General features: G+C 45.1%; 1 protein-coding gene across 6 annotated transcripts; it reads left to right on the top strand.

The window, feature by feature from the left end:
• The first annotated feature begins 35,799 nt into the window (after positions 1 to 35,799).
• Positions 35,800 to 131,217, top strand: amot (angiomotin). 6 transcript variants are annotated; one of them, XM_038774542.1, is made up of 13 exons: positions 35,800 to 35,822; positions 74,070 to 74,237; positions 79,583 to 80,492; positions 92,226 to 92,529; positions 96,563 to 96,707; positions 99,998 to 100,090; positions 105,672 to 105,817; positions 116,369 to 116,518; positions 117,404 to 117,594; positions 120,009 to 120,131; positions 122,902 to 123,134; positions 124,218 to 124,430; positions 129,359 to 131,217. In XM_038774542.1, exons 3-13 carry the CDS (start codon positions 79,642 to 79,644, stop codon positions 129,454 to 129,456), a joined length of 2,547 nt encoding a protein of 848 aa, XP_038630470.1. In that variant the 5' UTR covers positions 35,800 to 35,822; positions 74,070 to 74,237; positions 79,583 to 79,641; the 3' UTR covers positions 129,457 to 131,217. The 6 variants fall into 6 exon arrangements, with proteins under 6 accessions (XP_038630470.1, XP_038630476.1, XP_038630475.1 ...); XM_038774548.1 differs by lacking the exon at positions 35,800 to 35,822 and adding an exon at positions 48,006 to 48,342; XM_038774547.1 differs by lacking the exon at positions 35,800 to 35,822 and adding an exon at positions 48,006 to 48,584.
• Positions 131,218 to 144,179: the final 12,962 nt, after the last annotated feature.

The raw sequence follows: 144,179 nt of genomic DNA, 5'->3' as shown, positions 1-144,179 counted from the left end.
ATTGTGCATCAGTGTGTGCGACTCTGATTGTGTGTGTGTGACTGTGTGTGTGTGTGTGTGTGTGTGTGTGTGTGTGTGTGTTTGTGACTCTGACTGCGTTTGTGTGTGACTGTGACTCTGTGTGTGTGTGAGACTCTGACTCTAAGTGTGTGTGACTCTGGCTCTGTGTGTGTGACTCTGACTGTGACTCTGTGTGTGTGACTCTGACTGTGTGTGTGTGACTCTGACTCTGTGTGTGACTGACTGTGTGTGACTGACTGTGTGTGACTGACTGTGTGTGACTGACTGTGTGTGACTGTGACTCTGTGCGTGTGTCTCTGTGTGTGTGTGTGACTCTGTATCTGTTTGTGTGTGTGACTCTGTATCTGTTTGTGTGTGTGACTCTGTATCTGTTTGTGTGTGTGACTCTGACTGTGTGTGTGTCTCTGACTGTGTGTGTGACTCTGACTCTGTGTGTGTCTCTGACTCTGTGTGTGTGTGTGTGTGTGTGTGTGTGTGTGTGTGTGTGTGTGTGAGACTCTGTGTGTGCGTGTGTGTGTGACTCTGACTGTGTGTATGTGTGACTCTGACTGTGTGTGTGTGACTCTGACTGTGTGTGTGTGACTCTGACTGTGTGTATGTGTGACTCTGACTGTGTGTGTGTGACTCTGACTGTGTGTGTGTGACTCTGACTGTGTGTATGTGTGACTCTGACTGTGTGTGTGTCTCTGACTGTGTGTGTGTGACTCTGACTGTGTGTGTGACTCTGACTCTGTGTGTGTCTCTGACTGTGTGTGTGTCTCTGACTGTGTGTGTGACTCTGACTGTGTGTGTGACTCTGACTGTGTGTGTGACTCTGACTGTGTGTGTGACTCTGACTGTGTGTGTGACTCTGACTGTGTGTGTGACTCTGACTGTGTGTGTGTGACTCTGACTGTGTGTGTGACTCTGACTGTGTGTCTGTGACTCTGACTGTGTGTGTGACTCTGACTGTGTGTGTGACTCTGACTGTGTGTGTGACTCTGACTGTGTGTGTGACTCTGACTGTGTGTGTGTGACTCTGACTGTGTGTGTGTGACTCTGACTGTGTGTGTGTGACTCTGACTGTGTGTGTGTGACTCTGACTGTGTGTGTGTGACTCTGACTGTGTGTGTGTGACTCTGACTGTGTGTGTGAGACTCTGACTGTGTGTGTGTGTGTGACTCTGACTGTGTGTGTGTGTGTGACTCTGACTCTGTGTGTGTGTGTGACTCTGACTCTGTGTGTGTGAGACTCTGACTCTAAGTGTGTGTGACTGTGACTGTGTGTGACTCTGACTCTGTGTGTGTTTGTGTGACTCTATCTGTTTGTGTGACTGTGACTGTGACTCTGTATGTGTTTGTGACTCTGACTGTGTGTGTGTGACTCTGACTCTGTGTGTGTGACTCTGTGTGTGTGACTCTGTGTGTGTGTGACTCTGACTCTGTGTGTGTGTGACTGTGACTGTGTGTGTGACTCTGACTGTGTGTGTGTGACTCTGACTGTGTGTGTGACTCTGACTGTGTGTCTGTGACTCTGACTGTGTGTGTGTGACTCTGACTGTGTGTGTGTGACTCTGACTGTGTGTGTGTGACTCTGACTGTGTGTGTGTGACTCTGACTGTGTGTGTGTGACTCTGACTGTGTGTGTGTGACTCTGACTGTGTGTGTGTCTCTGACTGTGTGTGTGTGACTCTGACTGTGTGTGTGTGTGTGACTCTGACTGTGTGTGTGTGTGTGACTCTGACTCTGTGTGTGTGAGACTCTGACTCTAAGTGTGTGTGACTCTGACTGTGTGTGTGACTGTGACTGTGTGTGACTCTGACTCTGTGTGTGTTTGTGTGACTCTATCTGTTTGTGTGACTGTGACTCTGACTCTGTATGTGTTTGTGACTCTGACTGTGTGTGTGTGACTCTGACTCTGTGTGTGTGACTCTGTGTGTGTGTGACTCTGACTCTGTGTGTGTGTGACTGTGACTGTGTGTGTGTGACTCTGTGTGTGTCTGTCTGTGTGTGTGTGTGACTCTGTCTGTGTGTGTGTGACTCTGACTCTGTGGCATTAATTTATTTGTCTTAATCAAAGATTCTGACTCACTTATCTCTTGGATTCTAAAATACAAGCAAACGTTCATTTTCTTTGTCACTTGTGATAGTATGACTAGGAGTATCATGGTACCTGGGAGTGTGAGCTGCCATTGGTGCAGAGGACTTGCTGCCCATTAGCCCAGGTATATCATGTGCCTCTCAGCCGATTGGCTGAGAGGAAGGTAGTTCCGCCTATGAGGCAGGGTATAAGAACCCGTGTTCCCCGACAGCCAGCCATTCTTCTGTACGTCTGCTGCCGGGTTCACTTCTTGCGTATTAAAGCCTATCGTTCGGACTTCATCTACGTTTTGTGTCCATTGATTGTGCATCATCACTTTAACCTTTTTTTTCCTGTTTTTCACATTGGGCTATAGGAGGAATTTGCATTATAGGTGGGTTCTCCTCTCTTTGTCAGGTTTCCTCTTTCAAGCAAATGGTCTGCATGACAGGGAGTCTCCAGTCTTCACTCGATATGTTTATGCACCTCATTGTCTCATTACTACAGCTCTTCTAATCACAAACTTCCCCTCTGATATTCTCTCACTGAAATCTGGTGAGCCTCCCTTGCTGGCTCAAAAGAGCTCCCTTCATTTTGCAACTATCTCTTTGTGCCATGTCCATGGGTGCTGTCTCATTGCAGGCCCTCTTCAATGTCAGCCTTTGCTCAAAACATCGGCATGGATTTTATTGCTCTTTAGAGTTCCTACTAACACGTCACCACTGAGGTTGATTTTACATTTGTGTTATGCCCACAGTGACGAGCGAGTGTCTTTAATTCAAGAATGTAACCTGCAACAATGTCACTTGGCAATGGCTGCCTTTCATGGAGTGCAACGCTCGGTGCAATCTCAATCTTAGTCTTACTGTATTAGGAGTCCAGACTCTGATTAATTTCAGAATAGTCTATAGTACTGGGGTTTCCAGGGCAACATTGGTTATCTGGACCACAAAAGCATCTCGCCCCGACACAGTAAGGAAAACATTTATTTGAATTATCCTCACCTCCATATTTAATTTCCTTTCAACCAAATGTGTAACCGTTGTTTGTAATTACACCAGTCCTCTTTGTTGGCATTAAATCCCCCTATTGTTCCCAAATATACCTTCAGTGCCATTCCAAAAAAAATGTACATTGTGATGACTCTACCTGAATATAATATGCACCAGGGGCAATTTTTCAAATTGCTCAAAATCAACTTTAAGTTTTCAGTCGTTAATTTCTCAAATGAAATGTAAAACAGGATTCTACCCTCTCATTGTCGTCATCTTTCTGTTGTGTATTGCACTGAGAAAATATTAACATGTGGACTCAGCAGGCAGCCATTACTAAGCTAACTTGATTTACACCTCCCCAACAGAGAGGGCAGCTGAGAGAGCATTGTAACATCATGTTAAGATCTTGCAATATACTACAAGCACGGTGCAGCACGGTAGCATAGCGGTTAGCACTGTGGCTTCACAGCGCCAGGGTCCCAGGTTCAATTCCCTGCTGGGTCACTGTCTGTGCGGAGTCTGCACGTTCTCCCCATGTCTGCGCGGGTTTCCTCCGGGGGCGCTCCGGTTTCCTCCCACAGTCCTAAGACATGCAGGTTAGGTGGATTTGCCGTGCTAAATTGTCCTTAGTGTCCAAAAAGATTAGGAGGGGTTAATGGGTTAGGGTGGAAGTGAGGGCTTAAGTGGGTCGGTGCAGACTCGATGGGCCGAATGGCCTCCTTCTGCACTGTATGTTCTATGTTCTACAAGGTGCAAGTTTATATATTAGGTTTACTGGAGTGCCAAGACCATATGGCTCTCATTGTTCAGTTTAAATAAAAAGGATCTCTCTGGCATGGGAGTCAGTGAATCTGGCACGTTACTGTGAGGTTGCAGTTAGCTGCGTCAAACTGACATGTGGAGCTGACAGCCCTGGTAACTCACTCACCCAATATAAGCAGTTTTTGTTTGTTCTTCATTGCTGTTGGTAATTAAGAGATGGGGATTCCAATGGAATATTTAAAACAGTGGGTTAACCTTTTCACTCGTGTTGTCAGTGCCAAAGTGACCTCACAGAAATTCCAGGAAATGAAATCGATTTGTTTGCTCGGCAGTAAGTTTCAAAACTTGTTGTCAAGTCTTTTCTGCTAATCACTTTCAAATTAAGTTTTATGAACATCTCTCACTTTTGCCAAACTCTTTCTAACTGATGGGAGCGGCAAGCGTGAGAAATTGAGAAAATACGTTCATTCCAAGAGAACTCCCATCGGAATTTATACCCCAAAATTGACATTTTTGCGTGTGCTCGTGCTGAAAGCGGCAGAGGAGCAATTGATTCAGAAAGAAGCAAAAAAGAGTCTTGTTCTTCCCCAAACCCTGTCTGCAAGACTGTTTTAGAATGTGTCACGACTCTATCCCCTCAAAATAAAGCAGAATTTCCTACTTCCTACAGTTAGAGCAAGCTCATGGACTGCATTTCTCACGATCAATGACAACTGCACAACAGATCTGGTGCCATCTCCAGCTATTCATACCTGATTGTGCTAAATTGCTGGGGGGGGGGGAGGATGAAAAATGCAATCTCTTCCCTGGAGGTTTTTTTTGATGTACCAGGCAATTTGAATTCAACATGTACAGCTGTTCTAATTTTTTTTTAAAACATTGGCTTACTCCCCCGAACACATTATTTATTTTAATAAATTTGGTGTTTTCAATTCATTTTTCCCAATTAAGGGGCAATTTAGCGTGGCCAATCCACCTACTCTGCACATCTTTGGGTTGTGGGGGTTGTCATAATATACACCACTATATCATGGTGCAGACACACACACTGATGGACATACAGTAGGACCAATCAACATGCATAACACCGCAGCCAATCACCAGTTAGAGCACACTCACTATAAAGACAGAGGGCATCAGTTTTCCCGCTCATTCGGGATGCAGCCTTTCAGAAGGACAGAGCTCACAGCTTGCAGCACAGATCCAGTGCACCCAACACATCAGGGGCGAAACCCACGCAGACACGGGGAAAATGTGCAAACTCCACACAGACAGTGACCCAGAGCCGGGATTGAACCTGGGACCTCGGCAACGTGAGGCTGCAGGGCTAACCCACTGCGCGCCGTGCTGTCCTGGAAGACATTAAATTAAGTTGTGGCAATTGTATCTGGGGTGAGGGCTGCTGTCTGATACAAATGGGTATTTTTTGCAGATGCACCTACCATACATGATGAATGCCAACAGGCTCTTTAATTGTTGAGGGTGTCCAGTGAAGGAAATGTCTCTGAAACTAGATCATGAGCGGGAAAAAATGGCCCAGATTTTGCTGCCAAAGTCATAATGGGTTTAGTGGTGCTCACCATTATTAACAGGAAATTGTCTGACGGCATATTTTCCTGTGTGAAATGTTTGGAACAAATTGGTGTGCAGATGTCAGGTCAGTGCCTGGGACTGCCTCCGGAGCTCAGGATGGAAGATGCTCGCCACCCTGGAGCGCCACAGCAGTGGGGTGGAGGAACATGTGCAGATGGACCTTCCAGATTTGGTGTCCTGGAGGGGGTCCATTGTTCAGCCTCAATGTTCCATGAGATCCACCTTTGTTCCCAGGAGGTCCATGTTCCAGTCTTTGTGTGCTTCTGAAGGTCTAACTTCATTTTCAGGATGTCCATCTTTTTTATTCAATAGTTGGTCAGTGATGTTGGGCACCTTTTCTATATGGCACCCAGACACAATGACGGATGACAAGCCATCCAGACCTACCACCCCCCTCCGTCTTTTGTAAGTGGCAGGTTACCCTCCACTTGCTGAACCATTTTAATGTGCTTTATATGAATTGCGTACATAAATATTGTGGCTACAAAGCAAGATCAGAGAATAGGAATCCTGCAGTGAGTAACTTGCCTCCTGACTCTCCAAAGCCTGTCCTTCATCTACAAGGTACAAGTCCGTTGAGTGAAGGAATACTTTCTCCTTGCCTGGATGAGTGGAGCTGCAATAACACTGGAGACGCTTGACACCATCTGGGATGAAGCCTGCTTGACTCTCATCCCAGCCACACACATTTCCCCCCCTCCATGACCGATGCACAGCAGCAGCAGTGCATACCATCTACAAAAGTCTTTTCAAGAATTTTTCGCAGGATCCACTTTTGCCAACTGGCCGACTGTCGGGGCCCACACTGGTCGACCTCCGTGACACACCCCACGTTTGCTTTGCTTACCTTTCATGTGAAAGGGGAGCCTGCTTGGTCCTCATGATCTCACTCCAATCCATATGAGGAGAGGGCAGTGCACATATCAGATCCAGACTGCAGCCAGTTCCTTGGTGCCTCCTTCATTTTTGTGAGAACGGAAAATCTAACCCCGCACATGTAGATCGTCATGAAGGACAATAGTAACAAAATGCTTGTTTTATTCAGCACTGGATACTCCTGGGAGATGCTACTCCAGACACCTTGTTGGCTTTTGGGGTGTTTCTAATGTGATGTCACATGTCAGATACAGCAGCATAGTCTATTAGAAACATAGAAAATGGAGCAAGAGGAGATCATTCGTTCCTTCGAGCCTGCTCCGCCATTCATTATGATCATGGCTGATCATCCAACTTAATAGCCTAATCTCGCTTTCCCCCATATTCTTTGATCCCCTTCATCCCAAGGACTATATCTAACTGCTTCTTGAAAAAAATACCATGTTTAGTCTCAACTACTTCCTGTAATGAATTCCACAGGCTCACCACCCTCTGCGTGAAGAAATTTATCCTCATCGTTGTCCTAAAATGGTCTACCCCGTATCTCCAGACTGTGGCCCCTAGTTCTAGACACCTCCGCCATCGGGAACATCCTTCTTGCATCTACAATGTCCTGTCCTGTTAGGATTTTGTAGGTTTCTATGAGATCCTCCCCATTCTTCTGAATGCCAGCGAATACAATCCTAACCAACTCAATCTCTCCTCGTACGTCAGTCCTGCCATCCCAGGTGGCAGTCTCTGTGAACCTTCTCTGCACTCTCTCTCTGTAGCTAGAACATCCTTCCTCAGATAAGGAGACCAAATCTGCACACACTATTCCGATGTGGCTAATCAAAGTGCCGCATAATTGCAGCAAGTCATCCCTGTTCCTGCACTCTAATCCCCTCTCAATGAAGGTCAGCATACAATTTGCCTTCTTTACTGCCTGCTGTACCTGCATGCTTGCCTTCAGTGACTGATGTATGAGAACACCCATGTATCTTTTCACATTCCCCTGTCCTAATTGAAATGAAAATCACTTATTGTCACAAGTAGGCTTCAAATGAAGTTACTGTGAAAAGCCCCTAGTCGCCACATTCCGGCACCTGTTCGGGGAGGCTGGTACGGGAATTAAACCGTGCTGCTGGCCTGCCTCGATCTGCTTTCAAAGCCAGCGATTTAGCCCTGTGCTATGGCTTCTTTGTTTTACCAAAGTGAATGACCATACATTTATCTAAATTATACCGCATCTGCTATTCATTTGCCCACTTGCTCAACTGGGTCCAAATCACACGGAAGGATTTCTGCATCATCACAGCTCACCGTCCCACCCAACTTGTGACAATAAAGATTATTATTATAAGTAGGCTTACATTAACACTGCAACTTAGTGTCAGCAAATTTGGAGATATTACATTTTTTTCCTCATCATTAATATATATTGTGCATAGCTGAGGTCCTAGCACCGAACCCTGCAGTACCCCACGAGTCACTGCCTGCCAATTTGAAAAGACCTGGAAATCCTACTCCTCGTTTCATGTCTGCCAACCAGTTTTCTATCCATCTTGAGTACTGAGTACATCTCAGAGAGCTCCTTCAGCGAGGAAATATGGATAGAGCTCAGGAATAGAAAGGGTGTGGTCACAATGTTGGGAGTATACTATAGGCCTCTGAACAGCCAGCGGGAGATAGAGGATATGTAGGCAGATTTTGGCAAAGTGTAAAAGTAACAGGGTTGTTGTGGTGGGTGTTTTTAACTTGCCCTTTATTGACTGAAACTCACTTAGTGCTCGGGGCGTGGATGGGGCAGAGTTTGTAAGGAGCATCCAGGAGGTGAGCTGGCAAGATGGATACAGAACTGGCTCAGTCATGAAGGACAGAGGGTAGCAGTGGAAGGGTATGTTTCTGAATGGAGGGATGTGACTAGTGGCATTGCTCAGGGATCAGTGCTGGGACCTTTGCTCGATGATTTGGAGGAAAATGTAACTGGTTTGATTAGTAAGTTTGCGGATGACACAAAGGTTGGTGGAATTGCGGATAGCAATGAGGGCCGTTGGAGGATTCAACAGGACATAGATCGGTCGGAGACTTAAGCGGAGAGATGACAGATGGAGTTTAATCCGGACAAATGTGAGGTAATGAATTTTGAAAGGTCTAATACAGATGGGAAATATACAGTTTATGGCCGAACCCTTAAGAGTATTGACAGGCAGAGGGTTTTGGGATCACAGGTACAAAGGTCACAGAAATTGGCAATGCAGGTGGATAAGGCAGTCAAGAAGGCATACGGCATGCTTGCCTTCATCAGTCAGGGCATTGAATTTAAAAATTGGCAAGTCATAGGGCAGCACGGTGGCGCAGTGGTTAGTATTGCAGTCTCACGGCGCTGAGGTCCCAGGTTCGATCCTGGCTCTGGGTCACTGTCCGTGTGGAGTTTGCATATTCTCCCCGTGTTTACTTGGGTTTCACCCACAATCCAAAGACGTGCAGGGTAGGTGGATTGGCCATGCTAAATGGCACCTTAATTATAAAAAATGAATTGGGTACACTAAATTTATATGAAAATAAAATTGGCAAGTCATGTTGCAGCTGTATAGAACCTTAGTTGGGCCGCACTTGGAATATAATGTTCAATTCTTGTCGCCACACTACCAGAAGGATGTGGAGGCTTTGGAGAGGGTACAGAAAAGATTTATTAATAATAATCTTTATTGTCACAGGTAGGCTTACATTAACACTGCGTTGAAGTTACTGTGAAAAGCCCCGAGTTGCCACATTCCGGCGCCTTTTCGGGTACAAGGAGAGGGAATTCAGAATGTCCAAGTTACCTAATAGCTTGTCTTTCGGGACTTGTGGGAGGAAACCCACGCAGATATAAGGAGAACACTAAGACTCCACTCATTCAGACAGAGACCCAAGCCAGGAATCGAACCTGGGATCCTGGTACTGTGAAGCAACTGTGCTGCCAGAGTGTTGCTTGGTAAGGAGGGCAACAGCTATGAAGGGAGGTTGGAGAAACTTGGTTTGTTCTCATTGGAACAAGGGAGGTTGAGGGCCGACCTGATAGAAGTCTATAAGGTTATGAGGGACATGGACAGAGTGGATAGTCGGAAGCTGTTTACCAGGGTGGAAGAGTCCATTACTAAGGGGCATAGGTTTAAGGTGCGTGGGGCAAGGTTTAAAGGAGATGTAAGAGGCAAGTATTTTACACCGAGTGTGGGAGCCTGGAACCTGCTGCCGGGGGAGGGTGTGGAAGCAGATACGATCATGACTTTTAAGGGCGTCTTGACAAATACATAATGTGGTAAACCACTGTTGCACCTCTATTAGGTGATGTATGGTAGGACTTGTACTCCAGGTACGTTGGTAGTCCCTGCGTGCACCAGGAATGCACTCCAGGAATTTCTCCTGTACAGTATTGTGGCTAATTTGATTTGCCCAATCTATATGCAGATTAAAATTACCCATAATTACAGATGTTCCTTTTTTGCATGAGTCTCTAATTTCCTGTTTGATGCCATTCCCAACATCAGTGCACTTCAGGGGTCTGTATACGTCGCCCACTGATGTTATTTTGCCCCTTGTTGTTTCTTAGCTTTTCCCATACAGATTTCACTTTGTCAGACTAATACCCTTCTTCTGCTTTTGGAGTCAACTGTAAGTTCATAACTGACTCTAGTGTCTCAACCTCAAAAGACATTTTTCACCTACCACTTCTCTTTCAAAATCTGAAAACTCTCCTTTCATTTGCCAGTACTTCCCTGCATATAACACACAAGCTTTGCATTCTTATTTGCATTGGCACAGTTGATAAAACCATGCCTCAAGAAATCATCTTTATATTGCTTTGTTCCTGAGTTAAGGTTCTTCTTTATAAGTTGTTAGCCAGAGCCCTGGAACTCTGTACAGAGCCAACACCAGGACTGCCCTGTTCTGCCCTGGACTCTCCTGTGCAGCTCACTCCAGCAGATTCAGTTGTGAGATCCTGGCCAATAGGAACTTTGCCTATATGTGTCCCTGGCCATCTTTCTTTTAACACAATGATCCATCTTCACAACTTTCTTCGCTTGCTTGTGAACAGCTAGAAAATGGAAGCAGCTCTCCTCCGTGATTTGGCGCAAAATGCACGTACGTAAAGGGCGCTTGATGTCACCTGTATGTGCAGGGCACATGATCTGATCAATGCTGCCGCTTATGGTCAGAGGACTGTACACAGCCTCATTACCTTCTCATTTAAAAGGCTGCAGTGGTCGCCATTCGGAATACAAACACTGGTAGCAGCCTTGAACACTTCTCCCGTGATCGGGGCCACTACAGGAACAGCGTGACCAATTGGTCTGACACGTGCCTGCAACCCACCTGTGGGTCATGACCCACACTTGGAAGAACCCTGATCTACAGGATGCACTGTAGGAGCTCATCGAGGTTCCTTCCAAGCCCATGACCACTACCATGAAGAAGGATCAGAGTTCCTCTCCAAGCCACTCGCCATCCTGGCTTGGAAACATATCGCGTTCCTTCACCACTGAAACTGAGTGAAGTCCTGGAACTCCTAACAGCACTATTTACCTACATGACATAGACTGCCACTGCTTAAGAAGGCAACTTGCCACCACCTTTTTAAGGGCAATTTGATATGGGCAATTCTGGCCCAACCAGCAAAGTCCACATCCCGTGAATGATGAAATAAAATTTTCCCTCAATGCCACTCAGCTTCTCCAGCCATCTTCTGTTCTTTCTCTCCTTGTCCAATATTTATTTTGCTCACTCGATCTCTTTTTGTTTCTGATTTGACTCTTATTCAGCCTCCTCCTCTATTGTTCTTGCTTCTTTCTCAATCCTTAAATATAGAACATAGAAAAATACAGCACAGAACAGGCCCTTTGGCCCACGATGTTGTGCCGAATTTTTGTCCTAGATTAAGAACAAATTAATCTACGCCCCATCATTCTACTGTAATCCATGTACTTATCCAATAGTCGCTTGAAGGTCCCTAATGTTTCCGACTCAACTACTTCCACAGGCAGTGCATTCCATGCCCCCCACTACTCTCTGGGTAAAGAACCTACCTCTGACATCCCCCCTATATCTTCCACCATTCACCTGAAATTTGTGTACCCTTGTAATGGTTTGTTCCACCCCGGGAAAAAGTCTCTGACTGTCGACTCTATCTATTCCCCTGTTCATCATAGAAACCTCTATCAAGTCGTCCCTCATCCTTCTCCGTTCTAATGAGAAAAGGCCGAGCACCCTCAACCTTTCCTCGTAAGACCTACTCTCCATTCCAGGCAACATCCTGGTAAATCTCCTTTGCACCTTTCCCAAAGCTTCCACATTCTTCCTAAAATGAAGCGACCAGAACTGCACACAGTACTCCAAATGTGGCCTTACCTAGGTTTTGTTTAGCTGCATCATCACCTCACAGCTCTTAAATTCAATCCTTCTGCTAATGAACGCTATCACACCATAGGCCTTCTTCACAGCTCTATCCACTTGGGTGGCAACTTTCAAGGATCTATGAATATAGACTCCAAGATCTCTCTGCTCTTCCACATTGCCAAGAACCCTACCGTTAACCCTGTATTCCACGTTCATATTTGTCCTTCCAAAATAGACAACCTCACACTTTTCAGGGTTAAACTCCATCTGCCATTTGTCAGCCCAGCTCTGCATCCTATCTATGTCTCTTTGCAGCCGACAACAGCCCTCCTCACTATCCACAACTTCACCAATCTTTGTATTGTCTCCAAATTTACTGACCCACCCTTCAACTCCCTCAACCAAGTCATTAATGAAAATCACAAACAGCAGAGGACCCAGAACTTATCCCTGTGGTACGCCACTGGTAACTGGGCTCCAAGCTGAATAATTGCCATCCCGACCACTCTCTGACTTCTATCGGTTAGCCAGTTCGTTATCCAACTGGCCAAATTTCCCGCTATCCCATGCCTCCTTCTTTCTGCATAAGCCTACCCTGGGGAGCCTTATCAAATGCCTTCCTAAAATCCATGTACACTACATCCACTGCTTTACTTTCATCCACGTGCTTGGTCATCCACGTGAAAGTCACAGAATTGTGGTCACTATCTCCAAATTACTCCCCCACTAACAAATCTATCACTTGCCTGGTTCATTACCAAGTACCAAATCCAATATGGCCTCCCCTCTGGTCGGACAATCTACATACTGTGTTAGAAAAGCTTCCTAGACACACTGCACAAACACCACCCCATCCAAACTATTTGATTTAAAGAGTTTCCACTCAATATCTGGGAAGTTGAAGTCACCCACGACTACTACCCTGTGACTTCTGCACCTTTCCAAAATCTGTTTCCCAATCTGTTCCTCCACATCTCTGCTGCTATAGGGGGGCCTATAGAAAACTCCCAACAAGGTGACTGCTCCTTTCCTATTTCTGACTCCTACACCATTCCTGCAGCCATGTGTTCAACTGCGTGCACTCCCTATTCCTAGCCTCGCTATCACGTGGCACCGGCAACAAACCAGGAATGACAACTCTGTCTGTCCTGGCTTTTAACTTCCAGCCTAATTCCCTAAACTCGTTTATTATATCCACACCCCTTTTCCTACCTACGTCGTTGGTACCAATGTGCACCACGACTTCTGGCTGCTCACCCTCCCCCTTAAGGATCCTGAAGACACAATCCAAGACATCCCTGGCACCCGGGAGGCAACATACCTTCTGGGAGTCTCGCTCACGACTACAGAATCTCCTATCTATTCCCCTAACCATTGAATCTCCTATTACTATTGCTTTTCTATTCTCCCCCCTTCCCTTCTGAGCCCCAGAGCCAGACTCGGTGCCAGAGACCTGGCCACTAGGACCTTCCCCCGGTAGGTCACACACACACACACACCCCCCCCCCCCCCCCCCCCAGCATCCAAAACGGTATACTTGTTTTGAAGGGGAACGGGCGCGAGGAATCCCTGCACTGTCTGCCCATTCGTTTTCTTTCCCCTGACTGTAACCCAGCTACTCGTGTCCTGTGTCTTGGGCGTGGTTACCTCCCTGTAACTCTTCTCTATAACACCCTCTGCCTCCCAGATGATCCAAAGTTCATCCAGCTCCAGCTCCAGTCCCTCTGAGGAGCTGGAGTTGGGTGCACTTCCCACAGGTATAGTCAGCGGGGACACTGGTGGTATCCCTCACCACCCACAACCTACAGGAGGAGCATGCAACTGCCCTAGCCTCCATCCCCTCTTACCTTACAGAATATAGCTGCTCTGTGGTCCAACTGGAACTCCGCCCTCTGACTTTGCTCCCAGTCAGCTTTACTCTCTGTAAACTCCTGGCTCCCTTCACGCTCTTTGAGGAAATGTAGGAAATGAAAGGAGCACCTTACTCCCTCAGTCACCAAACTCTCACTATAGCACTAAAATGTACCCACATTCAGCACTCAGTGCAAACAACGTCTGCAGTGTAACTGACTCACATTTATGCTGTGAATCTAGCCTCTGAAAACTGGCCTAATCCAATTAACTAATTAACAAGCTCCAGCTGCAAGTAGCTACAAGTAGAACCTTTGTTTAAAGCTGATTGAAAATTCACCTTCTTCTAAACCAAACAGCAACTTGTATGTTCATTAACTAAATAAAAGAGAGACTAGACTTTAGATAAAAATGAACCCTTATTATCTCTCAGTTACCAAACTCTCACTATAGCACTCAAATGCACCCAAATTCATCACTCAGTGCAAATGCAATTGGTTAAGGGGATAAACTATTAGTCCCATCGTTCATCAAGATTCCAGATGCCCCCTGTCATGGGAGTATCTCTTTAAGAAATGTTTTTGTCTTATCACATGGTTTCAGTGATGTCATTGTGTGGGTGGATCTGGGCTGTGGCTCTGAGATTTTTATTTTGTTTTTGAATTGGGAGCTGGCTGTGGTTCTGAGTTTTACTTTCGCTTTGATTTTGAACTAGTTTTGTACTGCACCGGTAAAAAGAAGTGTTGCTCTTATCTTCATTTTAAAAGTTGTTTCCAGACTACTTGATAACATAAAAGAGATAACTGCTTTCCAGAAGGAATTCAAACCTGCTGTTTTGGAAAGGAAACATGAGCATCAATACCGAGTTTTAAAGATAGTAAGAGTGCTGTGTGCTGGGCCACACCTTTGAAAAGGGGTTTCTGGTTTATGGGATCTTGTTATTAAATTGTAACAGTTAAAGGGGGAGTTCATTAAAGGTTACACATAGATTACTGTAGCTGTGTAGGGTCTTTATGTTTGTAGTTGATAAAAATGCTAATTAAATTTGTAGAATAAAGCTTGTTTTTTTTTTAAAAAAGCGCCTAAGACCTTTGTTGAATAACACCTGAAAGCGAGGCTGTTATGCTCATCGTAACCAAAATCAATAAACAGTTATAGGTCACGTGAACACCATAATATACTTTGGTGTTTTATTAAACCCTGCCCCATAACACCCCGTAATTCATGTTATTAGTTTGTACTTTGGATTGTGTGCAGGGTTGAAATATTTTGAGCTGATGGGTCAGTGAGCAAGCCTAACAGGACACTGACCCACTCCTGAAAAGTCTGGACCATTCTGAATCTTTTTAACTCCACATCTTCCCTGGTATAAGGCTGCAGTGGCCTATTCCTACATCACAGCCCCGGCTGAAATCACCCTGAAAGGATGATCCAATCTGGCATTTTCATGGGTTGCATAGTTCAGAAGCATATTTGATATGAATTTTAAATCTTCATATTGAATTAATAAGATCTTGATCTGATATTTATTGGGAGTGTGCCTGGCAAAATTATCAGTTTTTGTTGTCGGTGTGTTTGTAGCACAGTGGTTAGCACCATTGCTTCAGGGTGCCAGGGTCCCAGGTTTGATTCCCGGCTTGGGTCACTCTGTGTGGAGTTTGCATGTTCTCCCTATGTCTGCGTGCGTTTCCTCTGGGTGCTCCGGTTTCCTCCCACAAGTCCTGAAAGACGTGCATGTGAGGCGAATTGGACATTCTGAATTCTCCCTCAGTGTACCCGAACAGGCGCCGGAATGTGGCGACTAGGCGATTGTCACAGTAGCTTCATTGTAGTGTTAATGTGAGCCTACTTGTGACACTAATAAAGATTATTATTATTATTTTCAGCCCTGTCACGGACCAGATTTGATCACCAGGCCAGTGGCCAGGAGAGATAGTCAGCAGTAGGAGGCCACCATTGAGGACGGTGCCTGACATGCGGGATGGGCGATGAAGATTGACCATCTTGGCAGGGAGGGGGAAGAGAGAGAAGCTACAGTCAGAAGGAGGGAATCCAGATGGGGAATGCTAGAAAAGGCACATTACAGAGAGCTCATCCTCCAGCTTTCAGTCCCCTGGAGAGCACACATAGCTGCCGCTTGAATTTTAAGTTGTGCTCCCAGTTGCATTTTGGGAATGTCATTGAATATTAAGTGTCCCTGGCTTTCCACAGACAGCACGATTGCTACTGCCAGAAACAAAAAGCAGTGCATGATGTGTGTTGTGGGCACCCCTAGACTTTCTCCCGTCTGTCGTGGAGCAGGGGTTAATATTGATTCCCTTGAAATTATATACGAGCTCCTCAATAATTTAAATGAGTTTAGACCAGCCTTTCTGGTCGCATTTAAACAAGATTTATTTTCTCGGTGATTGAGTGGCCTAAGGGCTCTCTCTGTTTCTATCACATTAAATTTGAAACACGATCCTGTTGCGGTGAGGACCGAGCTCCCAGCAATAAATCTCTTCAACTGCTGATCTATCTCGCTGTGCAGATGCTGGATTTGCTGCTGTGGCAAATACTTTTATCCTGATTAATCTGAGCCAACGCTTTTTGGGAAAGTGTCAGTCTTCCATCATAAACCCTCGATATTGAAGTATGATTGCCGCTTCAAAATGTCTAAGTTCGTTTTTTTTTTAAAGAAGGTAAAACAGGGCGCCAAGGTCCCAGGTTCGTTCCCGGCTCTGGGTCACTGTCCGTGTGGAGTTTGTACATTCTCCCCGTGTTTATGTGGGTTTCATCCCCACAACCCAAATATGTGCAGGGTAGGTGGATTGGCCACACTAAGTTGCCCCTTAATTGGATAAAGTGAATTTGGTACTCTAAATTTATATTAAAAAAAGAAGATAAACATTGCTTCGCAATACCTGAGAAACAGCTTTTCAAATGCAATTCTGATCCAGACATGTAGAATTCCAGCAAATTATAAATAATCCTGATTATTGGAGTTTCAAAATAATCCGGAATTTTTAGAGTTTCAATGCTCAAAATTATGCCAGTTAATACATTGGCTTATTTATATTCCATCATTAACATACAGTATCAAGGAATTTCAAGTGAGCGAATGAACTTGTTGATAATTACCATACAATATGTAGAGATTCATGAAAGGTATTATGCATTAAATTGATCAACTTGGATAATGGTAATGCATGTGTACAAGTAATGTACAGAAATCCTTATGCAAACAGATTGCTGTAACTTGATAACGATTCATGTTTTTTAAAACTCATTCATGACGTATGGGTGTCGCTGGCTAGTCCAGCATTTAATACCCATCCCTATTTTTGTCCCTAAGAAGGTGGTGGTGATCTGCCGCCTTGAACCACTGCAGTCCATGTGGTGTAGGTACATCCACTGTGCTTTTAGGGAGGGAGTTCTAGGCTTTTGACCCAGTGACCGTGAAGCAACATCAATATATTTTAAAGTCAATATGGTTAGTGGCTTGGACGGGAGCTTCCAGGCGGTGGTGATCCCCATGCATCTGCCACCCTTGTCCTTCTAGAATCTGGATGATAGTGGTTGAGGGTTTTGAAGGTACCGTCTTAAGAGCATTGGTGAGTTCCTGCAGTGCATCTTTTGAATTTTGCTTCTTGCTTTTCAATAGGAACACATCAAATCCAAATTAATCATATTGTTGCATTTTTCAGTTCTCGTGTTCAGAGTTTCATTTTGTTGTAATTTGGACTCCTATACATGTCAAGTACAGATCGCTGCCCGCAAACGTACACGTGGTGGGGAATGCTGGCTTCCATCACCCTACTGTCACAATGTTATTTCTGATTTGTCTCTATGCTCATTATGGCACATTCTAAATGGTTTTCCAGCAAATTGTGACATAAATTCACCACTGGGTTTGGGGTTTACAATACTCATTGCTGCAAACATTATTGTTGGGGAATAAAATCTCAGACAATACAAATGCAGTGTGAGGGAGTTTTTTTCTGTAGATTACACTGACATCTGGAAAAAATAAAATTTGATTTCTCTTTTTGTATTTTGGTTGCTTACTGCAATTTTCTTCCGCAGGCACACTGACAGTATGTATAACTTGCCAATTTCACTGTATGCTCTGAAATCTGAGTGGATCACTCCTCTTTATAGCCTAACATCAGTTATCACTCACAATCCTGCTTAATAATCTGTTTTGAAACAAAGCACGAGCACATACAATTTAATGCAGAGAAGTGCAAAGTGATGCATTTTGAAAAGAAACATGCGGTGTGACGATATGAAATGAAGGATTCAATTTTAAGTGGGCTGCAGGGTCTGAAAGGCTTGGAGAGAAGTGCACAAATTGTTGAAGCTGTCATTGCATTTTGAAAAAGTGGGTACAAAAAGGATACAGGCTTTATGAATGGAGGTGGCAACTGTCCATCTCATCAGGCTTTGCACTACGGCGAATAACTCTAAATTAAATATCGCCTAGTGTGGCTCAGGAGTTTCATCTGGCATGTCAATCTCTGTCACATTGCTGCAGAGGAAGACAGTAGAGTTAAGGTGCAGGATTCACTGACCTCTGTTTTCGACCAACTGAGCTTTTTGTTTCTACTCACCTTTTCCAATCGCCTCCAGTCACTTTCCAGACGTCATCTCCATATCTCACTTGCAGATGTCCTGGTATGCCCAGGACGTTGTGACCCAATTCACCATACAGAAGGTCTTTGGGTATACAGCAGTCATCCATTTAATGAACATGGCCAAGCCAGAATCGATGATGTTGGCTTAGCAATGCGTGTATACTGATGGAATTAGCATGCTCCAGGGCCTCTGAGTCGGTGACATTGTCCTGCTAAAGGTGCTGAGGATATGTCTGAGACAGTGAAGGTGGAAAGTGTTCAACCTTTACTTTCCTGCCCAGCATATGTTGTCCAGATCACACCCCTGTAGCGGAGTGCGCTGAGGACACCAGCTTATTAGCCTGACAGTTTGGAGTCATCAATCAGGTTGCTGCTGTCCCACACTCTCCCACTTGAATCATAGGATCAAGGGATTTACAGTGCAGAAGGAGGCCATTCTGCCCATCGAGTCTGCACCAGCCATTGGAAAGAGCACCCTACCCAAGCCCACACCCTCACCCTGTCCTCCACCATATCCCCGTAACCCCACTTAATCGTTTTTGGACACTTAGGGCAACTTAGCATTGACAATCCACCTAACCTACACATCTTTAGACTGTGGGGAAACCCACGCAGACACGGGGAGAAGGTGCAGACTCAGCACAGACAGTGACCCAAGCTGGGAATCGAACCTGGGACCCTGGAGCTGTGACGCAATTATGCTAACCACTGTGCTACCATGCTGCCCACTCTATATAATATCCCGCATGGGGCCTATGAAGTGGGGATATTTGTCTTCCCCATGCTCCTTGTGGAGTATGAGCTAATCCGCTAGGGGCGGGGTATCTCAATTACCCAATGTATGTAAGGTCGGACAGTAAGGCACTGACCAGGAGAACCCAGAAGGGATCTACCGGGTAGTCTATATATCATTTGTATAAATAAAACTTGGTTCTTGTTTTCTTTGGTGTGGACTTTGCATATCCTTATTAAACAGGCGCTGAAGAGTAAACTGGTTTGCTGTTGACTCTTCCGCCTACTCGGCCGAGCTACCATCCTGATTTTCTGGACTCAAGTTTGGATTTCCTTGATTCACCATGCCTCTGGGCGGTTAGATGCATTTGGCACCAGTGTTAAAGACTGGAACCAATATGCTGCATGAATGCGTTATTTCACTGGATAAGCACTGCATGGTCATACTGGGCCCGGTTCTGTGCCTCTGTGTAGCCGGATGTATTTAGAGCTGGTGGGGTTTGTCTGTACGCTCGTCATGGGAGCACTGTACAGTAGTTTCACCCAGGAGGTGAACTGTGGCCCAAACCCAAATCATTCCAGTACCTCCGTACATCCACTCTACTCTGTTGAAGGCCTTTTTTGCGTCCAGAAAGATAATTTCTTCTGGTGGGGGATAATTACTCCCTAGATGGGGGTCATTACCATGTTGAGCAGGTGCCTGATGTTTGATGTTAGCTGCTTACTCTTGACAAACCCCGCATGCTCCTCCACAATTATATCTGTTGCCAGGGATTTTTCTACGTTGAGTAGCGAGATGGGCCTGTAGGAACCGGACTCCGCCGGCTCTTTCTCCTTTTTGCGTATCAGCAATATTGAGGCTTGTGCCAGTGTTGGTGGCAAGGTGCCCCTTACTGGGGAGTCTGTGAACATCTCCCAAAGCTGCAGGGCCAATGCTGGTGTGAATTTCTTTGTAGAAGTCTACTGGGAATCCATCTGGCTCCGACACCTTCCTTGCCTGCATGGAGTTGATACTCTCATTGACATCTCCTACTTCTAATGGCGCTTCCAGGCCCTGTTTCGTTTCTTCCCTCATGAATGGCATGTCCAGACAAGTTGAGGAAATGCTTCATCCCTGATGAGTCCTCTTCGGGAGGCTCCCAGGTGTACAGCAAAAGGTTGCGAGGGCTTCGTTGACCTTTTCAGGCGTGGTGACTGGACTGCCGCTACCGTTCCTAACCTGGGCTATTTCGCTCATTGCTGCCTGTTTTCTTAGTAGGTAGCTGGCTCTGTCCCCATGTCTGGCAGTGCTGTTGCACTGTTTTCCCCGTGAGAGCAGGTCACAGTCCATCTGTAGTTTTTTTGCCTCTGCCAGTAGTTCCACGGTCGGGGTCAAGGAGTACCGCCGGTCCACCTCCAGTATGGATTTATCCAGCTGTTGCCTGGCTGCCTTCTCCTTCCTATCTTTGCACGCCTTGCCTGCAATAATTTATGCTCTTACCACCGCCTTTAATGCCTCTCAGAATGTGGAGTGTGAGACCTTCCCATTCTGGTTGGTCAGGTACCTGTCTATGTTATCCATTCTCAGAATGCCTTATCGCCCAGGAGGATCATGTCCAGTCTCCATGTGGACATGATCCTCCTCGGTGATAACGCTGTGCCTGGCCCCTCTCCAACCCACGTAATGTGGAGCCTGGTCAGAAATTACAATTGTGGAGTACTTTGCGCCCATTGCCCATGGATGCACCGTTTTCCCATATACTAGGATCCCGCGATCCTAGTATATGCACCCTTTGTACCTGGGAAAAGAAGGCAAACTACTTCATCTCTGGGTGTGTGATCCTCCATGGGTCTACTGCCGTCACCTGTTCAGGGAAAACCTTTAATTCCTCTGCCATGTTTGATTTCCGCTGTCACCCCCCCCCCCCCCCCCCCTCCCCCCACCCCCCCTCCCCCCACCCCCCCACTCTCGATTTGGGGTTTGATCTGTCTGTCTTTGGGCCCTGTACACAGTTAAATATCCCTCCCTGATGAGCCGGTGCAAGTCTATGTCGGGGACCTCTGCCATGGTTGTCTTCATGAATTCCGCGTTGGGAGCGTACACGTTAAAAAGGACCATTGAGGGCAGCACGGTGGCACAGTGGTTAGCATTGTTGCCTCAGCGCCAAGGTCTCGAGTTCGATCCCGGCCTTGGGTCACTGTCCGTGTGGAGTTTGCACATTCTCCCTGTGTTTGTGTGAGTTTCGCCCCCACAACCCAAAGATGTGCAGGGTAGGTGAATCAGCCACGCTAAATTGCCCCTTAAAAGGGGGGGGGGGGGGAAAAGAATTGGGACCTCTAAATTTTTTTTAAAAAAGGACACCACTAACCATGATGTACCTTCCCCCTTGGTCTGTAACAGTTCTCGCCACTGTAAATACTGTCCTCTTATTGAGCAGTACGGCTACCCCCTAGCCCTCATCCCATAGCATGAATGGTAAGTCTGTCCCACCCAGCCTTTCTTACCCGCAGTCAGTCTTTCTCCCTCGGGTCTCCTGGAGGAAGATTATGTTGGCTCTCTGACTTTTCAGATGGGCGGAAACTCTGGATTTTTTCAACGTTAATTCCCCTGGCGTTCTAGGTAACTATTCCGATCGGGGGTTTTGATTCTTGATTCCCCTCTCTCCTTGCGGGGTCAACCATACTTATCTTGTGGATGTGCCCCAGGACTTCGGGGTTTCCCTTTGTTTGGGGGCCATCTAATATGGCTGTGGTTACCGTACTCACCATGTGGTTGTGCCCCCCCCCCAAAGGAATCGATCCACAACTTCCCCCGATTCATCATCAGATCGAAGATGAGGCGCTAATCTTTTTTTTTAATCAATGAGATTTGCGAGGACAGCATGGTGGCACAGTGGTTAGCATTGCTGCCTACGGCGCTGAGGATCCGGGTTCGAATCCCGGCCCTGGATCACTGTCCGTGAGGAGTTTGCACATTCTCCCCGTGTCTGCGTGGGTTTCACCCCCACAGCCCAAAAGATGTGCAGGGTAGGTGGATTGGCCACGCTAAATTGCCCCTTAATTGGAACAAATAATTGGGTACTCCTAAATTTAAAAAAAAAAGAAAAAAATCAATGAGATTTGAGGTCTGCTTCGCCATTGGTGTCGTTGCCTTTCCAGTCCATGCAGATGCGCAAATCCGTCTGCCGGAGCAGTGAAGTAGTACTCCCTACCCTGGAAAGTCCTCGACCTTTCCCTCTTAGTGTCCCTTGCGGCCTTTCCCAGCTCTCTGATCATCACCTTCTGTGTCTTCAGCAATGATTGACGGGGAACCAGCGCCTCCGCTACCGCCACCTTCATGTTCACCATCATTTCAAGTTTGATGCCGTCTTTGACACTTGGACCTCCTGTGTTAGGATGTTCCGCCATTCATTTATCGGGGGGGGTAGTCCGGCATATGTCCTGGTGGCCCATCCCGTTCGGATGTGGTCAGATCCACGTTGCCCAACATGTACGCCATCGCCTCAACCTTCCTCTCCAGATCTTTACTGGTGCTACTGTCTTTTTGCTCCTCAGGTTTTTTCCTGGCATGCCTCATTCATTGTGGTGGTGTTGGAGAAGGGTGTTTTATTTTCACCCTGGCTTGGCAGTCTAGTTTTGGGCTAAAAGTGCCTAATTTCCAGGAGCAGAGCCACTTTTTTTGTGTCTGCTCAGCACATCTCCGTCACGGGAAGTCGGACAGTCATACTGTTGACTGCTTGTGGAGCGCATACATTTGGGGTGATCCAGAGTCTCACGTACCTGGTGATGCCGGATGAACGAACATTCAACGGGCTCGGGACATTTGTGGTCCTACCCAACCCCACCGACAATTGTTCAAAGATGGTGGTTTAATAAGGCGGAAGTGCTCACTGAGTCGGTCACTGAGTTTGTATCTCGACCACAGATGATAGCCATGTTTTGTGAGTATGTAACTGCTTTGTCCGATATGCTCTGAAATCGCTTGGTCTGTGGTATCAATAATATGGTAACTCAGAAAAAGCATTTGGGCAAAGTCTCCCTAACTTTTCAGCAGGTGCTGCAGATCTCCCTATCCCGAGAAAGCATGGAGCACAGTGACCAAAGGATGAAGGTGAATGTTTTAGGACTTCACCCCTCGTGTGGTATTCCCGTGGATTGGACCGAACGCCACTGCGACTCTGGCGCCTGGGCGAAGAGCCAGCCGCCGAGATAAGCGTCATCTTCAGACTCAGCTGAAGGTGATTCCGGGCCGTGTGCGCCATGTGGACGCCGGTCTAGGTGTACCCATAGCCAGCAGGAGGGCCAGTGCTCCAGGCATCACAGTCGTGGACCAACTCTGGAGCCGGGCCTTGCATCTGGATGACTCGGAAGACGCAAAGGACGAGGCTGAGATGCAGCTGAACTGTTTGACGGCGCCCCTTGTGGCCCCTATTCGTGTTTCGATACAAGGTGAATGGTCATATGCACAAACTGGAGCTTGATGCGGGAGCGGCTGTTTCTGTGGTGGCACAGAGCACTTTTGATCTCAACAAACGAGGGGTGCATTGTCTGGCTGACATGGCGGCTTGTTTGGCTGCTGAAACTGTGAATATTCTGGGGTCCGCCCTCCGATGGTTTATCGGTGCCAATCATTGTGCCTTCCCCCTCATTGTTGTGCAAGGAAATGACCCTAGAATGTTACGTTGTGATTGGCTGCACGAGCTGCAGTTGGATTAGCAGCATATCCTCCAAGTGGGGTCTGGCTGTTTGTGTACGATACTGAGCAAATTCACGGAGGTTTTCTGACCTGCTGTGTGGACCATTTAAAGGGGTTTTGGCAAATTCCAGGCGTGTTGAAGCGGTTTTCTGAACGTGGGGTCCGCCTGCGCCGCGTGAAGTGTGTGTTCCACGCGAAAGAAGCGGTATATTTGGGATATTGGGTGGATCGGGATGGCCTACTCCCAGTGGCTAAGAAGGTACAGGCAATCAAAATGGCCCCCACTCCTTGGTATGCCATTAACCACACTTTTCTCTTGGATTAGCAAATTACTATTGCCAATTAATTCCGAATTTGGCTACCATCCTCGTGCCTCCACCCACAACTTACTTTTGAAGAAGTTTTAGCCTTGGACCTGGGGCAAGACCCGGGATATGGCATTGTAGTGGTGGTTCAGGGGTGTTGACACATTTTGACTCTTCAAAACCCTTGTATATCATGCGCGATGTTTCACCGTATGGCACTGGTGCAGTTTTGTCCCATCAGATGGGCGACGACCGTTACCGTCCGATTGCTTTTGCCTCCCGGACGCTGGTTACGACCAAAACAAAATATGGCCAGATCGAAAAAGAGGGTCTGGCGGTCATATTTCAGTGTAAAGTGATTTAATCAATACGTTTATGACCATCTTTTTTTATCGTCACCGATCACAAACCATTACTCGGCCTCTTCTGTGTAGACAAGGTGATTCCGCCAATAACGTCTGCGAGGATTCAGTGCTGGGCTCTTGTTATTGGCTGCTTATGAATACTCTTTCGAGCACTGCCCAGGGACCTAGATTGTGCATGCAAAGTGTTGAGCCGCCTTCCCTTGCAAATTGAATTTGTGAACCACCTTAGGGAGGATTTATTGATTGCTGTCCTGAATTTCATGGATTCCTTGCCCATCATGGCCTCGTGTTCGTGTGACTAGACGCAAACCGACCCTGTACTTGCCAAGGTGTGTCAACTCGTGGGAAACATCGACAGCTAATGGGGAGGTGAAGGCTTTCACAAAATTGCTGGAGCTGACCGTGGAGGATAGCATCCTCCTATAGGGCTCCAGTTTGTTGTCCCAGTGAAGGGACAGGCAATCATATTGAAGGACCTTCACAATGGACATACCGAAGTTTCCAAAAGTTTCCACTCCTGGAGGCCGGGTTTGGACATAGATCTCGAGAGGTTGGTCCAGCAGTGCTCCATCTGTCAAGGGCACCAGAAGATCCCCACGGCGGCACCCCTACACCCTTGGGAGTTGCCAGGTCTTGGCCCCACACATGCGCTGATTTTGCCGGTCTTTCTTGGGTTCGATGTTTCTCGACTTGATGGATGCCCACTCAATGTGGCTGGAGGTTAAGAAGATGGTGTCTATCACCTCCTGGGTGACCATCGAGTGATTACGCAATTCTTTTTCCACCCACGCATTTCTGGAGGTACTAACCACTGTACCACCTTGCTGCCCATCATCTATCATCATGCACCTCGACTGTCTAATTCAATAATTCTCCATATTCCTCTCTCCATGCACCTTGAACGAGATTCTCCCCCCAGACCACTGTCTTCAATGCCTCCCAGAATGTGGCCGCAGATACCTCCCCATTTTGTTTCAGCTCCACATAGTCCTTGATCACCAACCGCACCTTATCGCAGAACGCCCTGTCTGCTAAAAGCCCCGAGTCTTGCCTCCATCCCAATCTCTGATCGTGGTTCAAGCTAAGCCGAAACTCCAGCCAGTGCAGTGCGTGGTTAGAAATCACGATTCCTGCATACTCTGCCCCACCGCCCCCACCAACACTCTGGGCTCACCACAAAAAAAATCAATTTTGGAGTATACTTGTACACGTACAAAAATAAGGGAAACTCCCTCTCCCCCAGATTCTTAAACCGACACAGGTCCGCCATACCCATTCTTTCCATAAACCCTCGCAGCTGCTTCGCCATCCTCTGCCTTCTCATTGACTTGGGGCTCGACGTGTCCACCCTCGACTCCAGCATGCAATTAAAGTCCCCTCCCATATTCAACTGATGGGGCAGCATGGTGGCGCAGTGGTTAGCACTTGCCTGACTGCGCCGAGGTCCCATGTTCGTTCCCACCTCTGGGTCACTGACTGTGTGGAGTTTGCACATTCTCCCCGTGTTTGCATGGGTTTTGCCCCCACAACCCAAAGATGCGCACGTTAAATTGCCCCTAAATTGGAAAAAATGAATTGGGCACTCAAAATTTATATTCTAAAAAAAGATGCGAGTCAAAGTGTAGCTCCCAGCAACTCCCTCAAACCCTATATCATCGCAATTCGGTGCCTATACATTCACTAACACCATGGGCGTCCCCTCCAGCAACCCACTGACTATCACGCAACTCCCTCTTGGATCCTCGGCACTTAGAAACCCCATCTTCTTACTCAGGATGTCCGCCCCCCACGACTTTGAATCAAACCCCGAGTGGAATACCGGACTCGCCCATCTCTTTCTCAACTGAACCTGATCCTTCACCCAGAGATACATCTCCTGCAGGAAGACCACACCCACCTTCAAGCTCCTCGGGTGTGCAGTTGGTGCTGGCAGGGGCACCAACAGGGTGTCAGGCTGGCGATGCCCAGGGGGCATAATGCCTGTGCCAAGGATAGGGCCCAGGCGTGCTCTGCCCTTAATGAGGTGGGGTGAAGGGGGCTCAATGACCCCCTTATTGGTGAATTGGTGTATGGGTGGGGAGGGGTCGGCATCCGCAGTGGGGCGTCTAGGCATCAGCGAACCACTTGTAATTGGTGCCCCAATCTCTTCCCGCACTGGTGAGCGGAGCTCGTTAGTGCAGGAAACAGGACTATGTGAGCCTTGGCAGGACGTTCCTTGCTAAGATCCAGAAATGAAGCAGAGTCCCGTTTAATAGCAGGGTTGTTCTTGGAGCTGCCTGCGCTGGGAAATACCTGGCTAAACGGATTCGTCACGGGACTCCTTCCTGTTAAATCGGTCCCAAATCTATTGGTTGTGGAATTGCTTCGCTCTGTCTAACACTTGCTGCTTATGTTGTTTGGCATGCATTAGTCCTGTATTGTAGCCTCACTGGGTTGGAATCTAATTTTTCAGTATGCCTGGTGCTACTCTTGGCACATCCTCCTACATTCTTCATTGAAAGTTCCCCTGACAATTTTTCTGTCAAAGGACATCTAGATGAAAAGATGAAAAGATACCTAGCATAGTTGCAACCAGTAGTCATTGTTGCATTGCCTGTGCTTTGTGGCTCTTACTTTCCTCACTCATGAGTTTTTGTAATTAATGAGAATGGACTGCTCAGCTTCCATCACAGTGGGTTTGCCTCAGCCAGTCAGCATCTTTTTCCACTCTTGCTTCCCATTTGTTCGGAATGCCGTACTATACGTGCTGTGCGGCAGTGTGTTCCATTTTGTTTCTGTGTGGGAGTGCCGGCAGAGCTCCTGATCAATCGAGTTGCAATGTTGGTTTAGATCTGTGCAGGCTGTATAGCTGCAACTGATCTGAGAATGGCATTTCTGCTTTGAATGAAAATACTTTAAGTCGCATGCTAACTCCGGTGCGCACCAGGGAGTGACCTGTGTCACAGTCAGTGCTGTGGTAGCTGAGTCCATTGAGAATGCTGATCAGATTCAACTGGTATCCAGGACACCTTGTGTCATGGTTTGTTCTGCAAGAAGATATGAGCTACAGAAAGCTTGCGATAGCAGCTAACAAAGTATCCATTTTTCATGAATTGAGAGATGGATGGAGAGAACGTGTTTTACGTGAGCCCGTAAAACAAGACTTGTAGAAATTCGGCAATTGGCTTATAAATGTAAATATGGCACGCTAATCAACTAATTAATTTGTGACCAATTAATTGACGAGACTTCAATTGCATGAATTAGAGAATGTTGTCTAATTATTTAACTTTGAAGAAAGCCACAATCTTGGCAGTCCAAATCGATTCTGCAGTCTTTGATTCAAAGACATTACACAGAATAGCACTCTCAGACTCCGGGCAATAGACCAGTTATGGACAAAGAGGCCACAGCATTCTCATCAATACATACCCCCATCATGGGGAGAACCTTCAAAGCTGTGTCTAAATTCTGGAAGTGCTGTTAGATTTGTAGCACCATGTCCAGCTCAAGAGGAAAAAGTACTTAAAGTACCAGTTTGCAAAGGTGTGCAGGCCATTGAAGAGGATGACTTCATAGTTTGGTATATGGAAGAGTCTCTTCCTTAGCGTGAGGCACAGCATATGTATACTATCACAAACGGCTCAGAACCAGGTTATTGTAAAGAATGCTCAGTTCGAGATTTGAAAATGAAAAAAAAAAATGAAAATGAAAATCGCTTATTGTCACGAGTAGGCTTCAATGAAGTTACTGTGAAAAGCCCCTAGTCGCCACATTCCGGCGCCTGTCCGGGGAGGCTGGTACGGGAATCGAACCGTGCTGCTGGCCTGCTTTGTCTGCTTTCAACGCCAGCGATTTAGCCTGGTGAGCTAAACCAGCCCCTGAATTTTGGGCATCTTGGCATCTCGTCTCATCGATGGTGTTGAACAATTTAGCAGTATGACAGCTGGAATTGAACCCGGGTCCCTGATACTGAGGCAACAGTGCCAACCACTGTGCTGCCCATTTGTGTTTGAGAGTCTATTCCTTATTGAAGCTTGGCTGGATGAGCCTGGTTGTGGACTCGGGAGTGGGTGGGGGGGGGGTTTGCGGAGGAGGAAAGTAAACAAACTGGAAAGCTTTTAGGTCTGAGTTTAGATACAGACCGCCTGAGAGCTAGTATATCAGAGGAGAAAGCATTAGAACAATCCATTAGTAATTCTACTTCGCACTCTGACTGAAAAGACACCATCGTAACATTTGCATGCCACTGACCGTTCATAAGCTGTCACCACCATTCCACAAAAATATCAGGGCGAAAGTAGAAGAAATCACAAAGTGACAAGGTAAAGCAAAAAATGTACTTCGACAAGCAAACGCGTGCAAAAAAAAATCATGATTTGAAATTGGAGATTGGGTTTGCAGCGAACCGCCAAATTGCAACCACGAACTTACTTTGTCTCTATCAAAGCCAAATGTGAGCGGTTGCTCGGTACCAGCACTTACCTGTTGGATGGCAACATCAAGTGGAGTGCCAAAGGCATGGGAGTGAGCCAACTTGGATATTTCAAGGACAGTGGTTATGGGTCCCTTCTTAACCTGATGCTAATCATTTGTCTCATAAAGTTGACATTCATAACCTCAAATTCACAGATTCAGTGGAGTCATCAGAGACCTTCCGAACTCAAAAAGATTATTTTTGTGCTTAAGAGAAAACTGACCAGCTGAAGTGAATTGATGTACATCTATTTGTTGTTTAGGATTGTTTAGTTTCAAATAAGGGCTGGATTCTCCATTTGGGAAACTATGGGCTGGATTCTCCATTTCTGTGGCAAAGTGCCGACGCCGGAGTCGGAAACTGTGGCGTTTTACGACGCCACAATCGGCACCAAATCCTCATCGATTCCAGGACCGGTGAGGGGCTAGCAGCAGCTCCGGGTAAAACTCCCGGTTCCTGAGCCAAAAACAGCCGGAGACCACACATGCTCACGATGATGACCTGCAGCGGTCACGCCATACACCATGGTGTCGGATGGGCCAAATACGGCCCAACAAGACAACCCCTGGCCAACCCCCACCAGTCCCCCCAGCCCTCATGGAAGCCCCCGCTGGCCAGCAGCACTACTCCCGGAGGACTGTGGCGGTGTTGGACGCAGTCCGCAGCCGCCATGTCAGGTTTCTGGCTGCTCAGACAACACGTCAACCGAGGGGTCGGGAACTCGACCCTTCAGGGGCGGAGCATCGGGGGAGGGCCTTCAGGTGACGTGTCAACGCCATTTCAATGGCATGCGGCACACGACACAATGACGCCATTTCGGAGGAGGCGGAGAATCGAAAACCGGTCTCAAACTGGCGCCGCTCCCGATTTGGGTGACGGAAGGGATTCTCCACCCGATCGCTGATTACGATATCGGCATCGGGCAACGGAGATTCCTGCCCGATGTTCTCCTTCCAGAACTGAATGGCACTAGTTTTATGATCCCTTCGCAGTCGCAAAGTGGGATGCAGTGGGTGGAACGGTGGCGCAATGGTTAGCAGTGCTGCCTCATGGCGCTGAGGACCTAGGTTCGATCCCAGCCCCGAGTCGCTGTCCATGTGGAGTTTGCACATTCCCCCCATGTCTGCGTGGGTCTCACCCCCACAACCCGAAGATGTGCAGGGTAGGTGAATTGGCTGAGCTAAATTGCCCCTTTAATTGGCAAATTTACGCATGGTGTGGAATTCATCCTGAACGGGATAGTGGAGTCCCGTAGCCGGCCACTCTCTTTCTCTCTCTCTCTCCCCCCCCCCCCCCCCCCCCCCCCCCCCAAATTCCCCAGGTTCCTATAATAGGGGGACCCACCACAGGGATTCCTGTCATAGAGGGACACCCCACAGGGATTCCACAGGCCCCCCCTCCCCCCCACCCCAATAAAAAGGGACCCCTGTCTGGAAGCTAGAGAGCAGTCCAAGCATGTGTTGTCTGAAGCATTATAGCTGTAACACTTACCTAGCAGCCCCACGTGTCCATTCCTCACTCCAGTGTACATTGGTCAAAGGTGAGCAGCTGTGCTTGCCTGGTTCCTACAGGAAGTGCAGTCAAATCAAATGCTTGAATGATTGCAGTGCACTTTGCCCACTTTCATCTCTGCCACTGAAGCATGAAGGGATATGAATGGATCAAAGCTGCAGATAGTTTGTAGAAGCTGCCAATCACAGACTACAATACAAAACTATGACTGGCTTGCAGCTAATGGATCTGTGGGAACCAGAGGCAGATCACATCTGCTCTACTTCAAGGAATGGACATGTGGAACTGCAAGGTGAATATTACAGCTATTTTTAAAAATGTTTTTATTGGGTTTTGTGTATATATAGAATAAATAAACAGAATGAAAGTGTTGTTTACAAGGGGGAGGGGCATAATTCTACTTACATTTTGGTCAATTTCTCAGTTTCTGTTATTTATTTACATGGGTTTTGATTTTGGGCCAGTCCTTCTCATTCCTTTGTCCACCTTCTATTTTGCTGTGTTCATTGTAGCTGCTGTATTTCCCTGTGTTTCCTACCCTACTCGTGTTCCCCTCTCTTTTCTCCCTTCTGGCTTCTTCCATTATCCCCCCCCCCCCCCCCCCCCCCTCCACTTCTCTACCCCTCCTTCCCTGGTATCCCCTTTCTGTCGCTGGATTTGGCTACCTTCTCGTGTTTCCCCGGGTCCTCCTCCTCCCCCCCTCTCCTAATGCCTACCTTGTCCTAGCTCCCGGCTACTTAGTTGCTGGCCATAAACAGGTCCCGGAACAGTCGGGTGAATGGATCCCATGCTTTGTGGATGCCATCTTCCAACCCATGGATGGCGAATTTGATTTTCTTCATTTGGAGAAATTCCGTTAGGTCGGACAGCCAGTCTGCAGCTTTGGGTGGTGCTGCTGACCGTCAGCTGAGCAGGATTCTATGGCGGGCGATCAGGGAGGCAAAGGTAAGGGGGTCAACCCTCCTCCCATGAAGAGATCTGGTTGGTCTGATACCCCGAAGACTGCCACTTTCAGGCATTGCTCCACCCTCATCCCACCACCTTGGACATTGCCTAAAAGAAGGCTGTCCAGTACCCAACGAGTCTGGGGCAAGACAGAACATGTGGACATGGTTGGCTGGGCCTCCTTGGCACCGTTCACATCTATCCTCCACCTCCAGGAAGAACCGACTCATATGGGTTCTTGTCAAGTGGGCGCTATGTACCACTTTTAGCTGCGTTAGGTTGAGTCATACGCATGTGGAAGCGGAGTTGACCCTCCTGTTTAGTGCTTCGTTCCAGAGTCCCCATCCTATTTCAAACCCAAGTCTTACTCTCATTTCCTCCTTGTCGCATCCAGTTTGGCGTCGGCCCTCTCTATTAGTCGTCGTACGTGTCATTGCAGTTCCCTTTGCCTAAAATGTCTGTGTCCAGTAGTTCTTCTAATAGTGTCTGTCGCGGTGGTCATGAATACACCCTCATTTCCTTCCTGCAGGTACCTGTATTCAATGCCTCTTGCCAGTTGAAATCTTTCCGCCAGTTCGTCCAGTGCTGTCACCCTACTGTTGGTGTGTAGAACTGCCAAAGTCCCCCCATCCTGTCTCCACCATTTAAAGGTGGTATCAGTGAGTGCTGGTGTGAACCTGTGGTTGTTGCAGATGGGGGCCTTATCAGACATTTTGGTCAGGCCGAATTGTTGTTGTAGCTGGTTCCAGGACTGGAACGTAGCTACCACCACTGGACTTCTTGGGTGGGGATGGGTGTGCCGCCACGGCGAGGGCCCCTTGTCGGAGGCCTCCTCCGCATGCACCCACTTGGCTTCTGGCTCATTAATCCATCCTATTACTCTTTCTGCTGTTGCTGCCTAGTGGTAATATTGTAAGTTCGGGAGGACTAGTTCCCCCTCCTCCGGATTTTATCTTCTGTATGTCCTTCTTTGGGATCCTTGCATTCCCCCCCCCCCCCCCCCCCCCCCACACACACACAGACACAGAGCCAGACACACACACACACAGACACAGACACAGACACAACACACACACACATATATATGAACACTATATTGAATATTGCAGCTATAATACTTCCCTTAGCCCATGTCTGGACTGCTCTCTAGCTTTCAGACAGCGTGGGGGAGGTCTCTTCTGGGTGAGAGGGATTCCCTTAGTCAGGAAGTCCCGGGATGGGGGGTCTGTTTAGACAGGGGGTCACTGTGGTTGGGGGGGGGGGGGTGTCCCTCTCACAGGGGTCCCTGTGGGGGGGAGGGGTGCCACGATCACAGGGGTCCATGTATTTTGGGGGCTCCCCTATCACGGGTCCCTAGGGTAGGGGGGGGGGGGTTCCTATCACATGGGTCCCTTGTGGCCTTCCATTCATAGGGGTCCCTGGGAGTGGGGGGGGGCTTACCTATCAAAGTGGTCCTTGGGGTTTAGGGGGAGGCTTCCCTAACACAGGGGTTCCTGGATTAACGGTTGGGCCATCCCCGTACTTGGGGGTTTGGGGCTGCTGTGCAGATGGAAGGGGGGATGGGCTTGGATGGTCTTTGGTGTGGTGGTTTGACATCAGGTTCACGATTGTAGAGACCGCAAGTGAACTTCGCCTACGTGATTGCCGGCCGCGGGGATCAGAGGATCATGGGAGGGCGGAGCGTAGGGCGCCGGGCGTGCTAGATGCAAATGGATCAATGCAACCCATTTGCACTTATTTCTATTCTCCCACTGTGTGTGGCGTGGAACTCGTTCACGCCGCCAGCGGGGCGCCAGAGCATGGCGTTCGGGTCGTTGTCTGGCGCCGATCCCGATTTTGCCCCAACGCCTGATTTTCTGTCCCATCGGGCATTGATTCTCTGTCCCATGCATTCTGAGCATCTCGGGGACGGAGAATACTGCTTTTCTCCTTGTAAAACTAATGTTGACTTTTTGGCTGCCCACAGCATTTCTGGGGGCAAACCTCCTTTGAGTTCCTCTAAAGCTTTAGCCTGGGACCTCGAGCGATCCAGTTTCTGTTACCGCAAGGAGGTACAACTGAGATTTGCCAATGGGGAGGCTGTGTACTAACAGGGAGAGGCTTACTCATTTGGCTCTCCTTTTTTGCATTGCTGCTAGCCCGTGGTATAGGCTGAAAATGAGATGCAAGCTAACACACACAAGCAAAAAGGATGTTAATTCCCATCACCCACACATTAAGTGCATCACTTTTTAAACACATTTAGTGTACCCAATTTTTATTTTCAATTAAGGGGTAATTTAGCGAGGCCAGTCCACCTACTCTGCACATCTTTTTGGATTGTAGGGATGAGACCCATGCCGAAATGGGGAAAATGTTCAAACTCCACATGGACAGGGACCCGGGCCAAGAATGAACCCGGGATAAGCATCTGGAGAGAGAAGATTTGCAGGGCTATGCGCAAAGGGCAGTGGAGCAGATCTAGCCACGTTATTCCTGCAGTGAGCCAACATGGATGCATATGGCTGAATGCCCCCCTCCGGTGCTGTAGGGATCCTATGATTTTATAAATAAGGTTGCCAAAATTTGACACATTTGTTCATTTTTATGTATCTGATACTTAAACTGGAAGTTAAACCATTGCAATTCCTTTACAAAAATTAAGTGGTTGCAGAGAATTACAATTGAGTTGCAATTACAACAGAATATTTTTTTCTGTTTCTCTGCTGAATTCATTTTCATTTTATCCACAGTCATAACTGATGATATTTAAGGACCAGTGTGCATAAGTTGCAAGCCAGATATGAGAATGAAACTGAATTAAGTACAGTTGAAGTGAGAATTGAAGCCTTTTGTACTAATGAATGTTTTTGCCGATATTCAGGAGGGAAATCACCCCCTGACTTATAATAATCTTTATTAGTGTCACGAGTAGGCTTACATTAACACTGCAATTAAGTTACTGTGAAAAGCCCCTTAGTCACCACAGTCCGGCGCCCGTTTGGGTACCTAACAGCGCGTTTTTCGGGACATGTGGTTAGGGTTAGCACTCTGAGGAAACCCGCGCGGGCAATGGGAGAAAGTGCAGACTTCGCACAGACAGGGACCCAAGCTGGGAATCGAACCTGGGACGGCACTGTGAATCAACACTGCTAACCACTGTGCTACTGTATAGAACGGGACACAACCTACAGAGTACCCTTCGTCGTCCAGTACTTTCCCGGAGCGGAGAAACTACGACATCATCTTCGCAGCCTTCAACACGTCATCGATGAAGATGAACATCTTGCCAAGGTCATCCCCACTACTTGCCTTCAAACAACTGCGCAACCTCAAACAAACCATTGTTTGCAGCAAATTACCCAGCCTTCAGAACAGCGACCACGACACCGCACAACCCTGCCATGGCAATCTCTGCAAGACGTGCCAGATCATCGACATGGATACCACCATTACACATGAAACACCACCCACCAGGTACGCGGTACATACTCGTGTGACTCGGCCAACATTGTCTACCTCGTACGCTGCAGGAAAGGATGTCCCGAATCGTGGTACATTGCCGAGACCATTCAAATGCTGCGACAACTAATGAATGGACATCGCGCGACAATCACCAGGCAGGAATGTTCCCTTCCAGTCGGGGAACATTTCAGCAGTCAAGGGCATTCAGCCTCTGATCTCCGGGTAAGCGTTCTCCAAAGCGGCCTTCAGAAAGTGCGACAATGCAGAATCGCCGAGCAGAAACTTATAGCCAAGTTCCGCACACATGAGTACGGCCTCAACCGGGACCTGGGGTTTATGTCTCATTACATTCATTCCCCACCATCTGATCTGGGCTTGCGAAATCCTACCAACCGCCCTGGCTTGAGACGATTCATACCTCTTTAACCTGGGGTTACCCCCTATCTCTGGACCTGTAAAGACTTAATTACGTGCAAATGCTCTCATTCTAAGCATTGTCTGGCATCTTTGAATTTGTCTATATATATGTTTCTGGAACATACCTCTTCATTCATCTGAGGAAGGAGCAGTGCTCCGAAAGCACTGAAACAAACCTGTTGGACTTTAACCTGGCGTTGAAAGACTTCTTACTCTACTGCATGGAAGCAATGGATTGGATGTTGATATAGGGGACCTAAAATAGTGATATCTATGAAGAAGGCTAAGATAAAATGCATTTGCGTTAGAGGACTGACTGATGGCAGATGCCTAGTTCTGTCTCTGGTCTGCACTTTTCTTTTCTTTTTCCAATTAAGGGACAATTTAGCGTGGCCAATCCACCTACCCTGCACATCTTTGCGTTGTGGGGGTGAGACCCACGCAAACACGCGGAGAATGTGCAAACTCCACACAGACAGTGACCTGGGTCTGGAATCGAACTCTGGTTCTCAAGAGGTGTGAGGCAGCAGTGCTAACCACTGCACCATCGTGCTGCCCCGCGCCACCGTGCACCTCTTGATGTAAATAATTATTAACTATTTGATTTCCTTTCCTAGCTCTGTCACATCTTACAGCCAGTAGTCCCGTGTCTAAAATATTAAAAAATATAACTGGAAAATCAGAGAAAGACTGGTTTGCATTTAAAAAACAGATTGCATTGTGTTCTTTGCTAAAGAGTTTGTATTGTAAAGCTATTTCTAAAAATGTTATCATAATGTTCTGTTTTCAGAAAATGCTATTGATGGACCAAGGCTTGTTGAATTGGATGTTGCCCTTTTACGTAAGAAAGGATTTATGTGAATAAATGTTGAGAGTAGCAGCCCCGATTTTGTTTTCTGGAGCTGTAAGATGAGGCGGTTTAAAAAAAAAAAGAAAATGTTTTAATTCACTTTTGCAGAATGTGGTTAGGCCAGCATTTCTTGCCCATCCCTCGTTGCCCTTCAGAAGGTGGTGGTGAGTTGCGTTTTTGAACTGCTGCAGTTCTTGTGGTGTATATACACCCACTGTGCTGTCAGGGAGGGAGTTCCAGGATTTTGCCCCAGCTACAGTGCAGGAGCGGTGATTTATTTCGAAGTCAGGGTGGTGAGTGACTTGGAGGGCAACCTCCAGGTGGTGGGATTCCCAGGTATCTGCTGCTCTTGTCCGTCTCGATGGTAGTGGTTTTGGATTTGGAAGGTGCTGTCTAAGGAACCTTGGTAAGTTGCCGCACTGCATCTTGCAGATGGTGCACATGGTCGCCACTCTTCGATGGTGGAGGGTTTGAATGTTTGTGGAAGGGGGTATAATAAAGTGGCTGCTTTGTCCTGGATGGAGTTGAGCTTCTTGAGTGTTGTTGGAGCTGAATTCATCCAGGCAAGTGAAGAGTACCCCATTACACTCCTGACTTGTGCCTTGTAGATGGTGGACAGGCTTTAGGAGGTCAGGAGGTGAGTTACCCACTGTAGTATTCCTAGCCTTTGACCTGCCCTGTTAGCTACACCATTAATATGGCTAGCCCAGTTTAGTTTCTGATCAATGGTAACCCCCCTGGATGTTGATTGTGGGGAATTGTATTGATTGGACGTGAATTATAGACAATGTGAAAAGTGTTCAAAACTGAAACACTGGCAGTTTTTTTAAAACTCTTTTCATGTTTTACTTCTGTTATCCAGGCACAGACTTGTGTTCACACAGATATGGTTCAATACATGCACCCTGGTACCTTATCCAACTGGCTGCTGTTAATGCATGAAGACGTGTGCCCAAGATAGAGTCACATTGTCCCCCTTCCCTTATTTTGACAAGAACTACTTTCTGGCAGTGTAACAGGAATGCTGATTTTTCTTTTGTGGTGTGTTTGCATTTGCGTTTCTCTTCGAGGGTTCAAAGATGCTGAAGCCACTTTAGCATCCTACAAGCCTGGCTAATTTCAGCTGACTCCGGAACGAATGGGTTTGCACTGGAGACAATTATGATCTGTTTGACTCCATTCTGCACTCTGGCTTTATTGGACACTTGATGTATTGGCGGATTTATATATACCATGATTTTAACACTGCTATTAAGTGCTGTCTCAATACATTTTATTCCACCTGTTTGGACCAATGTTGAGCATTCAGCTATGTGAGATTATAGGTATGAGCAACAGTTGTGATTTTGTACACCTATTTTTCAATGGATGGGGAGGAATAGATAATATACTTCCTTCGTCCTCCTTTTGAATGAGTGAGTGGATAGGCAATCTGGTCATAGGTTTTGGTTAAAGCCATTTTGTTTTGGGCAGTGAGAGGGACCTGGAGTGCCTCAAACCAACTTTTCACCTATGCAGGGGACAAAGATGCTTGATTTCAGCTCTACACCTTCCTGAAATACCCTGATTCACTGAATTGCATAATTTCCCTTTTTGCGGAATGCAATGTGTTGGGGAAGCTAAACCGATTTAGAATAATCCCAAGTAATACGGCCCAGATTTTCTACCTTTCCAGATCGCTGGCGATCAGACATACTGACCAAAATGTGCTTCGGGACCCTGCAGAAATCCGACACAATGACTATGTGGGAATTATCCAGTATTGTGCATTTAGAATTGTTCCTAATTGGAACAGGGTCACTTTAAGAGTTTGATCACATGATGATGACATCATCGGCAGTTTGGGCGGTCTAATAGTCCATCTATTGTAACAGCTTGTATGACAACACCTTCCCAATAAAGCTCTTGTATGTTTTGTACCTTCCTGGTCTGCAAGCTACTCTTTTAAATTGCCACAAAGAAAACTGGCGACGAGCTGGAAAACATGGGGAAACTAACTGCAGAAAGCTGGTGGAGCAAGAACAATCGTTGATCCACACTGAAGACATCCAAAATGCATTTAGAAGATATAAACATCTCCACACCAAAGCTGGAAACAGAGGAGTGCTGAATAATAGCAGCAAATATTGAAGGAACTGAAATTTAAACACCGATTTTGGAGAGCTTAAAAAAAGAAGCCTTGCTTGCCACGTGCTGTGCTGAACTGTCTGGAACAGTGTTCTCTCTGCTGTGAGTAGCAAGTGAAATAACAAATTATTTGAGAGGTAAGGTAGTTTTACAACACCCCTTGCATAACTCAGAAAGGAACAGGCTTTGAAAAATGAAGCGAGGGTGTGCTAAACTTGTGTGGCACATCTGTGCTTGCTCAAGCCTTCCTATAGTAAAATGGCAGGTTTTTATGTCACCATTGGACCTTATGATGGAAGCACAGAGCACCGGAGTTCATACTGTGAAAGATTTCAAAGTAAAAGCCATAACTGAGGCACCTGCACCTTAAAACGTAAATCCATTTTGATTGTTTTGGGGCAAATTAAACTACTACGGAAGGTTTGGCTCAAATCTAGTCACTATTCTCAATCCTGTACACAACTTATTGTGTCATAAATGGAAATGGGTGGATCCGTTCAAAAGGCCTTCGCACAAGCAAAATAGGCATTATTAAAGTCAGAAGTACTTTGATCTGAAGTTACCTTTGCTTGTGCCACATCACCTTATGGGGTGGGAGCAGTGATTTCTTACATAATGCCCAATAGTGAAAAGAACCCAAAAGCGTTTGCATCAAGACCCTTGAAAAAAGCTGAAATGAACTATACACCGATAGAGAAGGAAACTGTAGGCATCATCATTGGGGTCAAATATGTTTACCAATGCCTGTATGGACAAAAATTTATTTTATAACAGGTCATCGACCACGGACAGCGATAATGGGGCCGCACGGTGGTATTCCATCTCTAGCAGTGAGCCGGATGCAGATATGGGCATTACTGTTGTCAGCTCACACCACAAAAAAAATCGCAAATCAAATCTCCATGGGAATGCTGATGGGCTCTCCAGTTTACCGTTACCTAATGAGCCGACAGTGCATAGTTTTAGCGGTAATATTTACTATTTCAAAGAAGTCGCTAATATTCTTCTGATGGCAGGGCAAGTTGAAAAATATATCAGAAATGATTCCCTTCTGTCAGAAGTTATGGACATGATACTTTGTGGCAAACCAGGAGTTGAAGCCATATGTTAGCGAAAACTCAAACTATCCATTCAAGCTGATTGTCTCCTCTAGGGGAGAGGATCATCATTTTGTTATTGTTATGGAAGCGTGTCCTAATCCAAATTTATGACGATCATTGCGGGATAGCAAGGATGAAGGAAATAGAAGCCATTTTTGGTGCCCAGGACTTGATACCAAAGGCGAGAAGAGAAGGGGGGGGATATGTTTGTCATGTGCAAAAGTTTGACACTTGATGCCACCAGCGCCATTACACCCAAGGGAGTGGCCAGAAGGGTTCATGTAGATTATCCTGGACCATTTGAAGGGCGTATGTTCCTCATTGTGGTCGACGCGCGCTCCAAATGGCCTGATGTCACCATTATGAAGACTATGTCCTCAGAGAATGAAAAAGATTGGGTGAGATTTGAAAAATGTGGGTATCCTGATCAACTTGTTAGCGACAATGGGCCATAGTTCATTTCACAGGAATTCACGGGTTATCTAAAGGAGAATGGAATCCAAAACATCCGATTCGCTCGTTATCATTCTGTCACAAATTGGCTGGCTGAAAGAACATTCATTGAAGGTGACTCATGAGCAAGGATCATTGTCAAAACGACTGTGCCAATTCCTGATGCCATACAGGAATACAACACATTTGACAATACAAAGTTCCCTGTCATTACTCATGGTAAAATGTCAGTTACGCACAGCGTTTGATCTGCTGAAGCCGCCTGTGGTGATATGCCTATGGGCGATATCATAGATGGATCCTCTGTGCATCCTCCAACCAGCAGGTGGCGGTGCAGATGCACCATGCAATCTCAAGTCCAAGGTCATGTGACCAGTGATTCCCATATAAGGGGAGATGCATCCGGCTACCTTCAGAAGAAGATTGAGAGGGTAACAAGACATTCAAGTGAATGGTCGTTGCTAGGTGTGGATTCCAGAGAAGTAATAAGCAGACTCCATGATGATGTGCTCTGTAACAGATTGCTATCTTACCACACTAGACTCAATGAAAGATTCTGGTTTGGACCAGTCGATTTGGTAGATTCCTTCGTTCTGTATAAAAGATCAAACACAACATGGTGCAATGAGTCTGAAGATATAAAGATGGTGACGGCAGTGGCAATGTTGGGCTGGAAGATCGGTCTGGTGAATGAACTGCAACCTGAGGTGACCCAATGTGCAAGAAAATGCTGAAGCTCGAGATGGACGGACTGAGGGCCCCTCACCAGCTTAAGATGTCCCGTAACGTAGATGAGAACTGGCGGCTGTTCAAACAGCAGTTCAAACTTTGTTTTCATAGAATTCATAGATCATAGAATTTACAGTGCAGAAGGAGGCCATTTGGCCCATCGTGTCTGCACCGGCTCCTGGAAAGAGCACCCTACCCAAGGTTAACACCTCCACCCTATCCCCATAACCCAGTAACCCCACCCAACACTTAAGGGCAATTTTGGACACTAAGGGCAATTTATCATGGTCAATCCACCTAACCTAGCACATCTTTGGACTGTGGGAGGAAACCGGAGCACTCGGAGGAAACCCACGCACACACGGGGAGGATGTGCAGACTCCGCACAGACAGTGACCCAAGCCAGACTCGAACCTGGGACCCTGGAGCTGTTAAGCGATTGTGCTATCCACGATGCTACTGTTTTGGCCCTGGGCCTGCAGTCCCAGCCTGATGAAAGGCGAATTGCGTTGCTAACAGTGGCAGGTCCACAAGCACGCGAACTGTATAACTCGTTTGTGTTTGATAATGAGGAGGATCACAAGAAATTTGAAGTGATGAAGCACTGTGATAGAAATTGTTCCCCTAAGAAGAACGAAACGTTTGAGCGCTATATGTTCCGTATAGCAGTGCTTCTCAAAGTGTGGTACGCGCACCGGTGCCGGTATGCGAGCCGTTGTCAGCCGGTACGTGGAGTACTCCCAGAAAAGAAACACTTTCACACTTGATACAGTGCAAAGGTGAGTGCTGAGCTGGGGCGGGAGGGGTCGTTCCAAGGTTCCGTCCTCGTGCTGAGCGGGGGGGGGGGGGGGGGGGGGGGTTGCGTCCTCGGGCCGTGCTGGGGGGGGTGCGTCCTCGGGCCGTGCTGAGGGGGGGTTGCGTCCTCTGGCCGTGCTGAGGGGGGGTTGCGTCCTCGGGCCGTGCTGGGGGGGGAGGGTTGCGTCCTCGGGCCGTGCTGAGGGAGGGTTGCGTCCTCGGGTCGTGCTGGGGGGGGGGAGGGTTGCGTCCTCGGGCCGTGCTGAGCCCTCGGGCCGTGCTGAGGGGGGGTTGCGTCCTCGGGCTGTGCTGGGGGGGGGAGGGTTGCGTCCTCGGGCCGTGCTGAGGGAGGGTTGCGTCCTCGGGTCGTGCTGGGGGGGGGGAGGGTTGCGTCCTCGGGCCGTGCTGAGGGGGGGGGGGGGTTGTGTCCTCGGGCCGTGCTGAGCCCTCGGGCCGTGCTGGGGGGGGTTGCGTCCTCGGGCCGTGCTGGGGGGGGTTGCGTCCTCGGGCCGTGCTGAGCGGGGGGGGGGGGGTCCAAGCTCCGTCCTCGGGGGGGGGGGGGGGGGGGGGGTTCCAAGGTTCCGGCACCGGTCCCTGGCACATTGAAAAAAAAACTGCCGGTACGCCACATCAGATAGTTTGAGAAGCACTGCCGTATAGTACTCAAAAGATTTGGTGAATCATTTGAAAGTTTTGTCACTCTTATGGGCCAGGGTTTAGAGAACACCAAAGTATATCATGGAGTTCATCTGACTTAGAACTTTTAATAGATTTTGGTTTTGAGGAGCACAAGGGCCCACTTTCCAGGTGTTATGCAACAGAGATCTAAGTATTTTTAAACAAAACAATGTTTATTCTATGAATCCAGTTAACATTTTATAAACGCACAGTAAACATCTCATTAACTACCAACACAAACCCCCCCACCCGCAATGATACAGTACTCTATAGGTAACCCTTAATACCTTTCCTAACAACATCCATAAGCCAAACACTCTTTTCCTACAAAACAGTAGGTTTGCATTCCTTACAGAAAACCGGTATTACTTTGAAGTTATTAAGTGGACTGGAGAGATTCTTTAGCATGCAGAGAGAGACCATAAATACACCTGAAAACGAAACCAAAAAACTCAGCCACAAAGCAGCTTCCAGCTCAAAACGAAAGTAAAAGACAGAATCACAGCCCAGCTCCACCCACACAATGACATCACTGTAGCCATTTGATAAAACACACTTTTCTTAAAGGACCCTAACATGACAGTCACGGACTTGAGGCTGAAGGCCCAATCATGCAACTTCGGTGACCTGAAATCTTTGTTAATCCGCCACCAAATTGATGATGAGCTTCGGAAGGAAGATGTGGTGCTGAAAATGGTGGTGCAAATTTGCCAGGCGAGTGAGATAGCTGCAGAGACCAGGTGCACTCTGCTCAAAGACTTTGTCACATGAAGGCCCTGGACATTCATTATTGCATCTGGGAGCCATGACCTGACAACTGAGGAAAACGGCAACACCATTTGTGGGCTGATGTGGATCACCATGATGACCAGCAGCTTGCCAACACATGCCAACATTGAAAGCAATAACCCATATTGACACTGAGGATGTGGCGACATAGTGGTAAAGTCATGGGACTAGTGACCAGAGGCTCACTCTAATGTTCTGAGGACATTTGTTCAAATTCCACCATGGTGAAATTTAAATTTGATTATTAAATTTGAAATTGAAAGCTAGTTTAATGGTGACCATCTGGGTGCCACGGTAGCACAATGGTTAGCATTGTTGCTTCACAGCTCCAGGGTCCCAGGTTCGATTCCCAGCTTGGGTCACTGTCTGTGAGGAGTCTGCACGTTATCCCCCTGCCTGCGTGGGTTTCCTCCCACAGTCCAAAGATGTGCAGGTTAGGTGGATTGGCCATGCTAAATTGCCCATAGTGTCCAGAAAGGTTGGGTGGGGTTGCGGGGATAGGGTGGAGGTGTGGACATAGGTGGGGTGCTCTTTCCGGGGGCTGGTGCAGACTCGATGGGCCAAGTGGCCTCCTTCTGCACTGTAAATTTTATGATTCCATGAACCCATTGTCGATTTGTTATAAAAACTCAGCTGGTTCACTAGTGCTGTTTAGAGACGGAAATCTGCCATCCTTACCTGCTGCACACATCCAAAGAAATGTGATTGATTTGAAATGGCATTTGAATGTCATTTCATTTGGTTGTGTCAAACTGCTACAGAGTCTAAAAGGAATTAAACTGGGTGGATCATCTGGCATTGACCAAGGCACCAGAAATGACAACGGCAAACCCAGCCCTGTTGACGTTGCAAAGCTCTCTTACTAACATCTGGGGATTTGTGCGAAAATTGGGAGAGCTGCCCATTGACTAGTCGAGCAACAGTCTGACAGTCATAATTATTTTTAACTTAATTTCATTTTTAATCTTAATTTTCTCTAATTCTTTACATGAAGCACTCCATGCCCATATGGAAAATATCCAAACTTTGGCTTATAAGTAGCATGTAACATTTGCAACACGCAAGTGCTATTCGTGACTCCTCAGATACTGAATGTTAAGAACCTTGCTGATGTTAAATGCGAGGGTATCTCAAAACCTGGACAGGTACTTGGAACACCAGTTCTGAGTGGTGTATATTTTCACTCCAACAAGCAAACATTTAACCATCATCTTTTGACATTCGATTGCATTATCATCACTGATTCCTCCACTATCAACACTATCAACCACTATCGAGGATTATCATTAACTAGAAACTGAATTGTGGTCGCCATGCAAATACTGTGACTACAAGAGCGGGTCAGAGGCTGGGCATTCTGCAGGGAGTAATTCACTTCCTGATTCCCCAAAGCCTGCCCACCATCTACAAAGCAGGGGTCAGAAGTGTGATAGGATACTCTCTATTTGCCTGTGGCTGCAGCATTCAAGAAGCTCAACATATAGATCAAAGCAACCCACTTGGATGGCACCCCATCATTGCCTTTCACATATTGGCCAATAATATGGTTTATTATTTTGCAATGCATTTCCTCAGCCAGCAAGGCAGAAATAATTCCTTGCGTATCCGTGTGAAAGAGTTTGTGAACAGGTAGTTTTTTCTCCCCTTGTATGCCAGCAACAGGTGCCAAGGCACACAAATACCTCTTCTTCAGTTTGAGACTGTTGTGTATAATATAAACTGTCATCACTCAGAGCTGCTCTTATGAATTCTCAGGCTTTTTTTGCTTGACCTTTCAAAGGCATGCATTGCAGGCTGCTGTGGAAATACAGAAATACCTTCACGACGTGGGCAGATAAATAAAATCACCTGTCTCTAAAAAAATGAAAGTCAGACGAGTCGGGAAAGGAGCTGCCCCACCTGGAAAACCAAATATGACAGCATTCAAACCAATTAGCATGCATCTGTTTCAGTCATAAGTGATGTTGAAACCAGAGTGGATGTGACTGTGATTGGTAATGCTGGATGTTGATTCAAGGAATAGGAAAATCTGCCTTAATCGGGGAGGCAGTGGCGTAGTGGTATTGACACTGGGTAAGTAGTACAGAGACCCAGGGTAATGCTCTGGAGATCCCAGGTTCGAATGCCGTGACGGTGAAATTTGAATAAAAATCTGGAATTAAAAGGACCATGAAACCATTGTTGATTGTTACAGAAACGCACTTGGTTTCACTCATGTCCTCTAGGGAAGGAAATCTGCTGTCCTTGCCTGGTCTTCTTACATGCGACTCCAGATCCACAGCAATGTGATTGACTCTCAAATGCCCCCTTTTGAGGGCAATTTGGGATGGGCAATAAACGTTTGCCCAGCCAGTGGCACCCACGTCCCATGATAGACTTTTTAAAAAGTGCTCGTTGGGAAGATCATTTTTTGAAAATGCAACTAGAATAATTTCTGGTTCTTCCTAATTGGGAGATGAAAATGGCCAATGTTCGTTTCTCGTTGAGTACAACGAGTTCTTAAAAACACTCCGTCAAACAGCATAACCTGACCAGCTCATTTTTAAAAATGTGATTGATATTGTAGCCTAATCACAAAATATTATTGTAAGTCATAATACAGCATGGATGCTTTTGACCAATTGAGGATACTTGTTCTCTTCTGGGTTGAGTTTACTTGTTCACCAACAGCTTCATCATGATCTGTCTTTGTGAAAATACTTTCATATATTTGCATGGTTGAATCTGGGTCTTGGCACTTTCAGTCTTCTAATTAACTGACAAAGGTCTTTGACAGCCTGTAGTGGCAAGAGCTGACCAGAGGTTGGAAATTCTGCAGCAAGTAACTTGCCTCCTGGCTCCCCAAAGCCTGCCCACAGAAGTCAGGGATGTGATGGAAGACACCCCACAACACTCAAGAAGTTCAACACCATCCAGGACATGTCAGCCTGTTTGAATGACACCCCATCCACCAACATTTATTCCCACCACCACCACTAACACACTGCGGTAGTTGTACTGTGTACTGTACGTGGGCTGCACTGCAGCAACTCGTCAAGGCGCCTTCGACAGCACCTTCCAAACCCACGACCACTACCACCTCGTAGGACGAGAACCAGGGCAGAGATGCATGGGACCACCACCACTTGCAAGTTCTCTTTCAAGTTACATACCAATCTGACTTCGAACGATATCACCATTCATTCAATGTTGCTGGGTCAATATCCCGGAAGCCCCTTTCTATCAGCACTGTGGGTTTACCTACAACACAGGGACTGTAGAAGTTCAAGAATGGGGCTCACCGCCACCTTCTCGAAGATAGTTGGGGATGGGCAATAAATGCTGGACTAGCCAGAAATGCCCACATCCTATGAAATAATTTAAATAAAACTTAATTCCCATCTCTTTCTCCCACCTTGAAAATGGATGATGGGATGAGATTGAATTAGACATCAAGAGTCCAAAGTGCAATTTTAAAGTAGAATAAAGTATAAAAAAGATTAGATAGAAACATGAAATCAAAAGTCAAAGGGGGAACAGACACGTTTTGGGCAGAACGAGTTTCAATGTTTTTATTTAAAAATGTGTTTTCATTTTGTCTCGACTTAATTAATAGCCCAATAAAGCCATTCCAGACATTTGAGCAGTTTTATTAATAGTGTCTGATTCAGTGAGGTAAAATATATTGAAACCACCAGCGCATGGAGATGATCATTGCCAGAGACTAAAGTGAAAGGGATTGGTATATAGAGGCTTAACATATATAAAACATTGCATGATTCCTCAAGTTACTTTTTTAAAATAAATTTAGTGTACCCAATTAATTTTCTCCAATTCAGGGGCAATTTAGCATGGCCAATCCACCTAACCTGCATATCTTTGGGTTGTGGGGGCGAAACACACGCAAACACAGGGAGAATGTGCAAACTCCTCACGGACAGTGAACTAGAGCCAGGATCGAACCTGGGACTTTGTGCTGTGAGGCAGCAATGCTAACCACTGCGCCATCATGCTGCCTTAGTTACTTTTTTAATTGACTTTTTTGTCAGCGGAAAATTAGTCCTGGACATTATTTGGCCATGGGGACAGATATGCAAATTCCTACCACGGTGTCTGGTTTACCTGAGTTGATACATTTCCCTGCAGAGTCAGAGGTTTGTGGGTTTAAGCCCTACCGCAGAAACGTGTGCATCCAGAGACTGACACTCCAAGGCAGTACCGAGGGAGTCATGCATTGTCTGTCAACTCAGACTGCTCTAGAAATCCCCAGCGCCTCAGATGCTAGTCTTCAACCAATTTGATTCACTCCACACAATTGAAGAAACAGCTGAAGACTTTGGCTACAGCAATGGCTATGGGCCTACAGTATCCCTGCTGTAACTGAAGACTTCTGCTCTATACCTAGCCAAGCTGTTTCAGTGCACCAAAATATGGAAAAATTGCCCATGTTCTGTCGTGTCTAACAGTCCAAAGATGTGCAGGTTAGATGGATTGGCCATGCTAATATATGCAACAATCTGAATGGAAATGGATTGTACACAGAACAATACTTTTCGCTGTACCTCGGTACACGTGACAATAAAACAAATCCAAATCCAAATTTCTCCTTAATAGCCAAAGATGTGCAGGTTAGATGGGGTTACGGGGATGGGGGCGAGAGTGTGGGCCTAGGGTGGTGTGCAGACTCTATGCGGCTAATGGCCTCCTTCTGCACTGTAGGGACTCTATGGCTTTTATTAGCCTGGGCCTCTGGATTATTAATCCAATGATAGTACCACTGCCTCTCTAAGCATTAAAAAAATTTTAGAGTACCCAATTCATTTTTTCCTATTAAAGGGTGGCCAATCCATCTACTCTGCACATCTTTTGGTTGTGGGGGCGAAACCCACGCAAACACAGGGAGAATGTGCAAACTCCACACGGACCGTGACCCAGAGCCGGGATGGAACCTGGGACCTCGGTGCCGTGAGGCCGCAGTGCTAACCACTGCACCACCGTGCTGCCCTTGGTGCTTCTCTAACTTAAGGGTCTACTTGTGCCCTTTAAGTAAATATCTGTACGAACAGTAAACACATTCACTGTTCCTTGTGTTTAAATCGGTTTGTAACCGGTTTAGCTCTAATTGCCAGTACTTACCAGTGCTGGACAGCTCTGGATGGAAAGAGGGGGGGGGAGTTTGATTGTCTTACTACAGACGATTATTTTCCTAAATGCTTCATTGTACGTGTACCTGTTTGCAATGGAGCCTGAACATGTGGAAAGGATATTTTTTGGCACGCAGCAACCGTTGGTCAATGGCCACCGCGGCATTGAAAATGATGTCCCATGCGAGCTTATCAAAGGGACAATGTGTTATTCTGGAAAGCGGCTACAGTGCCAGCTTTGTTGGTACCCTGACAGAGTGACTTTCAAATAGCCAATCTGATGGCTCTTGTGGCTGCAGATTGCCAATGGGAGCAGATGCGGGCGGGACTTCCCCCTTCCCATCCAGAAGTTGCTGCGTTATTCCCCCGCCCACCCCAAACCTCTGCGGAGTTCAAATGCAACTTTCTTTGTGCTTCTCAGCCGCTGTGAAGTTCTTGCAAGCTTCATTCGCGGTTGCTGTGGTTTCCAAGGGGAGGTTCATTTCCTGCATTCCTATCATACTCCCAGAATGAACGAGAGCAGATTAATAATCATTGCCAGCTTGGTTCCTGGAGGAAGAGGCAGGAACTAGATGGGGTGGGAAAGGAGAGGAACAAGAAAGAAGTATGATTTGTTCTGTTCTGAAGATTCTCCAAAGGTTTAATTAGCGGCGTGACTTGTAAGAGGGGCACCAGTGCGCACTGACTGGGGTTCCTCGGCTGAGAAAGGGGAAGAAGGTACTGAATTGTCTTTTAGTTGCAGTTGTTATGTGCAGCATTCCCATCCTGTGCCAGAGAGAGACTGGCGGTGGTGGGAAGGGGGGCGGCGGCGGCGGGGGTTTGCACTCTGGCCAAGGATTGTTTGAGAGCGAGAACGAGCAACGTGCCTGGCAGGATATGTCCCTACGTGGCGATGTGGGAGGAATGATCGCAAGCCCCCAGCCCGGTCGCCTGCAGTGTTGAGAAAGCTGTGTAGTAAAGTAGGTAAGTTCTCCATCTGCGTACTGTCAGCGGGCAGGAATGCGAAGGGTTGATCGCGCCTGTACCTCTCGCAGCCCTCCCCGTGTTAACGTGTTTCTCATTCTGCTCACATCCTCCGGATGACTTCTTGTTGGCATCGACTGTTTCGAATTGATTTGATTCCATTTTTAAAAAAGGAAATCTTTCAAACCCCACTCGCACTAATCATTTCGGTCCCGCCATTGTTTTAACTGGACTGCTCGTGATCACGCTGGAAATACACAATGAGGCCGTTTGTGCCCCCCCAGCAGCAAGATCTGAATTGCAGTGCGTATAAACAACATGTTGTGTGATGTCAATCTACTAGTATCCCACTCGACTCCTCAACTTAAAGGAATAGGAAGGGAGGACTCCCCTCCAAATATTTCCTGTACTCGTGAAAGCAGTTTGCTTCTTTTAGGAAGAACGCCCGCAAAACTTTTTTTTTTCTTTTGCCAAACCTAATTTGGTAACATTGCCATTTTAATGGTATCGATTTTGGCTGTTCTTTGTTACCTTGGCCTAATTAAAAGGTTGCAGTCTTCCTCTATTCCACCTCTACCAGAATCAAACAACCAGGTTTTAGTGTACTGGCTTTGCTCACAAGCGAGTCAATCAGACGATGCTGTTTTACAATGGAGCTGTTATCATCAAAGTGTAACAGGAAATGAATGCTGCTCACAAAATGTCTGGGAAGGAATTTTACAACCCTACAAGAATTCCATTTTCTTTGTGAATTTTGGAAGCAAAAGTAAAGGCGAGTAATATAATTTCATCTGTGCTTTTAAAGAAAACTAAAATAAGCAAATTAACATACAGCCCAGCATGTGTGTATCCAGCGCCACTCCAATTTTCAAATGCTTTCTTTGAAGAAAGCACAGTTTCGAGTCACTAGGTATGTTGTCCACATTGACATTCAAGTTGTCTGTTCACATGCTTTTTGGATTGGTTGTTGAGTTGTTCAATTCATTGAGTATGTTTATAGAGGTCTTGCCTATCCCAAGTTTCCAGGATTGTTTTGCATCCGGAGAAGATTAGGCTTGGACTCCCTGTTCCTAATTCTGGATGCCTCCAGTTAAATTACTGTAATAAAGGAGTTCAGATTATGTTTTAAATCAAGAGAGCAAAGTTTAAGCAATTTATAAGTACTCTGCAAAAATCTGAGATTAGGTTGCATAAATACATTCCTTGGTAATTTATATTTTATTTAGTTAATTTATGTGGAAATTTGAGTGCCTTTCTCTCCCCCCTTGCCCCCAAGTGTTCCAGCATTGCCTAATAGCACTAAATGAGATTGATGTAACATGGTTGAAAATTCAGTGATGGAAAGTGGCTGTAAGGACAATAGGTAATGTGAAGGATAGGGGCAACATTTTAGGAAACAATATAACAACTGAAAAATAGAGGGAATAGACAAGGGTACCTGGTTCCAAGTTTTAGCAAAAGAAATTCAAAAAATATATATTGCAGGTGAAGCAATGAAAGTTTCCCATTATTTAGCCAGATAAGAGATTATTAGTGTGCAAACTAGAAATATTCCCCTAAGAAGTGAAGAGGTTCAGCAGTAGCTAAGTACCTTGAATGGGTTAAGAAACCAAAATGAGACTTTGGTTGTAAATTTGAGAAATCTGGGGCCAATATAAAATAAAATTGAGCAAAATACAGAAAATGTGGGGGAGAAGCGATAATAGAATAAAACTGAGTGTGCATGAAAAATGATTAGTGGGTAATAAAACACGCAATAGAAAATTAAAATTATGGAGCCAGTTCTTTAGGGGTGAGGGGATCATCTCATGGGAGGTTGAAGAAATGGTGAGGCTGCTGTACGAATTATTTGACTGGACTTTCACAAAAATCTTGCAATGATATAACCTAAAAACGTCTTTACGACCAAGCCTTTGGGCCATCTCGTAACTCTTCCCCCATATTTATCTTCTCTCTACTCCCATTTCTGTTCATTGTCCTGGGACTTTAAAGCTATTACAGATGCTAGAGGCATTAAATCCTTCCCTCAAGACATCCTGCAGTGCTCTTCAATCAATGGAATCAAATCAAATTTTGAAGTGCAATTACTGCTGTGTCAGCAAAATGAGTCAATCATTTTGCATACAGCTGGGTCCACAAACAATGAATCAATTATTGGATAATCTCATTGGTGTTGTTGGCCATGGGAGGTATGATGGTTGGCCTGGAATTTGAAGCCAGATCAGAGAGAAATCTGGACACTGAGAGAACTCCTTGCTCTTCTAATAGTACAATGAGATATATTTTTTTGGCAATCATTTGATCCTGCAGACAGTGCCTCAGTTTAACATCTTGCTCAGGAGATGACAATTCTAACAATTCGGTATTCCTTCACTACTGCACTATGGTGCCAGTCTAGATTATGTGCTAATTCCAAGGCCGCAGTGATAGTGGTTCGGGCAATCTGAGCTCACAACCAGTCTTCTCCCTAAACTGTGAGACAACGCAAGATTTCAAGTGCAGGCCATGCACAAGTCCATCCCTTTGTATTATCACTTGTGCATGGCCATGCAAGAAATGTGAAAGGGCATTGAACTTAAAGAAATCACCCATGTACTAAATAAAATATGATAGCGAACTTTGCCGACAACCCAACCTAGAATGAGAAATGTGTTAATTGGAGTGAAACGATAAATATGCACCATTGTAGCAACTGGATTGAGCAACTAAAGATCATAAAGAACAGGATCATACATGGTTGTGATAACCTTTTGCAGTAGAACTTTTCTAACACACAGTTAAGGAGACTTGATCAAAACAAGTGCGTCTCTGGCAACATTGAAGCACATCACCATCAACTTTTCTTGTTTGAAAATCTGGGGCAGTTTAACATGGGGTAATGTCGCAATTACAAGATGGCAATAGGGTATTTGGCCCAGCCAGTTTATGTTGGTATGTGCCCACCAAGTGATAATTCAGATCCATTAGTTCACTCTGTCCCATGTTCCCTGTTCCTTGAACTGCTGAGTTAACCTATTCTTAAATTGTTTCAATGGTCTCTGCTTCAGTCACAAACTCTGGTCATAGAATCATAGAATTTACAGTGCAGAAGGAAGCCATTCGGCCCATTGGGTCTGCACTGACCCTTGGAAAGAATAACCTACTCAAGCGCCCGCTGCCCTAACCCCATTACCCAGTAACCCCACCAAACCTTTTGATCACTATGGGGCAGTTTAGCATGGCCAATCCATCTAACCACATCTTGGGACTGTGGGAGGTAACCGGAGCACTCGGAGGGAACACACGCTCACACAAGGAGAATGTGCAAATTCCACAGACCCAAGGCCTGAATTGAACCCCGGGTCCCTGAAGCTGTGAGGCAGCACTGCAAACCACTGTGCCGCCCATGGCTTCACAATTCCAAATAGGAGAACATTTTCTCCCTGGTGCCCTAAATCGCTTGAATTTATACTTTCTAGACCAGTATTCTTCAAACGTTTTCTCGGGGACCCATTTTTACCAACCGGCGAACCTTCGTGACCCAACCCGGCTGACCTACGCGACCCACCATTTTGTCTTGTTTGTTGCTGACAAAAATGGAGGAATGGCTTTGGGTCCCTTTGACCCTCGTACAATGGAACCTTTCGGATGAAGGTGAAACTTTCCGGTGTCGGAAAGTATGGAGTCTCCATCTGTCCAAAGTTCTGCATTTTTTCCCTGTAAAATGTTATCAAATAAACCCCCCCCGAACTTGTAAAAAAAAATGAAAAAAAATTAAATGAATACAATGAATAACCCCCCCCCCCAGAACTTGTAAAAAAATAATAAAATGAGAAAAATAAATAAAATAAATAAAAATTTAATGAATAAATCCCCCTGAACTTGTAAAACAAATGCTGCGACCGTTTAAAAAAAATAGTGGCCGCACTGCACATGCATGCCGATGATCGGGCGCGCATGCACAATATGGCCGAATTTTTTTACATGTTCGGCAAGGCCCCTTGCAGCCAGCGTTATTAAAAGCCGGCTGCTGCGTGGGGGTTTGCTCAAATCGGGAGCGCCGCGGAGGACTGCTCCGCGACCCTCCCGACACCCGCCCGCGACCCAAACGTGGGTCACGCCCCCGAGTTTGAAGAACACTGTTTGAGACCCCTGAATCACAGAAAAAAATCTGTTTCTTCTCTGTTCAAACACTTTGTAATTTTGTAATGCATTCATGAGTGGCATGGTGGCAAGTGTTAAACACTGCTGCCTCACAGCTCCAGGGTCCCGGGTCAATTCCGACCGTGGGTCGCTGTCTGTGTGGTGTTTGCACTTTCTCCCCATGTTTGCATGGCTTTCCTCCAGGTGCTGCGGTTTCCTCCCACAGTCTAAAAATGTGCTGGTTAGGTGGTTTGGCTATGCTAAATTTTCCCTTAGTGTCCAAAAGTTTAGATGGGGTTACTGGGTTACGGGGATAGAGTGGAGACGTGGGCTTAAATAGGGTGCTCTTTCCGAAGCTTGTTACAGACTCGGTGGGCCAAATGGCTGCCTCCTGCACTGTAGATTCTATGAAGAAAGCAACATTTTTTTTTTCAAATCTTAACTCAGAGTAGTGAATCTGTGCTGCACCCTTTCCTTTGCCTCATGGTCATTCATAGTGAGGGGATGAGCAGACAGGGGAAGCATCCAAAGCTGGACACAGCACTGTGGTTGTATTTTATGTGGTTTCGCAGTGCATCTCGACTTTTTAATATCCCTTTCCATAAGACCCAATATTTAGTTAACATAGGACTTACAACATGGAAACAGCCCTTTGACCCAACGTGTTTGTGCTGGTATTTATGCTCCTTGTGATCAAGAATTTTAATCACATTAACCCACCCTGTTTTATGGCTTATCCACTTTTAGTGCCTCCTAAATCTGAACCCCTCAGCACATCTGCTCTTGCATGTCTACCATCCAGTTTCCTCCTACTCAAAAATATATAAACCACTTTGCAGGGCATTTATGTAATCACGTTGCGCATATGCAACTGCTTCCTGATTCTGCTGTGAAAACGTGAGCTATCGTTGAACAAGGCAACGGGCTGTTGTATTAGAATGGATGACACTTTTTTGGATTACAACAGGATTCATCCTCCCATTTTCCATAATGTTTTGCACTAATTTTGCATACATTTGCAAATAAACTTGTTTCCAAGTTGCTTCAATTCACTGGTTCTAATGATTTAATCAATTGTTGATCTTCTGTGATTCCCCCACATTCGCACTGGGAAGAGAATGTGTCCAGGAAGAGCGAATTAACGTACTGTCCACGGTCATGTTGGCTGACTATACTGTTCTGGCTTTGCTTTTAATTTTTAAATGCTTTTGGAGTCCTTTCAACACTTGAACCATAAAAACTAGATTACACTTCCTTTTGTAATCTCAATTTAGTTCCTTCAAATCACCACACCCACACCAGTCCCTTTGTCGGTCGGTTATTCATACTGACCAATTCAGAATTCCTTCCTTACCCTCCTCTGCTCCAAGTCTTATGGCATTATTAACAGCATGCTCCAGCATATAAGTACCTGCTGGCTTCCTTCCTCAGGAAATATTTCTGCTCTGTTCCTCCTCCTCCGCAGTGTTTGACATTCCACTCTCAAATTCTGGACAGACTGTTAATGATCTGTTGCAGTGTTGCAAAACATCCTTGTTACTGAGGTGTTGCAGTCTAACGATTGAAAAGCTAGTAGAAAGAAAATGCCAATTCTGAGGTGTGGGATGGTGTGCAGAGAAATTAACCTGACCTGATCGCTTACCAACACGTTTTTTCTTGCACTGCCAGTTTGATGTTATTAAAGCAACAAAATCTGCAAAGGTCGGTCATTCTTAAAAAATAGAATGACTTGAAAGTTATCTTTACGTGTGCTAAATAAATTGTTCAGGAAGAACTTCACTGTTTTCCCTTCCACTTCCCTTTCCAACTGTTCTGTTGGCCCTAGTTCATGTTGTGGTCATTCATCATGTTTGAGTCCTGAAGGTAAATTTTAGTATGTTATATAACTTTGAGGGCTTCACAGCCAAACCCGATTCTGCTCCTTACTCTGGGGAACAAAATGTGTGCGTTTTCTAACAGGAATTACTCTATAATGATCAGAAACAGGTGCCCTGGCTGATTGTTTGTTTCATTTCATGGTATCTGGACATTGAGGCTTATTCTACTGGCCATGTGACATGTTCGCTGTCCGTTAACTCATGGACACCTGGGATCTAACCTAGGATCTTCATGCTCTGAATGGCTCAGTTCTTGGCCGAAAAGTACATCGCCATTTGTTAACAGAACATGGAGCATTAACCTCTTGAACAAAATAAATAGTGCGCTCTAAGTTTAAGTACTATGCTCTCAACGGAGAAAGCACTGAGCAAATCGGGTGTTACCTTTGAAGAAAATACAAAGCAGTTGACATATCAGGTATAAATCCTTCCACAGAACTAATCTATAATTGCTTCCTTTTGTGGCAGTACCTGATCTAAATTGGGTTCCTCATGCCTTGTTCATTTTACAGTCGCCAAAGGCATATTGTAAGTGTGAACAGTTTGAGGAGTAGATCATTCGGCTCTTGAGCTGGTTCCACCATTCAGTGTGATCTGCATGTGAACTCTGCGTTGACTTCAAACCCTTTTAAAAGAAAAAAAAATATTTTTTATTTTCTTTTTCACATTTTCTCCCCAATTTACACCCAACAATAAACAATAATCAGTAACGAATGTAATGTCAACCACCAAATCAATAACGATGATCCCATCCTCCCACCAAATCCCAGACATTGGCCCGCATGTTAACAAACAAATGACAAAAAGGAATCAGGAATCACTCATAGTCACCATTAACACATACAGTCCCCCTCCCCCCAACCCTCCCAACCTCCAATGTTCAATGTGATCCAATTCTTGAAAGTGCATAATGAATAATGCCCATGAATTGTAGAACTCTGACTTCATATCCTAAGGTGTCCAAGGCAAAGCTGTTAGATCCCAAAGCCTCGGGTAGATCAGGCGAGCTGCATATTAGTGTGAGACTCGCTACTAACTGATATGCCGATTGGCCAAATACTGATCCTGTCTACAATGGGCGGAATCCAGATCGCAATGTCTTGTGAGATGCCGTTAGATCTCGTGAGGCATTGTGGGTGGGGTAAATCTGGAAGAGGCATCTCCTGGCATCTACCGACTGTGTTGCGTCCCCGTTCGGGCGGAACACGGCCGGTAAATCGCACTCCTCATCTTCCCCAGCACATACTTCTTTCCCTCTCCTGCCACCTGTCTGAGATAGATCCAGACTTGGTGCCACATTTGACCCTGAGGTGCACTTCCAATCACATATCTGTGTCACCACTAATTTCCACCTCAGTAACGTTGCCTGACTCTGCCCCTGCCTCAGTTCTCATTAGCGTCTGAAAACTTCATCCATGCTTTTGTTACTTCTTGCCTGGACCATTCTAATCTGTTTCTGGCCGGCCTCCCATGTTCTTTCCTCCGTAACCGTCAAGAAACCTGCTACCCGTGACCTAATTCGCACCAAGTTGGGTTTACCATGCTTGCTGACCTGCATTTATGTCCTGTTTAAGCTACGCTTTGATTTTTAAATTCTCATTCCATCTTTTAAAATCCTTCCATGGCCTCACTCCTGCTTATCTCCGCAACCTTCTGAGATGTCTGCACACCTCCAATTATAACCTCTCATGTATCCTTGATTTTAATTACTCGTGACGGTACCTGCAGTTGCCTGGGCCCTAAGTTCTGGAATTTCCTTCCTTAATCCCTGTTTCTCTACCTCTCTTTCCTCACTTTAAATCCCAGATTTCTACCCTAATTTATTTTAAATGTCCCAACATCATATTTTGTTTTATTCTTGTGAAGTGGCTCACTGTTTTATTAAGTTTAAGGTGCCATGTAAATACAAATTGTAGTAAATCAATTTCAATATGATTTGCCATAAATAACCATTGAAGTGGAAAGCAAATAATGAGAGATTATAGCGGCATTAAACTTGCGGCAGTGTGAAGAGAAACTAATTTTGAAATTCAAGTGAAACTGCCCCAGTGAATAAGATTCACAATGGAGTGGGGAAAGCCATGCAAACACAGGTATGCATGCCTTGTGTTTCCTGCAAACTTTGAAAGCTGGTGGCGAGTGAAATGAACGGTGATGTGTTACAGTTCTGTCATTGAATACAGCTTTAAGTTGTTCAGTGAAACACTTCAACTTGGACTGATTGTGTTTATGTGGTCATTTATTATTCGGTTGTCCAGACATACAGGTCAGTGTTAAATATACCGTGGGTTAATGTAATGAGAGAGTTGGCTTTTAGTTGATGCAAACTTGCATCTGTTGCTTTAATCACAATTAATCGGGCCATTTCAGGCCATCTCTAGAAATTGACCTTGTGCCATTTACGCCCCCCCCCCTTGCTGCTGACGTACAAATTGCCTTGAAGAAGTCGATGAACGGCTACCACCTCCAGGCGAACCCCTGAATTGAACCTCTCAAGGCGAACTTAACGTTTTCCAGCCTGACAAACCCTGCCATGTCACTGACCCATACTGCTGACTTTGGAGGCTCCGAGTCCCTCCATCCCAGCAAAATCTGTCTCTGGGCGACCAGGGAGGAGAAGGCCAGAACATCGGCCTCTCTTTCCCCCTGGGCCCCCAGATCTTCCGATACCCCAAATATTGCCAATTCTGGACTCAAAGTCACCCTCCCTTCCAGGATATCTGACATGACGTCCGCAAACCCCTGCCAGAATCCCCTCCACTTCGGACACGCCCAAAACATATGTACATGATTTGCCGGGCTTCCCCTATAGTGTCCACACCTATCCTCCATTTCCTCAAAAAACCTGCTCATCTGGGCTACAGTCATATGAGCCCTGTGGACCACCTTGAACTGGATCAGACCAAGCCTGGCACATGACGAGGATGAATTCACTCTCCTCGAGACCTTTTCCCATAGTCCGACTTGCAATTCCCTTCCCAACTCTTCCTTCCACTTTCTCTTTACCTTCCCGATTGGGACCCCTTCCCACTCCATCAATTCCTTGTATATCTCCGAGTCCCTCCCCTTCCCATCCCCCGTTTTTGACATTACTTTATCCTGTAGTCCCAAACAAAATCCACCTGGCAACTCAAACTCCTCCTCCTAATGCCTCCAGGATCAGGAAACTCTCCTCAATGAAGAGATCCCCAAATCTCTCGATCCCTGCCTGCTGCCACCTCCTAAAGCGCCCACCCAGCCCCCCGGAACAAAACAGTGATTGTCACAGATTGGTGACCACACTGATGCCCCCTCCAATCCCATGTGCTGTCTCCATTGCCACATGCATTACACTTTGAATATGCAGCCACCAGTCAGACATGCAGAATTCTGCGAAATAGATGACTAATAGCAAAAATATATGTACGTTGGGGCCTGGTGCAAGATAGGATACTAGAAGAAGAGTTTTGAGTTGAGCTCAATCAGTCTGACAATGCCTTAATTTTAAATTTCTGATACTTATGTTTGTATCCCTTCATGACCTTGTACCCCCTTATCTCTGTAACCCCGTCCAGCCCTCTCAAGATCTGTGCATTCCTCCATTCCTTGACATATTTTTCACCCCAAGTTTCATTACTCTGCCATCGGTAACCATGGCTTCAGTCGCCTAGACCCTAAATCTGCATTTCTTCCTGAACCCCTCTGTTTCAGTAATTCTTTCCTCCTTTTAGAATTTTTAACAACTTATCTCTTTGCCAAGATTCTCATTCTCTAATTAAGGGAGCCATATAATGTGTGTGTGTGTTGTTAAAAACCCTGCTGATGTTACCTGCGCGAATGTCTCAAAACCCCGAAGGATAATATGAACAGTGATATATTTGGGGTGGCACGGTCGCACAGTGGTTAGCACTGTTGCTTCACAGCTCCAGGATCCTAGGTTCGATTCCTGGCTTGTATCACTGTCTGTGCGGAGTCTCCATGTTCTCCCTGTGTCTGCGTGGGGTTGTTCCGGTTTCTTCCCGCAGTCCTAAGATGTGCTGGCTAGGTGGATTGGCCATGCTAAGTCGACCTTGGTGTCCAAAAAGATTAGGTGGCGTTACTGGTTAACGGGGATAGGCTGGAGGTGTGGGCTTAAGTAGCGTGCTTTTTCCAAGGGCCGGTGCAGACCCAATGGGCCGAATGGCCTCCTTCTGCACGGTGAATTCTATAATTCTATGATTTGTTTGGAATAATGTGAGGAACAGTGTATAACCCAGTGAGGAACTAGACCAATTGTTGTGTAAACAATTAATAAAATATTTATTAAAATGAAAGAAAAACAGAACAAAAGACGAATATACACTATGACACTAATTACATTCATAACTAAGCTCCCCATTTTACCTGCAGTTACCACTTGTTACCAAAATATACCCGTGTTCCCAAGCAACATCCAATTTTAGTAACTCTCTTGAAGTCAAATCCAGTTAGTAACTACCACACAATTCTGCTTAGGTGACCCAGTCTGGGAAGACCTCTCTTCCTGGTTCAGCGAAGGCCAAAACAGCATCCTATTGAGAATATCTGCAATCTGCCGTGGCTCTAAATATTAAGTGGAACAGGCCTCTGTGGCTTGCGTCATAGATGGATGGAGAATTAGCCTGCTTCCCCAATGAAGGTTCTAGCAGTTATAATGTTCAATCTCTTTGACATTCCACCCTGTGGATTCGGTGATCTACTTCTATCATTCTATGTGTGCCTGGCAAACCTTGCACTGTCAAGGCAACTCAGTATGTGGAAATGCAATCGAACTGTGTTTATAAGGGCCTCGTCAGAAGTCTTACAGAAAAGAGAGATATTTTAATGAATTAGTGGTTCTCCTGTGATAAAGCCAAGGGAACATGTTTAATTGTTATCATATTGAGGTTTGCTATGATTTATCCTCACTTTGGACTACATTTGGATAGGATTGTTTTGCCTGTTTCAGTGAGTGTAGGTGTATAAGTTTAATGGAGGAATCCTTGAAGTCTTCTGTGGATATTTTGCAGTTCAAAAAGCTGTTGTCTTAGGCAGTCCCTCGGAATCGTGAATCTCTTGCTTCCTCTCCAGCTCAGTGAGTTCAGAGATGGCTGATAAGCCAAGTGTGTGATCAGTAGACTCTGCCACATGCAGGTGATGATTGAAGGGTTGGATGGATGGGTGTTCTCTGGTTTGTGTACCCCCTCTGATGCCTCAACTTTGCCTCTGCATAATGGGCGGCACGGTGGCACAGTGGTTAGCACTGCTGCCTCACGGCACCGAGGACCCGGGTTTGATCCCGGCCCTGAGACACTGCCCACGTGGAGTTTGCACATTCACCCCGTGTCTGCGTGGGTCTCACCCCCACAACCCAAAGATGTGCAGGGTAGGTGGATTGGCCACGCTGAATTGGCCCTTAATTGGAAATAAATAATAATTGGGTACTCTAAATTTATTTTAATAAAACATTGCACTCTGCATGTTCATGGCAATGTCTGTGTTTGGTGACTTCCTGCATAAAGTTTCCTTCCTGGATGAACTTACTCTATTTTGGTCAGTTACAAGCCAGTAACACCCTCCAAGTCCAAGAGGAGTTTGCCCTCTTCAGGATAGCTTTGCGAACACCCCTAAAAGTATTTCTTCTCTCTCTCTCTCTCTCTCTCATTCTCTTTCTCTCTATCTTTCTGAGAATCCCCTGCTGTGACCAAGTTCTGAATAGAGTTTGCGTTGGGAGTCTTGTAGTTCATATGCTTAACTGCCTTCATCTAGAGGAGGTTTCCAAAATATGGAAAATAGTCCACATATTCCAGGATCCTGCCATTAAGCTCAATCACCAAGGGGCAGTGTTGTGCTGTGGGAGCTGGTTGGAAAAGCACCTTAGTTTTCTGGGTGTTTAGTGAAAGGCTTGCTTCCTGCTATGCTTCTGAGGAGGAGGTGACAATGACCCGGAGCTCCGTTTCTGAGTGAGCATGCAGGATCCTGGAATACGTGGACTATTTTCCATATTTTGGAAACCTCCTCTAGATGAAGGCAGGCATGGATGATGAAAACCATCATCGCCTCCAACGTGCCAGCTCAGCTTTCAACTGACTGAGGTAAAAATACTTGAGGAACAGGATCTCCATGATCACACTGGGCAAAGCTCATGGTGAAGCTCAATGGCTGAGTTTGGAGTGAAGGCAGCGTAGGTTGGAACAGTTTCCTGTCTGTTCTGTAGATGAATTACCCCCGTGCCGGTGTGTTTTGCTGGAGGTGTGGTGCAGTATTGCAGCGTAGAAAATTAGGGAGACCCAAGTCTTCACTGAGATAGGGTGTGTGGTGGTTGTGCTGGTGAGGATCACAGCTTGCATGTCATAGTGGATGGCGACAAATTTCTGATGGCTGCCAAATTTGAGGGGGATATTCCATAAGTCTCCATCATTGACTGAGGGGAAGACATTTGTGAGTGTGAAATGACCATGTAGTGGGGTCAGGGCTGTTCTTTGCATTTTCTTGTATTTGCCATGCAATGAAGATTATGTCTGGTGCCTCTCGGGTATTGCGCAATAGTCTTCCCAGACAGTGTGAATCATTGTGATGTGAGTGGCTGATGCATGGAGGCAGTTGGCAGATACAACCCATTTGCAGGTTTGCAATCCAAGTAGTGGGAAGTTGTTAGTTGCTGTTTGCAGAGGGTGAATTTGATTCTTTTATTCATTTCTGTCTTGTTCTCCCTTGAAGCTAATTTGCAAGTACCGTTATCCAGTTGGTGTGTGGACACGAGAACAGTTGCACCATCAATGTTACTAATTGCGATCAGCTAGGCCATCAGAAATTGAGCATTGAATTGTGTTTCCAGATCTATTTTACTCGCTACCTCACATGGCAGCGCATTGAGCCTCTAAGCCAGAGCTGTCCACCTGGGTGACGTGTGTAGCCCATGTCCTAATGATCCTGCTTTTGAAGCCCCCCCCCCCGCAGGAAACATGGTCTGTTTGCATTTCTGATTCTTGCTGCTTTTTTCAGTTTGAATTTCATGAACCTCAAGATGCAGAAAAGGGCTGTTTTCAGTGTTAATGTCTCATTTTAAGATGAATCCTAAATCCGAACACCCAAGATATTTCAGGAGCAGCAGTGTTGGATATGTATAAATTCCTAGGGAGATTAATTTAAAAATGTAGCCCGTGCACCCCTCAGTGATGTTTGTCTTGAGGGTAATGGGAGGAAGCTGTGAAAATGAGATACAAACAAAATTGATCATTCACCTGAGGAAGGAGCAATGCTCCGAAAGCTAGTGTTTGAAACAAACATGTTGGACTTTAACCTGGTGTTGTAAGACTTCTTACTGAACAAAATGGGCAGCACGGTAGCATTGTGGGTGGCATAATTGCTTCACAGCTCCAGGGTCCCAGGTTCGATTCCGCCTTGGGTCACAGTCTGTACATCCTCCCCGTGTGTGCGTGGGTTTCCTCCCACAGTCCAAAGATGTGCAGGTTAGGTGGATTGGCCATGATAAATTGCCCTTAGTGTCCAAAATTACCGTCAGTGTTGGGTGGGGTTACTGGATTATGGGGATAGGGTGGAGGTGTTGACCTCGGGTAGGGTGCTCTTTCCAAGAGCCGGTGCAGACTCGATGGGCCGAGTGGCCTCCTTCTGCACTGTAAATTCAATGATTAAAAAAAATAAAAAATTGATGTATGACATTGGGATAAATTAGGGCAGCAAAATGTTATTTGCAGCAGGAAAGAATTTGGGATGAATTCAAAGTTCAACATAATCTGCTTATAGTTGAGAATTGTGTTTTTTTTAATGCAGTTCATTGTTTAAGAATAAGGTTGGAACTGTCATTATTGAAGATGCAGTTAATAATGATCACACTGGGCAAAGCAACTTTGGGGTAAGCTGCAGTTCATGGTCCTTCAAATTGTGATAAATTGGCTGTGGGCACAAATGAGAGCTTGGTTCCAAGCAGACAGAAGTTATTAAGTAGCTGATCTTTTGGGCAATTACAAATCAAATTCATGGTTCCACTCTTGTGAAAAGTAAAATGTGACAACAACTTCAAAAATCCGAGCTGTCCAAATCCTGTGGAAACAAAATTGTTTGAGTGGATAAATAGGGAAAGGGTAGTTTCATTCAGACACAGAGTATACAATTCATACAGTTGAGCACTGGCTTGCGTGGAATGTTGTAAAAGTACTAGAATTTCACTCTGTTCTGAGCTGAGAGAAAGTTGCGGGGAACAAACTTTATGGAAAATAATTTCAGATTCACAATCGAGATAATACGGCATGCTCCGTTCTTTTCTCGCTCTGCTCTTCTATTTATGCTTTCTTTATGTTACTTATCCTTTCACATATGCACGTCCTTTGTTGTTCTCTGGATGAGAGGTTGGCTCACAAAACTGTCCCAGGCCTTCTATTGATACTATTTTTGGTTGTATTACTTGGAGGATGCACAGAAACTGCATTAAAACAATTGGGACAGAGGGATCATGCACTGTTTCAATTTTTTTCTCCACCACTGTGGAAACACCGAAACTTTGTTTGAAAGCAGCGACTTTGTAAAATGGTAGATAAGCACCCCAAAAGCTGCACCATCAAGCTGCCCTACTGGAATAATTCCTAGCAGAGAGCTCTCATCAATTGATCGTCTATCTTTATTTATGTGCAAATCAAAGACAGTTGTGAGGAACTAAGACCTCACACTGTATATTTTTATAAAATGCACTTGGATATCCTCATGGCTATTTCTAAGATTTTGAAAACTGGACCTTTTTAAAATGGCTGAATTATATGCCTGTCTGTGATCCCCGGGCAAAAGGAACTAGCTGGCAGTAATAAAGAAATTTGCAGCTTGGTTACCGGTGACCCTCCTATGTGTTGCCCAGGCTAAATTCAAAGAGATCTGTACAAAGGCCATCTGCATTTCATGACCCAGGTTGGCCAACCAGAGTCTGCTACGACAAAGGCTCCGCAACCACCTTCTCAATTTTTAATAGTTGGGTCACTTAACCATCTTGGGTTCCAGTCAAAGGGTCGACCACCAGAAAAACAAATTATACAACATCAGCATTCAGCCCGTCAACCTTCGTGAAGGGATACCTCATTGGATTTTTATTCTGGACTCTGGAACCCACCACGAAACACCATTTTTCTCTGTGGTCTCTGCACTGTAAATCTTTCTTTATCCTTCTATTACTGTGTGAGCCGCCTCCTGCGTTTTGAGTATGTGCAATTAAACTAACCCTTTGAGTTCATCCTGTCTTGTGTTTGCAGTGGGTTTATTAATAGAAAATTGGGTGACAGCAGAACTGAGGGGTTAGGAAATGTGCCACCATTTATAAAGGGAGGAAGCAAATCAAAAATACCTTTCTGTTTATGGCCTGGAAAAAGAAGAAAGAAAGAAAATCGCTTATTGTCACGAGTAGGCTTCAATTAAGTTACTGTGAAAAGCCCCTAGTCACCACATTCCGGCGCTTGTCCGGGGAGGCTGGTACGGGAATTGAACCGTGCTGCTGGCCTGCTTGGTCTGCTTTAAAAGCTAGCGATTTAGCTGAGTGAGCTAAACCAGCCCCTAAATCAGCAGTGAGAGATGAAATTAACGCTGTTTAAATGAAACTCCATTTCTTTCTGTCGCAGGACGGCGGAGAGGTTGAGTAAATGGCACATGCATTTTGCTTGTACACTCAGTTTCGGAGGGGTGGAATTGTTTTTAGTTGGCAAGATTTAAATTTTGTGCAAGAAATCAATCAATGCAGTTGATCAGCAAGGTGTAAATGCCTCCTGTTGTATTCTTTAATGCAGTTGCTCATTAGGCATTCAATATTTGCCTTGTTTATACTGTCATTTTGACAATCACGTATGGTATGGGCCTTTCTCTGAATTCAAAAGCAGACTTATCCCTTGTAGTTCATGGTTTCCCGAAAAGAAAAATAGGAACAGCGTTTCCTGGCCGAAAATAGCTTGTGCAGGGCGGAAAGCAGTAAGGGAAGCGATGGGGCTGACAGCGAGAACTTTGGAAATTGCATCTTTCTCTGACTCGTGAAGGGGGGGAAAAAAAATCTGTCATTTAAAAAAAAAAGACATAAATTCTGGAAACAGTTCACAGTTTGTGAATTAATCAAGTTATTGTGTCACAGAATATGAAAATTGTGCAGCGTGAGCGTTGAATTATGTGCTCATTTGCTCAGTCAGCTGTGTTTACTAAAGATCACCGAGCACCTATTTACTTTCTTTAGCATTGCCACTTTTATGTAAAAAAAGATGCTCAAAATATTTTGCCCTTCAGAGTGTTTTCATCATATTCTTCTGTCACATTTTGAGAACATTTGACAGTTCTTTTCCAGATAGAGAATTTTAAAAATAGTTGCGTTTTAATGGTAGAATTTTGCACCAAAGTTCCCAAAGTTTAAAAATACAAACACTCTATGGAATCTGGTTAGAATGCTCGTTACCATGGCATTTAAGTTGTTTCCTTCAGAAATTATAAACAAAAAGCAATTTGTGAGCCTTGGTCAGTAATTGATTATCCCCTCACACCCTTTGTGTTGCGAGGTCCTGGGGTGTGGGTAGGGCTTATTTGGCCTTCCATCAGAATTATGGACAAGTGAATAGAGATGGAAATGTTCACATTTTTACTTTTGGAAAAACAAGCGCTAGGTGGATAACCTTTTGCCATACTCTGAGGTTAAAGGGCAAGACAAAGTTAATTCCAGCAAATTGCCACACCGATGAGGGAACGCTTGGTGCGTTTATCATCTTTTATTTTCAAACAACGGCAAGTTGTACCAATTGGACTGGAGTCTGCTCACAACTATTGGCATGTATGTTTACTTGCTGTGAAAGGACAGTGTCAGAATTTGTATCTGGCCTTGTCTTATCAAGTGTTTACTCAGCTTGCTTTTGAAAAGATTGGAATGGTTGCGAAATACATTAATGTCCAGTTTGGATTACAGCAGCATACTATTACAGCTATATACAGTTAGATACTGGTTCGTAGGGCCTTACTCTAAGCCGTGTGGACTGCTTATCACAGAATCTTATGAAAGTGACTAGCATTGCTGGTAAAATAATGCACAAACAAAACGTGCAGCAGGTTGAAGTTGTTAGAGTCCTTCCGTTTGGTTTCCCTTTGTTCCAATTTCTTTATTAGTTTTGGTCCATGGATCCATCATTGGAATGTGCCTTTAAGCAGTGACGAGCTGAAGCAGCCTGCTTATCAGGACATCCAGGGTGTGTATTTCGGAGGAGGAGAGAACCGATTTGCTGGTGCCAGGTGAATCTTGAGACCCAGCTTTAGAGGAAGTCGGGTTAATTGGTTGGCAGGCAACCTGTGGGTTGGCCAGGGACAGTGTTCTGGCTGACAACAGTCTCTGATTGGTTCTTGCTTGATGCTTCTGAGAGAACTGGGCAGATGTGATTAGACCTTGAAAGAAAAAGGAGCCTCTGCGAAAGTAAATAACTGTTTTATTCTTCAAAAACCAGCGAGTGCCTGGCACATCTTTACTGTATATTTGAAATTATTTTGAATCTATAGAGAAATAAGACAGCCTTGCCAGAGAAAGCCAGAATGAAGAAATATTGAACCGGAAGCTTGAACTCCTGAAAGATTTGTATTGGAAGCCATTCTGGTTCATCAGAGATCCTGTCTCCTTTTACTTTATCATTGTTTTGGTCCCTCCCCATCACCCTTTCCCTCCATTTTGTGTGTGATGTCTGTGTGTATATTGAGCTGGAAAGGGGGGGGGGGGTTGGCAAAGGACTATTAGGTAGGCAGTTGGGCGGCACGGTCGCGCAGCGGTTAGCACTGTTGTCTACGGTGCTGAGGCCCTGGGTTCAATCCGGCCCGGGTCACTGCTGTCTGGAGTTTGCACATTTTCCTCATGTCTGCGTGGGTTTCAACCCCACAACCTAAAGATGTGCAGATTAAGTGGATTGGCCATGCTAAATTGCCCCTTAATTGGAAATACATATACATATATATATATATATATATATATATATATATATAATTGGGTACTCTAAATTTATGCAAAAATGATAGGCAGTTACATTTTTGACAGTTTAGTTATACTACTGTTAAATAATAAAAGGCTATTTGTGTTAAATTTGCAAAGCTGGTGATTGCAGTTTATTGGGCTCAGGCAAAGTATTTTAAAATAACATCTAATTTTACTTGTGTTGTGACTCCGGGTCAAGTGGGGCTGGAATTGACTGCACACTAGGCTAGGGGGTCGTGACAGGTACAAAAGGAAAATATTGCCCCATCCTACTTGATGCTTTTGCCAGAATGGCTACCTCAGTCAACAAAGAGTATGTGAAGCAGGAAATAAAGTTTTTTTTACTGTGGATCCATTCCCATTCTGCGAAGGAGGACTCCTGGAACATAGAACAGTACAGCACAGAACAGGCCCTTCGGCCCTCAATGTTGTGCCGAGCAATGATCACCCCACTCAAACCCACGTATCCACCCTATACCCGTAACCCAACAACCCCCCCCCCCCTAAACCTTACTTTTGATTTAGGACACTACGGGCAATTTAGCATGGCCAATCCACCTAACCTGCACATCTTTGGACTGTGGGAGGAAACCGGAGCACCCGGAGGAAACCCACGCACACAAGGGGAGGACGTGCAGACTCCGCACAGACAGTGACCCAGCCGGGAATCGAACTTGGGACCCTGGAGCTGTGAAGCATTTATGCTAACCACCATGCTACCGTGCTGCCCGTAAAGAAGAGATGCATTTCCACAGAGGCCTGGTTCGGAAGACCTGGGTGAGAAATGCGAAGCTCCATCTTGGTTGTTTCAACAAAATGTAGGAACGGAGTGGCAATCCAATGCCTCTCCTTTGAAGATTTGTCCCATGACCCTTCCCCTTTTCTTTAAAAATGCCTCATGATGCACCCCCTAACCACTCTTCAGTAATCTCCTCATTCCACATATTCCTGCCTGCACTCTCAATTCTGTTTTATTCCAATTTTCTCACTTTCCAGAGCCTCGCCTTTCACTCCGATATTGCCATCTGATCTTGCAGACAGCTTGCCCCTTCACACTCAAGCTCCTTTTTGCCACTGTTTTTCTCTTTCAACGTTTTCTTAAAGCTTTTTCATCATCTTTAACCTGGACCCCACAGGTGAAAGGACACTTCTTATCGCTGCAGGGCTCATGTCGGTAATGCAGATTTTAAATAAAGATATAAATTTGAAATTTAATCCCTCCCCTACGGGGTTGTCATATGCTCAAGGTTTGGACTGGACAGACTGGCTTGTGAGTGTGCTGTCTGGAAATTTAAAAAATGCAAACCAAACCTCAAGTCTGGCTTTTAAAATACATGTCTTTACTCTGCCTGAATGTGCAGAACCATTTGTTTTAAAGTTACAAATTTTTTCAGTATGATATTTGCTTTGCTTATGACAATGATCCTGGGACCCTGTTGCACTTTATTCTGGCTCCAGTCCAATTTTTTGTTTGTCCTTGGTTGTAGACATCACTGGGACTGCTGGCATTAATTGCCCATCCCATGTGTAAGTGCTGCTGGGCCACATTCTTAAACTATTGCAGTCTATGTTCTGAAGATCCTCCCACAGTGTTGTTCCAGGGTTTTAAACTGTTACCAATCGGCACCGGAGACGCCAGTAATGTTGCTCTTTTTAATGAGTGGAATACTATCCCACCAGCGTCACCAATAATGTTGCCAAATTAACTAGATGTGGCAGTTATTAATGATAATATTACTTTTCAGAGTTGCCAGGTATCAAATGATACCACCACAAGGCTTTACCGGATATCGATCAAAGACCAAACAACCAGTTAGTCAGTTCAAGTTCAAAGATAGTTTATTTACACACAAGGATTACTTTGACATGCAACATAAAACACTACAAGTTAAACTACCCCTAGCAACTACAATAACCTATACTTAACTTCAGGCATCCGGCTTTATACAGAGGAACAAGACCTTTGTTCGGATCTTGCGTGGCTGGGTCTGGAGAAGTGACTTAGTTTCTGCTGGGCTCATCCGTCTGGGAGCGATCGTTGGTCTTGAACTTGTCTTCTGGTCGTGATGCTACACTTGGTTTTAGGCGTAGTTCGGGGCCAAGAGAGACTGAACACATGGCAGTGTCTCTCTTTATCCTACTGGGGTTTCACGCTCTTTAGGGCAGTCCTTAGCTTTGGACCCAATAATTTGGCAGGCTTCGATTACTGCCTTCGATTTTGACTAATAAAGGGGCGGGTGCCTTGATGATGGGGCGTGTCCTGAGCGGTTATTAACCTTTGCTTTTTGGGCTCCCTGAGCAAAGGGAGTGGCGCCGATGAGTCTGTTTCTGTATCTGCAATCTGAGTGCAGGTCTTTTGTTCTGGGGAAGTGGGCCATTAGAATGCAAAGTAGCTGGGGGTTTCGATAGTGTCTAGTTGTCTGAGTTGCCAATATACAGAAGCTCTGAGCGTCTTGAGTCCTGGGTTGACCATATTTCCCATGGACCTTTGCAGGTGGCCATATTTCTTGTGATCCTTTGTAAGTGGCCATCCTAGATGGCTACAAAACCCAGTGACGATAAAGGAATGACACTATACGTCCAGGTCAGCATATTGTGTGGCATGGAGGTTATTTTGAAATTGGCAATAAGTAATGACCCAATGCTACCCCTTCTCTCTCCTTTTCTACTGCTTAAGGAATCCCGCCAAATTTTAAAAGGTGAATGCAGACTCTCTTGTCTATAAGTGCTGCAGTGGACACGGTCCCATTTTGTAAAAAAAATTTAATCTGATTCAATGAAAAACCCATTGGGCATGAGATAAGTAGAAGGAAGGTATAGTACCCATGTCACCTTGTGGGACCCAGCGAGAGTCAGGAATTCTCTGATTGTTGTGTCACTGGTGACTGTGGCATTGCTCTATAGCAGGACTTCCCAAGTACATTCACCAGCTACATGGCCCCCTCACATTAACCTTTGGAAGTAGTACCCACTTTCGGTGTGTGTGCCTGGTAATAATTACAAAGTCTTCTTATTGAAAAAGTACTTATGTCTTACCTTTTGTCATTTTTAATGGGAGCAATGAAGCTGGAAAACTGATTTTCATGTCGGACACACGACCTCCCTCTCTCACGCACGCGCGGACATGCACGTTTTCCACCACTACCCTTTCATGTATCTCTGAGGCCTACACAGCCCCCTCCCCAGTCTCTCCGAGCTCCAACCCCTCCAGCTCTCTCTCACATGTCTCTCTGAGGCCCGAAATCCCTGTTCTCCCACACATGCTTCTCGCCGCCTCTTTTTACCACCTGATCCATTCTTTTTTTTTTATAAATAATTTTTTTTGAAGTTTTTACAAAATATAAGCATCATAACTCTATTAAAGTACAACCGCGGTAACACCCTGTAAACAATGCCCCCCAGCTGCAAGAGCAACTTCAAACAAAAGGAAAAAAAAAAACCAGAAACCAAAAGACAGAGAAAAGAGAAAAAAAAACAAGGGGGAGAGAGATAGCACCCTCCACAAACCCATGTGTACAGTTCTTCCCCCCCCCCCCCACCCGGGTTGCTGCTGCTGTCGGCCTATTTCCCTACCGTTCCGCCAGGAAGTCCAGAAAGGGCTGCCACCGCCTGAAAAACCCTTGTACTGATTCCCTCAGGGCAAATTTCACCCTCTCCAATTTAATGAACCCTGCCATATCCGAGATCCAGGCCTCCACGCTTGGGGGCCTCGCATCCTTCCACTGGAGCAAGATCCTCCGCCGGGCTACTAGGGACGCAAAGGCCAGGGCCTGATCCATTCTCAAGATTAATCCTCGCTATTAGCCGTAAGATTTTCTGCCCAGCAACAACGAGATGGAATAAATCAAATGGGGCAATCAAAGATAAGCCTTTCCGATCACTGACGCCTGTCAGCATCCAGTGCTCCATGAGCCCTTGTTCTGATTGGCCTATTTCATTGCTGTAATTATTTTTGTAAATGGTCGGTTGTAGCTTTTGAACCGGCATTTGCTGGTCACGTAGCGGCCACCAGTTCCGCGGACCCCTGTTTGGGAACCCCTGCTCTATAGTGAAATGTGAAAGAATTGCAATGATGATGCGAGCTGTCTTCCTGTCACAAGTCTTGCCATTTGACTTTTCTGTTTCTGTACTCGCATAAAACCTGTTGCATTGCCTTTTCTAATTCTGATGATAGGTCATTGACCTGAAACATTGACTTCCTTTCTCTCTCTGCTGATGCGGCTAGACAAATTGAGTTTTTTCCAGCATTTTCTGTTTTTAATTCAGACTTGCAGCATCTGTAGAAATGTGCTTTTCTGTAATGCTTTGTTTAGATCACAGCAGCTTTGATTATCACGAGGCAGAAGGTTGAATCCCGTAACAGGTTGGAACAGAATTAAGGACAGAGTTTTATTTTGGGAGACTTGCATGTTGTACCTTGTATGATTTAATCAACAACAGTTCTGTTTTCTTTTTTCTTTCATGGGATGTGGGCATTACTGGCAAGGCCAGCATTTTTTGCCCAATCCCTAATTGCCCTTGAAGTGAGTGGCTTGCAAGACCATTTCGGAAGGCATTTAAGAGTTAACCACATTACTGTCGGTCTGGTGTCACATGTAGGTCAGGACAGGTAAGGAAGGCAGATTTCCTTCCCTGAAGGACATTACTGAACCAGATGTGGTTTTTGCAACAATTCATGATCACCATTACTGAAACTAGCTTTCAATTCTAGATTTCTTAATTGAACTTAAATTCTAAGCAGCTACTTAGGGTTGGATTTGAACGCTTGTTCTCAGCACATTACCTGGGCCTCTATATTACTCATCCAAGACATTACCACTATCATCATCATCTGTGGTTAAGCTATCTTTCAACTTTCCTTTAAAATCTCATGACTCTGGACATAGCTCAGCCATGGACCTTCCTGTGACTCCTCCGCAATGGCTTTACACATTAGAAAACACCCTTGGACTTCAGTAGCCTGGTGCTATGGTTTCAAACCAAACCAAGCTGATTACTTCCAAAATTCTTTAACTGCAACCCTTTTTTGGGGATTACTTAGCTTCAGGTTTTCCAGTCATTTCTCCCCATACCAACTTTGCCTCATACGAAATACCAATTTCCAATTCCAGCTGCATCAGAGGCCTGGCATTTATCCTACTTAAGATGTAGGTCTGGTTTTATCTCTCAACTCTCGAGCAGTTTAAGAGCCAGAGCTTACGTATTCTTTTAGCTGCTTTTCCAAACATCATCCAGTCTTTCCTGCCCTGACTGAATTCATAGATAACCTCCAAACAAGAGGAATCTCGTGAAGCTCCATCCAATTTGAACCACACAATGGTTGGCGTGGGTCTGAAATGCACTGCCTGGAGATGTGGCGGAGACAGGTTCAATCGAGGCATCCAAGGGGGCATTAGATGATTACTTGAATCGGGAGGATTGCAGGGATATGGAGCAAAGGCACGGGCCGAGTTGCCTAATTCTGCTCTCATGTCTTATGGAATGACACTATGGGCGCAATTCTCCCAAAGCGAGCGCATATTGTCGTGTGTCTCCCGGCGCTTGCAGTGCGGAGAAACACAAGGCTGTTCAAAGTGACTAGCGTTAATTAGGGGCCTGAACAGGGAATGCGCAGCTGAGGCCACACGTATACCCGTTTTCTACATTGTGGTGAGAGATGGGGCCGATTTGTTTTTAAAAAGGGCATCTTTGCAGTGCCCACCTGACCCTGGCAGTGCCCCGCCACCTTAGAGTGCTGTCTAGGCACATTGGCAGTGCCAGACTGGCACCCATATGATACTGGCAGAGTGCCAGGCTAGCGCTTCACGGGTGCTGAGGTGGCACATCCAGGGTGCCCAGATGGCACCAGCAGTGTTAGGGCACCACCCTACCCAAAGTGCATGCATTTGGGGACCTCCGATCTCCTTGGAGACCCCCACGAGTGCCCTTCCGAAAGGGGGACCAGTGCTGAACGGCGTTCGCCCGAGGTCTCCAGGGCGAAGGGAATGAATCCCAAAGCCTCCGGCACTTCAGGGATCTGCACAATAGAGAGGGGCTTACTGATTTGGTCTAATATGCAGATTTGCCAAACTGTGACCTTGCCAACAATGGGCAGGATTCACATCGCAACGTCTCATGAGATCGCATTGGATCTCGTGAGGTTTGGTGAACTGGGTAGATCCCGGGAGTGGAGTTCCCCGGCTTTCAACGGCCACGCTGCACTGCGGCGAGTTGCTTTTCTGGTGCAGTGTGACCCTTGAATCCCGCCCCCCAGTTTTTAACCATGAGTACTTAGAAGAGTAAGAGATGACTTGATCGCTCCTGCTGGGTCTTGACAGGGTGGATGTGGAAAGGATTTTTCCTCTTATCCGGGCAATTCAGGTGATCTCATCTTTTTGGTATGCTTTTGATCTTGTGCTGGTATAATTTACATATGAGCTGCAGTTTACAATGGGTAGTGTAGGAAGCTAAACCTGTTGATTGGCTGATGTTTTATTCCCCTTTAAGAGCAAATCTAGAACTAGGGGTGACTGTTTAAAAATAAGGGCATGCTCCTTTGATGTGGAGATGCCGGCATTGGACTAGGGTGGGTTGCTCCTTTAAGACGAGAAGATTTTTTTTGAGGGTTGAGAGTCTCTGGAACTCTCTTCATCAAAAGGCAGTGGAAGAAAAATCTTTGAATAGATTTAAGGTAGGACGCGATAGATTCTTGATTAACAAGAAGATAAAAGTTTATTGGGGGTAGGCAGGAAGGTGGGGTTGAGGTTGCAATAGATCAGCCATGATCGTATTGAATGGCGGAGCAGGCTTGGGGGGGCTGAATTCCAGCTCCTAATTCATATGTTTTGATATAAATCGACAGGTAAAGTTATTTTGTAGGTAGGGATAATGGACTCAAACAGGAAAATGTTTAAGGTTATTAATGTATTGTGTGAGCTGAGGGGGTGAGAAGTTCAGAGGTTTACCCAAATCTTATTGAATTGTGAATGTTGAGGATAACCAAAATTTCAACAGATGCCTTCTGAATGAGAACTCTAGTGCGCTCCCTCACTGAATGCAATTCTGTATTCTGTCACAGAGCTGATGGGAATGTCTGGGTGTTCTGGCGCTCTACCCACTAGAGCTAATTGGACTCCATTAAACAAAGCTCAGGTATAGTTACAGAATACTTAAAAGTAAAAGAAATGAGAGCCTCGATAGTTTCTTGCGAGAGTTGTAAATTTGGCCAGAAAGCCTTACCGCTGAAGCCATAGGGCCATTCCAAGGATGGGGTGAAGGGGGTGCTATAATCTGTTTTGTTAATCCAAGTGTACACATTGTGCTTTGTTCATGTTTTGAAAACTTGGCAGGCACATTTGCCTTTAAGGGAATTACTCGGGTACTATTGTTTAAAGATTATCCGGGCAATTCAGGTGATCTCATCTTTTTGGTATGCTTTTGATCTTGTGCTGGTATAATTTACATATGAGCTGCAGTTTACAATGGGTAGTGTAGGAAGCTAAACCTGTTGATTGGCTGATGTTTTATTCTCCTTTAACTTCTGGTAGAGTCACTGGGTGTGAAGGATTGTGGTGATCGGCAGTCTGTCCTACAAGGAGCCAAGTGTCTGTTTGAGCAAGATGCCGTTTACTTGGAGGAACACAGCCAGTTACTGCTTCGGCATGAGCTCTCCACAATAGCGGAGGAGGACGTTGAAAATAGTGAAAGAGAAACAGGTACTTGTAACCATTAATGTGAATGACACTGCTTGGTCACTGCACTGTACAATTGTTCAGGACTCGGGAGCGATTGTAGAACTTTGTACAAGACTTTTTCCACAGACTGATGGAGATTTTAAGACTTAGAGTTCAGTCTTAAAAAGCAGAAACTGTTTTAATATGTTTGAAGCAAGCTTCCTTCAACAAGCTATGACTGAAGAATGAGTTAGAAATTCATTCTGCTTCCTGCCTTTTTACATGAACACAATGGAGAACGTGAATGTGCACATGAGGTCCGTTTGTTCTCTGGGTAAGGTGAATTTTTCATGTTCTTTTTGTTGGAATTTTATGGAAGACCACATCATAACCACCCTAATCTCATGTTATAATGTCCTATCATTTTATTATGCATGCACCCATTTATTCTGTTTCTGCATTCAATGTGACTGGTAACTTCAGATTTCTTAAAAGAAAAGTAAGTCCTTGCGTTTATGTCGTACCTTTCACAATGTTACAATAGCTCAAAGCTCTTTACAGTCAATTCATAGAATCCCTACAGTGATGAAGGAGGCCATTCGGCCCAACGAGAACGCACCGGCCTTTGGAAAGAGCACCCTACTTAAGCCCAAGCCTCCAGCCGACCCCCAAACCCAGTAACCCTACCTTACCTTTTGGACATTAAGCGGCAGTTTAGCATAGCCCAATAGCGTCTAATTTGAAATGGGAATAATGCTGTGTCTTGCACTGGGAAAGCAGGGAATGGGTGTTTGATAATTTCCGTTTCTGAACTAAAGCTATGATGAAATGCGTAAAAAGAAAATAAGTGACAACTCGCATTAGAGGCTAGGAAATTATTAGGATATGAGTTTGTGCTCGTGAAGTAACCACCATTTGACTATCTACTTACAGATTTGCCATCTGTGTGAACTGCTTAATGGAAGCCTGCTCACAGTGGTGGGGCGATTCACAACACCATACCCTAAGTGCGCTTTTAAAAGTGTTTTTACCTTCAAGATTGCCGCCTGCTGTCACTATACAAATAGCGGCAACCGTGTAAAACAGACTATTCTACTAGATCTATCAAAATGTGCACACATGGACCTGCCTCTGGGTTAAGGTTCCCTCCTGCAGTTAAACTAACAGGAAAGCTGGGATCTTCGCACACTGAAGTATTCTGGTTTTCATTGGATCCCATCATCCCGTTGGAGCTCAACACCCAATGTTAGAAATTTAAAGGGAGAGCCAAGCAGTGAGCGTAACCTGTGGGAATAATAATTTCTTAAGATAAAGCAAAATTGCCTTTTATTATAGATGTCTTTACTGCCGATACCCGAGAGTAGAGCGCCCCTTGACTAGGGAATGACATAAGGGGTTCACTTGAGTGAATGGGAGAAAATATCGAAAGGTTCATCAAAAGAAGCAAAGTATGCTTGTTCTCAAATGTTATCTTACTCCATACCTTGCTTTGTTTCCACTGAGTAATGACTCTTGCCTTGCCCCAAGAAAATGGCAATTTCAGTTTCATTTGGTGCTACCTTTACTTGACTCTGCTTTGTTTAATTTCCCCTCACTGTCTGTCCACAAAAAACACCTAAACTCAGCAATGAATGAATAAAATGCATTTTAAAGATTCATTGGAACCTCCTACATTGAAACTGGCGTTCTGATACATAGGCAGACACTAATTAATAGATTTGCATAATTTTTTTTTTTTGAAATGTTTTTTATTGAGTTTTCATATTTTATATCCAACAAATTATTAGAAAAAAAAACACGCAAAAATTAACATGTATATTTACAGGTAAGCATCTTCATAATAACAACTGTGGCCGCCCCCTTTAGCCAGCATACATATTTTACATTCCCCAATATGGCCGAGGCTCATGTTTATAGGCATTTATTTACAGTTTGGTTTTGGGCCTTAGCTAGCCATCAAACCCCCATAACGAATCTGTAGCCCCCCCCCCCCCCCCGGCTACCTTCCCCCGATTCCCGTCCATTTTCCCCTGATTCTTGGCCACCCGACTATTCTTCCTCTTGTTCGTTGGCCACAAACAGGTCCTGGAACAATTGCATGAATGGCTCCCACGTTCTGTGGAAGCCGTCGTCTGACCCTCGGATGGCGAATTTGATTTGCTCCATTTGGAGAGGTCGGACAGCCAGTCTGCAGCTCTGGTGCTGCTGACCGCCAGCCAAACAGGATTCTACAGCGGGCGATCAGGGAGGCAAAGGCAAGGGCGTCCGCCCTCCTTCCCAGGAATAGATCTGGCTGGTCTGAAACCCCGAAGACCGCCACTATCGGGCATGGCTCCACCCTCACCCCCACCACATTGGACATAGCCTCGAAGAAGGCTGTCCAGTACTCCACAAGTCTGGGGCAAGACGAGAACATGTGGGCGTGGTTGGCCGGGCCTCTTTGGCACCATTCACATCTGTCTTCCACCTCCGGGAAGAACCTACTCATACGGTTTCTTGTTAAGTGGGCTCTATGTACCACTTTTAGTTGCGTCAGGCTGAGCCTTGCGCACGTGGAGGTGGAGTTGACCCTATGCAGTGCTTCGCTCCAGAGTCCCCACCCTATCTCAATCCCCAGGTCGTCCTCCCATTTGATTTGCATAATATTTTGATGTATCCGTCAAATCATGGTAACCTTTTCGCTGTTGCTAGGTTTCTAGTGAAGGATATTGGTAGACGTGTAAAATGTTCATATTGCGTTCACTGAATTATGGAAACAGTACAATTATATATTTTGGGCCTAATGTTGAGTTGTTTGGAGAGAGATGGGAAAATGCTGGTCGTACAGGGAGCATCTTGAGACGATGAGTGAAGACCATCGTGCAAGAAACATTTGGTGTAACATTACTGCTTGTTGACTTGGATATAACTTTATTTTCACCCCACCTTGCCTCGTTCATTCACTGCTGCCAATGTGTGATACATAAGCGATAAAACTACTTGGTTTTTCTGTTCCCTTTTTTTGTTGTGGCCTAAACTGTACCCAAAATCATATGACAATCTACATTTATACGCTTAAACGTGGCAATTCTTGATCTTTTATACAGAAATGTGGCATTAGTGATCTGCCCAGTTTGACATTTTGTCACTGTTTTGGAGTATTAGCACTCTGTAATTCACATATAATGTTTAAAGCACATGAGACTAATTTGATAAGGAGTTGAGTTAAAGCCATCTAATCCACTGAAGATGCTCTTTGTGCAACAAATTGATGATGAAATAAACAAACTTAGGTTAAAACCATTAGAATTGATTAATAAGAAAAAAAAATGACAAATGCGGGCTATGTCCAGCAGGTCAGTCAGCATGTGAAAGGTAAGATAGGTTAATATTTTGGTTGGGAATCCTTTATCAGAACATTTTAATTTTGATGAAAGTAGCCAACACAAGTGTTGACGTGTTTTTCAGGACATTTGTTTTTACTTCATTTTCGTAAGGAATTGGTTTAGTACCAACCATTAAAGAAAAATAGCTGTGGTACACATTGGTTTTGTAGAAGGTGTAGCAGCACTCCTTAATAAAAAGTTGGTGTATATTACAGGATCAGAGGAGCTTATAAAAATTCCATACGAGGTGGAACCACATTCCACACAGTTTAATCACTGCAAATACACAATTGAGCTGGATTGTATTATTGATTCATTTCTTTTAAACGGCAACTGGACAATAGCACCATTTACTTTTACATGCCTCTCTATATTTGAACAGTGAAATGACAGAATAACCTTTCATGTGACAGGCTGTTTGTTCCAGCCTTGGCAGTCAAAGTGGTTGTATTCTTGCCAGAGTGAAAATGAATACCATATTTGACAGAGAACAGAGTTCTGTGCGTGAAAAGGGTCCTAGCCCATTCAACTCCCAACACCCTGGTTTTTGTTCTTTGGCCCTTCTTTTTGCTTAAGCTTGAAGTTTATGCTAAGCAACGATTTCATGGATGCCAGCAGGTTGTCAGGTCATCATTGCTTCAGTGTCAGCATTTGACCACAAAAAGGAAAAAAGATTATAATTATGTGGCAGATATCATGACCACAGGACATCTCAAAACACAGTATCAATGGGGACTTGACTATCGTTGCTTGGCTCAACTTTGTTTTGCTTGATGTTCATTCATGAACTTCCATTAGGGCTTACTGGATAGCAGTAAGGAGCAATAATCCAAGTTCAATTCTCTTTTCTTTTTCCTCTGCAGTCCAGTTGGAGCAAATCTCTCCGCCCTCTTTACCACAGCAACAACTTACATTTATATTGTATCTTTAACATGGGGAAATGTCTCCAGGTGCTTTGAGCAGCATTAAAAAAAAGGACACTTGAGGTCAACTTGGTCAAAGAGGAAGGTTTCATGGAGTGCCCTAAATGAGGCAAGCGAGAGAGGGAGAAAATTCCAGAGCTTGGGACCTAGGTAAATGAGGGTATAGCCACCTTTGGGCGAGCAATAATGATTGGGATTGCACAGGAGGCCAGAATTAGAGGAGGGCTCGCACTTGAGGGTGTTGTGGGCTTGGAGGAGATTACAGGTATAAGGATGGCAAAGACAGAGAGGAATTTGAAAACCAGAAAGAGAATTTTAAAATAAAGATGTTGCTTGATCAGGAGCCATTTCTGCAAACACAGGGTAATAGGGGAATAGGGCTTGCTACAAGTTAAGACAGGCAGCAGAGTTTGGATGACCTTGGGTTTACAGAGGGTGGAATGTGGGAGACCAACCAGGAATAGTTGAGTCTTGAGGTACCAACTGAGGCAGGTGTAGCCGAGAGAGATTATGGAGATGGAAATAGGCAGTCATATTGAGATTGCATGAATATGAGGTTCATGCCAAGGTTTTGAACAGACTGACTTAATTTCAGACTGTTGCCAGGAAGAAGAGATGGAGTTGGCAGTAAGCGAATAGATATCGGAGCGGGGACCACAAATTGTGGTTTCAGTCTTCGCTGAAGGAAATTTCTTATTCAGTGCTGAACATCGGATAAGCGGACTGATAATTTAGTAACCATGGAGGAATCATGAGAGGTGGTGACGACATACAGCTGGGAAATATTGGCCATCTCAGATTAATACTACCTGGGATTGACCTAGTTTGTGTGGTTCATTACAAAAACAAGTACATCAAATACCCACATAGCCAGTGAGGAAGTAAGAAGGGAATAGAAGGTATTTTTAATGAAGAATAAATTTGTCTTAAAACTTTATTTGGAAGCATGAATGAGGCAAAAATTTGGTTCAGAAAACAATTCTTCTGTAGTTCTACTCATTAGTGTATTTCATTGTGTATATGTGCAAACAAAATCGGAGATTGTGACTTCACATTGTTTTATCTCTACTGATTTTGCGAATGGTTTTTCTTCCTAAAGGCAAGGCTCACTTTGATGTCCACCATCTGCAAGACTTTTACAGACCACACGGGCTTGAGATGAGAAATTCAGAAGAAGGAGCAAGTGGGACAGTTCTACACCGTTTGTTGCAAGAGCAGCTCCGATATGGAAACCCCACTGAGAATCGAAACCTCCTTGCCTTGCACCAGCAGGCAACAGTAAATGTCATCGCCTATAACACTAGTGGGTCTGTAGTACCTCCAAACGATGGCCTGACACAAGATGAGCGTCAAATGGTCCCACATTCTGCACGACAGGAACCCCAGGGCCAGGAGCTGCAAGTTGACAATAGCGTCATGGAGAAGCAACTGCAGACCCGGGCAGCACAGAATACCGAGGAACTGCCAACGTACGAAGAAGCCAAGGTCCAATCACAATTTTTCAGGGGACAGCAGCATACAGCAACGGGAACTGCTTTCTTTGTTACTGGAATAAATAATCAAAAGATGAGAACTGAAGGGCGGTCCACGGTCCAGAGGGTGGGTGCTGGGAAGGTTCACCAAGACGATGGACTCAAAGACTTGAAACAAGGTCATGTCCGCTCTCTGAGTGAACGCCTTATGCAACTCTCCTTAGCTACAAGTGGTGTCAAAGCACAATCCTCGGTTGCAAGCAGTGTAATTTCGCCCCAACAGGCAAATGAATTCTACACACATGCTGGGCATGTTTTGTCTCAGACTTCCATGAAAGGAATAGACCATCGGGGGCCTCCACCAGACTATCCATACAAAAATATGTCAGCGTTGCCTGTTACTCACGATTATGGGACTTTTTACAGTGACTTTAGAATGACGCCAGAGATATTAAAACCTGGCCCAAACTCACAACACAGCAAGCCAGATGTTCCTGTTTTAAGGTACCAGCCACCTCCAGAATACGGGGCTGCCAGGTAAATAAGCAAAGGTCCATTATAAGATCTTGGTCTCAAATATAGTTTTACCTTTATGGGTGAGGGAAGAGCAAAATCTCAGTTTATGATTCTGCATAGAATGTACAGGAAAGAAACAGGCCATTCTACTCTAAGCTGGTAATTATGCATCATACAAAATTCCTTCCACCCATATCTAATCCTATCAAAACATTTTTTTCATCCTTATCTGCTTTTCTAGACTCTCCTCAAGTGCGTCTACGCTACTCACCACAGGCACCACTCCTATTAATGGGTTGCACATTCTAACCACCCCGTGGGTAAAAATTCCAGATGGTTATAACCTGCAAGTTCTAGTTTCGTTCTAGTAGAGGATTTTGCACCGTCAGTGCCTCTGCATATTCCTTATAATGTGGAGACCAAAAATGCACACATTACTCCAAGAATGGTCTAACCAAGGCTCTATACATGTTTAATTCCATTCGAACTTGAAAATAAATGAATGCGGATGTCTTTTTTAGTGAAGTACATACAGTACCTTGCTCTCGTAGTAATTTTCCATATTTCAACTCTTGTGATCATCAGGGGACCAGTTTAACTCAGTTGGCTGGACAGCTGGTTCGTGATGCAGAGCGGGGCCAGCAGCGCGGGTTCAATTCCTGTACCGACTGAGGTTATTCATGAAGGCCCCGCTTCCTTAGCCTTGTCCCTTGCCTGAGGTGTGGAGATCCTCAAGTTAAATCGGCAACAGTCAGCTCTTCCCACTCAAAGGGGAAAACAGCCGATGGTTATCTGGGACTATGGTGACTATCTTATTTAACTGAATAGGTCCATTAATGCCCAGCACAATCCAGTTCTTGTCTGCTGCTCCATACATGCATACATTCCATCATGATTTGTTAGTTAGCAATCAAATTATTTTTTTCTTCTCTTCTCTCTCCCCTTCCCTCCCCCTCCCCGGCCCGGTCAGATGGCTACTTTCCTTGTTTATCTAGATAGAGCTGCAGAACCACCCAACCGTCCCACTCTCTAGCAGTCTGACAACATTCTGTGTTGTCAGTTATTTCAGTAGGGAAAGAGAAAGTAGCCCTTGATAGAGGGATGCGGGAAGTATCTTTTTTTGGCCCTGGTTTGTCCTTGGTTTTTTTTCTTTGCTTTTTCCCATTTTTGCCCCTCTGTTTTTGAGACTTGTATACCGTGCCTGACTTCCTGTAACAGAAACAAACTTGTGACGTGCATGAGAGACTCAAACGGATGCAAAATTGTCTTCATTGAAAACATAAAACCACATTTTTCTTCTTGAAGGATTTGATTTGGGTTCAACAGATGCCAACAACCCTTCAGTTTTTTTGTTCAGCTGATGTTATTCGAGAATAAAACCACACAACCGCTGCCTGTGGGCTAGTTGGACATGTGGACATTACAGTTAAACTTGCTGTTTTGCATATATACACACTTCCAGAGAAATCTTGAATTCAGATCCTTCATATAAATCAACAGAAATATTTACCAAAACTCCATCTCAACCTTTAGTTCCCTCCCTAACTGTACTCTAATATTTGGGAAAGTAACTGACAATAATTTTGGCAGGGATGTAGAAATAGAATTTGTGGCATTGTCATCTGTTTTATGTTAATTAATTGACTTGAGGACTTTATGACTCTAATAACCCTGAGTGGGAGCAGAGCAGCAGCTCCTTTGGGACCTGTGCACAAGGTAGAGCATTGGATCCTGATGGTCCTCTTTGATTTGGGTCATCTGATAACACGTTACAAGGCAAAATCACAAGCTTACTCTCAAGAGACCTGCAGCGAGTCTGTGCTCGTAATTATATCCAGGTCTTGTAGTGTTCACTTCCAAGAAAAATAAAATCCAATAATCACAGCCATGTGTTAGCTGCAAATGTAAGTAAATTTTCATAGCATGATTTCTGTGTTGTCCTGATACAAACTTGAGAATGTTGGCACCAATTGCTTCCCCTGAGCTCTCTTAGCTCACTTTTTGTTTTGTGTGTCACTGGCAATGCCAGCAGTTATTGCTCATCCCTGATTACCTTCAGGAGTAATGGTGAGCAACCTTCTTGAACTGCTGCAGTCCATGTGCCGTACGTCTACCCACGGTGCTCTTGGAAGGGAATGCTGCGGTTTTGACGAGCGACACTGAAGGAAATGAGACCTGGGGCGCAATTCTCCCATCGGGAGACCAGGTCCCGACGCCGGTTTGAAAACCAGAGTGTTTCACTCCGGCGTCGGAGGACGCCCCCATCCCACTATTCTCCTTCCCCCGGGGGGCTAGGAGCGGCGCCACGTGAATAACGCGGCCGGCACCGCGTTAATGAGACGTCACCCGTGCACGCGCAGGTTGGCCGGCGCCAACCCGCGCATGCACGGTTGCTGTCCTCTCCGCGGCTGCCCCGCAAGAAGATGTCGGATGGATCTTGCGGGGGCGGCGGAGGAAAGGAGGTCCTCCTTCAGAGAGGCCGCCGATTGCGGGCCAGACCCCTTTTGAGGCCCCCCCCCCCCCGGCCCGGGTGCAAGAACCCCTCTCCCCCTCCCACAGGCCGCCCTCCCCCAGCATTCCTGTGCTGTTCCCGCCGGCAGCGACCAGGTGTGGACGGCGAGCGGGCCGGAGAATCGCCGGTCGCCCGTTACAAACGGCGAGCGGCGATTCTCCCAGCGGCCAGCCGTGAATCTCGCCGTGCCGGTTATAGGAGGGATGGGAGAAACCCGTGTGGGTGCCGGGGCAGCGTGGCAGGACTTGCTCGGCGCCCCGGCGAATCTCCCACCCGGGGGGGGGGGGGGGGGGGGGGAATTCCGCCCCGGCTTCCAAGTCGGGGTGGTGAGGAACTTGGAGGTTTCATGCAGGTAGTGTTGTTCCCATGCACCATTCATGAAGAAAATAGGCCAACTGAAGAAATGGAGATTTTGCTGTTGCTCTAGATCAGGGGTTCCCAACATTTTCCTTTTATATGGACCACAGATTGCCATCAAAAGCCTTTGCGAACCACAACGCAGCAAGCCATTTAAAACATTTTTTACACAGCCTGTGGCTGATGGGAGTCAAACTTATATATCAATGCTTATTAAAAATGCTGCTATTTCTCATAGTTTATGATGCACATTCACAATAACATTGTGAATAATAATGTAACATCAATTATGGTAGATACAAGTATTATTTGTTTCCACGAACCACCTGGAGTCCTCTCATGAACCACGGGTTGAGGACCATTGTTCTGAATATATTTTACGCAGGACGTTGACTAGTTGACTGATGACAATTTGAAGGTGGAAGCATAATTTAGGAAAGAAAATGCCCGTGCAGGCTAAATCTGGGGGATTTTAACCTGACTAATCAAGTTTTTCTGACCAAATCCAAACCCATTCAGACTGCACAACGCCTGTTGATTGAAGCTTATACCTGACACTCAATCAAGAGCAGATATTTTAAATATTAATAACTTGTATACATGCAAATATTTCCGAACCCTTGGACAGTTGATTTGCAGCAGCCCTCAAAGATGTGTTGACCTCAGTGCATTAAAAAGAATGAGAATGAACCATTCGTTCATCATTGTTACATGAAACCTTTATACAACATTGAGTTCCTGTCTTCTAATCTTTTGAGAGGGACCAGTGGACAACCTGCTACCAGGCCATCTACCATAACCGTATTGAATAAATATGCAGAAGTGCACTAGTGTTCCTGGCGCTAGTGTTTCTTGTTTCTCTCCTCCTTTCCTTCCTGTAGGGAAGCACCTGTCTCCACTTTGTGCCTTTCCCTGATGACACAGCTGGGATCAGGAACTCGGACACAATAGCTTTTTTACAAAAAATTTTAAAGTGCCCTTCAACTTCCTCTTTCGTACTATGCCGGGGTAAACCAACTTCAAATCCTACAAGCAATTGTTTTTCTTTTAAAGAAAAATCCCAGGGATGCGCTATTCTCTCAGATAAACTATCCAGATAAACTATACATAGGATGTAGAGGCATTAGTGAAGTAGACCTGTGGGAAATTTCTGGCTGTGCATTCTGGCTATGGATTGTATAGATATGTATGTGTTGTGTCCTATTGCAGCTATCACTACTGCTACTCCACCCTATTAGTTCTCCTGCTGTTTTGTTCTTTTGTCATGTCTTTCACGTTAATTGTCTCGAAGCCCAAGACGGAGTATGAAAGCAGGAAAGAGAAGGGAATTGGGGATATGTGAAATCTGTAAAGTGATAGCTTTTGAAGTGGGTAAGAGATATGTCTTACTTATCAATAGTTGCAGGCATCGAAATCCATAGTGCATGGCTTAACTAGAAATATATTTCATCACAGTCCCAGAGGACCATTGGTTGCTCTCCCCTTTGAGAGCTGATCGCTGGTGATTTAACCTGAGGGTCACCACACTTCAGGCGAGGTTCACGGCTGAGAAGGCCGGGCCTTCATGAATAATCTCAGCCAGTACTGAAATTGAACCCAGGCTGTTGTCGTCGTCGCGCGCGCCCCCCCCAAACTAGATATACTGGAGTAAAGGTTATGCAACTAACCTGTCAGATTAACAAGCCAGTAAATACACATCTGGGATGCACTACCTCTTTCCATCCTTCTTGACTCCTTGTAGCCTTTGACATCGTCTTTCTCCAATGTCTCGACTCCATTGCCTGCCTCAGTGCGTTATCCTTTTCTTGGTACCACTCTTACCTATCCAGTCATAGCCAGAGCAAAACTAGCACTTGGTTCTTTTCCCCATTTTGTGCCATTACATCTGCAGTTCCCCATGGATTGACCTTCCCCTTCTCCTCTACACATTGCCCCTTGCTGACCTAGAGGGCATAAGGCCAGCTTCCACATTTATTATACTGCTGATGCCCAGCTCTACAACTCCCTTCCTTACCTCAACTTATTCACTGCATCTCTGTTGTCAAATGTCTTATCTGACATCCGGATCTAGAAGAGCTGCAATTTCTTCAGGTCAACTCAGACTACTGAAATCATCACCGTTGGCCTCTGCCACAAAATCCATACCTGCATCATTGGTACCTCTGCCTTCCTGGCTAGTGTTTGTTTGTAATGGACTATTTTAAAACTCAACATCTTACTTGCCCCCGGGCTGCACAGTAGTGCGGTGGTTAGCATTGCTGCCTACGGCGCAGAGGTCCCAGGTTCGAACCCCGGCCCTGGGTCACTGTCCGTGTGGAGTTTGCACGTTCTCCCTGTGTCTGTGTGGGTTTCACCCCCACAACCCAACGCAAAGATGTGCAAGGTAGGTGGATTGGCCATGCTAAATTGCCCCTTAATTGGAAAAAATAATTGGGTATTCTAAGTTTATTTTTAAAAATTGAAAAAATATCTTAATTGTCCCCATGCTGAGCTCTTGACACCATCAATTACCATCACAAATCACGTGCTTCCACATCTGACATTGGATACCTGTTCATCTCAGTTTAAATGCAGCTGAAACTCTCATCCATGCGTTTGCCTCCTCCTGACGGAACGATCCACTACTCTCCTTGCTGGTCTGCTATCATTCACTCTCCATAAAGTTCAGCTGATTCAAACTGTCTTATTCATTTCCTGTTAAGTTGTGCTTATCCAGTGCCCTTTTGTTCACTGAACAACATTGGCTCTTGTGTTCTCAGTGTCTCAGATTTTAAAACCTTCTTCCTCATGTTTAAGTTGCGGCTCCCTGTCTCTAACTTTTACCAAACCTGCAACTGACTGAGAATGATGTTGCTCCAAGTCCGGCCTATGTACACCCCACTCTTTTCACCCCAACAATGGAAGGTGTTTCTTCTGTTATTTCCACCCTCGCTATGGAATTCTCTTCTAACTCCCTCTTTATTTTCACTGTCCTAGTTTTACTTTCGTTAAAGCCAAACTGTTTATCAAAGGCAAACCCCAAATCATCCTTTGTTTAGGAATCCATCTTTATAAAGGCAAAATATAGATGCAAGTATTGTCCTCGATGGTTGTAGTACAAAATGGAAGTGTGTAGTCTTGGTGAGTAGAGCATTGATGTTGTATACCATTATGTGTCAACTGACCATTTCAGGACTGAAATCAGTGGACTTGTATCAAGGGTATTAAGTTAGATTAATTAAGGCTTTGGGAGCAAAAGTAAATAAATGGAGAGCAGCACGGTGGCGCAGTGGTTAGCACTGCTGCTTCACGCGCTGAGGTCACAGGTTCAATCCTGGCTCTGGGCCAATATCTGTGTGGAGTTTGGACGTTCTCCCCGTGTTTGCGTGGGTTTCATACCCACCACCCAAAGATGTGCAGGGTAGGTGGATTGGCCACGCTAAATTGCCCCTTAATTGGAAAAAATGAATTGGGTACTCTAAATTTATAAAAAACGAAGAAACAAAAGTGGGCAAATCAAATTATGGTACAGATCAGCCATGATCTAATAGAATGGTACATTCCTGTTCCTGTCGCTCACCCCTCTTTCAAAAATATCTATCAGCGTCTATTGCTTTAAGTTTGCCTTTGGTCTTGCTGCATGCAGTCATAGTTCACCCAGTCCATGTTCTCTGCGTAGCCTTCTAAATGACGGGTGCGCTCTACCAGCCAAACGGGAGTGCAGAATTGCTGGGAGATCCCTCTTCTGGGATCTACCCGGCTCACCACATCCCGCGAGATCTCATGAGATTTTTTGAGATGTCGTGATTTGAATCCCACCCATTGGGTGGAATCAGTATTTGGCAAATCAGCATATTAGACTGAGACAGCTAGTCTCACTCTAATATGGAGCTCACCTGATCTCCGGAGGTCTGGGATCTAACCCCTTCACCTCGGAGACCTCAGTGCTGGTCCCCACAAACTGGGACTGGGGGGGGGGGGGGGGTAGGGATAGTCCCCCTTCCCCAAGGGATTGGAGGCCCCTGGGTGGTTGGCCAGGGGCAGGTTGACACCCTGGCACTGGTGCCAGCCAGTGGGGGGAGGGGGGGGGGGGGGTGGATCCCCTTAAGGCGAGTTGGGGGCATGGATCCCCTTATAGGTGAGTTGAGACTTTTGAGCATCTGGTGGTCGTGACAGGGAGTTGAGAGATTGGGACGGCATTTAAAATAGCTCCGCTTGCTGGAAACTGGATGAAGTGCAGCCATGGCGGGGCACTCTCTGCTGAGTCCCCAGGTTGCAACAAAGTCCCGTGAGATAGTATGGTATTTGTGTCCAGAAACACCTGGCTAAACTCTGGTTAGATTGCAGACCACATCTGCGATCTTCTAGGCACCAGTTGATGATGCATTAAAATTGTTTTCAGGGATTACTAGGATCGGGGGGATAAGTTGGCCACATATGGCCCCAGGCTGTTTTGCAAATATAAATGCTCAATAGTAATTGATAATTCTGAAGAGTCAGATATGGAGGGAGGTTAGAATGTTTAGAAAACTGGCAAGGAAAGGCTGTGGCGTATTGGTATTGTCCCTATACTAGTAATCCAGAGACACAGGGAAATGACCTGGGGACCCGTGTTCGAATCCCACCATGTCAGATGGTGGAATTCAAACTCAATAAAATATCTGCAATTAAAAGTCTAATGATGACCATGAAACCGTTGTCGTTTGTCGTAAAAACCCATCTGGTTCACTAATGTCCTTTAGGGAAGGACATCTGTCGTCCTTACTTGGTCTGGCCTACACGTGACTCCAGATCCACAGCAATGTGGTTGATTCTTAAATGCCCTCTGAAATGGCCTAGTAAGCCACTCAGTTCTATTCAACTGCTACGAAAATACAAAAGAGGAACGGAACTGGATGGACCACCCGGCATCGATCTCGGCCCTGGAAATGACACTGGCAAACAAGCCCTGTCCACCCTGCAAATCCCCCCTACGAATATCTCTGGCTTGTGTCAAAGTTGGGAGAGCTGTCTCACAGACTAGTTAAGCAACAGCCTGAAATAGTCATACTCACAGAATCATACCTTGGATAATATCCTGGGTATCAATATCACCAACCGTGGGTATGGCCTGTCTCACCAGCAGAGGTGGTGGCACAGTGTTATAGTCGGGAGGGAGTTGCCCTGAGAGTCCCCCACATCATCCCTGGACCCCATGCGGCCTCGTGGCTTCAGGTTAAACATGTGCAAGGAAATCTCCTGCTGATTACCATGTACTGTCCATCATCAGCTGATGAATCAGTACTCCTCCATGTTGAACACTACTCGAGGAATCACTGAGGGTGGCAAGGGCGCAAAATATACTCTGGATGGGGGCCTTCAATGTCCATTACTAAGAGTGGCTCGGTAGTACCAACATGGACCAAGCTGGCCGGATCCTAAAGGATACAGCTGCTAGACTGGGACTGCAGCAGGTGGTCAGGGAACCAACCAAGGAGGAAAATATACTTGACCTCATCCTCACCAATCTGCCTGCTGCAAATGCATGAATGACAGTGTCGACCACCACACAGTCTTTGTGGAGTCAAATTCCTGTCTTCATATTGTGGATACCCTCCATCGTATTGTGTGGCACTGCCACCATAAACCTTGAACAGATTTAGCAACTCCAGATTGGGCATCCACGAGTTGCTGTGGGCCATCAGCAGCAGCAGAATTGTAATCAACCACAATCTGCACCATATGGCCGGGCATATCCCCCAAGTCAGGGAATCAACCGTGGTTCAATGAAGGGTGCAGGAGGACATGCCAGAAGCAACACCAGGCATACTTTAAAAATGGTGCCAACCTGGTGAAACTACAACACCAAACTATCTGTGTGCCAAACAGCATAAGCAGTAAGCAATAGACAGAGCTAAGTGATTCCACAACAAACGTATCAGGCCTAAGCCCTTAAGTCCTGCCACATCCAGCCATAAATGGTGGTGGACAATTACACTACTCGCTGGAGGAGGAGGCTCCACAAATATCCCCATCCTCAATGATGGGGGAGCCCAACACATAAGTGCAAAAATCAAGGCTGAACATTTGCAATAATCTTCAGTCAGAATTCTCAAATGGATGAATTATCTCTGTCTCCTCTGGAGGTCCCGAGCATCGTTTGCCAGTCTTCAGCCAATACGATTCACTCCACTTGATATCAAGAAACGGCTGAAGGCACTGGATACTGCAAAGGCTATGGGCCCTGACAATATTCCGGCAATAGTGCTGAAGACTTGTGCTCCAGAACTTGGCACACCCCTAGCCAAGTTGTTCCAGTACAGCTACAACACAGACATCTACCCGACAATGTGGAAAATTGCCCAGGTGTGTCCTGTACACCTGAAACAGGATAAATCCAACCCAGCCAATTACCGCCCCAGCAGTTTAATCTCCATCATCAAGCAAAGTGATGGAAGGAGTCATCAACATTGATCAGAAACTGAACCATATTAGCCACATTAATACTGTGGCTACCAGAGGAGGTGAAAGTTTAGGAATCCTATGGCGAGTAACTCGCTCCTGACACCCCAAAACCATCTACAGGTCAGGAGTGTAATGGAATACTCTTCACTTTCCTGGATGAGTGCAGCTCCAACAACACTGGAGAAGCTCAACACCATCCAGAACAAAGCAGCACGCTTGATTGCTCCCCCTTCCACAAACATTCAATCTCCCCACCACTGATGAACAGCAGTAGCCATGTGTACCATCTACAAGATGCACTGCAGTAACTCATGAGGCCCCTGAGGAAGCACCATTGAAATCCACAATCACTACCATCTAGAAGGACAAGAGTTGCAGATACCTGGGAACCCCAGCACCTGGAGGTTCCCTCCAAGTCACTCACCACCCTGACTTGGAAATGTATCGCTGTTCCTTTACTGTCGCTGGGTCAAAATCCTGGAACTCCCTCCATGAAAGTACTGTGAGTGAATCTAAATCACGTGGACTACAGTGGTTCAAGAAGGCAGCTCACCACCACCTTCTGAAGGGCAATACATTTTGAGAAAAGTTTGTTTTTTCAAATTCACCAATACTTGTTTGCTTCAGACAAGTCAGCAGGTGTACTGTTTTCAGCCCTGCCTCTGCTTACTATGAGCCCCAAGATGTTTTTTTTCATTACGTTGATGGGAAAAAATGCTGATCAACAGGAACGTGGAGGGTTGAGGTCATGTGTTTACCCAATCAGTGTGCAGAAGCATACAATAATGTTTGCCTGTAATGCACCCATTTAGAAAAAAAAACAAGTTAATTCAAATATATACTTGTTTTACTAGTCTGCAAATATTTGGGAAATTCCACACTAGACACTATTTTCCATTTCAGTTGCTCATAAAAGGCAAGTTCGATTAGCAAGTAGAAGTGATACTGGCAAAAAGACTGAATCTCCTGGCAGTGCACTTCAGGTTTACGTGAGGTTGCGGCTGTTTCGATCCTTCTTTTGAGCAAGTGTCAATCTGTTAGATTGGTGTGTGCTGCACCACGTTGGAAGGAAAACAACCATTGTTGATTTGAACAGGAACCTAACGCCATGAGATGTGAGAAATGGTATAATTCATGGAAAGAACCCTCCCCTTTTATACTGAACTGTGATTAATTCACTACTTGGTATTTGTGATGATGTCCATTTCTGACAATCCCGGTCCAGACCCCAATAGTTGCTAGGATACCAGACAGAAACCCCAATATTTTGTAGGACTGTGAGTAAAGGATACTTCGCTCCAGGAGTGATTTAATGCACCATTAGGGTATATTAAAACAAACTTTATTTTTAAAATTTTCCAATTAAGGGGCAATTTAACATGGCCAATCCACCGACCCTGCACAGGGTTGTGGGGATGAAACCCACGCAGACACTGGGAAAATGTGAAAACTCCACACGGAATGAGCTGGGGCTGATTGAACCCGGGTCCTTGACTCAGAGGCAGCAGTGCTAACCACCGCCACCATGCTGCCCTGACAAGCTTTATTTCTAACTTTAACATCATAAAGACAATAGCTTTCAATTACCAGTTAAACAATGCTTAACAATACGACAAAACAATCTTTACTGCTATCTTTATCTCCACAAACAAAACCCACCTCTGGTCACAATCCACTTTTAAATACAGTTAACCAACACGCAAATACATCCTGTAAAGAGATGTCTTGGATAAACTACTTTGAGAGAGAGAGATCTTCCAGGAAACAGTTTGCAGATTATTACTGTTTAAACTGCTAGCCTTTAGAGAAACCTCTGTTCTGTTCACAGGCAAAAATCTTCCTTATCTGAACTGCTGGGAGAGCAGCTGCTGGTCTGTTCACAGACAGATCAAAGCTGAACTGAAGCTCCAGAAACTGCCTCAGCCCCTGGTTCCTTCCATTAACTACATCATCTACTAAGCTGAACACAATGCCAATAATCTACTCCCAAGGGAACCCTGTTAATATGAACAAAATTCGATTGCCACCTTCAGCAAACAATATCTATGGCTGGAATTAATTATGATCTTTCTTTTACAATTCTGTAATTCCTCCAAAAAGTGTCTGCCGCCTTTCAAACCAGGACTTTTAAAAACATGACTGTAGCAGTCACATACTACCCTGGCTTTTAACTCTTAACCTCACCAACTACATATAATACAATACATCTGAAACTCCTACACTCCTCTCACCTTTGTTGGGATTTCTCAGCTGTTGTGTTTATTCAGGGCTAGTATGAGTAGGATTCTGTAAGGGAATCAAGGCATATGGGGATTGGATGAGAAAATAAAGTTGAGATCAAGGATCAGACATAATCTTGTTGAATCACAAAGTAGCTGCAAAGGATCCTCTGGCCTGCATCTGCTCCCGATTTTTATGTTCTCATTGTTATCGACAATTAGTAGTCTCTTTTGTATTGACAGGCAAACTCAAGAGGGGCTGCTCCATCATTTGCAGTTACACCAGCGAACCTATCAGCACAGCCCATCATCATCTCAGACTTCAATGGGATCTGCGTCTGTGATGCAGCCACCACCCTCACCAAATCTGGTGATTGTTCAGCCCCAACAGGCCCGCCTTGCAGGCCACCTGCATCAGCAATTCCAGGGAGACCCATTGGCTATTGTCTTGCGAGCTCAGCAAATGGTGGAAATCTTGTCAGAGGAAAACCGTGCTCTTAGACAGGAGTTAGAGGGATACTATGACAAAGTGGCAAAATTACAGAAGGTAATAAATATTCCGTTAGCAGCGTTTACGCTACAGGTAGCATGAATAATTATTTTCTTATAGTATCATAAGCTCTTTCCAAGGGGATTTGGCGACGAGGTAGGTTACGATGTTGCACTTTCATCTTTTGGGTCGGTTTCAAAGTCACCCCTCAGTGGGAATAAAAGCTATCATTTATCAGAATCACCCAAATTAAATAGTTTTGGGGTAGTGCCAATCTTTGTGGGCACAGGTCCGTATCCGAAACTGCCTTTAAATTGGCAGAAAACCAAAGAGACTTGTCGAAGGACATTGGGTGGAAATGTGGTTAAGGTGCTTTTCTGGGAGTGCGGTTGAGACATGTTGTTTAAGGTAAAGTAGAGGAAAATCTGCATCTCTAATGTAATACCTGGGATGGAAATATTTGGACTTTGCAATCGAATTAAAAAGAGAGAAAACGGTTAAATCCGAACTTGACATCCTCACCTTGATAAGTACATGACAGATTATATGGCATTTTGCTAATCTTAAATATGTAATATATTTTGTGTCTCTAGATATGGTGTTTGTAAGTATTCTTTTTCTTTCCGATTGGCCTAGTTTGTAAACTCACTGATCTCATTATAACTTTCTTCAAGATAGAGCTACCACTTTTTTTGTGTGCTCTGTTTGACATTTAGAGAACCCTCAAATGCATTTCCAAACCAAGCTACAGAGACACACACACATTTAATTTTTTCAATGTTTGGCATGGAGTCCACACATGTTTCCACGTAAGGACACACAAACACCTATGTGAGTCCAGAGAGCTTTGGTGCAGATTGATGGTGACAAAACTTAGGCAGCTACAGGCACGACTGGGGATGTTACTGGGTTTAACCAGGTAAAACTGCACTAATCATTACAGAGCTTATAACTATTTGAACAGATAGGATTGCCCGTGTACGGCAATTCATTTGCAGTTTTATTTTGCAGCCAAATGGAAAGAATCCTAGTCTTGAATAAGCAGTCTGCTTCTCCAGCTTCTGCTCATGAGGTTGGACAGCTGACCACTCGTCTCCCTCCCACTAGTTGGCTGTTGAGTGTGGTTGATGTTCACCGGCTGGACATGTACTGGGATCTTTGGTTTCTTAAGCTTTATTCTCTCTTGGGATGTGGGTGTCGCTGGTAAGGTCAGCATTTGTTACCCATCTCTTATTGCCCTTGAACTAAATGGTTTGCTGGGCTATTTCAGAGGACAGTTAAGAGTCAACCACATAGACTGGGTAAGGGTGGCAGATTTCTTTCCCAAAGGATATTGGTGAACTGGATGTTTTTTTAACAGTCATTGATAGTTTCATGGTCATCATAGAAAGCTTACAACGGTAGCACAGTGGCTAGCACTGTGGCTCCACAGCGCCAAGGTCCCAGATTCGATTCCCTGCTGGGTCACTGTCTGTGTGGAGTTTGCACGTTCTCCCTGTGTCTGCGTGGGTTTCCTCCAGGTGCTCAGGTTTCCTCCCACAGTCCAAAGATGTGCAGGTTAGGTGGATTAGCCATGCTAAATTGCCCTTAGTGTCCAAAAAAACGTTAGATGGGGTTATTGGGTTGGAAGTAAGGGCTTAAGTGGATCAGTGTAGACTTGATGGGCCTAATGGCCTCCTTCTACACTATGTTCTAATTCCAGATTTTGTTTTGATTGCTGCCATAGTGGGATTTGAATATATGCAACCCCCCCTGGGTCTCAGGATTACAAGTCCAGTGGCATGCTAGCACAGTGTTACTTCTCAGTGCCTGGGGCCCGGTTTAGATTCCCAGCTTGGGCCACTGTCTGTGCGCAGTCTACACGTTCTCCCCGTGTCTGCGTGGGTTTCCTCCGAGTGCTCCCGTTTCCTCTCACAAGTCCCGTAAAACGTGTTGTTAGGTAATTTGGGCATTCTAGTCAGCCTGGAGTCACATGGATCCCACAGAAGTCTCCTCCCCCTTCCTCCTCCCCCTCCTCCTCCTCCCCCTCCCCCCACCCCACCTTTGACTCCATGTGCATTCCAAGCCTCTTTGACTTGCTGATGTAGCTCTGAAGCACGTTTCCAATAGCAAGCAACTGCAAGAGGAACCAGCTTAACATGGAGCCTGTCATGAGACTAACATTCTCCCGCTTGAACAAGAAACTCAATGGTATCTCATCAGGAGGAGTGCTGTTCTTCCCATTAACTCCATTGAGTTTTTTCTGGTGGCATGTGAAAGTAGGTGGTCACATGGTCTTTTGCCCCATATAAGTGACCCATGCACAAAAAAAGGTTGAGAACCACTGCAGTAGAATAGTCAAGTCTAGAGGGAACAAAGGCATGGATCAAGGTTTCAGCGACAGATGAGCTGAGGCAGGGAAGGAGTCAGGCAAAGCTGTGGAGGTGGAAATAGATAATCTTAGTGATGGCACGTGAATGGTCGATATCACAACTTGGTGTCATATATGACACAAAGGCTGTGAACAGTCTGGTCTATCCTTACAGTTGTCAGTGAGAGGGGTGAGGTCTGTGTTGGGGAAGTTTTTCATTTATTCATTCGGGATGGGGGCTGGGACAAACAGTCCGATAATGCTGGAACAGCATTTATTACCCATCCCAGAGTGCATTTCAAAGGCAACCGCATTGCTGTGGATCTGGAGTCACATGTAGACCAGACCAGGTGAGGATGACAGATTTCCTTCCCTGAAGGGCATTAGTGAACCACATGGGTTTTTAATGACAATCAACACTGGTTTCATGGTCATCTTTTTTAAGACTTTTAATTCCAGACTTTTTTGTTGAATTCAAATGTCACCATCAGCCATGGCAGGATTATAACCCAGGTCCCCAGAGCATGACTCTGGGTCTCTGGGTTACTAGTCCAGTGATAATACCACTACGTCACTGCCTCCCCTTTGTGATGGCAAATTAAAACACTGGTTTTGTCTTCTCAATATTTAATTGGAGGACATTATTGTTCCTGCAGTACTGGATGTTTGACAAACAGTCCGATAATTTATCAACAGCAGAGGAGTCGAGAGAGGTAGTGTTTCGGTAGAGAGTTAGAATTCATCAGCGTGCATGTGAAAATTGGCATTGTTTCAGATGATGTTGCCAAGGGCAGCACGATGGTGAGAACTGGGAAGGATCCAAGTATGGTTCCTAGGTGATACCAGAGGTAATTGCAGAAGCAGGCGATTCCCGACCTATGATTAGATAGTTAAGAATGGAACCAGGCATCTGCAGTTCCATCCAACTGGATGATAGTGCAAAGGCAGTGGAGGAGGTTGGTGCGGTCATGAAAAAGGCTGTAGTCAGGTCAAGAGGAATAGTTTGCCCTTGTCAATTACATAGGCTGTCATTGAGAGCTATATCCCTCCAACACATTTTCATTGCAATTGAAGTTCGTCCATAAATGCCTCCTGTCTCCCAATAATTTATTTTAAGAGGTATGGTTCCGCAGCAGTCGTCCTGCCTCAAGATAATCACAGTATAATATCTGAATATCTGTGTCTCAACATATTGATAACTGCAGCACTGACTGTCCATTGATCTATGAGCTCTTCCGTCTGCTTTGACTCCCTGTAGATATTGACACACTCCTGAGATCCTCTTGTTTTAATTTCTGAAAGCTACCCAAAGGGAAACAGTGCTGTTACTGTGGAAAATGCTTTCAACAGAAGTAAAGTGTTAGTGAGTCACCAAATCCAGAAAAGTCCAGAAATTTGATAACAGGTTGGCAGAAATCTGATCAGAGTCCCCTGGGATATACTCGAGGATTCCATTTCAAAACCTCTGATCTCGGTATAGTAATTTGTTCATGTCTCTTTGATATACTTGACTCTCAGTACTTTGGGAATTAGGAACGGTTCCAAAATCAGCTCCAGTCAGCAGTGTCGTCATTGTACTTATCTTGAACTGAGCAAGGTTGCTGGTTCCTGTTTCTTTTTCCTAGCACCATGTATCGTACTATTATTTATGTTTCAAGCCCAAGAATGCATCCTGCCATGCACAATGAATCTGTTGCTTTAGTTGCTGGTGAAGGGGTTGACTATAAAACATTTTTGCAGCTGGAGATGGAAATTGAGAGGGTTTCAGAAGCTTACGAGAACCTGGTGAAGTCATCTTCCAAGAAGGAGGCCTTGGAAAAAGCCATGAGAAACAAGTTAGAAGGTGAAATCCGTAGACTTCATGACTTCAATCGAGATCTAAGAGGTAAAACATGTCTTAATGCTTCAATACAAATAGATGTTAATCAAATGTCTGACGTTTAGAGCAGACCGGAGTGCTGAGTGATTCTTTTGGATTTATTCCTGCTAATAGAAATACTTCCGAATTCAATGATGTTAATCGATGAATGAAGATTGATCAAATGGCCTCACTTATCTTTCTGTGTGTGTTCTGTTTTTCCTCCCTGCCTTTACTCTTTTTGTTTTAGTCTTTTACCATCACCACCCGGTCATGTTCTGGGCTTCATTTATTCCCTCTTGGTGTAGCTTCTTTTGCTTCCAACGATAGCAGATTGCAATTACTTAGGTTTCGCTGTTTTAAGGTCTGAAGTGCCTCACAAAATGTGGACTGATGCCAGCAGAACTCAATATTATCAATGGTTTGATTAAAGTGCTAGATTTGGAGAAGAATTTTGAAGGTTGCAGAGGAAGGTGGCAAGGTTTAGGGAGTGTGTTCCAGATAGTAGGACTCATACGACAGAAGCTTTTGTCAGCCAAAGAGGAGTGAAAGGAGTCTTCAAAGAATATCAGATCATAGTGGTGAGGTACACATTCTGGCACTCTGGGTGGACGAATTTGCTGAAAAGTCCAAAGACCTGACGATGTAAGGTGAGTTGTCAGAATCATCGTCTAACATCTCTCCAGCAACCATTTTTACAACCTTGCTTTTCTGAAATGTTATCTGCAAAAGAAAAATGCGCAGAATTCCGGGGAGAAGGTGGAGAAATGATACTAGATTACTCATTCAGAGAGTTGGTGCAGACACGTTGAGCTGAATGGCCTCATGACTGTAACAAGTCTGTGATTAAAAATAGTCTCAATTACAAATGATGATTCTCATGCTCCCCCGCCCCCACCTCGCCGTTACTTTTGCTCCTTCTATTACGACTTTAATATTTTTACATGAATTAAAACTTTATTGCATTTTAAAAAGTAACACTTCCCTTACCTACATGCTGCTATACTTTGAAGTCACTGCTTTGTTTATGAGTTGCACACACTGGGACTCATCACTAGATGGACAGGATAGAGTTTTGAGTAATATTTATAAAGCACCATCAGCATAATATACAAAAAATTTGAGACAAAATATTTTGAAAAACAAAATGACATACATACTGAAAAGTAGGTGTGAAGGGAAAGTGTGAGACAGGGCATGAAACTGGATTTTCAGATGAACTCATAGGACTGGTATTCAGTAATTTAGACAAGCAAAAACGTGTAATTAATCTTGAGGTAATATACATTTTGGTAAACCTGCTCTAGCAATGTTGCAAAAGAGCATCATATTCTTGCATAGTTATTACTTGCTACAGTGGTGGGACACTAGAATGTTACTGTATACAGAATGCTTATTTGGAGGGACTGTAAAGAATTTTAATTGCACATTTATATGTACAGCAACTATTTAAAAATTGATACCACTTGGCAATTTAGAGGACCGAAACAACATTTTGCTTTGAGATTTTTAAAGACCAGGAACTTCACATTTTCAAGTTGATCCTCCTGATGTTTTGGATTATACTGCAGCCGTATGAGTTAAACTAGGTATTTATTAGCATATATGCCATCAGAACGTTTTTGTTAGATTCCAGTTTGCAAGTCACTTCTAGGAATCCATTAATATGCAATTTGAAACTTTCCGTGGAATTTTTGCTTGCTGTACTTCAGTTGTAATTTGAGCGTACCAGGTTGGCTGGCATGTGAATTGACCATCATTGACTTATCTACAATAGAGGGACTGCTGTAACGGTGCATTTATACTGGAAAACAACTTTGGAAATGGTTCTGCACTTATGGACACTGGCTTGTCGGCCGTCTGGCAGGGCCCTTGGGGTGGGGGGGTGGGGGGTTGGTGGGGGGGGGGGGGGGGGGGGGGGTGGGGGGGCAGTGGCCTGGCCCGCGATCAGGATCCACCGATCTGCGAGCGGGCCTGTGCCACGGGGGCACTCTTTACTTCCGCGCCGGCCTCTGTAAGGCTCCTCATGGCCGGCGTGGCGAAGAAACCCTCTGCACATACACAGGAAACACGGCGGCGGTTCTGCGCATGCGCTAGAACACACCAGCAGTCCTGCGCATGCGCCAACTTGCGCCGGCCGGCAGCAGCCCTTTGGCGCTGGTTGCCACGGCACCAACCCCTCCAACGCCGGCCTAGCCCCCGGAAGTGCGGAGGATTCCACAACTTCCGGACGGCCCGACGCCGGAGTGATTTGCGCCGGTAAGGGCCGCCCCGCCAATTGCAGGAGAATCCCACCCTATATATTACCTTCTCCCTCAAATGCTTGTCTAGCTTCCCCTTAAATGCATCCATACTATTTTCTTCAGCTACCACTGAAGCACAAAGCTGCTTTGACAAAGCGTCATCTGGATACGAAACATTAGCTCTTTTCTCTCCCTACAGATGCTACCAGACCTGCTGAGATTTTCCAGCATTTTTCCTTTTGTTTCTTCAGCTACTCCTTGTTGTAGCGAATTGTATGCTTTTCTTCTGAATTCCCTGTTCGATTTCTTATGACTATCTTATGTTGATGGCCATAATTATGCTTAAAAATGCAAACAAGCTTAAAATATTGGCGAGCTGTAAATTATAACTATTAATGTGATTGATCTGTTTTCTCTTTCAACTCCCATTCGTATGGCTTCTCTTTTTACTTCCTGATAGCTGCATCTTTTTCTTACTGAAATTGTTATCCCGAGTAAATACAGCTGGTCCACCCTCATTTTCTGCTTCTATCCTTTTTAAATGTGTTATTCCCTGGAATGGTAATTTCCAATCCTAATTTTTCTGTAACCATGGCTCAGCAGTTCAATAAAGTGAACTCTGAATGCAGGTGAGACTGTAGGAAACGTACATTTGCAGTGACACCAGTGTGCAAAGCAGCTATTTGAACAAGTCTACTTTCAACAAACCCAACCAGCTTGCCACAGGAAATTGAGACGCCATTCGTTTCAGCTGCTGATGAAGTGGTAATTCTCTCCAAATGCAAGCATGCATTGTTTTGCATGGTCTTACATAGCACTGACAGGGATACAGGCACCAGATCAATTGGGGAAAAATAACCTGCAGAAGTCTCCTGCTTTGGGAACTAATTTGTTTGGTCACCATGTGTGTATCATTGACACCAGAGCTTTTTTTTTCAGAACCACTTCAGAAAATAGTTCTGCAATATACAAATGCTCAAAATTGCACTTTCACAATTCTGACCAGCTCTTCATTAACATTCACTTCCCCTCGAGGCTTCGATGTTTAATTTTCTTATATTCTGTGGATTGTAGATCGACTGGAAACTGCTAACAAACAGCTTGCTGTGAAAGAATGTGAAGGTTCTGAAGACAACCGAAAAGCTATCGCTGAGCTCATTGGGCAGAGTAAGTGGACTTTTCTTGTTGGACCTCTGAAAAACAGCCATTTAATTCAATAACCAGGGCGACGGCTAAAGCCTGGGAATTAATCCACAATAATTTAGCATCTGAAAGGATTCTATTCTGACTTTGTCATTGGCCTTTGAAGTTGGAAGTTGAATGTTGTCATCAGAAAGCTGAGTACATACAGTAAAGTCTTTTGTGGCCATTACTCTGATTACCTTTGGCTTCACTTAAAGGGGCGTCAGTCCCCGAAACAATATGCTGCAGAAACCTTTCCTCAGCCGCTGCCAGGTTGTGCAGAATGAAATGGGGCTGGTTTAGCTCACTTGGCTAAATCGCTGGCTTTTACAGCAGGCCAGCAGCACGGTTCGATTCCCGTACCAGCCTCCCCGGACAGGCGCCGGAATGTGGCGACTAGTGGCTTTTCACAGTAACTTCATTGAAGCCTACTCGTGACAATAAGCGATTTTCATTTTATTTCAAATGTGGTGCATTATTCGCTATACATATTCCCCTGCATGTACTTCCGATTTCATTGAAATTTTGCATTTTAGTTTTCTGGAGGGTATATAGATACGGTGTCCCTTTTACTTTATGTTGTCCTCTCTTTATCTGACTGTCCTCCTGCCTGGAGCTGCGAGGATGGGTGTCGGTCTTTTTTCTGGACTGCTGCCATTATCTGATTCTAATCAGCCACCACAAAGATGATTAAGGCTGCCCACGTCTGCCTTTTCCCTTTGATCCACCCTGTCGTCTGGGAGACAATACACCACTCAGCATGGCTCAAGTTGAAATTACATTTGCCCTGGTTCTGTTTTGCTGTACGTCGTCGTATTACTGGTTATTTATTGTACCATAGACAGTTGATGTTGCAGCTGCATTTCACATTCCTCTATTGTGCTAAAGTGGTGACTGAGAAATGGTGGATGTATTGTCATCTGATCATGACTCATAGTCCAACCTCTGATGGCTGCCGTAGTTTCTGCTTAGTAAAAATGAAGGCAATATTTTGGAATTTGAATAGCAATAATACCTCGGCAGCTCTGCAGTTAATACTTTGTATTTAATTGATCGTCACTCAAATTTTAGTAAAGCAAAATAGTGTGTAAGCCTTTCATGCCACATGCCATGTGCACTTGAGCTGTGAACCGTATCTGCAGTTGCAACTATAAATTCTCTCCTTTCATTTGAGTGATGTTGGGGCATTCTGAGCTAATGCTGCCACTAGTGAGAATGGTTTGCGGTTATGAGTTCAATTAACATTTTGTGATAAGCTCTTTATATGATGGCGCACGTATGGCACAATGTAAAGTTGCATTGGGACAACTTTACTCTTCCTGTAGCTAAATGTGTTTTTATTTTAAATAAGCCTCATTACAACATTTATCCATTTCTCAAGCATGTTCTAACAAATTATTCCCTGAAAACCTACTCTTGCATTAAACTCTGCTGCCACCAAGAGTGTTGCCATTTTCAAATGTGTAGCTTTTTAAAAAATCATAATGACATTGCTAATAAATTTGGCATGTACTGGATTGTGTCTAAAAATATCTGCTTCATTATTTTTTAATTAAGAGTACCCAATTCCTTTTTTCCAATTAAGGGGCAATTGAGCCTGGCCAATTCACAAACCCTGCGCATCTTTTTGGCTAGTGGGGGTGACACTGGGAGAATGTGCAAACTCCACACGGACAATGACCTGGGGCTGGGATCGAATCTGGGTCCTCGGCGCTGTGATGCAGCAGTGCTAACCACTGTGCTGCTATTCCGCCCATGTCTGCTTCATTCTTTAGGGGAACTTATTTTCTTCAATTACAGCAGGGGCTGGTTTAGCACAGGGCAAAATCGCTGGCTTTGAAAGCGGACCAAGGCAAGCCAGCAGCACGGTTCAATTCCCGTACCAGCCTCCCCGAACAGGCGCCGGCTTGTGGCGACTAGGGGCTTTTCACAGTAACTTCATTTGAAGCCTACTTGTGACAATAAGAGATTTCCATTTCAGCTCTCTGACACCCATTCTGGTGTAATTCAATTCATTCAACTTCTTTAATCACACACTTGCCTCCTAAAAATACATTTTTGTCATTGCATTTTGGGGGGGGGGAAAGGTTTAAAACTGATTACTGCATCATTATAAGTCAGGTAAAGCAATGTATTCTCAGCCTGAGGCTTATCTGCATTTAAACGTGTATGTCTCTGAAACAGATTTTGAGTGTTGCTCAGAATTTCCATGTATGAGTACGGTCAGAACTTCAAGGCATTCCCACACCAATGAGGCTGACAGTTTTAATCTTTGAATCCCCAAAAGCTCGGCCCTTTATTTCCAAGAGCAGTGCCTCTGGAATGTGCAGTGAGCTTTGATGTGCAGCAGGCACTCTTTCTCTGTTTAAAAATGGTGTCCCAAGTTTTGCTTTGTGCGAGGGGAGCTATTCTAGTACACAGTTTAGTAGAATATAGGCAGCCAAGTCGGGAGGCAGTAGTTGTCAGAATTATTGAAGACAAAGAACATTTGAATGTGTTCTCCTTTTGGCAGAAAGCTGATGTGATTTTTGATAAGTTTTTGAGAACTAATGTTAACAAAGTGGGGGGGAGAGAGGGCCCGGGGGGGGGGGGGGGGGGGGGGGGGGGGGGAGTGGGTGGTGGGGGCCATTTGCCACTGTGAAATACAAGTGTTCCTTTGCAGTTAAAGTGCAAGCTTCACGGAAACTTGCATATTGAAATAAACATCACTGCCCTATTGATCATTGTTTGAATAAACAATGGGTTGATATTCTATCATCGTCATCATGCAAGTGTCTAGATCCAACCTTGATGTCTTGGCTATTGAGAGTAAGAGCAGGCCCTAGTAGATGGAGACCGCTTGGAGCAAAGTAATGGGTTTGGTGATTATGTCTTCATGGCTTGAATTTCCTTTTGGCTGACAAGCTTGGAAAGTACCCTGTGCATACCAAGAAGCTAATCAGTACGTTTCCCACAGGATTCCCAACAAAGGCCTTTTCTTGAAACCTTTTCAAAGTGGAGTTTTCACACTAGTTTTTTTTAACACAAAGATCATAATTTTGAAACTGTTAAAAATACTTGTCATTCAAAGAAAACAAAACCCTGGATTTGCATGCCTGCTTCTTTTGGGTGTTCAATCGTATTGGCATGAATACCATGGCTGAGTTATTCAACTGATAGAGTCATCCCCATTTCATTTGGTTTTTGAATGCTGCAGTGTTGGTTTGATTTTCAAGATTTATTCAATTTATCAGATTTGTGCCGATAATTTATCTACAAAAGATACTGTCATTGATAGAACGATAGAACATTACAGCGCAGTACAGGCCCTTCGGCCCTCGATGTTGCGCCGACCTGTGCAACCAATCTAAAGCCCATCTACACTATTCCATTATGATCCATATGTTTATCCAATGACCATTTAAATGCCTTTAATGTTGGCGAGTCCACTACTGTTGCAGGCAGGGCATTCCTTGCCCTTACTGCATGATGCACCATTACCTTTCCATGAGGCTGCATAAAATACAACGTGGTAATTTAATCAGCCGGCTTTTCAAGTTTCTCCATGTTGGAATCTCCTATCTGCTTGTGATGGGCCAGCGTACCTTCCTGGAATGCTCAGCCCACATCAAGGGCGCGATTCTCTGCAATGCCCGACACCGGAGTGAAACCCGGAGCGTTTCACGACGGCATCGGAGGCTGCTCCTCGCCCCCTATTCTCTCCCCAAACACTTCACCTGAGGAAGGAGCAGTGCTCTGAAAGCTAGTGTTTGAAACAAACCTGTTGGACTTTAACCTGGCGTTGTACGACTTCTTACTATCCCGTTACTGAATGAGGTGCTGTGGAAATCCTGGATTGTGCCACATTGTAGCGTTAGTATAGACTGAGCTGTTGGTTTATAATATATACTGGTTTAAGAATTCCCAGTAGGCAAGTGTAGATTACTTCATGAATATGCAGTCAAAACACTAATTTTATTACTGTGAGCATCATAGTGCATTGCTGACTTGTCTTTTCCATTCGGTGACAGTTGTCGTAGGTGCAAAATTCTCATAAGCCGCAAAACCTTTTATAAGTAAGCTGTTTCCTGATGAAACCGTGAATTCAAAATTAATCACCAGTGCATGCACTGCGTGAATACCATCAGTGACCGTTCAAGAGCTGTTGGGTGTGTCCAACACTTCAAAACCAGCTAGACAAGTGAAATGCTTACTGAAATCAAACTAGATTGAACAATTAATCCATGTAGTTGATCTCCCAGGTTTGCATTTGGGAAACGCAGCATATAACTAGTAATGCATATAAGAGAATTCCATTAATGTTAGCAACCCTTTCCAGGGAGGCAATTGTACACTGGAAAGATGGTTGGTTGCTGACAATGCAGGACAGAATCATGAAAGACTTTTAAAGAAAGGAAGTAAACAAAAGAAGAGCGTGAGCAAGTTGAAATCATTTTGAGATCAATTTTAATAAAGGCGTATGATAAGTGAAGGATTACCTTCCTAACAAGGACAGGAATAATGAGGTGTCAAAGGAACAGAAGATGGGGACTGGAGAATATCCTGGAGGCAATTGTCTCAATGAGGGATCAGAAACTGGATGGATTTGAAGATTGGGCAGCATGGTGACACAGTGGTTAGCACTGCTGCCTCATAGCACCAGGGACCCAGGTTCAATCATGGCCTTGGGTGACTGTGCGGAGTTTGCACTTTCTCCCTGTGCCTACGTGGGCTTCCTCCCACAGTCCAGAGATGTATTGGTTAGGTAGAATGGCAATGCTAAATTGCCTTTTAGTGTCCAAAGATATATGTTAGGTGGGGTTATGGGAACATGGCAGGGGAGTGGCCTAGGTAGGTTGCTCTTTCAGAAGGTCAGTGCAGACTCGATGGGCCAAATGAGCTCCTTCTGCACTGTAGGAATCATGTGGTTCTATACCAGTGCTCCTGAAACCAAATGATCTATGCATATCTCTGTGGAATTCCTATTTTTGAACACTGCATATTTGTGCATTGCACATGTATTACAGTAAGAGTTAATACAAGAGAGCAGGACAATCACTGGTGAAATCACTGCTCATTAGTAGAGCACTTAAAATATATGCAGCAGCCATGTTATACATATCAAAGGCAGCGCATTTTAGATCATTGTAACTCTGCATTTTTAAAGAAAACATTGTCCTCATCTCTGCTCTGGTTCTTTTTAGTTTCCTTAAATCCAACCTTTGTTACTAACTCTCCTGGCATTGGAAACAACTTCTCCCAATTTACCCCATCAAAACCCTTCTTAATTTTGAACCATTTGTTAAATCCCCCCCCCCCCTTAATCTGCTCTGCTCTCAGGAAAACGATTCCGGTTTCTTCAGCCTTTCCACAAAACTGAAATGCATTATCCCTGATTATCGTTCCATAAGATTTCTATGCGCCACTAAATATGAGCTGGAGTTTGCCCAGTATTCTGGATGGAACTGGACAGGTCACACTGTATAATGTGCTTCCCTGCTTCAATATGCGAACCTGTTTATTTTTTAAGCTTTCTTCAGCAATTAATGTTTATTTACCACTTACCTTGTTCCTGTCAACTCACCAGATAAAGAAAATATGAGAGAAAAGGAAAAGCTGGAAATGGAATTATCTGCCCTCCGCTCTACCAATGAGGATCAGAGGAGACACATTGAGATCCGTGATCAGGCCTTGAACAACACTCAGGGAAAAGTGGTCAAATTGGAGGAAGAGGTAGGAAGAGGGATAGGATGATCTTATAATCTGTCATAGTCAATGGGATGTTAACATGTGGGGGGGGGGGAAATATACTGCAATTAAATCCATATAAATACAGTAAAATTTATATGTATTTCTGTTATTATTTTGTCGTTTACTTTAGCAGTTGAATTTGGGAATAAATGTGTATGAATATGCTCCCTGGTATATCGCTAAGCCAATCAGAACAGGGAGATCTCCGATTTGATCTCGGAATCTAATGCTCTTGAATGTTAATATCAAAAAAGGGTTCTCGCTCCTTAACAATATCCGATCATCCTACCGGAAAATGGGAGAGTGGTGAGGGAACAATCTGGTTCAGCTGGGATGGTTGCTTCACCTGGTAGTATATGTTTATTAGCTAGCAAAGACAGAATGGCTGAGAGGTATAGTGTTTACACTTAGGAATTTCTTACTCCATCTGACTTGATACTGTTAAGAGTGGGAAAAATTTGGGAAATTGGGGAGCTCTCCGTCCATTTTTGAACTGGACAGCCCAGTTTCTGAATTGGCTGTCCCAATTTTCTTTTAGAAATGAAAACTGGACAATAAATATTAGCTTTTAAGTGATCCCTGCAATGGAAGTGCATGTGTGTTTGTTTCGCATTCACAATTCATGTACACAAGGTTACTGTGGCCTTCCACATGTGTATTCTTTTTTGTTTTAGTATACAAAATGCTGTTCCCCTACTGGTTACGTTCCACGGGAAAGTTGGGGCACAATAATTGAAGATTTATCGCCAACAGTTGTTGCTGTTTTGTGGGCACTGGTAGAGGACGAGAAGCAGTTCAATTGTTTGAAATGAAAATGAAAATTGCTTATTGTCACAAGTAGGCTTCAAATGAAGTTACTGTGAAAAACCCCTAGTCGCCACATTCCGGCGCCTGTTCGGTGAGGCTGGTACGGGAATTGAACCGTTCTGCTGGCCTGCCTTCAAAGCCAGCGATTTAGCCCTGTGCTAAACTAGCCCCTAGATATGCATGTTAGGTGGGGTTATGGGGACATGGCAGGGGAGTGGCCTAGATAGGTTGTGGCACTTTCTGGAGGATTGGGGTAGAGAGTAGGGAGAGGAAAAAAAAATGGCAGAGTGATTATCCTGTATCGCTTGTTTATAGTCACATTGTCGGTTTATTTTCCCCCCTCATATCTGCTAATTTAATTTTGTGCCTTTTGCTAATTAAATCTTTGTTTCTAGTGCTTTCTATGCCTTTAGGAAATGCATTATAATAAAAAAGAATATTCTCGCTGACCGGCATCTTGACTACTTGGTAATTTGTGGTCACTTTGATGCAGTCTCTCATTTCCTAAGTCTGAAGGAAGTATCGCCCTTCCTGAATATAATTCAATACATTTGGTTTGGCTTTTCCTAATTGCATCTCTTAACTATGGGTGTAAATCTCCGGCCGCGTTGTGCTCTTACTTGAGCGCAATATGGCCGGAGAATGCAGGGAAAGCCCTCCAGCGAACCTCCCGGCAACCTCTGCTCCTCATAAGATTCTCCGATGCTCCGCGAGGATTCGGATTCAGATTCAGAAACCAGCCCTGAATGGGTGTGACCGAATGACGCTCGCAGACGTAGGTTGTAAACCTACTTACGACTTACCTGTGCGAGATCCACTGGCCTACCGCAATTCACCAGCCTTCTCAGGGAGGCTGCATCCGGGCACCGATCGGTGCTGGTTCACACAAACATGGACCAGGCGGAACGGCGGGGGGGCAGGGGGAGGGGGCAGGGAGCTCCGTCTCCGAGCGAGGGTGGGGGGACCCTCCAAGACGGCCAGGCCTGCGATCGGGGTCCACCGTTGGCTGGGCGCGCGCAATCTGGGGGGGGTCCTACTACTTCGGCGCTGGCCTGCTGTGTGGGTCCGCCATGTTGGGTGGGGCCAGCATCACAGGCGGCCGCTGCGCGCATGCGAGGACCCGCGGCCGGAAGTGCAGGGCCCCATATCGGCAGCCGGAGCTGTGTGGAGCACTCCCCGGCCCTGCAAGCCCCCTTAAAAATGGAGAATCACCCCGGACTTTCTAGAAAAAAAGTCCGGAGTGATTCGCGCCCGTTTTCTCACGGGCGTGGGGACATAGGGACATAGCCGCATTATTGGCGAATCCTGCCCTTTATAGCAGAACACTTGGAAACCAGTGGCAGAATCAGATAGAGTCTGCATATATATACGAAAGGAAAGCATGCTTGACAAATCTACTGGAATTCTTCGAGGATGGAAATAGTAGTGTAGATGAGGAGGACAGTGGATGTGGTTTATTTGGAGTTTTAGAAGGCTTTCAATAAAGTCCCACATAAGAGATTAGCTTTTAAAATTAAAGTGCATGGGAGTGGGGGTATTGTATTGGGATGAATAGAAAATTGGTTGGCAGACAGGAAACGAAGACGAGGAATAAGCAGATCTTTTTCAGAATGGCAGGCAGTGACTAGTGGAGTACCGCAGGGATCGGTGCTCGGACCCGAGCTATTCACAAATATATATTCATGATTAGATGAGAGAACTAAATGTAATAACTCCAGATTTGCAGATGACACAAAGCTGGGTAGGAGGGTGAGCTTTGAGGAGGATGCGGAGATGCGTCAGTGTGATTTGGACAAGCTGAGTGAGTGGGCAAAAGCATGGTAGATGCAGTTTTATGTGGATGAATGTGAGGTTATCCACTTCGGTAGCAAAAACAGGAAGGCAGATTATTATCTGAATGGCTCTAAATTAAGAGATGTAATGTGCAACAACTGGGTGCCCTCATACGCCAGTCGCTGAAGTTAAACATGCAGATGCAGCAGGCGGTAAAGAAGTCAAATGGCATGTTCGCCTTCATAGCGAAAGGATTCGAGTACAGGAGCTGTAATGTCTTGGTGCAATTATGCAGGGCATTGGTGAAGCCACACCTGGAATATTTTGTGCAGTTTTGGTCTCCTTACCTGAGGAAGGATGTTCTTGCGATAGAGGGAGTGCAGAGAAGGTTTACCAGACTGATTCCTTGAATGGCGGGACTGACATATGAAGCAATATTGAGTCGGTTAGGATTATATTCACTGGAATAAGGGAGGATCTCACATAAACCTATAAAATCCTAACAGGACTAGACAGGGTAGATGCAGGAAGGAAGTTCCCGATGGTAGGGTTGTCCAAAACCAGGGTTCATAGTCTAAGGATACGGGGTCAACCTTTTTAGGACTGAGATGAAAATAAATTTCTTCACCCAGAGAGTGGTAAGCCTGTGGAATTCACACCCACAGGAAACCTTGAGAAGAAAACATTGTATGTTTTCAGGAAGGAGTTAGATACAGATCTTGAGCTAAACGGATCGTAGGATATGAGGGGAGAGCAACCCGAGTTAGATGGTCAGCCATGATCGTATTGAATGGCCGAGCAGGCTCGAAGGGCCGAGTGGCCTCCTCTTATTTTCTATGTTTCATATAATGGAGTTGGAGTGTTTGATGGATTAATGTCAACCCCATCAGAGGTCAAAATAATTTTTTTTGAGAGCTATTCTTAAGATTTTTGTTGAGAGGGCAGCACAGTGGCGCAGTGGTTAGCACTGCTGCCTCACGGCGCCGACGACTCGGGTTTCATCCCGGACACTGGTCACTGTCTGTGTGGAGTTTGCACATTCTCCCCGTGTCTGCGTGGGCTTCAACCCCACAACCCAAAGATATACAAGTTAAGTGGATTGGTGTCACTACGTTGTCCCTTAACTGGAAAACAATAATTGGGTACTCAAAATTTATATCAAAATGAAGATTTTCTTTTGTTGAGAATTAATTTTTGAATTTAGGGGCTCTTTTATCATTCCCAAAAATTTGGTATTTGCCCAAAAATTTGGATTCTGAATACAATTTCCAATTTACAGCAATAAACTATGATCAGATTCATTTCAAATTAGAACCATTTGACAAATCACAAGACTGTAGAGCCATGATGTGGAGATGCCGGCGTTGGGACTGGGGTGGGCCAGTAAGAAGTCTGACAACACCAGGTTAAAGTCCAACAGGTGTCGCAAGACTTCTTGCAAGGCTATAGAGAGCAGGGGTATAAATCTACTGTGAATGTTAGTAATGTAAGGAATGCAACTCAATGTTGTAATCTGATAAAGAATTTCAATTATAAGCTAATTGAGCTTCGTTGACAACGTTAATGGGTGTTCAACATAAATAGGTGTTTCCTCACTGCATAGAATAAGTAACATCCTTCCAACTCAATTCTGGTTTATGGTACCTCGTTAGAAATATCAGTTTAAAGTACAAACAGAAGTTTATGAAACAGAACTAAAAGATATTGGTCTATCATCTCTCTCTACCTCCTATCGGGGTGGGAGCAAGACGCATGTAGTCTGGGTTGCCGCCTACCAGTTCTGGCTGCTCCCATGGAGCAATCCCACTCTAGTTGAAGCCAGGCTGGGTTACAGTTATAGATGAATCCCCAGGACCCGGAGCCAGGGCTTAGCCAGCAGGGGAACATCCGCAGGATAGAGAGAAGGTGGGACATATGGTGGCTCCACTCTGATGGGTAGTGGCCCTGGCAGCTGGTACCTGCTCAGGCCAAACCCAAGACCTGCTTCTACAGAGCTGGTCTCCGGTTCACATCAGCTGCATCCACTGGCTACTGCACAATGCGCAAGGTTCACTATGCTGAGTGTGTGGAGGATGGAGCCCTTGCTGAGGCTGGAGCTCTTGCCTACCTGGCTACCATTAAGTTCCTGGAACTGGCTGGCGACGTGGCTTGGGACAATGCAGAAACCTGCATCATCTCCCGTTACTGGCAACTGGCTGTCTGCAATCATCAGGAAGTCAACAAGCTGCTGGGAGGACTCACAAAAGGTGGAATCCTGTCCAATATTCAGGCCATGCTACTGGACAAGAAAGCAGAACAGTCCAGCAAGGTCAAAAGACAAGATCAGGGAAAACAAGGTTGGGGGAGAGGGGCCTGTGATTAGAGGAATGGAGCAACATCATGGGGGAGACAAAATCTGCGATTGGAAGTGCAGCTCTTCACAGATTGTCTCTCACACTTGCTGCTCCTCCAATCAAAATACATTGGGGGGGGGGGGCGGGGGGGGGGGGGGGGGGGGGGCGGTGACGTCTCTTGAATTTTTCACCCCCGTCCTTGAGTTTTCAGGGCTATTTCCCGGGCGAATTCACTCACTGCCACCATGTGTTTTTTGAAATCCTGAACCCCATGGACTCTGCTTTAACATCTCATGTGAAGGATAGCAGCTCTGAAAGTGTCATAGTGTTACATTGAAGTATTAGCCTAGATTGTGTGCTTGAGGGCAGCTTGAAGCCACAAACTCAAGTGAGAGTGCTATTAAATGAACTGAGCTGAAATGTTTGGGCATTCGCAGTTTGCCACAGATCCAAGAGAGAATTCCGGTTTGAACTTGTTAGTAAGAGCACATTTGGAATGTACACAAACTGCATATTCCTCATGCTTCTGTGTCGTACCACCCAACACACAGGATTGCAAATTCAAATCTAATTGCTCAACTCTTGTTACGAGCTGATTTAAAGATCTCCTGGCTCTTTGAAAGGATGGGCCGAAGATAATTGTAGGGAAATGTCATGCCTCAGCACCGCCTTGTTACAGAGAACTTTCACAGCCATTGGGGAACATTCTTATGCGCTTGTCTTTTGAGCAAAGGAGATATATTCTTGAGTACTTGGCACGCTATAACATTCAAGGCTATGGGCCAAGCGCTGGCAAGTGGGATTAGGTGTCCATGTCAGGGCGCTTAAACATTGGTGCAGATTTGATGGGCCGAAGGGCCTCTTCTGCACTCTAGTATTCTGTGATTCTGAAGGGATATAAAATGACTAAACACAACACATTTTCTTCAAAATAGGCTAATTCAAAGTGAATCCAAGTAGAAAGATAGTTTTTGTGAATTTTTATATAGAATTTAACAAGATCTGCTGATGTGTACTTTTTATCTTATGTGGAATTAAAAAAAAATCATGATCTGGTCAGAACCCTCATATATTATTTAATAATAATCTTTATTAGTGTCACAAGTAGGCTTACATTAACAATGAAAATCCCCTAGTCGCCAGACTCCAGCGGCTGTTTGCGTACACAGAAGGAGAATTCAGAATGTCCAATTCACCTAACAAGCACATCTTTCTAAACAAACATTCCTCTCTTTTTCTCGTTAACATCATGTATGCACAATCCACGTATGAGCGAGCAGATAAATCATGGTCTTGAAGAGGTTCAGGAGCAGACTTCTTGCCTATTCTGAACTCCGCAAATGTTAGTGGTCCAACTGAGAGAGCATGAAGCAAAGCACCTGAACGCAATATAGCAAGATTGACGACGCAAAATTTTGCAACTTGCGAGCTGAGTAGTAACCAGGGTGAGGAAATGAGATTCTGGCACTATGTTCGGCAATTGCACAAGTGCGAAATGGGACCATAAATTACTTTGCTTTACACCTCAGCGTCATTTTTCTGCCTTCTCTTCTGGGCCTGGAGTTGCTCATTCATGACTGAAGAACATTATTCTTGCAAGTAGTTACTCACCTTGTTTGTGGAGGGAGAGCAAGGGTTTCAGTCCCACAATATTTTGATTGAGGGTTTCTCTCAGGACTGTGAAGTAAAGTTGCCATAATCCAAGATGACCATAGGCTGCTTTTCCCTTTGTGGAGAAGAGCTGACTGGTGGTGATTTAATCTGAGGATCACCACATCTCGAGCGAGGGGCAAGGTTGAGAAGGTGGAGCCTTCAGCTGGCACGGGAATTGACCGTGCGCTGTTGGCCTCGCTCTGCATCACAAAGCAGCTGCCTAGCCAACTTTGTATAAGATATTGCACCGTAAGAACATGATGAAGAACAGTATCTGTGATTACAAACACTGTGAACACTTGGTTTTAAACCTGCAAGTGTAGGCATCTACGAACAGGGGCAGCACATTTCTACAAGAGGTGGGATGAAAATTGTTGGACCAAACATTTTGCTAAATAGTTCTATATTTAATTGGTGCTGTTGTTGTCTAGAAACTGAACTGTATAACCATATCACCTTTTATTGCTGAGTACAAGTAGGATGTAGGCAAGAAGCAGCACTGAATCCTAACTGATTCAACATTCCAGGCTATTCATGGAGACCCAGAGCACACAGAAATTTTTCAATGTGTTAGTTTCCATGGGCCAAGTGGGTTCATGAAACCTATGTTCCCATTAATGTTCAGATATCTTTTTTTTTTATAAATGTTTTTATTCAGTTTTCGTATTTTATATTGAACAAATTACAAATTGTTAGGAGAGAGAAACAAAAAAAAAACAACAAAAACAAACACGCAAAAATTAACATACATATTTACAGGTAAGCATCTTCGTAGTAGTAACTGCGCCCCCCCCCCCCCCCCCCCCCCCCCCCTCAACATGTTTATTTAGCTTGGTTTTGGGCCTTAGCTAGCCATCGAACCCCCGTAACGAACCTGTAGCCCCCCCCCCTCCCGCTACCTTCCCCCGACTATTCTTCCTCTTGTACATTGGCCACAAATAGGTCCCGGAACAGTTGCATGAATGGCTCCCACGTTCTGTGGAAGCCGTCGTCCGACCCTCGGATGGCAAATTTGATTTTCTCCATTTGGAGAGATTCCGAGAGGTCGGACAGCCAGTCCGCAGCTCTGGGCGGTGCTGCTGACCGCCAGCCAAACAGGATTCTACGGCGGGCGATCAGGGAGGCAAAGGCAAGGGCATCCGCCCTCCTCCCCAGGAATAGATCTGGCTGTTCTGAAACCCCGAAGACCGCCACTATCGGGCATGGCTCCACCCTCACTCCCACCACTTTGGACATTACCTCGAAGAAGGCTGTCCAGTACTCCACGAGTCTGGGGCAAGACCAGAACATGTGGGCGTGGTTGGCCGGGCCTCTTTGGCACCGTTCACATCTGTCTTCCACCTCCGGGAAGAACCTACTCATACGGGTTCTTGTTAAGTGGGCTCTATGTACCACTTTTAGTTGCGTCAGGCTGAGCCTTGCGCACGTGGAGGTGGAGTTGACCCTATGCAGTGCTTCGCTCCAGAGTCCCCACCCGATCTCCATCCCCAGGTCGTCCTCCCATTTCCTCCTTGTTGCGTCCAGTACGGTGTCGTCCCTATCTACCAGTCGGTCATACATGTCACTACAGTTCCCTTTCTCTAGGATACTTGCGTCCAGTAGGTCTTCCAGTAGTGTCTGTCGTGGCGGTTGTGGGTACGTCCTTGTCTCCTTTCGTAGGAAGTTTTTGAGCTGCAGGTACCGTAGCTCGTTCCCCCCAGCTAGCTGAAATTTCTCTGTCAGTTCGTCCAGTGTTGCGATCCTGTCGTCCGTGTATAGGTCCCTGACTGTCAGTGTCCCCCCGTCCTGCCTCCACCTTTTGAAGGTGGCGTCGGTCAGTGCTGGTTTGAACCTATGGTTGTTGCAGATGGGAGCCCTGTTCGACATTTTGGTCAGGCCAAGTTGCTGCCGCAGTTGGTTCCAGGATTGGAGGGTGGCTGTCACCACTGGGCTGCTGGAGTGTTTTTTGGGTGGGGATGGGAGTGCTGCCGTGGCGAGGGCCCGGAGGGAGGTTCCCATGCAGGAGGCCTCCTCCGCACGCACCCACTCAGCTTCTGGCTCCTGGATCCATCCCCTTACTCGCTCGGCTGTTGCTGCCCAGTGGTGGAATTGTAGATTCGGGAGGGCTAACCCTCCCCTGGTTTTTGTTTTTTGTAAGACCTTCTTTGGGATCCTAGCATTTTTACCCCCCCATACGAACGCCATGATGAGTTTGTCCAGCGCTTTGAAAAAGGCCTTGGGGATGTAGATCGGAATGGATCTAAACAGGAAGAGGAACCTGGGCAGTACGTTCATTTTGATCGTCTGAACTCTCCCCGCGAGGGAGAGCGGGAGTGTGTTCCATCTTTGCAGGTCCTTTTTAACTTCCTCCGTCAGGCTGGTGAGGTTCCATTTGTGGATCCCTTTCCAGTCATGGGCTATTTGGATCCCCAGGTAGCGGAATTTATGTCGGGCTTGTTTGAACGGCAGCCCCTTTAGTGCTGCCCCCCCCCCCCCCTTGCGGGTGTAATGGGAAGATCTCACTTTTGCTCATGTTGAGTTTGTAGCCCGAGAAGGCTCCAAACTCTTTCAGGAGCGCGATGATTCCGTCCATGCTGCTTTGTGGGTCCGAGATATAGAGGAGCAGATCATCCGCATAGAGTGAGACTCTGTGCTCTCTACCTAATGTTCAGATATCTTAAGCCGCTGATGCAAATAGATATTGGGGGGGTCTGGTTTAGGATTTACTTGTCAACGAATAGTGGCAAGGATAGCCCTTTTTAAATCTCAAGGCTGGCACGGGTCAAGCAGAATAAGTTGAAAAAAAATCCAAGTGTAAATAGGACTAAGTTCTGTGCTGATGATGATGCCCTAACTTTAAAAAAAAAATCTTCTGCCCTTACTCGGTCTGTATCCCTTCTATTTCCTCCCGAGTGGCAGATTGTCAACTCTGGGGCCACAGGATGGAATTCCAGATATAATGACCGAGGTGAAGGGGACATAATACAGTCCATGGGTTATTTTAGACCGCGAGTGCAGTGGAATGTAGGTCGGGATTCTCCACCACCGTTGGGGGAGATCACGTTGCGGCAGAGAATCTCGTGTCGGGCAAAAAACGGAATCGGCGCCAAGCTGCTGTAAACCTAACCACAATGTGTATAAACGTCTAGAAGTTAAATACTATTGCTTCCTCTTATTTTCAGCAGCAACTGCACTTAACTGCATTTGATGTAGTCAGGGGCTGTCAATCACAGCTCAGTGTTTATAAACATTGCGGTTAGGCTCACAGCAGGGTCTGATGGGGATCTCTGGTCGCTGCGGGGTGGTGGTGTCGTGGGTGGTTGGGAGGGGGAGGGGGGGGGGGAGTTGTCTCAACCTGTCATCATAATCCTCTATTCCCTCCTCCCTGTGCTGTGAGAGGAGTGATCCAGCAATTCCCGTTGTTGGGGGGGGGGGGAGGAAGTGACCTCTATTTGTCAGCATGTGGAGGTGCAGGGTTTGCGTGTGTGGGGGGGGGGGGGGGGGGGGGGGGGGGGTGCCAGCTGCCAGACCTCAGTATCGGGCTGCCCGCTCAAAATGGTGGCCCGATTGCGAGATTCAGAACGGAATCCCTTGAGCTCCTCGCCATGCAGGTATTTGCATGGCAAGGGAGAGGGAATCTCTTTTAGCCGCTGCTCCTCGCCCCCCACAAACCAGAAGCGATGCACTTTCAGCCGAAGGACTTAATCTCCCAAATGGAGAATCCTGCCTGTAATTCGGCATGGTCAAGAAGGGCCGAATAGGCTCTGGAAAATGAGAGTTTGTAATACTTCAGGATATGTGCAAATCTGGCCATGCATCTTGACCTCTATATAAGCTGTTTAGACTCACTGCAGCAATTAAATGATAGCGCAGTGGTTGAGCCAATAACAATGTGCAGTTATTGTCCACCTTGTGAATCACAGTGCCTGTGGTTTTGGTGTGCACTCTATGGTTTTGCTGAAATACGTTTCTCTGCCTCTGGTTGTAGCTGAAGAGGAAGCAGGTGTATGTGGACAAAGTAGAAAGAATGCAACAGGCTCTGATCCAGCTTCAGGCAGCATGTGAAAAGCGGGAACAACTTGAACATCGGCTACGAACCAGGCTTGAAAGGGAGTTAGAATCCCTTCGGATGCAGCAGGTAAACTAGTTCCGGTTTATGTCATTAATATTTGAATTTTTCAATGTTTTTATTTGATCACCTTTGGCTGTTTAGAGAATTTAGGCAGAATATTTCCCTTAGATGATTTAATATTTGAGGTAAAATCCCTGATGAATATTATGGAGTGTTGTGCGGAAAAGCTGAGCTAGAAATGATGAGCTGAATGACCTTCCTCTTTTTGAAGTTCTTAATCGACCTCCAACTACAGTTAGCCTTGGTGACATTGAACAGGGAGAGGACAAACCACCCTGCTTCAGATTATTATCGAGTTAAATTTTGTGGAAATGCTTGGTTTTTGAGTGAGGTCGCTCCTTGCTGTCACATTTACCAGCAATCGTTCAATAGTCTGCCAATGTGCTGTGACGAGATTTCAAAGTGAAGTGTGACAACCGGTGTGGGGCATTGTGGGGGCTGACCTTGCTTTCTTCAACTCTATCCCAGCGTGGGTCATTAACTTCAGGAGAAGAGAGGGGAAAAATTGAAGGAAGTAACCTGCCCCCACCCAGCCCTACCTCCCCTCCCACAACTGTGGAGGGCTATTCAAATCCTGTAATTGTTGTGCATTAGCCACCCAAAGAGTTCCATAGTAGAGCATGCAGAGCAGGCCACCAGCTTGTCCTTTCTGCTGAAGATTGATGCCTAATGGGACGGGGAACCTCGAGAGAGAGAGAGAGAGAGAGAGAGAGAGAGAGAGAGAGAAAGAGAGAGAGGCAGACGGGGGGAGGGGGAGATGCAAACTTTTTCTCAAAATGAAAATTGATTTCTGTTTTAAAACATGCTTCTGGAAAAGCTTGCATAATTCCTGAAATATCTAAATGCAAGATGTCATCTGATGGTTCGTCCTTTTTGTTTGTCCTTGCCCAGCGCCATGGGACCTCTCAGACAGCCAGTGTCCCCGAGTGTAATGCCACTTCACTAATGGAGCTGCTGCGTGAGAAGGAGGAGCGGATCCTGGCCTTGGAGGCTGACATGACCAAATGGGAACAGAAGTATTTGGAAGAAAGTGTGATGCGGCAGTTTGCATTGGATGCTGCAGCTACAGTCGCAGCTCAAAGGTACAGCTTGGGTTGGACTAGCCTCAAAATTACATCACTACCACAAGCTGCATTGTCACACCCAGGCTCGCCATAAGTTCAGAATATAATGAGCCATGTGTGTGATTGCAATTTAGTTTCTACTTTTTCAAAATTTATAACAGGAAGGGCCTCAGAATAGAATGAGTCAGAAATTGCAGCCAATTTGAACTTCTAAAGTGTGATCAATGCCACATTTTGGAGAAACATGGTATTTAATTTGCACACAGAAACTCGCATAGACAGGTAGTCTGTTTTAGAGTTGTTGGTTGAGAGATAATTATTCACCAGGACACCCAAGGTGCCTGCTGCCTTCACATAAAGCCATGGGATCTTCCACATCCATCTTAAAATGTAGGTATCTTTGTTTAATGTCTTATCTGAAAGATTGTATCTCAAAAACTGCAGCACATTCATTTGGTTTTCCACTGAAATGGTGCCTCGATTTTGTGTTCTGGAGTGGGACCTAAACACACAGCCTTGTGACCTAAATCAGAGTTTTACAGCAGCCAATCTAATCTGTGTCCTGGTCCTGTACAAGAGTGAGGGGAAGAAAGGATCCTTTTTGGAACTAAGATAAATTATAAATACCAATAGTAATTCATCCAATTGTTGCTTTTAGGAATTCTGCTTTGAATTGAGCACCTGTAAATTCCTTTATACAAGCCTCCTGCAAACTGTTAGTGACAGATTGGTTTAAATAGCTATAATGTCTTTTAAAGAAGTTTTATGATTTGTATCACTCCCTTTCATAATTTAGTCCTACCCATTAACTGAGGCTTGGTGAAATTGTCACACATTCAGCATGCTGGGACATATTGTTGCTTGACCACAAACTGAAGCAAATGTCTTAACCATTAGGCTAACCTTGGGTCTCGAGGTTCATCTGTATTTTCAAATTGTAAAGTTATACTTGCCATTATATGGAGACTGTCCTGAGCTCACTGAGGAAGGCCGGGTTACTTTGGTCCTGATGTAACACATGCACAAGATCTTGAATAGACTGCAGATTCAATGTAGTCAATTGGCACATTTTTGCACTGCAGCCCAACAAGCTTTTCATTCAGGAATTCAAGCTAAATAAAAGCAGAAAGCTTTGAAGAAAAACACAGTTTACCCATGGGTTAGATTTTTGAAATGTTTTGTTCTTCATCTAGCAATGCATTGGATATGTGGCACATAAACAGGCTGTTCGACACAGCCAGTCCATGCTGCTCCACTTGATCCTCCTCCCATCTTTCCTGTCATCATAATCCTCTATTCCAGGGGTGGGCAAACTACGGCCCGCGGGCCGCATGCGGCCCGCCAAAGGTCTTTATGCGGCCCACCAAGTCATTAAAAAAAAAAATTTTTTTTTTAATTTTTTAAAAAAATTTTTAATTTTTTTTTTAAGGTTAATGGGGGGGGCTGTTGGGTTACTTACTGGTATAGGGTGGATACGTTGACTTGAGTAGGGTGATCATTGCTCGGCACAACGTCGAGGGCCGAAGGGCCTGTTCTGTGCTGTACTGTTCTATGTCCTATATGAGGCGCCCAGAATCATAACCGGGTGAAGTAATTATTTTACTTAATATACTATGCGGCCCTTTAAAATTGTGAATTTCTGAATGTGGCCCTTGCACGGAAAAGTTTGCCCACCCCTGCTCTATTCCTTTCTCCCTCTTATGCTTGAGTAGCTTCCACTTTAATGCATCTATATTAATGGCTTCAACCGCACTTTCTGGTAGCGAGTCCTACATTTTCACCACTTATTGGATGAAGAAGTTCCTCCCGAATTCCTGATTAGATTTTTTGGCGACTGTATTGTATTGATGATTTCTAGTTATGCTCTTCCCTACAAGAGGAAACTTTGTTTCTCTGTATATTCAAATCGAAGCTATTCATCGTTAAAATCCAGTACTTTCCTTAGGCCTCTTTTTTTTTTTCCCCAAGAGAAAAGAGACCCTTTTCTTACTCAAACTTCTGAACTTAAATGTAGACCCAAATTTTATGCTCTTTGGCCGGCGGGTTTGAAGGCAGACTGGGGCGAGCCCAAATTCTTTGGATGGGCTTTCTGTTGGGTTCCTACCTGACCCAACCTCTCTGCGATTTTACACTGGGGCAAGTGAAGCCTTGAATGAGCTGCCCACCCTGGCCCCAACTGAGGCCTTCTTCCCGTACCAGCCTCCCCGAACAATGCCGGAATGTGGCGACTAGGGGCTTTTCACAGTAACTTCATTTGAAACCTACTTGTGACAATAAGCGATTTTCATTTTTCTTTTTAAGTGACCTTTTAAAGGCCATTTCCCAAACAGCCTCAATTTTTAGGCCGATGGGAGGAATTCACAGGGGAAATGATGTGAATTTACGCAGTGTCAACTGCAGTACTAGTTTTTTTTTTTGTTGTGTGTTGTTAGGGATACCACAGTTCTTGGTCATTCTCCAAATGGTAGCTACGAAACATCCTTGGAAGCTCGGATTCAGAAGGAAGAGGAGGAAATCCTGATGGCTAATAGGAGGTGTCTTGACATGGAAAGCAGGTGGGCAAAGATGCATTAGTGTCCTCATGATATAATGTGCTATTGTGTTTGTTAAGTTATACTTTATGTATTTTTAAAAATGTCTTAGGAAGAACATTTCATTAGTGTTTTGTTTAATTGGCACTATTTACAAACATTTATTTATATTTTTAGATGTTCATACACTCTTCAGATGCCACATTTAAGATTTCACGCTCTGTATGAAATGACGATAAATTTCTTTTAAAAAGTGTACAGAAAGAAAACCTGCCATTTATTTCTCTTTTCTGTATGTAACTTGACCTTGCAAGGAGAGGAGCCATGTTTCTGCAAATGATCCAACAACAATAATTGGCTTTAGAATGTCCCAAAGAATTAATAAAAAGAAGCTGATTTCTTCAAGGATTTGAGTGCTTTTAGCTGCCTTGAACTTGCTGTCCTCCGCCATTCAGATATACAGGATGCTCTCTGAAATGCCAGGCTCTCCTTTAGTGCTTTCAGAATTGGAGATCCCCACTTCTACCAACGCACACTTCATCCACATCCATGGAGCTCCCCCTCCCCAATGTGTTTGGTCTGGGTCTCCTTCTCCTAGCTTGTGATAGATACACTGGCTGGAATATTTCAAAATTTCCTAGATCCTGGAAAGGTCTCATTAGATTGGAAATGTCACTCCTCTTTTCAAGAAAGGAGGGAGGCGGAAAGCAGGAAACTACAGGCCAGTTAGCTTACCATCTCCCTTTTTATCCTTTCATTGTTAGGAAATAAGATAAAAATTTTGTATTTAACGAAATAAAGTATAATAAAATACTTCAGGCCTCTGATTTACTCTTTTAGCAGGACAATGGACAGAAATCTAAAACTAAACTCCCAAAAGATAATGTGACTACCTTAATTAACACAGATCAGCAATGCTTGTGATTTATTGTATATTAATATATAACATGCCCTCTTTCCCCCTTCCAAAGAGCAGATGAGGTAAAGTGGCAGTCAAATCCCACCCCACTGGCAACACTGGTCCTGAGCTTGTGATTAGAACAGCGCTTCCTGAACTTTTTCCCAGTGTGACCCCGTGTTAATGCCTCCGATTTTGTGTGACCCCAGAATGGAATATTGGGAATGAGTGTTTTTGAGAGGTATGCTGGAGGAGGCCGGGGGAGAGACATTGTAGGATGGGGAGCTTTAGTTCTTGAGAGGGGGCTCCTAACGTTTTTGGTCACTAAGGACAATTTAACATGGCCAATCCACCTAACCTGCACGTCTTTGGACTGTGGGAGGAAACCGGAGCACCCGGAGGAAACCCACTCAGACACGGGGAGAACATGCAGACTCTGCACAGACAGTGACCCAGCGGGGAATCGAACCTGGGACCCTGGCGCTGTGAAGCCACAGTGCTATCCATTTGTGCTACCGTGCTGCCCTAATATTTGATGAAAATGCAGGCTTTCCCCAGGAAAGCAAACACCTTCCTGTTTCCAGACTTTATTTGCAGCAGCAGTTGTTAGGCTACGCTCATCAACGTAACAACAAAACCTCAGACATTTAAAAGGGCTTTGCAGCAGTCAGAAATCACTCCCAAAGTCTCAACTCGTGACCCCACTTTGGCGAGCATCATGCTAGAAAATATGTGAGCATGTCATAAAGTGACTTAATAATTTACATATCTCCCTCTGGGTGAAACATATGACTGCAATTCTTTACTTCCAATGTAGAGCTCTTCAGCCTGGAAGATACTTCAGAATTAGCTCTCAGGAATTGAGGAAAGCACTAGAGGGTGACTGGAGCATTTCATGCGCATCCATTATCCATCCCTTTTGGAGGCACCTGGCTTCTCGGATATACTAGTCCTGTACATGTTTTTGAACCCAACCACTGGAATCTGAAATATCTTGGAGGAGCATAAATGGAACGAGAAACCGAGCTTTGTTTCAAGCTGATGATCTTTCATCCATAAGATCATAAGACATAGGAGCAGAATTAGGCCACTCAGCCCATCAAGTCTGCTCCGCCGTCCAACCATGGCTGATATTTTCTCATCCCCATTCTCCTGCCTTCTCCCCATAACCACTGATTCCCTTATTAATCAAGAACCTATCTATCACTGTCTTAAAGACACTCAGTGATTTGGCCTTCACGGCCTTCTATGGCAAAGTGTTCTACAGATTCACCACCCTCTGGCTGAAGAAATTCCTCCTCATCTCTGTTTTAAACGACCGTCCCTTTAGTCTGAGATGGTGTCCTCTGCTAGTTTCTCCTACCAGTGGAAACATCCTCTCCATGTCCATTCTATCCAGGCCTTGCAGTACCCTTTAAGTTTTAATAAGATCCCCCTCATCCTTCTAAACTCCCAACGAGTACAGACCCAGAGTCTTCAACCGTTCCTCATACGACAATTTCTTCATTCCAGGGATCATTCTTGTGAACCTCCTCTGGACCCTTTCCAAGGTCAGCACATCCTTCCTTAGATACGGGGCCCAAAACTGCTCACAATACTCCAAATGGGGTCTGACCAGAGCCTTATACAGCCTCAGACGTACGTCCTTGATCTCGTATTCTAGCCCTCTTGACATGAGTGTTAACATTGCATTTGCCTTCTTAACTGCCGAACTGGACTTGAAACATTAAGTGCGTTTCTCTCTCCACCAATCCTGCCACACCTGTTGAGTATTTCCAGCAGTTTCTGTTTTTATTTTGGGTTGGCAGTGTCTGTGGTATTTTGCTTTGATATTCTAATGGTTAAAATGTTGGATGGACTATGATGTAGATATTGTTTTCTTGTGTGCTGTTCCAGGATTAAAACTCTTCATGCTCAAATTATTGAGAAAGATGCAATGATAAAAGTTCTCCAACAGAGGTCCCGGAGAGAGCAAGTCAAAACAGAACAGCCAGCAGCTTTAAGACCTTCAAAATCTCTTGTTTCTATTTCCAATGCTACGTCTGGGCTTTTGTCCTATCCCACACTGCTTTCCAGCAACCCAATAATTGAGGAGAAGAAGGAAGACAAGAGCTGGAAAGGCAGCTTGGGTAAACATGCTTTAAAAGATTACAGGTTTATAATGAATATTGTAAACTATCCTATAATAAAAATGTCGATTCAATTCAGCAACTCTTAATAGTTAACCAAAGGAGTTGAGAATACTATGAAGATTTTTTTTTTTTTTTGACGGTACAGAATTGGTTAAGTGTCAAAAGTAGTGTGTTTCTGAAGGATTTGCGTTTAAAACTGAAATAAGGTTGACCAAAAAAACAAAATTGTAAAATATAATTGCCTGTAGGTTGTTTGTTTCTTTCTGTGCACTACTGACAATAATTACTTGGGTTAGTAATAAAAGTAAAGAGTGCTGGAAAAATCTTACAGGTTTGGCATCATCTATGGGGAGAGAGAAACACAGTTCATGTTTAGAGTCTAATTAAGACTCTTCGGAACTGAAGGGAGACAGAAAGATGATGGGTTTTATGCTGTTGAGAGGGGGTGGGGATGACCACAGCGGGCAGGTTGAGGAAAAAGAAAAGATCAGGAATAGGTTAGTGAGTGGGGGAGATAAATGACCACGGTAATGGAACAAAGTCGAAGAGAGTGTGAATGGTAATTGTAAAGGAACAAAGCATTAGTCCAGGGTAGGTGTTAACAGCAGAATAAAGGTCAGCGCTATCTCAAAGCAAAAGAGCAGAATGTGTTAACAGTAGAATAAAGGTCAGTTCTGTCTGGAGGCAAAACAAGATACAGACTGACACGAGGTGAAATAATACAAAATGGAGGACGGAGTTCATGGACCTGAATTTGTTGAACTCCACGTTGAAGGTATATCATGCCGAATCAAATGAGATGCTGTTTCTCAAGGTTTTCAACAACATAAACCCATTTCTGCCTCTTCCGTTCTGAAGCAGTCATAATGAATTTGGAGCACCAACTCTATTTCTCTCCCCACAGTCACTGCCAGACTTGTTCAGTTTTTCCAGCACTACTTGTTTTTTAATTCGGACATCCAGCATTTGCACTATTTTGCTTTTAGTTTTATGACTACTTGGCAATTAGTTCCTCCTGTTATTGAGCAGAAATTATATTTTATGACATGTATGTTTTTTTTTCTTCCCTTGTTCCTTCAGGTTTTCTGCTCAACACCGATAGGAATGAGTCACATTCTTCGTCCTCTTCCCCAGTATTCCCCTCCACACCACTTTTATCAGCGCATTCTAAAACAGGAAGCCGCGACAGCAGCACCCAGACAGAAAGAGGTCCTGAGTCTAACAAATTGGGTACTATCTCACCATCACAAGGAAAGCCAGGCAGTAGCAGCCCTGCAAGCATGGAAAAAACAGGTATCGTGTTGAATGGTATTGTTTTGTATCCTCAGATATACACAGCTTTACATGTGGTTAATCAGATCTTGCACGACTGGAATGTATTGAAACCACTAGAGATTGATTGTTTCATAAATTACTAACTAGAGTAAATATCATTTCATCAGTTTTTATTTGTACCTTGAAATATAGCCTAGAAAATAAAATATAGGTTAGCCTGGCTAGCTACCATTCACAGTCAATGGGTGCAAATACAGCCCATGGTGAAGAAAATGCACATTTTCTGCTCTGGTGTACTGAAGCGACTTATGTCTAGTTCTGGTTCCATGGATGCTATTAATTCTCTAGCATTTTGCCTAATTTCCCTTTTGTCATATATAAGTGTACATGATGAATGTTTGAACAAGGGAGAGGGGGGGGGGGGGGGAGAGAGAGAATGGGACATGCGGCCGTGTCTGAGGAAGATGAGAAGGAGGTGGAAGTCCCGGAGGGATTGAAGGACATAGAAAATAGAAGCAGGAGGCGGCCATTTGACCCTTTGAGCCTACTCCGTCATTCTTTATGATCATGAAGTCCAGCAACTTCTCTAGTACCGACGTTAGGCTCACTGGTCTCTCGTTCCCTGTCTTTTCTCTACCTTTCTTTTTGAATAGTTACATTCGCTATCCTCCAATCTGTAGGAACCATTCCAGAGTCCAATGAATTTTGGAAAATGACCACCAATGGATGTACTCTTTCTCGGGCCACTTCCTTAAGTACTCTGGGATGACCCCAAGGAGGAGCCAGAGGATGGAGGACAGGCTATGACAAGGGTCTGGCATGCCGAGAGGACCAGAGAGGTGCTCATCGCCTCAAGATTCTCATTGGATGAGACTGTATCCACCCCTCCCCCAACCATACCGTCCCTTCCTCAACCGCCCTGTTCCCCTTTCCAAGGGTCTGTGTAACATCACTCCTGAGTGATGGGCCTCTGTTGGCACTGTTAGCAGGTGGGGTGGTGGTTGCAGGCAGGCCTGCTGTGAAAATTGATGTGACAGAGGCTTCAGATTTATGCGGTGTGACTTTGTTGAGGAACATTTTAATCTGACAAATTTCCATTCCCCCTAGCTACAGACAGTGACCTCACCAGTGCCCACTCAGCGTTCCTCACTCGTCTTGATCATCCGTGTTCTAGCACTATGTCTAGATGTGTCCCCAGGATGCACATCAGAGGTGGGCTGCTGCTTTCTGGACCCTGTGGCTTTGATGCACTTGGCGGATGCCCTCAGGCGGGCCTGGAGCTAGAGGACCCCGGCCGAGTTACTGACGTCACAGGCGTCTTCGTGCCAACCTGATCTACCCGCTGCCCTGCCAGTGTCAGGAGGAGGAGGTTTCAGTAGAACTGGAGACTGCTGTAATCTTCTTGGTGGCAGGCCCTGGGTTGGGCTCCAGTGTTTCCTCCTCTGAGGATGCCTGTGGGGCACTGGGTGACTCCATGGGCAGGCGGAGTGAGCTCCAGAAGCAACTGAGTCATTTGGCTCTTCCACTCCTGGAGACTCCCCATTGTCTGTACCACTACAATGCTCCTCAGTGACTGGGCCATGCTATGGAGGGCTTTCGAAATGTGCACCCACGTCTGGGGCACGTTCCTCATCAACCGAGACATGATGTCGAGGCCCTCAGCCATGGTTGACACAGACTGAGCCAACACCTGTGTCTGAAGACTGTGGGACTCCTCCAATCAATGGATTGCCACTGACACCCCTCCTGAATGTCACCGCTCTGGGCTATCATCTGTATCTGCTCAGTAAGAACCTTGTCCAGAGGATCGGCATCTGGCTGGGATCCAGTTATGTCCTAGGATCCAGCAGACCTCTGACCTGGAGGTTCCTTCCTCTCTTTGATGTGCATCACCAACTCTGTGGTGCTCACCAGATAGTCCCCCCCCCCCCCCCAAAGCCTACTAAAGCCACCGAGGTGTGTGTCTCTGCGTTGATGGAAGGTGCAGGTGATAGCTGTGACACATCGCTGGTGTTTCCCTCTGAACTCTCCTCCAAGATGTTCTCTTGGATGGTGAGGGGGGTATGACTCCGGATGGCTCTCCCTCATCAGACGGTGATCCTGCAAGACAATGGACATTTGGTCAGTGAAAGGGAAAGGTCCATTTTGTGGGGCATCAACAACTTGCTTGAGACACGTCATCTGGGTGAAGGGGCAGTGTATCCTCACCTCTGTGGCGTAGGCCGATCTTGCTGCTTGATAGGACAGAAGCGTCTACAGCAGGTGGCATGTGTGGGTATTGCACCTGGACATAAAGGGGTTGTGCTGGTGGGTGCCAAAGGGTTCTGAGGGACAAGCTTGGAGATCGGAAGTGTGGAGGGTGAGCGGTGCCAGCCAGTCGATTGAGGCAGAGGAGGGTGGCGTTGGGGAATTTGAGGGGTGGCAGGCCGGACTGATGCCAGGAGAGAAATGGTAACTTCTCCCGACAGCTCGGTGGAGGTCGTTTGTCTTCTTCCGACATTGGATAGCAGTACCAGTCGAGCTGCCCACACTTATTGTAGCTGCCACTGCTCTCCCAGGAGGTATTGCTGACCCTGCTCTTTTGAGGGAACTGGGTGTCTTGCCTCTCATTCACCACGTCGAGATGTTTGGTCAGGTTGGCATCACCAAAGCGAGTATCAGGTCTGCCCGCTGCAACGCTTGTGTGTTGACTAGGAGTGGTGAGGGAGCACATAAAAGCAGCAACGGTGGGCAGCTGAGGAAGGAGCCAGGCGAATCAGACACGAGGGAACCAGGAATTGGAAGATTCACGTGGGTCTCAGTTTTGGTATTTCGAGCCATTGAATACAGGCCGCGATCTCGCCAATGCAGCCGCGGAGAAACACCCCCCCAAACATGCCCAAAACCAAACTTTTTTCCGATGAATCGTGTCTCAAGTTTTCTTTGCCTACTGTAAGGCTGTAACTTGTGCCATATCTGACCTGTGAATGGTTGGTGCAGTTAACTAGTTGACTAAACAGTCCATGTTTGTCAGCACAGGTACTCCTCAAGATGAGCATAAAATTCTTCAAGTTTAAAAAACAAAACTAGTTTATTTTATAACTTTCAATCAGTAGCAGTGGCAGACAGTAATTACTCCAGCTTTCCGAGGCTGCTGTTGATAAATGCTAAGCAACCACTTTAAAACTTACTTTCATTTTGGAGATGAAATGGAATTTTCTCCTCTGAATGTTTAAGATGACTCTCCCCCCACCAAATACGAACAGCAAAAATACAGGATGTCTGTCAAGCACTCTAATATATGTTATATAGATCGGACTGGTTGCATTCCACTGATTACATTTGCAGAGTTTCAAAAAGGCTGGAACCACAGGATTGACTTTTCTTGGAACTTGTTTTAGAACCAAAAGTGAAAGCCAACTCCATGGTGGCAGTATTTTGTCAGCAGTGACCTGTTAATTAATTGGCTGTTGTCAAGATCATTGCCCAAGGTTGGGCGCTCTGTGGCCACAGAGAAGCCAAAAGGCGGGCTGCCTCCTGGAACTTAGTGGTCTCCCCACATAGCAGCATATTCTCCCAACATTGGCATGAATAGGAATTGTTCCTTCATAAGGCCGATAAGTAGCTGAATCAGCTGTTGGCCAGATACAATGCCATGGTTTCCACTGCTGGTAATATACCAAGAACACATGAATATGTTTAGGGCACTACGGTAACACAAGTGAAAAGCATTGTGGCTTCACAGCGCCAGGGTCCCAGGTTCGATTCCCCGCTGGGTCACTGTCTGTGCGGAGTTTGCACATTCTCTCTGTGTCTGCGTGGGTTTCCTCCGGGTGCTCCGGTTTTCTCCCACAGTCCAAAGACGTGCAGGTTAGGTGGATTGGCCATGATATGGCCATGACATGAAGGGCAGCACGGTAGCATAGTGGTTAGCATAAATGCTTTACAGCTCCAGGGTCCCAGGTTCGATTCCCGGCTGGGTCACTGTCTGTGCGGAGTCTGCACGTCCTCCCCGTGTGTGCGTGGGTTTCCTCCGGGTGCTCCGGTTTCCTCCCACAGTCCAAAGATGTGCGGGTTAGGTGGATTGGCCATGATAAATTGCCCGTAGTGTCCAAAAAAGTAAGGTTAGGGGGGGGGGGGGGGGTTGTTGGGTTACGGGTATAGGGTGAATACGTGGGTTTGAGTAGGGTGATCATGGCTCGGCACAACATCGAGGGCCGAAGGGCCTGTTCTGTGCTGTACTGTCTATGTTCTATGTTCTATATATTGCCCTCAGTGACCAAAAAAGGTTAGATGGGGTTATTGAGTTACGGGAATAGGGTCGAATTGAGGGCTTAAATGGGTTGGTGCAACCTCGATGGGCTGAATGGCCTCCTTCTGCACTGTATGTTCTATGTTGGGGTCGTCCTCTTCTTCCACACCCCCCCCCCCAAAAAAAAACGAAGCCTTCCACCAATGTATTGCCAGCCCCTATAACTCCCAGCCAATCGCCCTGGGACTGACAAAACGTTTGATACAGCATTTGATCATTTACGTTTGTATACTTTTAACCTTCAGTCCTTTTTGTAATCAAATACATTTATGCTGTAGTTCTGAGGTCGCATATTTTCATGGCATGATAAAGACCAAAATATTTCCTCCAGTGAGTGCAAGTTCAGTTTTATTACTTTTAACTTTGAATTGCTGTTGACTCATTGTTGAATCTGACTTAATATTGCTGTAATCATGTAAAAAAAAAAGTGCCACAGTTATACACAGTATTCCAATACAACTATAACAATAATGAGATAATTTATTGCAATTGAGTGCCCTTGAAACGCATCTGAATCTCTAATCTGAATTACGTATTGGATGAGTGTTCTATGTAGTGAATTTGTTTGAAGCTTGCTCTTAAAGATTGCTTGACGTTACTGAAGATGTAAATACTTATTTTAGTAACAAATCAGTTTTTTTTTGTTTTTATACAGGCAGTTTTCCTTTGAGCAATACATTTGACAGGAGAGTCCCCCCTTCTCCATTTGGGCAGGACCTTGCTGATAACGAGATGGTGGAGATTTTGATTTGAATTCCTCTCACCCAGGACAAAGTGAGAAGGCAGTAAAGCGAATTGGAAGGATGAAACCTGATGATCTTGACGTCCTTTGTGAAAAAACATGCAAAGTGGATCCTCGTTTGTTCCAGGTGAAGTGCTTATAAAGCTAGAGCACTTCAGGAAGCAACACAAAAATGAACTGAAGGATGTAAATGTTTTACAATCACATTCTTTATGAATGGAAAGATAGGCTCTTCACAGTCCAGTATCAGTACGAACTGTTTCAGGAAATATCTGCACTGCCTTGTACAATACATTCCCACTCAAGTCAATAGATTTACCGTTTAAAATTGAAGTATTATATACACAAAAAAAACAGTATATTGAAAAGACCACAAGCAGTAATGTATTAGAAGTCACTCTTCAATCAATAACATTGTACTAAAGAGGAATAAACAGCCTTTGAGGTGGAGGCCAGAGTCGGATCGAATCTCCAAATCATGAAATCCTGGCAAGAAAAACAGGTTTCCTCTTGTTTTTGTTCAATACAAAAAACTGAGACACACAATTTGGATATTTCAAACACTCTGGATTGTGTATAAAGTTGTTAATTACCTATCAAAGTTCAAATATGCCTTTATGGTTCCCGAGGTCATGTGCATCGACTCTTAAATGATCACTAAACATCTGCCCCAGTCCAAAATTTAATAGTTCCAGGATTTCACCTCTGATTTTCTGACTAACGGCATTGTCTCCTGTGGACCATATGGTTCTGTGGCACTGACAGTCTTCCAGCGTCTCATCGAAGCATATCTTCTTAAAGAATGAGCCAGAACAGCGTTGGAAGAGCAATTCAACAGTGAGGACACAAAGCTGAGCCCAATTCTTTTGGCCTCTGGCATCTGTGCATGGGTGCTTTCTGGGCTTGCATCACTGGATAATATTCAAGAACATGAATCCTGGCTGATATTTTCTTTTTCCTCCTCCAAAGCAAATGGATACCCAGCTTAATTGTCAAGTTCCCTCGTATCTCCACCACTCCTTTCCTGAACAAGGTTAACCTGCTCAACTTAGGCAACTGTTTCGGGTTTTGGAAGAGCACCTGAAATATGTCCCACATATAGTTATTATAGGCCAGTTTCAGTATAAACAACTGATGGTGTTAAAACACATTTAGACCCAGTATTGTTCCAGGCTATGTAACAACCCTCTTCATTAAAAAAAGAAAAAATTGTGTCCATTCAGAATGTCTTTCTGCTTTAGCAATTTGCCATTTAAATAGGTGAATTGTGGGACCAATAGAAACTTGTATCACTGCAACCCTATTTCACAGTGTGCCTTGGAATATGAGGTTCAGATCTATATCTCCTGCGCACTGTTTGCAGGTAATCTGTTACCCTTCGGATATCCTGAAAATTTTGACCAGCGTTGATTTATCGTGTAGCTTTAGGCAGACTGTAGTTCATGTGCATTTCAATCTATTGGTTAAAATCCAATTGTTGTAAACACACCAGACTTTATTTTACTTGTATGCATGTTCTGTGGTGTCCATAATCCATCTGAGCCCAGAATATGTGGAATTTGGTTCATGCAGTATAGTTTTGGTGAGCATTTTTTGTTCTGCAGGTATAACCAGGTCATAAAGAAGCCTTGTGCTTTGCATAATCGATCTGCATTCAAAATTTTCAGAATTTTTCAGGTATTATGATAGTTTGGTAATCTGGAAAGTAAAATAGCAGCATGGTTCAAAGCCTTGTGAACATCTTTATTGAATGCTGTTACCAGTGTGTTACAGAAAAAAAAAAGTACTTGGGTCTGGTACGACCACTGCCATTCATTATCATTACTGCCATTAGTGATAGACCTATCGCCATTGTACTTCACTTTGGTATTGTAAAGCTCAAAGTATTTTGGAAGGAGAAAAACAATAATTAAGCTACTGGATATTTTTTGGTTTGTGAACAGGTCCGGAAAATTTCATATGCCCACCATTTGTGATCCATTAAAATACTGCAAGGACGCAAATTGCTCCATTATAAATTTATCTTCTCCCCCCTGTTCAGGTTGTTCTCTGTCATCTCCTCTCATTCAGCGCCGTGTACTGGGTGAAATAGCAGATAGGAGTCCTGAGTCCAGTCCTCTGAATGCTGGTCCAGAGTTGGTTTGGAGCTGGGTGACCAGAGAAGCCTGTGAAGTGTGGGTGTAGAGTAGACTCAAGTGGACTTTCATAATTGTTTGTTTCATGTGAAAATGTGGACCACTTCTACTTGCCAATACTGTTGCTAGACTAGCTGTGATCATAATAAATCGCTAGAGGGTGAACTTACATTCTTTTTATGTAAAATTGAATTAATTAGCTTTGACTAATTAATCATTTCCCAGCTACATTCTCACTTTCAATATTTTTGAATATATTTCTGTTTGGCAAGAAATGTTTTTATACTTAACGTAGATTTATCTAATTTATATTACAGTTGTGACTTGATATCTTTTAGTACACAAGTTAGTGACTGGTTCAGTAGTAATGTTATGCCTGGAATATAACAGAAATGCTGCTATATAACAGTTGTATCCCTAAATACTATAACCCCGCATTAACGTTATGGTCTTTTAAAAGACCATAGAATAACATATACATAATTATAAAACAAAATTATCTTGGATCTTGGTTCAATGCTGAGCATTGAATCTAGACAATGATAAGGGAACTGCAGTGGAAATTTCTAATGCAGTGTGTTAGGGAGTCTTGATCAGTTGTGGTTAATCCAATATATATTTATAGCCAAGTCTCACCAATTTTTACTTTTTGCTGATGCCAAGTTGATGAAAACTACTGCACTGATTAGTCCAGTGAGACAGTGACATCCTCTTTGCTATTAAGGTGCAGCCCTCTTATCAGAGCCCAATTAGTAGAAAGGAATTATGTTCAGCAAAAGGTGACTATATGAAGAGTTCAACCATAAGTGGTGCGTTCAGCAAGTTGTGCAATTTATGTGAAGAGCTTGCTTTTTAAGAGGCCAATTCAAACTAAAGGAAAGCAAAATAGTGGAGATCTCAGTGTAAGTCTTTGTAAAAAAAAAGAGTACCCAATTCTTTTTTTCCAATTAAGGGGCAATTTAGCAAGGCCAATCCACCTAACCGGCACATCTTTTTGGGTTGTGGGGGTAAAACCTATGCAGTCTCAGGGAGAATGTGCAAACTCCACACGTTCAGTGACCCGGGGACGGGATCGAACACAGGTCCTTGGCCCTATGAGGCAGCAGTGCTAACCACTGTACCGCCCTGAGATCTCATTGTGAAGTGCCATTAATGTATACCATGCAAGTGCCATCAGTTATTGTTTCACCAAAGATAAAGGTATGCTTGAGTGTTTGAACACACTGCAGTTGCAAGATCATCCTCCATGGATTGTTGCAGAACAGATTCACTGGAGCCGTTTATGTAGATTTTCCTACCGGTTTGCTTCCTTTTTCTGATATAGCCATCCATTCATTCTTTAAAACTTTGAGTGTTCTGTTCACACTCTTTTCCTTTGCTGACTTTATACTGCAATGCTTTTATCACTGGCAGAACTGACTGCGTTTGGTCTTTTTCAATGGGCCAGATTCTCCGCACCCTCGCACCAAAACCGCGGCCGGCGTGGGGGGCGGAGAATCTATGTTCCCGCAAGAAATCAGGACCGGCACTGGTTCTCTGATAATGCGGGCCCCGAAAAGCGGTGTACTCCCCACCTGGGGCCATTGCCAGAGGCCCACTCCGACATCCTTCGCCCCGACCGGCCAATGTCTCGATGGCGTGGAACCAATGTGCTCCAGCCGGTCGGGATGCTCACGTGGCGGCTGCGGACTCAGTCCGTGGTCGCCCTGGTCAGGGGCGGGCCAGTCAGAGGCCAGGGTGGGGGGGGGGGGGGGGGGGGGGGGGGCTTATAGTTGGCCAGGGAATGTTTGTGCGGGGGATGAGGGTTGGGTGCGCGGCCGATCGAGGGGTCTCTTTTGTGGGTCTAGCTCCACTGTCCGAGTCCGTCATGGAGCACCACTGGAGGCCGCCGCTTTACGCATGCACGGCCTCTGACCCAGAAGTGCATGGGCCCATATCTTTTTTTATATGGTCGCGGCTGGCATTGTTGAAAACTGGCTGCAGCGGCTGTTGCACACGAATTTGCACAATCTGAGACGCAGGAGAAGATTTTTTCTTAAATTCTTTGTTATCTTCCTGCCTGAAAGGAGGCAGAGACCCGGTCACGCTCCCTGAACATCGATGTCATGTGCTTTAGGCGTGATTGCGATTCCTCCATTTTGTCAGCAGCAAACAAGTAAATGAGGACCAAGCAGGCTCACCTCTCGCATTAAAGGAAAGAGAAAATGGTGAGTCACGAATGTAGGCCGGCGGGGGTCCCGAAGATCGGCCGGCACGGGTCCCAAAGGTTGGCTGGTTGGTAAAAATGGGTCCCCAGAAAAAAAGTTTGAAAAACACTGCTTTGGAGGTCAGTGCAGGCTCGATGGGCCGAATGGCCTCTTGCACCGTAGGGATACTATTTGATCAGAAAATGCTGGATCAGCAGGTCTGGCATCTCTGGAGAGAGAAACAGAGTTAACACCTCGATTCTGAATATGGCTGCTCTTCGGAGCTGTCCAAACTAAAGAAACACAGTTGTGTAAAATAATTAGATGCACAGGTTGGAAATGGAATTGACTAGAAATTAATGGATCAATGAGAGTAATTCACACCGGAAATGCTAGTTGTCAAACAAAGCTTAAGACCGTAACTGTTGCTTCACCTACATTTTGAGACACAAAACCATTTCTTAGAGGGATAAAGGTATATAATGTACATATATTTAAATGGCTCTGGCTCGAAAGCCTGGAACATTGCACTGTACCATTCTGTCCTGCACATAAAATTAGGAATATCTTGTTCAAGTTTGGGAATAACCTAGTTAAAAATACCAAGTCATGACTGTATATAGCATTTCAAAAGATTTTTTTTTCCAGTTTCAGAATTAGCCTCACTGTAATGAGAAAGCAGGAATTATTTGAAACCTAGGAATGGTAATGGTGCCTGTCTTCAAGATTTTGATATGCAGGCATTTGATTGCTCATGTTGTGCACTTAACAATTAGAAAATAAATCTCCTACATGGTGCCTTTTTTAAAAACAAAATAAATCATTTTTTACTCTGTTGTATATAATCCCAAACTATTGTTAGAAATTTAAAGCTGGCTTTTTGCTCTTAAGTTAAAACCAACTGTATTTTGTATTTTCTCAGTTGTATTGTTTATTGTATATTTAATAGAAAAGTTTTCTAAATTGGACCGGAATCGGCTCTGTGTTGTCTTTCTTGCCAATTGCATTCCAGCATAATGCTACCCACGTAAACAGTGTAACAGCTTAAACGAATCTAATGTTGAAAGCAAAATATACTAATACATGTGACAATAATAAATCAAATCAAATCAAAAAGTAATGGAGCACAGATGCAGGACCTCTGCTGTTGCCATCAAAAATCCATGCAGTTGTTCCGTGAGCAGCTATTGCCTAAATCCCTCAGTAAAGATTAAAATCTAGTGGGCTAGGATTCTCCGTTTGGGAGACTATGGGTGGGATTCTCCGCTAGCAGAGCCGAAATAGGGCGTGCGATTGGGTGGAGAATAGCTTCCCACGGCAAAATTGCAGCAGACGCCGGTTTGAAATCAAATCGCGATGCTGCGTCACATCAAAAACAGCGTCAATGCGATGCACGCCGCACGTACTTTAAACACTGTTCGCATATCATCATTAGTGGTCCCACCCATGAGTCTCTGCCTTAGATGGGGTGAGTTCCCGATGGTGCAATCCACGAGTGCTCTTGGGAATCGTGAACCTGGCGTGATGGCTGCCGAGGCAGAGGGCGTACAGACAGTGTCCAACGCTGCCATACTTTGCCGACAGTCGTGCCGCTGGCCGGGGGGAGTAGTGGGGGTTGAGCCAGGAGATGGGCTGTGGAGTTGGGGTGGATGGGTACGCAACACCATTACCGCAGTCGGCAAGCCAGCCATGCAGCTGTGCATGCCGCTGACAGCCTGCTTTAAACCTGGTGCCCTGGGTTGTATCGGTGCACCCCTGGGTGCCCTCTGGCCCCAGCCGACCCACCAGTTGTATGGGTGCTCCAGCACAACCTGTCCCACCTTTTTGGCTTTGATAAGCGTGTGTGTGGGGAGTGTGTGTTTATATGCGGCTGCAGCTTGTCAGCCCAATGAGTGTCCATCATGGACCTGGTGAATCCCGAACCGTTTTTCATGGGATCCGATGGTGCTCCACGCGGCACCGGAGCTCGCCCCTCACTGCTAGTGGAATCGGTGCAGGTGTGGTGCCGATTTTCCTGTCATAAACGCCCACGGATTCTCCATTGGCACCATCACTTAGTCGCAGAAACGGAGAATCCAGCCCTATTCTCTCCCGGTAGAGCTGCATTGCACCTGATTTGCACTCACGCTTGGAGTGATTCCCAATGATTTAACGAGTATTGCGAGGGATTCCCTGGGAGCAATTCCCAATCCTTTGGCGAGGATTGCGAGGGATTCCCTAGGGAATCCCGCTATTGGGCCGCCATTTTAAAAAGGAAGCCCGATAGTGAGGTCCGGCTGCTCCCCCCCACCCCAAACAATTCAACACCCCAGTTGTGGGATTTCCTGGGCCATCATCCCCCTACCCCAGTATGGCGGTGACCCAACTCTGCCCTTGTTCACTAGAGGTCCCCACCAGAGATCCTCTAATTAAAGAGATCCTCTAATTAAAGCAATTTCTCCCACACCCCGCCACAAACCCTCTAATTGAAGAGACCTCTCCAGAAATGCCCTAATTAAAGAGACCCCCCTCCAGAAATGACACCGCTGCCTCTATCTAGACTGCTCTCTAGCTTCCAGCCACGGGTCTTTCTTCTGGAGGGGGCTTCCAGCCATGGGTCTTTAAGGGGAGGGCTTCCATACAGGGGTCTCTATTCTGGGGGAGGACTTCTAGGCAGGGTCTCTCTTCTGGGAGGAGGGGGAGTTTCCAGATGGATTTCTCTTCTGGGAGGGCTTCCAGACATGGGTCTCTCTCTCTCTGGGCTGGGTTGTGATTCTTTAATTAAAGGGTCTCTGTGGAAGACCCTTTATTTAGGGTGTCTCTTTAATTAGGGGTCTCCGGTAGGCAGGTCTGGTGGGGATGGGGGGCCCTCCGATGGACTTCGGGACCAACTCCCTTATTTCCTGGGAATTCCCTAGGGAATCCCTCGTAATCCTCGCCAAAGGATTGGGAATTGCACCCAGGGAACTGGCCTATTGCGTGGTCCATGCTCGTCAAGATCTGCATCAATTCTCACCCACGGGATTCCTGGCTCAGAGGACAGGATGAACCAGAAGGCACAGTGAACATAGTGCCCAGCCCGTTAATAGACTGTAAATGGTCATAATGACCCTTTAAATCCTCTCGCTGGTGCGGAGCGTGAACCTCGATGCCAGCAGGGGATTCCAGAGCATTGGAAACTGATCGGCACTGGGCGCTGAACCCGTTTTTCCCCGATGCTGGATTGGGAACTCCACTACCGATGGGAGGCAGCGGAGATTCCAGGCCATGTTGGTTCCGCAGATTTCTAATACTGAATGATGGGCGCAGAACACTGTTTTTTAAATAACCAGTTGTCTCAATTTCCTGCTCAACTCTTTATGGAACAAGCAAGGTGGCTGATGGGTAAAATGACTGTTATCGGGCATTTCCCGTGACCACCCAAGATTATTTTCACTTCTTTGAGGAAAAAAAAATAATCCGAATGCCAAAGTTACAAAATGTTTATTGGGTGTGCAGTTTAAAAAATACTAATTTTAAATATTTTACTGTTTCTAATTATTTACTGTTAAATTCCAGCTCAGAAGTGTGTTTTAAAACATATGGGATTTCCACAAATTCTGCGAATCATTGGGTGGTCTTTTCTGTTACAGGGTTTATAGCACAGCACGAGGCCATTTGACACGGTGTGTCTGCGTCAGCCACCAAACACCGATCTATTCCAATCCCATTTTCCAGCAATTGGTCTGTAGCCTTGTACGCTATTGAATTTCAAATGCTCAACTAAACGCTTCGTAAATGCCTCTACCACCCTTTCAGGCAATGAGTTCCAGATTCCAACTACCCTCTGGGTGAAAAGATTTTCCACAAATCCCCTCTAATTTGCAGCCCCTTAAACCTATGCCCCCTAGTTATTGAGCCCTCTACTAAGGGAAAAGTTTCTTCCCATCTACCCAATCGATGTCCCTCATAATATTGTACACTGGAGCGACGCGGTGGTACAATGGTTAGAACTGCTGTCTCACGGGGCCAAGGACCCGACCCTGGATCACTGTCCATGTGAAGTTTGCTCATTTTCCCTCTGCCCCGTGGGTCTCACTCCCGTAACCCAAAGATATGCAGGCTATGTGGATTGGCCAAACGAAATTGCCCCTTAATTGGAAAAAAATTATAAATAAATAATACTGTGCACCTTAATCAGGTCCCCCCTCAGCCTTCTCTGCTCAAAGGAGAACAACTCCAGCCTAAATGCCTCTCTTCTTAGCCAAAATACTCCAGTCCAGACAACATCCTGGTGAATCTCTTCTGTACCCTTTCTAGTGCAATCACATTCTTCCTATAATGTGGCGACCAGAACTGCACACAGTATTCTTGCGGTGGCCTTACCAGCATTTTATACAGCTCTATTATAACCTCCCTGCTCTTATATTCTATGCCTTGACAAATAAAGGTAAATTACCCATTTGCCTTCTTGACTACCTTATCTAACTGTCTTGCTGCCTTGAGGGATATTTTGACAATCACCCCAAGGTCCCTCTGGTGCTCTGTACTTCCTAGCATCCTACCGTTCATAGTGCGTTTCCTCGTCTTGTTAGTCCTCCCAAAATGCATCACCGCATAATTTTATGGGTTAAATTCCATTTGGCATTGTTCTGACCAGCCCGCCTATCTGGTCTTGTAATTTAAGGCTTTCCGTCTTGCTATTTACCACACCACCAATTTTTGTCATCTGCAAATTTACTGATCATACTCCCCACATCCACGTCTAGATCATTAATGTACACAAACAGCAAGTGATCCAGTACTGAACCTCACAGTAGAGTACTGGACACAGGCTTCCAGTAATAAAAACAACCTTTGACCATCACCCTCTGCCACAAAGCCTATTTTGGATCCAATTTGCCACATTGTCCTGGATTCCATGGGCTCTGAATTTATTGATCGGTCTCCCTTGTGGGACCTTATCAAAAGCCTTACTGAAGTCCATGTAGACTACATCAACTGCACTGCCTTCATCTACACACCCAGTCATCTCAAAAAGTTCAATCAAACTTGTTGGACATGATCTTCCCCTTACAAAACCATGCTGACTTTCCTTGATTAATCCTTGCCTCTCAGAGTGAAAATTAATTCTGTCCCTCAGATTTTTTTTCCAATAATTTTTCCTCCTTCTCAAAGTTAATCTCTTCAATTATATCACATTCCTCTTTCCTACTTTCTATACCTACACTATTTTTCTCCATAGTGAACACAGATGCAAAATACACATTTAATACCTCATCTACGTATTTTGGCTCCACACAGTTTGCCACTTTGGTCCCGAATGGGCTCTACACTTACCCTAGTTACCCTCATGCACTTAATATACTTAGAAAACACCATTGCACGTAGGCTTCCTGTCACAAAAACAACCTTCCACCATCACTCTCTGTCACTCAGGCAAGTTTGGATCCAATTTTCCAGTTACCAGACTCCCAAACGACCCTCTTATGGACTGACCTGATTAATACTACACTCCTGTATGCTTCACCTGATGCCAGTGTCTATGTATCTACAATGTGGACCTTGTGTTGCCCTATTATATATTTTCTTTTTATTTTCTTTCCTTTTCATGATCTGTTTGAGCTGTTCGCAGAAAAAAACTTTTCACTGTACCTCGGTACACCTGACAATAAACAAATCCAAATTATCTTTATTTTGCCTGCCAATGTTTTTTCATGCCCCCTCTTCACTCCTTTTTTTAAGCACCCCTGCACATTATATATTCTGTTTGGCTCCAATGGGGATCCACTATCCTGTATCTGCCATAAGCCTCCCATTCTTTCCGTTATATAATGCCTTCCCTTGACATCCAGGGTTCTCTGAACGCTTTGGTCTCCCCCTTTACGTTTACAGGAATATGTTGGCTCCGTACTCTATTTCCTTTTTGAATAACTTCCACTGCTCTGATGTGGATTTTCCTACAAGTAGCTGCTGCCAGTCCACTTTGGCCAGATCCTCTCTTTTCCTATTGAAATCAGCCTTCCCTCAATTCAGAACCTTTCTTTCTGGTCCATCTTTGTCCTTTTCCATAATTACCTTAAATTTTACCGAGTGATGGTCGCTATCACCAAAATGCTTCCGCACTGACACTTCTACCACCTGCTTGGCTTCATCCCTAAAATTAGGTCAGGTACCGTCCTCTCTCTTGTAGGACTTTCTATGTTCTGGCTCAAAACGTTCTCCTGGATGCACTTTAAAAATTCTCCTTCTAAGCCTTTCACACTTTGCCAATCCCAATTAATATTGGGGAAGTTGAAATCCCTTACTATTACTACTTTATTGTTTTTACACACCTCTGAGATTTGGCTAGATATCTCCCAACAATTCCATATGACCTCATTTGAGGAGCCTAAGATATCATCCCTCACTGTAGTAATTGACTCCTTGATCAATATTTCGACAACACCTCTTTTACACCCTCTGAAATCCCCCCCCCCCCCATTGGAAAGAGCACCCTACCTAAGCCCACACCTCCACCCTATCCCTGTAATCCAATAAACCCCACTTAACCTTTTTGGACACTAAGGGCAATTTAGCATGGCCAATCTTCCTAACCTGCACATATTTGGACTGTGGGAGGAAACCGGAGCACCCAGAGGAAACCCATGCAGACATGGGGAGAAAGTGCAATCTCTGCACAGACAGTGACCCAGGGAATTGAATCTGGGACCCTGGAGCTGTGAAGCAACTGTGCTAACCACTGTGCTACCACAACCCCCATGTCTCTGTGATAGCAATAATATCAAACTACCACGTGTTGATGAATTAATAAATGCCCTCCATTCATCTGCCTTACCCGCAAGACTCCTTGCATTAAAATAAATGCCATCCTGCCGTACCATATTCCCTTGTGTCTTAACATGTCTGTATTGCCTCTGCCTTCCAGACTGACTTGGTTTGTCTTCCATATTTGGCTCTGCATCACCTCCCACTGTCCCTCCATTCCGTAACCCACCCCCTTGCCAAATTAGTTTGAAATCCTCCAACAGCACAAGCAAACCTCCCTGTTGATCACATTCTGGTTCACGTATAGCCGGCCCGACTTGGACAGGTCCAACCTTCCCCAGAAATGGACCCAGTCATCCAGGAAACTGAAGCCCTCCCTCCTGCACCATCTCTTCAGCCATGCATCCATCTCCTCTATCCTCCTATTGTTATAATCACTAGCATTTGGCACTAGTAGTAATTCACTCTCACCATTTCCAACACAGAAAAAAGGAATAGATTAATACATTATCATCAGTATATTTACATGTGATATCATTAGCCTGTGAGTCCAGCAGCATTATTTTTCTTCAAAGGAAAGGGGATGTAACTGACCACGAGGAGTCTCATTAGTATATAAGTGAATGTTAGATTCAGGTGACCTCAGACTGACTAGGGAGCTGAGAGATAGTGGTTTGTGCATGTTCATACTGTGGCCTGATTTATATTACAAGAACACTTGTAGCTAAACGATTTATTAACATTAACTGCGGGTCAAATATATACAAAAGAACAGATGAATAACTGTATGCAAGGAGTATCCAAGAATTTCCAAATGTTGCAGGTCGTGAAAAATACTTACTGAGCTCCCCAGTCAGCACCCCAGAACTGCTCGATGCTAGTGTTCCTGTGCCAGGCCCAGTGTTATAGTTAGGGCAGTAATCAAGAATTTTAAAGCTTAAATTGGTAACTCCACTTTTTTAAGATTATTGACTTTTAATTAAAGACGCTTATCTAAACTTTATTCCAAGTAGAGAAGTTATATATTTTTTTAAAACTAGAATTCTTGCCTTTCCTTAATGTAGCTTTAAACTGGAGAAAAACAACTTGCCCACAACCTACCTGCCAGCTCTCTCCCTTGCAGCCTCTACTCCCGCAGCAGGGCAAGACCACTCTGAAGATGGAAAAAGTTAAAAAGCATAAGGGCATCGCTTCCCCCTCTGCATCAAATTCCCACTGTGCTCCAAATTCCCAAATATACTCACTCTGGCTGTATCTCACTCAGTTGCTCTTGCGCTTGCTGACTGACAATGACAATCTAATGATTCGCCACCACCTTGAATAGTTCAGAATGATGGAACGGCTGTGTTCCAAATCCAAAGCAGGGCATTAAAATCAGCATTTGAAGTCCAATCATACAAGGCTATTGAATCATACCAAATATGTCCTCATACTTGAGATTGTGTGTGTGTGTAAACTAAAGAGACTTTTGTCCCTTGCATATTCTGATTTAATTTTTTTATTTAATTTAAAAATATATTTTTTAAAGAGTACCTCAATTATTTTTTTTCAATTAAGGGGCAATTTAGCGTGGCCAGTCCAACTAACCTGCACATATTTGGGTTGTGGGAGTGAAACCCACGAAGACATGGGGAGCATATTCTGATTTAATATAGTTTCATTTCTAAAATATGTTTTAAATCAGAAGGATGCTTCAATTTGAGATTCATTGCAATTGACAGTATGGTTCCACACCCTGACTGTTTGGTTTCCATGGGAACATTTTCAAGGATATTGCAGGATTCTGGTGCCATCAAAACATAGTCAGTGTAATCCGACTTTGAAAGCACTTACCCCAGGGACAAGACTGAAATGTGTTGGCAATAACCCAGTACTCCATTGGACCTGGAAATAAGCAACTGGTCCCAGCCAGAATCTGTCTGTGCTGATTTCCTTCCTACCCCCTTTAATTAATATTGAAAGACAATAATTTTAAAAAGCGGAGTTACCAATTTAAGCTTAAAAACTCTTGATTACTGCCCTAACTGTAACACTGGGCCTGGCACAGGAACACTAGCATCGAGCAGTTCTGGGGTGCTAGCGCAAACTACGGAGTTGATCATGTGCATCCAGAAATACGCAAAAGACTCTCACTGGCTACTGTGATATGCCTCTTAGCAACAACCATGAACGGCATCAGTAGAAACCTTGGCAACAGACTGCCTTGTCATACGTTCAATTGCAGCTGGTGTGTAACTAGCTGAAACTGAGACACTTATTCCCAAATGCTTCAGTTTGGATCCACAGTGATGAGTATGTTCACGTACATTGCAGTGTTTGTTTAATGCTCGTTTGCACTGTCGTCCGTGATTTTTCAGTTTTCTTTGAAATCTAACCTGACTGCATGCGCATGGGATTAAGTAGCACGTTGTGTGGCAATGGAGTTCTGCTAGAACTTCAGACGGTCCAGAAACTTGAGTTTTTGCCACTATAATATCGCAGTTCTGGTTTTAAAACGATATGGTCATTTTGCCAGGAGTTTAATAACATTAGCTGGAAGAAGTTTCTGTTCGCCCAGAAACGGATGTTGGATAAGCAATGTGACAAATAGCAGGAAAGATACTTGGCAAAAAAAAAAATCAAAAAAGATTTGGAGCTTTCGAACACCAGTACATGCCCATACTGTGGCATTCCTCCCATCCCTGCTGCGTCGACTGTAAAAGCGGGTCCCACACCATTCAAATCTCCAGTATATTACCTAAAACCTTTAAATTCATCTACTGCCCAATGATCAATTTTTGGAGTCATGCTTTAAATTCAAGTGAGAGAGTAATTTGTTTTTGTCTGGTGGTATTGTGAGCTCGGCGCCATGTAGTCATTCAGTAACTAAACTCCTGGGCAAATCACAATTCTTTTTAAAAACAGAATCCCACTGCAGGATTATTTGACTTCAGCCAGGAAATTACGGTCTTGGGGCGAGTGGGATTGTAAAATTCCACCCCAAATGCCTGCAAAATCTTATCCTTCCCTGCCTCTAACCTCGACTAGGCCTACAACCATTCTACAGCTTTCTGAAAAATCTGTACTTCTCCAACTCTTGTACATCACTAATTTTACTTACTCCACTAATTGTGGTTGTGACTTCAGCTGCCTAGGTCCTGAATTCTTAAATTCCCTTTTTAAATTCCTGTCACTTCTCTATGTCTTCCTCCTCCTTTAGGATGCCCCTTAAAATTTACCACTGACCAAGTTTTTGGTCATCTGTCCTCAAATCCCCTTATGTGGTTTACTGTTAAATTTAATCTTGTAGTGCTTCTATGAAGCATCTTGAAATATTTCGCTACATCAAAGGAACTATATAAATGCAAGTTGTTGTTAGTATTTGGCAAGGATCTGTGCGTAGAAAGTGACAAACAGCTCCGATCTTCCAGTCAGTACATGGTGATGACTTGGCGATTGCCGCTGACTGCGAAGATTGCTTTTCCCCCAACACCTTTGTGATTTTCCAACCAGGTCTTCCTGTCCCTAACTGCTGCAGTAATACCATCCACGGGGAACATTGGCAAAGAGCAGCAGCTCAGAGAACATGCCTCCCTTTTATAACATAAACTGCCGTGTTAAGCGGTTAAGGATCTCAGGTTTAGGAGCGGGTGAGTGAGTGGGGGATGGTTGCGATTGTAGGCAATTGATGATAATCTTTATTAGTGT

The sequence above is a fragment of the Scyliorhinus canicula genome, chromosome 17, assembly GCF_902713615.1.
Source record: "Scyliorhinus canicula chromosome 17, sScyCan1.1, whole genome shotgun sequence".
NCBI lineage: Eukaryota > Metazoa > Chordata > Chondrichthyes > Carcharhiniformes > Scyliorhinidae > Scyliorhinus > Scyliorhinus canicula.
This window is presented reverse-complemented; position numbering and strand designations above follow the sequence as displayed.

Bases quoted from the DNA above. Each gene is read 5' to 3' on its own strand.
- amot (XM_038774543.1), top strand. From the start codon at position 74,478: ATGAACACAATGGAGAACGTGAATGTGCACATGAGGTCCGTTTGTTCT. The intron at 80,493-92,225 runs GTAAATAAGCAA...TTGTATTGACAG, and splicing joins CCAGAATACGGGGCTGCCAG to GCAAACTCAAGAGGGGCTGC. The intron at 117,595-120,008 runs GTACAGCTTGGG...GTGTGTTGTTAG, and splicing joins GCTACAGTCGCAGCTCAAAG to GGATACCACAGTTCTTGGTC.